At 31.8% G+C, this 144,179-nt stretch overlaps 5 protein-coding genes and 2 long non-coding RNA genes across 8 annotated transcripts; 2 read left to right on the forward strand and 5 right to left on the reverse strand.

Annotated features, from left to right (window-relative positions):
• Positions 1 to 59,649: 59,649 nt before the first annotated feature.
• LOC134719571 (uncharacterized) lies at positions 59,650 to 60,805 on the reverse strand. Its single transcript, XR_010107619.1, has 3 exons — positions 60,731 to 60,805; positions 60,538 to 60,660; positions 59,650 to 59,783 (listed from the first exon to the last, which is right to left on the reverse strand). It is a non-coding gene; the product is annotated as an uncharacterized LOC134719571 (long non-coding RNA).
• Positions 60,806 to 70,699: 9,894 nt separating this feature from the next.
• On the reverse strand, positions 70,700 to 72,786 carry LOC134719572 (uncharacterized). Its single transcript, XR_010107620.1, has 3 exons — positions 72,164 to 72,786; positions 71,281 to 71,488; positions 70,700 to 70,773 (listed from the first exon to the last, which is right to left on the reverse strand). It is a non-coding gene; the product is annotated as an uncharacterized LOC134719572 (long non-coding RNA).
• A 7,077-nt stretch (positions 72,787 to 79,863) lies between these two features.
• Positions 79,864 to 83,071, forward strand: LOC134718751 (uncharacterized). Of its 2 annotated transcripts, none has more exons than XM_063581437.1 (4): positions 79,864 to 80,826; positions 81,009 to 81,098; positions 81,294 to 81,366; positions 81,886 to 83,071. In XM_063581437.1, exons 1-4 carry the CDS (start codon positions 80,503 to 80,505, stop codon positions 82,050 to 82,052), a joined length of 654 nt encoding a protein of 217 aa, XP_063437507.1. In that variant the 5' UTR covers positions 79,864 to 80,502; the 3' UTR covers positions 82,053 to 83,071. The 2 variants fall into 2 exon arrangements, with proteins under 2 accessions (XP_063437507.1, XP_063437506.1); XM_063581436.1 differs by having other exon boundaries at positions 79,867 to 80,826; positions 81,672 to 83,071.
• Positions 83,072 to 84,324: 1,253 nt separating this feature from the next.
• LOC134718753 (histone H3.v1-like) lies at positions 84,325 to 87,657 on the forward strand. Its single transcript, XM_063581438.1, has 4 exons — positions 84,325 to 84,630; positions 85,273 to 85,425; positions 85,630 to 85,811; positions 86,501 to 87,657. Exons 1-3 carry the CDS (start codon positions 84,400 to 84,402, stop codon positions 85,798 to 85,800), a joined length of 555 nt encoding a protein of 184 aa, XP_063437508.1. The 5' UTR covers positions 84,325 to 84,399; the 3' UTR covers positions 85,801 to 85,811; positions 86,501 to 87,657.
• Positions 87,521 to 91,529, reverse strand: LOC134717851 (uncharacterized). The gene is made up of 2 exons (XM_063580346.1): positions 88,472 to 91,529; positions 87,521 to 87,585 (listed from the first exon to the last, which is right to left on the reverse strand). Exons 1-2 carry the CDS (start codon positions 91,527 to 91,529, stop codon positions 87,521 to 87,523), a joined length of 3,123 nt encoding a protein of 1,040 aa, XP_063436416.1.
• A 2,101-nt stretch (positions 91,530 to 93,630) lies between these two features.
• Positions 93,631 to 94,953, reverse strand: LOC134717852 (uncharacterized protein F54H12.2-like). The gene has a single exon (XM_063580348.1). The coding sequence runs from the start codon at positions 94,951 to 94,953 to the stop codon at positions 93,631 to 93,633; it is 1,323 nt and encodes a 440-aa protein (XP_063436418.1).
• Positions 94,954 to 95,837: 884 nt separating this feature from the next.
• Positions 95,838 to 96,992, reverse strand: LOC134717853 (uncharacterized). The gene has a single exon (XM_063580349.1). The coding sequence runs from the start codon at positions 96,990 to 96,992 to the stop codon at positions 95,838 to 95,840; it is 1,155 nt and encodes a 384-aa protein (XP_063436419.1).
• Between the last annotated feature and the right edge of the window lie 47,187 nt (positions 96,993 to 144,179).

Below are 144,179 nucleotides of genomic sequence, written 5' to 3' on the forward strand. Positions count from 1 at the left end.
AATGAACCAATTATTCAAACAATAAGTAAACGAATTATGCTTGATAATACTAGTAAATACTTCGTGTTTTGGCTTTTTCATAATTTCAAAATGTAGACTGAGTTCTCAAATAACCATGTGTTAAATTACATGAATAATACATAATAACGCTTTGATAACCAGCCACCTAGACGCAAACCCGCAAACGAGTTGTTGCAATTATATTACATCTATAGATAGGATTTTGATGTTTTCATGATAAGAACGGGCTTAATGTGAGTTGCAAATACAAAAATAGCCTTTCAATTCTTATTTCAAAATTTAAACAGAAATTTCTAAATAACCATGTGTTGAATTACATGAATAAACATAATACGCTTTAATAACGTTGAGAAAAATGTTAACGATACCTGCCTTGTTTTCGCTACTACCGAGCAAACCATGAACACTATTTTGCCAAAATGTATTGAAATAACTAATTATATGATCTGATGTGTGAATACAATAAAATTGATATTTTACCTGTAGCTGCAAAAGCGTTTTGATTTGTTGTTGAGCTTGTTTCCAATATTGGAGATACAATTCTACTACCTATAAAGGAAACCGATATTTGTTCAAGTGTAATATGTCTTAAAGGAAATGTGGAAGATACATGTATACGACCCTAGGACAGAGAAACGACATGTGTATATTTAAATACTCTATAGGTCAAAAGTGTCAGGAATAACAGTAACACAGTGTTAACAGCTGTACAGTTATTTCCTAAAACGAGGTTGATAGATATGAAGAGGTTTCTCATTGGCAGTTATGCCACATCTATATATGACGTCCGTATCAATATTTGTAAAGCCTTATGCCTTATAAAAATCAGATTTTGATGTTTTTAAAAAACAAAGATATTCTTTGCCTTGTAAGCAATGTATTCCTTTATATAACGTAAACATCGATAAAGAATTCAGACAAAAACAAACTATAATGAAAATAGAACAAAGCAAAAACAAAAAGACACATAGTTGCATATAGCTATGAGAGCTCCTACCAAGCCCTATTTATTATTTGACCTTCTCTTCTTTTAAACTGATTCTTGTTTGGTTGGTTTATTCAAGTAACTGGTTTCTATCAGAATATCCATACGAATGACAATATTTTACATATTTTTTATTTATGTTTAATTACTATCTTCCTGTGTCGTTTAATATATACCGTTTATTGTAAATTAGTGTATTGGTTGTTATACGGTTTGACTACTATTCGAAATCCATAAATATGATGGAAATATGAAGGTAATTGTACAGCTTATTTAATCGATTATTGAAACGGAATTCTTTTTGATCCATTGTTATATGATTCATTTTATAATCACCACATTGGGAAACAATCTTTCTATGTAGCAGGCACCAATAAAGATTACTGGTGTTCATCATTTAACTTTGAAGACCGAATGACATATATTTTTATTCTTTACTTCAAATATTTTATAAGACATTTGTAATTTTCTTAGAATAAATCCGCATGATGTCATGCCCCACCTCTTATGTAACAATATCTTAAGATTGTTCATATCTGTAACCATGAATAAATATAATTTTAAGTCATTAATGAAGATAAAATATGTTTAAATATAAAGTTATGTTTATATAGTTTAATTGAAAAAAGATTTATAATATTTAAACATACACTTACAATGACCACGTGATTTATAAGAAAAATTGGTGAATATAACACAAAGCCAAACAAATCCCCTGTTTGAGATTGTCGGTGAAATTCGTACAAAACCATACAACGAAATTTCCTTTCAATATTCGTGCTATACTTTTTTTTTTTTATTATTATGGAAATGTTAATGTAGGTGAGGGCTATACCGCCATCTGGAATTGCACAATCACAGTAAATAATCGGTCTAGCTTTTTTTGCCGAAATCTGCCAATTTTGATACATATTTGCAATTTATTGGTTTCATTGTTTATGTATATCAAGAATACACAGTTATTCGTTGCATGAAAATAAAATCTTTTTACAAATACAAATATTTGTGCTTTTAGACTTAATGTTTCAAATAAGCCATTTCAAGAGAGGTAACTCTGTTAGTAAAACATTTATACAGAACATATAGGGAATTTTTCATTTTTACTTGTACATGTAGCAAGAAAACAAAATCGGTGACACAATTTTTTTCTTTTTATTTTCTTGAATATATTATAAAACCTATCTTTTCATATTTAATTTCAAAATTCTGTCTCAAAAATTTCCTTTGATGCCCAAAAATGTGGTTTTTTTGTGAACAAACTAAGCAAACTATGGCAAATTTGAACTATTTGTACCTTAAAAAATAACGCAGTGATCCATACTTTTTATCATTTTTTTGAAAAAAAGCATTGAAATCTTCAATTTGGCAAAGTATAAGAATATTTTGTCATTTGTTTTCTATACCCTGAACTACTAATTATAATGGGAATTGTATGTTGTGTTTATAATAAAACCAGTTATAACTGAACTTGAGTTGGTTCGACATTACGACAAGAAGAAAGTTTACAAATTAAAAAGTAATACATCTCGTTATTTAGAACAGAAAAAAAAGAAAATGATGGCAGTTCGATCTTCGAAGACACTAAATATCTGCGAAGCTGTAAACGGTCAATCAAATGCGTCCCAGGACTGAATTACACTTGTGTGTAGGTTTAATTTCACATTGTATTCATATATTATTATAGTGTTCGACTTTTCAAGATGAAATTGTATTTTATAGTTGTCGAAGACAGTTAAATACTAGTAGTTCTGAATGAGAGATTTAAAAAATATACAATGTATGTTACAACACTGATATTATTTGTTCTGTTCGTTGTATTACACCCCAACTAACTTAAGTAAAACGATCGATAGATGGTAGGGTATAAAATATAAATATATATAATTAACGTTTTAGAAATATCATTATAATTACAATGATCTGATCCTTTACTTATCATATGTATCAATTGATACAAAAGTAAAACGTCTTGGTTTTAAAAATATAGATAATGGGGAGGTTTTTTTTTCTGATTTAAACATACAGTAACCACTGCTTGAATGAAAGTTTAAATTCTAAAAAAAAAATTGATGACTTACAAATGCATTTAACCTGTAGACTACATGTTCTAATACTATAGTTGTTCTAATAACTAAGAACAATGTTAACATCATCACTCGACTCATTTTAGCGTAATCGTTGTTTAACCCTTTAACACAAAATGTCCTGAAATAACTGTACAACAGGATATGCTATGTATTATATATAAGTAAGGAGCCACCTTTAAACTCTCTATAACTAGGCCTAAACTTGTTTGAAGTCTGACAATTTTGTTGAGTATTTATTTTCTGATGTTGGTCCTTTCGTGATATAAAAAAAACTGTTTCATGACAAAAGTTATAAAAGAATGTTCTACTAGTATTTCACTGATGTATGTGTGTTTTCATTAACTTTGAATAAGTTTTTTAAATGAACCCGTGAATATTCTTAATCAAATATTACCACAAATTCACTTACTCTTTACTGTGGTACTTTAAGTAGTAAAGTAAAATGAACAGACCAATATATAAGAGGGCTTTATTAAAAAATAGTTGATCCGGCACAAAATGTTATGATAACATTGAGATAAGACGTGTCACGGTACTTGTCTATCCAAAATTCATGTATTTGGTTTTGATGTTATATTTGTTATTCTCGTGGGATTTTGTCTGATGCTTGGTCCGTGTCTGTGTGTGTTACATTTCAGTGTTGTGTCGTTGTTCTCCTCTCATATTTATTGCGTTTCCCTCCGTTTTAGTTTGTTACTCCGATTTTGTTTTTTGTCAATGGATTAATGAGTTTTGAACAGCGGTATACTACTGTTGCCTTTATTTATGAAGATTATTTTTTTTTTTTCACAAATATTTGTTTCAAAATGTTAAAAAACACGTATTTACAAAAGCATATTTAGTGTGCCTTCACATTCGTACGATTCGTTTTAATACCACAACAACAAATTCAAAGTAGGATTATATTTTATAAAGAATTAATGATATTCATACATGAGATTCATGCACACAACTTTTTGACACGTTTCTATGTTGATCAATAAAACCACACATTATAATTATGGCTTCCCGAACTGTTTTTTTCCCTTATGTCTTTACTTCTTTTTGATGCAATACGACCATAATTCTGGTCAAATGACTTGAGCATCCATAGAACAATTGTATATCTTGACTAAACGTCAATCTACAAAGGTATCTCAGTCACAGATGTAATCATATATAAAGTGCCGTTTATTAAGGTTTTTATATCATAAATGCGAGAGATTGTATATCTTAATAAAACGTTCTACAACTGTACGTTTACCTTTTACTGCTTCTTGTTCACTTCTTGTGGTTATCTTGCCAATTTCTTCAGGTGGAAATCTAATGTCTTCCCCTGTTTAGAAAAGTATTTTGTTATTCATAACATAAGCGTGAATAAGTAAGGTACATGTGTTCAAATGACCAAAAAGACATAAAAATATGGCCACTTGGTCTTTTCCTGACTGGCAGTAAAACGCTTGCCGAAGTTGGGCGTCCGTTTCGCAGTTCGGGATGTATTTAGTTCGAAGTCACCAACGGCCAGAATAGGGACGTCAACACTGATGTCTCGTGTAAAGAGAGTGTGACGCTCTTTGCACGTTAAGAACCATTGCAACATCTCCGTGAGGGTCTGTAGGTAGCCTGTTGAACGGCAGAATTTCTGTCCCTGTTCAATATACCCTCATTTTCTATTGGCAGTCCAAATTTCCCCGACCATCATCCCAAATGGCCTCTGTCTTGACAAGACCTACATATTGTATTAATTGTAAACTTGTTCGCGTCCTGCATATGCATAGTATATGTCCCAATGGAGGTTAAGCATCCAACAGTCAATCAATCATATATGTACTGACACCTAGTGATCAGAATCTCCAAAACATAAATTTAAAGGCTCGGAAAATAGCGTAAATATAAACGTATGTTAAATACCCGAATTTCTTGAAATAAGAAGATAAAACTTTGTATAGTCATTTTGAATTGTAGCATTTGGAGGTTCGTCTAAGTATTGATCTATCTTTTTAATGGCGTTATTAGAGAATCTTTCAATGTACTTCGGTAACAGTTTCAACCATAGAGAGCCTTATGTCAAAGTATTTTTCAAATTAAATAAGTGATTTTATATCCAAATATTGTTGCATGTGCAATTTTACTTGAAATTAGTCGTTTCAGAAATCTTCCTAGTGATCAAATTAAACTAGAACTCTAAAGAGCCTGTGTCGCTCACCTTGGTATATGTGTATTAAACAAAGGAAGCAGACAGTTCATGACACAATTGTGTTTAGGTGATTGTGATGTGTTTGAACATCTTACTTTACTGAACATTCTTGCTGCTTACAATTATCTCTATCTATAATGAACTTGTTCGTGTAGTTTCAGTGGAAAATGTTAGTAAAAATTTACAAATTTTATGAAAATTGTTAAAAATTGATTATAAAGGACAATAATTTCTCAGGGGGTCAACTGACCATTTTGGTCGTTTTGACTTAATTTTGAGTCTTAAATTGCTGTACATTATTGCTGTGTACAGTTTATCTCTATCTTTAATAATATTCAAGATAATAACCCAAACAGCAAAATTTCCTTAAAATTACCAATTTAGGGGCAGCAACCTAACAACGAGTTGTCCGATTCATCTAAAAATTTCAGAGCAGATAGATCTTGACCAGATAAACAATTTTATACCTTGTCAGATTTGCTCTTAATGCTTTGGTTTTTGAGTTATAATCCAAAAACTGCATTTTACCCCTATGTTCTATTTAAGCCGTAGCGGCCATCTTGGTTGATTTGCCCGGTCTCAAAATACAATTTCTAATCTAAATAGACTAATGATGATTTTGCCTATGTTTGGTAAAATTGGAGCCAGTAGTTTCAGAGGAGAAGATTTTTGTAAAAGTTAACTAAGACTTACGAAAAATGGTTAAAATTGACTATAAAGGGCAATAAATCCTAAAGGGGTCAACTGACCCTTTTGGTCCTTTTAACTTATTTTAAAATCTTACTTTGCTGAACATTTTCGCTGTTTACAGTTTATCTCTATCCATAATAATATTTAAGATAATATCTAAAAACAGCAAAATGTCCTTAAAATTACAAATTCAGGGGCAGCAACCCATCAACAGGTTGTCCCATTCATCTGAAAATTTCAAGGCAGATCGATCTTGACCAGATAAACAATTTTATCCCTTGTCAGATTTTCTCTAAATGCTTTGGTTTTTTGAGTAATAACCAAAAACTGCATTTAACCTCCAAGTTCTATTTTTAGCTTTGGTGGCCATCTTGGTTGGTTAGCCTGGTCAAATAACACAAATTTTAAACAAGATACATCAATGATGATTGTGGCTAAGTTTGGAATAATTTGGCACGGTAGTTTCAGAGGAGAAGATTTTTGTAAAAGATCATGGAGAGTTACGAAAAATGGTTAAAAATTGACTATAAAGGGCAATAACTCCTAAAGGGGTCAACTGACCATTTTGGTCATGTTGACTTATTTGTAAATCTTACTTTGCTGAACATTATTGCTATATACAGTTTATCTCTATCTATAAAAATATTCAAGATAATAATCAAAAACAGTAAAATTTTCTTAAAATTACCAATTTAGGGGCAGCATCCCAACAATGGGTTGTCTGATTCATCTGAAAATTTCAGGGCAGTTAGATCTTCACCTGATGAACAATTTGACCACGTCAGATTTGCTCTAAATGCTTTGGTTTATGAGTTAAAGGCAAAAAACTGCATTTTACCCCTATGTTCTATTTTTAGCCATGGCGTCCATCTTGATTGGTTGGCCGGGTAAAAAAATCACAAATTTTAAACTAGATACATCAATGATGACTGTGGCCAAGTTTGGTTAAGTTTGACTCAGTAGTTTCACAGGAGAAGATTTTTGTAAAATTTAACGACGACGGACGACAGACGACGGACGCCGGACACCAAGTGATGAGAAAAGCTCACTTGGCCTTTTAGGCCAGGTGAGCTAAAAATGGGTGTCTTTCGCCTCAAATTTTCGTTAAATCTAATCACGAAGTTTGTGCGATAACAAATTTGATAAACATGACAATAATTGTCAGACCATTGTATGGTAGGGACATGCAAATACGGACTGTCATACAGAAAACAGCCTACATTACATACATATAATAACCCTGATGTTCATATACACCCAATACAAAGGCTATTTTGATACTGAGCTATCCAAAAACGAATTTTATTGCATACTAGCTCTCATATTTGAAAAATCCAAAAGGGCCAAAATGCGAAACTATATCTCTAACTGTGGAGTGCTACCTTAAGGTGAAACTTTTCCCCTCCTGCCGCAACTTTTATGATACAAAATGGTACCTTAGTTTTTAAAATTAGTTCAGTTATAAAGATTTTATGAAGGTTAGCAGTTGATGTTGAAACGCGACAAAAAATGATTTAAAAATAAATGCTGGATCATAGTGAAAATTTCCAGTCTGTCTCATTTTTTGGGTAAATATCTAAAACTGTTCCCTTCATCTTATATTAAATCTTAAAATTACCTAATAAGAGGACAAATTGTACTATCTTTAGGTATTTGAAAGCACTTATAGGTCAATTTTGCTGTAAATAGCATACCTAACCTTGATTTAGAACCTCTCAAGCAGGGTGTAAATTTATAACAGTATTTTTATCATTAAATTTCATTAATGCCAAATTATAATATAAAGTCCTGCTTAAAATGTTTATTTGACTTATTCGCATTCAAAAATATGGAGCGATACATTCTTAGGATTTCATTTAAAGCGCAATCTTTGGTTACAAGGGCGAAGCTAATGGAGTACAATTTTTAGACCGCAGCATGTCCAAGTGTCAAAATGTGTATATTTGGTTGCTAAGGACAGTAAACAATAAAATAAACATAAATTGCATTCCTAGCAGATTTTTTACCTTCAGCAATAAAACAAGAACATAAAAGACAAGAGATAAGTGGTAAATTTTATCTTTAAAAGTACATTTCTGTGCTTTCTGATATGCCATAAGTTAGCACTCCACAGTTAGAAAAAAGAATTAAAAAATTAGACACAAAATGTTTTATCATCTCTTATCTGGATTACATTAACCTTACTGTTTGTGTTGTACATGTGCAGATGAATGTAATCATTATCTTCCATAGATTTAATTTTCAAGAGTTAAAAGGGTAAAAATTAATCCCTTTTACATGTATACATGGCAACATGCTGCATTTATTTACCGTAAAATACTGCAAAAAGGGTGGAGAACATGTCAAATATATTGGGATCAAATCTACAATTTCAATGCCCATGAGTGATACCTTTAAAGAAACCATTTTCATAAATCTTCCTAATGATCAAATATAAAATGGATGTCTTTCTCCTTATTTTTTCGTAAAATCCAATCACAAAGTTCGTTTGATTAAAATTTGGAAAAAAATTGCCAGAAATTGTTTGGTGGGGACATGCAAATACGGATTGTCATACAGAAAACAGCCTATATTACATACATAACATAACCTTCATGTTCATATAAACACAATACAAAGGCTATTTTAATACTCAGCTATCCAAAAACGAAATTAATTGCATACTAGCTCTCATATTTGAAAAATCCAAAGATGTCAAAATTTGAAACTACACACCTAACTGTGGAGTGCTACCTTATCATCTGGTCTTCATAGGACCAGTCCCGATTTCATTTGTTAAACGTCAGATCAAAATCGTGTAAATCGTGGAATGTCACACTATTGCTTTGGTAAAAGCTGTCAGAATTCACAAAATTCCAAAGATCTTTTAGAGTACATACACTCTAACTCTCTTTCATCTTGTAACAGTATTAAAACATTTGACTTTTCTACTCTTTACACAAGTATTCCACATTCCAAACTAAAAGACAAATTAAAAGAGTTTGTATTACTTTGCTTCATAAAAAAGAATGGCCAACGTAGATACAAGTATCTTGTCTTAGGGAGGGATAAATCATACTTTGTAAAGAATCATTCTGATTCAAACAAAAAATTCTCTGAAACCGATATTATCAAGATGCTTGATTTCTTGATTGACAACATATTTGTTACGTTCGGAGGACGTGTTTTTCAACAGACTGTCGGCATCCCAATGGGAACAAACTGTGCCCTACTTGCTGACTTGTTTCTTTATTATTATGAGGCTGACTTCATGCAGGAACTTCTTAGGAAGAAAGATAAGAAGTTAGCAATATCCTTTAACTCTACTTTCCGCTATATAGATGACGTTCTTTCACTAAACAATTCCAAATTTGGTGACTATGTGGATTGCATCTATCCCATCCAATTGGAGATAAAGGATACTACAGATACAGTTAAGTCGGCTTCATATCTTGACTTACATCTAGAAATTGACAAAGAGGGTCGGTTGAGGACAAAACTTTACGACAAAAGAGATGATTTCAGCTTTCCAATTGTGAACTTTCCATTTCTAAGTAGCACCATTCCAGCAGCACCTGCATACGGGGTATATATCTCCCAATTGATACGATATTCCCGTGCTTGCATTTCCTATCATGATTTTCTTGATAGAGGGTTACTGCTCACAAGGAAGCTATTAAACCAAGAATTCCAAATGGTGAAGTTGAAATCATCCCTTCGTAAATTTTACGGACGCCATCACGAGTTGGTTGACCGTTATGGAATAACCGTTTCACAAATGATATCGGATATGTTCCTTACGTCGTAACTACAATCCCCTTCCCTTTCATGAATTTGACCTACCGAATTAGACTATTTACCGGATTTGTAATCACATAAGCAACACGACGGGTGCCGCATGTGGAGCAGGATCTGCTTACCCTTCCGGAGCACCTGAGATCACCCCTTGTTTTTGGTGGGGTTCGTGTTGTTTATTCTTTAGTTTTCTATGTTGTGTCATGTGTACTATTGTTTTTTCTGTTTGTCTCTTTCATTTTTAGCCAAGGCGTTGTCAGTTTGTTTTAGATTTACGAGTTTGACTGTCCCTTTGGTATCTTTCGTCCCTCTTTCCAAACCTTCTTAAAACTGTAGTTTACCTCTTGAGTCTGTCTGTGCGCGCTCATTTGTTGAAATACCAATTTCTTCAAGTTGAAGATCAGTTTTCTCTGGAAAAAATATATTTAGTAATGCATGGTGATAATATGAATACGCAAGTAATAAATGTATTTCGAATGTCCTTTTTTTTTTTTTTGAATTTTGATAATGAGTCTACATTTCGAAGTGAAATGTTCAAATTTTTCAAAGGTTTTTTTTAGGCGATATTCATTATTATTATGCATTTATCTTACTATTACTGTGTGTTCCTTTATTATCGTGGATGCCAATTTTCTTGGATTGTGGAAACATCGCCTTTTTGTGGATAAGGAGGAATGTGTGATACCGGTTCCTGAAGCTGAGTAGCCCAAAATAATGTATTAAAACATGTAAGGAATAAAGGAATGTTTGTTTATGTACAAAACCTCTTTGTTATTTTAAACAGTCTTAAACGGAAGTCTTGTCTATGACTTAAAAATATGCCAGATGACAAAAAATAACCGGATGCCCTTTTCCCAAAGCAATCCAAACTGAATAATAATAAAAAGAACATATAAAATGTCACTATAGATACGTATAGGACACAGAAGCATGATGAATAATTTTGTGGACGGGAGGGAAGCGACGGGATCTTTTCATTTAATAGTAAAGATGTTAAAAATCCCATTCAAATGAAACCACTGCCTGATATGAAGTAGTACAAATAAACGCAAAAACAACGAGCACAAAAAAAAAACACGAATATAGTACTGAGATTTCCGGTGATGATGCGCTTTGATAAAGTGTTCATTTTATATACCCCATTAGTCTACAACAGGACACCAGGCAGCTATAAACGAAATATAACCTGCGCATCACATGCATTACACAACTCTTTGTTTACCTCTTTCAGCTTCTTTTGTGCTATTATCAGCTTTTATGTCTTTTTCTTCCATAACAATTCCAATTTGGATGTCTGAAAAAGAAACTATGCAAATACGGATCAAAACATTTGTCAAAAAAGTCATAAGCCTTGAACATTACATGAACATAATACATATAAACATATATGTTTATAAAAACAAAGGAACGATACAATTACGCCAAACATTTGAATAGCGTAAAAGTGAGGTACAATAAAGTATGACAAATGAAAAAAATAAAAAGACTATTAAATGCATATATTGTGGATTCATTAATATTCGTTTGATACCAATTTTCGTGGATTTCGTAGGTACATGATAACCACGAATTTAAATGTTCAACGAAAAGTAAATTTTCTATATGCTTTGTATGCAGATATTGGCATAACAACGAAATCAAATATCCACGAAAATGCAATTTTTCGTCAATCCACGAAAATAAATGAATCCACAGTAAGTTTAACATAACTTCAAATTTAAAACTGTTGATATACATTTTGTACATGTACCGATTATGAAGAGATACTTACTTCACATGTTGTGCAGTATCTGCTTACCGGTTTGGAGCATCTGAGATAAAATCCAGATTTTGGTGGAGTTCTTGTTCAATGGTATTTTGCTTCCTATGTCGTTTTGTGTACTTTTGTTTGTCTGTTTGTCGTTTTCTGGTTTATGCCACGGCGTTGTCAGCATGTTTACGTCTTTAAACATCCCTCTAGTATATTTCGTCTTTCGTTTACTTTAGTTTTGCTTTCAATATTAAATATGATCAGACCATACAGATTCGTTTTCAACAAATAATTACGAAGTTGTAACATTACCTGCTTCAATTGCTGCTGTGCCTGCGTTAGTTTGTAAACTTGTGTCTTCAACTTTAATTCCTATCTCTTTCTCTGTAAAGGAACAAAGATTTCATCGTATTCAATATACACAAAAAAAGAAGGCTTTGAATATATCGTGTAGAATTTTCTTTCTTACGGTACAAATCGATATCATGCTGACATGTCTGACAAGGTACTTAACAGGACTGAATATACTGCAACATATATAAGTTTTAAACTTGGCAATTATTAAAAACATGTTAACATATTAATAGTCTTACATTTTTGTAGTATTGTGGTCTTTGACAGTATTCAAGTAACTGTGTTTGATAGAAATTGAATTATGATAAATTATTGTCATGAATCAAGGGGGAAGTGTTTTGAAGCATGCTTGTTAGGTGGGAAGTTTGCATATCTTAAGTTATACGAACGAGCTTTGTACAGTCGTACACGGTTATGAACTCTTCTTTATATCAACATAGTGTCGTCAGCGGAAGAGGTTTATTTAATTGAGTATTCTGGAAATGTCACAGTTGTAGCTGATCCCGATCTGACGGGATGATAGACTGTTAAAGCATATAACATGTCAAACACACAGTCGATTGACAATATAACGAAATGATGGGGGAGTTATAAAATAAAACACAATGAAAGATGATGTGAAAGTGACAACATTCAGACTTTTGTGTTATTTTCACAAAGGAAGACCAATTTTGTCGATCGGATTATGGTTTGTACTCGTCAACATCTTTCCAAATCACATATTTTCATTTTGGTAGCTGAAATACTGTTTTATTTTTAACATGACTTTAAACGAAAACTATCATGTCATCGACTCGTTTGACTACCATCCTCTTGAAAACAGAACAGAAATAATATAAATGTATTTTTACCTAACATGACACGGTGGTTATGATAGTAGCTTAACGAGCAAGTTTGTTTAAAACGGTGTTAAATTTACAAAAAAAATACTTCTGGATTAAAGAATACAATTATTGTCAATAAACCTTAAATGCTCATTGATCATAGTTATGCAACACAATTTACTATTCATCGTTTACAACGCTTATACATAAGTGATAAATAAGGACGGAAACAAAGGAAAAGGGTGCTTATCTGTTAAAAAAGGACTCGTTTTTCACAACACTTTTATAAATTGATAGGATATATCAATGAAAGAACTTTAAAGTCAGAAAACATAGCAATATGACTTTAAAGGAAAACGGATAACTGTTCAGATTTATGAATCCATAAATTTACTACCAAAAGTTCTCAAACATTTTAAGAACTGCCACAAACATCCGATTCCATAAAAGACAGCTCGTCAAAATATATTCTTTTACACTCAGATGATTTCAACTGATTTTTTGTATGTCATTGTTGTTCAGTTGTTGATGTCTCACGATGTCTATCCCACATTTTGTACTAATATGATTCTTTAATTAGTGCAGGCACTTGAATATTGATCAGTATCATAAAAAGGAAGAAAAAGAGAAAACTCCTTACAAATCATTGAAATCATTCATGTAAATTTAAAAAATAACCAACAAAAACCCTAAATAATACACTTCATCATACATGTCGATAACAGCATTCAGAGCTGGATGGATATATAAAGTTAAAAAATTCTTTAAAATTGAGAAAAGAAAGTGGGAATGTGTCAAAGAGACAACAACCCGACCATGCATGGAATTGAAAACAGCAAAAGGTCAACAACAGGTCTTCAATGCAGCGAGACACTCCCGCACCTCGAGGCGTCCTTCAGCTGGACCCTAAACAAATATATATACTAGTTCAGTGATAATGAACGCCATACTAAACTCCAAATTGTACACAAGAAACCTAAATTAAAAATAATATTAGGCTTACAAAGGCCAGAGGCTCCTGACTTGGGACAGGAGCAAAAATGCGGCGGGGTTAAACATGTTTATGAGATCTCAACCCTCCCCCTATACCTCTAGCCTATGTAGAAAAGTAAACGCATAACAATACGCACATTAAAATTCAGATCAAGTGAAGTCCGAGTCTGATGTCAAAAGATGTAACTAAAGAAAATAAACACAAATTATGACAATAATACATAAATAACAACAGACTACTAGCAGTTAACTGACATGCCAGCTCCAGACTTCAATTAACTGATTGAAAGATTATGTCTTCATCATATGAATATCAGGCACAATCCTTCCCGATAGGGGTTTAGTATCATACCATCATAACACATATGAGAAGAACATAACCCGTGTCAACTGGTTTTTTAATAAATGTTTTTAGTTCCGATGCAAAGACCATATAAATGAATCAATATTAACGCCACAATTTGCAATCTTTAATGACCTGACAACAGCATCGTAACTATGTCCTTTATCAAAAACTATTTAAATGTTTTGTTAGCTTCTGGTGTGATTACTGACATTTTTGTGCTTTATAAAGAATATTTCCATACAAAAATGGATGTGAAATACCTTAACATATAAGGAGTCTACTCTTGTTTACTCTTCATGCAGAGTAAATAGCAATACTAAGCATATTATCCAGTTGTAAGACAATAACAATCAAAACCAAGGAGTAAACAAAGACTCATAAAACCATAAACCTCAGCCATGTTCAGGACGAAACTGCATTGGCGATTCAGCTTTTGGATGTGAAGATTCCTTTTGTATTGATTGATGTTGGTCTTACATACAGTGGTAATTACCAATCATGTTTGTTGCGCCATTAGACTAATTTCAAACGTTTGCTTCTTAAGTCAATTTTGTTCGGCTAATGGGTCGTCGATAAATATTACGGGTTTAACATTTAACTCACACTAAGCAATACGAAAAACAGCTTCATATTAGTATGTTTTGCAAAAACAACAGACTGTTATTGCTTTATTTGTCATTGTTTTGTGCGTCATATTTATCTTTACAGTATACACATATGAACTTGTTCTATTTTTTAGTTTTCTTATTTCGTTATTTAATAATCAATACGGTACATACATAATGAAGACATAATTGTAATCGATATATCTTCTTTTTCAGATTAAAAAAATAAAAAACATAGTATTTACTTAAAAAAAATAATCTTATTAAAGAAAAACAGCGATCGTGAAAATGTTGAAATTAAACAGTTCAGACAAATCTGTTACACATGAACATAAATTGACTTAAGAAGCAAACGTTTGAAATGAGTCTAATGGCGAAACACACATGCTATTCTTTCATTGTGTAATCATACGTTTTTTGATTGAGTTAAGTCTGCCAATTGATATTTTATCGTATGTTTTTATATGTTGTGATGTTATGCTATTGTTTCAGAAAAAGGGAGAAGGTTTGGGCCCATTAAAACGTTTAATCCCGCTGCAAATGTTTGCACCTGTCATAAGTCAGGAATCTGATGTACAGTAGTTGTCGTTTGTTTATGTAATATATACGTGTTTCTCGTTTCTCGTTTTGTTTATATAGATTAGACCGTTGGTTTTCCCGTTTGAATGGTTTTACACTAGTTATTTTGGGGCCCTTTATAGCTTGTTGTTCGGTGTGAGCCAAGGCTCCGTGTTGAAGGCCGTACTTAAACCTATAATGGTTTAATTTTTGAATTGTTGTTTGGATGGAGAGTTGTCTCATTGGCACTCACACCACATCTTCCTATATCTATTGGTAATTACCACTGTATGTAAGACCAACATCAATCAACACAAAAGGAATCTTCACATCCAAAAGCTGAATCGCCAATGCAGTTTCGTCCTGAACATGGCTGAGGTATTTGGAGTCTTTGGTTTTAATTGTTATTGTTACTTTAAAAACGTCATAATAAAACATTTTTTTTTTTTTTTTTTTTTTTTTTTTTATTTGACTGGTTGTTATGGTGAGGGCTAGTTTTAACTTTAATACTCCTATGCATGGATCAGCTATCAGTTTAAAAAATTATACAATTAAAAATTTACCTGGGCTTCCTATTCCACATTGCTTTTCTGTCTGAAAAAAATAAAATTCAGAACAATTAAAAATAAAAAACAACAATAATATATCGGTGTATATCACACCATATCATACTTTGAGCATTTTCAGTAAATCGGGTCGAAATAAAAAAAAAAGTGATGTGTAGTTATGAACGTTAACCCTATAAAATCAATTAACAGATGGAATTATAGACATGAATATCGTAAGTAGGCTTATAAACAATTGCTGCTGATATAGTAAAAGAACATAACGAGTCCTGAGTGGTTGTTTTACTTAATGCTTATTTCTCTTTAATGGTCACTTACATAAATGAATCAACCCTATGATATTTAATTTTGTTTAACTAACCATTTGTTACCGTGTACCTATTCTTAACATTATACATAGCTAAGGGTGATGGCTTGTAAGTTGACAAAAATCAATGTTTTGCAAGGTTTACATAACGGCCACTTTCCAAACTATAACTGATTAAAATTCGATTGCGAACAATTTACTATTCGGTTTCTATATCAAAATTTGCTGATTAACATTGGAAGCTCAGAGCAAGATAGTTATCAAAAACAAAAACACAATACTCAAGAAGATATATTAGTTTACAGTTTATAATATCTAAACATGTCAGATTGGGTAAATAAACTCATCATAGATACCAGGACTACATTTTGTATGTACGCCAGACGCGCGTTTTGTCTACAAAAGACTCATTAGTAACGCTCGAATCCAAAAAAGTTAAAAAGGCCAAATAAAGTACGAAGTTGAAGAGCATTGAGGACCAAAATTCCTAAAAGTGTTTACCAAATCCAGCTAAGGTAATCTATGCATGAGGTAGAAATGCCTTAGTATATAAAAAATTCTAAATTTTGTAAACAGTTAATTTATAAACATAACCATACCAATGATAATTCATGTCAGCACAAAGAAGTGCTGACTACTGGGCTGGTGATACCCTCGGGGAAATAAATCTCCACCAGCAGTTGCATCGACCCAGTGGTTGTATATAAACTCATCATAGACACTTGATATGTGTCAATTTAAAGAAAATTTGTTTGCGAACAAACTACATGTATGTTGACAATAAAGCCATGCCAATACGATTTTGTCGTAGTAAATGATAAATTAGAAATGACATTATATGTTCTAGAATTGTTAATATAGTTTTTATGTCAATGGCAATGTAACTGTGAGATTGTAGGTTTTTTATTTTGTACATACTTATAGGGTTTTGTAAGATATCTACCTTGACATGAAACTCTCGAATTATCATTACATTTACCATTCCCATAAAACCTATTAACATATATTAATGCTAACATTTGAATATTAACTGGAAGAAAGTTATCTTTGCCTTTCATAATTATATCATAAACATAGTGATTGCTACATATTGATCATATTTTTTTTCTTTTCAATTAATGAAAAGCATTGTAACATGCAAGAGAAAGACAGCACTAAATAAATCATCCGATAATAAATCAAATTCGTTTAAAAAACATGCAGACATCTTATACGTTCAGGTATTTCACATCCAAAATTTTATGGAAATATTCTTTATAAAGCACAAAAATGTCAGTATTCTCCTCAGAAACTAACAAAACCTTTAAATAGACTTAAAAGGGGATATAGTTACGATACTGTTGTCAGGTCATTAAAGATTGAATATTTTGGCTTTAACATTGATTCACTGATAGGGTCTTTGCATCGGAACTAAACACATTTATTTAAAAAAAAAAACAGTTGTTGGCATGACACGGGTTATGTTCTTCTCATATATTTCATGACAGTATGATACTAAACCCCTAACGGGAGGGATTGTATCTGATATTCATATGATGAAGACATAATCTTTCAATCAGTTTAATTGAGGTCTGGAGCTGGCATGTCAGTTAACTGCTAGAAGTCTGTTGTTATTTATGTATTATTGTCATTTTATTTATTTTCTTTTGTTACATCTTTTGACATCGGACTCGGACTTCTCTTGAACTGAATTTCAATGTGCGTATAGTAATTCTTTTACTTTTCTACATTGGCTAGAGGTATAGGGGGAGGGTTGAGATCTCATAAACATGTTTAACCCCGCCGCAATTTTGCGGCTGTCCCAAGTCAGGAGCCTCTGACCTTTGTTAGTCTTGTATGATTTTAAATTTTAGTTTCTTGTGTATAATTCGAAGTTTAGTATGACGTCCATTATCACTGTACTATTATGCATATTTTAGGGTCCAGCTGAAGGACACCTACGGGTGCGGGAATTCTCGCTACATTGAAGACCCATTGGTTGCCTTCGGCTGTTGTTTGCTCTACGGTCGGGTGGTTGTCGCTTTGACATATTCACCATTTCCTTTCTCAATTTTATCGTGTATTAACTGTCTGCTGATTGGTTAAAAATATTACTTTATTTTTAAGGTTGTCAATTTTTATGGCGACACGCCCATAGTTTTCAAAATTAAATAATTTACGGGTCGTTGATAAATTGTATGTATGTTTATTATATGTAAAAAAAATTATAAACAGTGGACTTGCGTGTTCTTATGCGTGAGTCAACCTGACATACAATGGTTTGTTACAACACATGTTTGGTTTAGGTTTATAATATAAATATTAAAACACAAAATTGTTCATCATATTTCATACGATTACCTGTAAACGGTAAAACTATCAGAATCTGTTCTACATGTTCTAAGATATAACTGTCTTAAACAGTTCTAGTTTAGAACTTTCAAACATTGTGCCAGAGTAGTATTAGCCTACATTGTATTGGGTAAGAACTGTCTCAATCTGTTCTATGTTACCTGTTCAATACTCACTGGGGTAAACTGGGGCAGACGATGTTTTGGTCAATATTTTTGCTATACATATTTATTTGTTTTGGTATATCACGTATAAGGTAATCAAATACTTAAACTTGACTTTAAAGGTTTATTTCATAGTTTAACCGCCAAATGGAGAAATCAGCTATCCAAGAACGCAATGATGTGGGTAACTGTATATACTGAAAGCCGTTACTGCATTACACGTTCGACAAAATGTATCTATAACTGTTGAGCACCGTTTTATTGAAAGACGACAAATGGAGCCCATATTTATATTGCTCAGTCATCTTCAGGGTTTTTGAAATTTAGAGTCTACTGAAATAAATGTTTGTCTTTGTATATTATTAACCTTAATTCAACGTTTTTGCTAAATTATTTTTTGGCGTGACTCACTATTTATAAATCATGCCATTGTGTTATCGTTCTATAAGTATGGTCAGTTTGCCTTTCGCTCATTACCTTTATCTATAAAATGACTATATAACATGTTTTTATGACGGAATTCTATATAACTGTTCTTCCAGTGACAGGCTCAGCTAGCTATCAGGCTTAATCTATCATTTTTCTACAATAGGAAATGCTCATAACAAGTCAGGAATGTTAAAGTTGTTATCAACTCGTTTGATTTGTTGGAAATTTTGATTTTGTCATTCGGTATATCACTGTTTGGGTGTTTTTTTTCGTTATAAGCGACATGTTTGTCTTGATTGCCACCCATATTTCATCTTGAATGAGCTACAATAATTCCTTCATCTAGCTTAATATGCATGCACTTTCCTAAATAGAAATACAGAATTGATAGCCTGATCAAGACATATTTACATAATATCGCAAAGATTTTCAAGACCAATATTGATTCCGATTCATTCTAATTCCGATAACCGATTTTTGTTTATTTCATTTCAAACATGAATGGCAGTTGTTTAGAAAAAAATCAAATACGAATATAAATATTACGTATATCATCGACAATTTATTTACGTCAGTTACCAATATTATTACAATATTTTGGACGGTCGTTTTCTACATCTAGCGCTTGAATTATGAAAAAAACTAGGGTTTTTTAGTTTCAAATTTAGTAATACGTTGAAAATGACACCATTCCGAAAAAAAAAACATATTGTTTAACAAATAAAAAAAAGAAATATTTAACAAAAACATTGTTTAAGTTCCGGATATCACATTTACACAACTGAATACTGTTCGTAATTGAAATGTTCATCAAATATACTACAGTTTAAATTCTTTCTGTCATGAACTGTCCATAAGGTGTTTTGCAAAAGTAAGATACTGACTGTGCTAGAATGGGTTTCTTGACCGTTCTTTGAAGATTTTAGAAGATATAAGAACTTTATAATATATTTCATACCAGTTAATAAAAACTAAAAATTTTGTGAACAAATAAATAAAAGTGAACAAATAAATGCTTTCTTTGGCTCTGATGTTGTATTACATACACTAAAACATATTTGGAACATGTTTTATTGATTGTTTAGTTTGTATATTACGATGCAGCTTAATCATTTATAAATGCAAACCAAAGTTTGGAAAAATAACGTTAGAACCTGCCAAATAATAAGAATATCATTGGTATATTAATCGCACTATTACTAACGTGTTTACGTTTTTTTTGTCTTATTAATGTCGTGGTATTTTGTCTGATGATTGGTCCGTTTCTGTGTGTGTTGCGTTTCGGTGTTGTGTCGTTGTTCTCCTCTTATATTTAATGAGTTTCCCTCGGTTTTAGTTTGTTACCCCGATTTTGTTTTTTGTTTATGGATTTATGAGTTTTGAACAGCGGTATACTACTGTTGCCTTTATTTACATATTAATGAAACAACAAGACTTTTGGTTTCGCAAAATATTCAAGAAAATCAATCAAAAGGGATTCGTTAGGGTTAGCAAATCATATTCAGAAACAAACTTGTTTCTCAGAAAATACTCGATAATAAGTTTTCTGATTTTTTTATGAGATAGACCTGCAAAGTGTATTATGCAAGTACATTGAGACATGCCATAGGATTAAAACCTGAAACTTTATAACACGAACGGGGATTTCACTGGGATTTTATAGGGTAGTGGTCCATTAAATTGGACTTTCAAACAGGTCTTATTTTACAGTGTTTCCCTGATTCTTGCTCACCTGTCAGGTCTTCTTAAAAATAGTTTGCCGGATTCTAGGTAACCAACCAGGACTTGTTTGACAGGGTTTCCCTGATCCTGGGTAACCCACCAGGTCTTGTTTTATTTGTTTTCCTTGATCCTAGGAAGCCCACCACGACTTGTTTGACAGAGCTGTTTCCGTCACCCTAGCTAACCGGCTACGTCTTGTTTGACAGAGTTTCTGTCACCCTAGCTAACCCGCTAGGTCTTGTTTGACATAGTTTCTGTCACCCTAGCTAACCCGCTAGGTCTTTTTTGTTAGAGTTTCCCTGATCATAGCTTACCCGTCAAGTCTGGTTTGACAGACTTTCCTTTATCTAGCTAACCCGCCAAGTCTTTGCTTGACAAAGTTTCACTTACTTTAGCTCACCCGCTAGGTCTTGTTTGACATAGTTTCTGTCACCCTAGCTAACCCGCTAGGTCTTTTTTGTTAGAGTTTCCCTGATCATAGCTTACCCGTCAAGTCTGGTTTGACAGACTTTCCTTTATCTAGCTAACCCGCCACGTCTTTGCTTGACAAAGTTTCACTTACTTTAGCTCACCCGCCAGGTCTTGTTTGGTAGAGTTTCCGTCATCCTCGCTTACCTGTCAGGTCTTGTTTGACATAGTCTATCGTCACCCTAGCTAACCCACAAGGTCTAGTTTGACAGAGTTTCACTGATCCATTAAATTACTAAAATTAATTTTTGAAATAATTTTAGATTTAAGATATGCAGTTTATACTCACGGCATGTGATAACCAGGAGTGTTTTATGTCTTCCGTGCTGTGTGTATTCTTATGTTCTTTACACATGTATCTTTCTCTTTCACTCGGAATATCTAAGGTTATTCGTCCTTCGCTTTTAGAGTAATCTCCAGTACAACATTTTGCTTTAATTGTATAAGATATAGACTGCCTTAATTTTCCTTGTATAATTTCAACGTTACCACAAAGTTCATTCAAAACAGTCGTATAAACATTATCCTGTATATCACCCCAATCCCAAATCTGCACGGATATCGCATTATGTGAGAAGCAGATAATAAGTACCCTGAAGTCGTCTAAAGAGAAAACTGCCTTTCCTCTATAAATAGCTTTTTGTTCTACCGTCTTCGTGTTAATTTCACAAACTTCATATTTTCTAATGTAATGGAACAAGATGTGATTGAAATATGCAAGAGGGAGAAATTTGAATTCAAGAACCAACCAAGGTGAAATTGTAACATCAGAAGTATTCTTGATAAATGCTTTCATTACAGATTTGTATGGAGATGTTTTTTCAATCATGCAAGGCAAATAGTAAGAGTCAGACTTCTGACATTTGTTGGTGCCAGTATCTTTAAATTTTGGTTTTATTATAATGTCAAATTTTTCCATGACATTAAGCAAATACGTTTTATGGTCTAAAAACTTCAATTCAGGTTCTTTTTGAAATAATTGATTCATTAATAATTCTGGTAATTCCCCTGAAGTTTTCAGTTCGTTCCAGGCAGTTGGACAAATCAAGTTATGATTTCTCTTCTCAATATTGCAATCACATACAAGACATCTGAAACACTTAACTAACCAATCTGGACGTAAAATGATATATTCTCTGATGTCGTTGAAAAATATTATGTTTCCAATTTTATGTTGGTAATTAAGGAAATCAAGTAGGTCTTCCTCTTCTATCAGATTTTTATGAGATATTTTCAGCAGATTATCCCAAGAGTAAACATGTATGCCTAAATCTTTTAATACTTCAAGTGCATTTTCCAGTTGAATCCACTTTGTCGGAAGTGTTTCAGCAAAGTAATGCATCTCCAATGCAATGTCGGAAATATGTTTTCTCAATCTTTTGATCTCTTTTCCATCTTCTGCTCTAAAGTTCGTATTAGAAATAAAGTAGATACCTCTTCTGTGATCGAACTTTTTTTGTTTGCCAAAATCTTGAAGAATGTTTTCTTCATATTCTTTTTTCTTATCTTTAACCTGTTAAAACAACATTTTACAGTCAGACAATATAAATATAATTAATAAATAAAATGACAATATAATGAAGTATAACAACTGTTAAGTTTAAATAAATCATATGGTTACGTAGACTTGGAGCTAAAATTAAACTACATTAGACTTCCAATCGTTTAAATTTTCCCTCGCCCTGCTTGTCCGTATTTATAGTATATAATCTCCGAATTCAATAGACTATACACAAGACAAACACATTTATAAGATTAATTGCTCGCAGTAACATTTTATTTCCTCTTGCGTTACAATATTTTATTTTACTGTATTGTACAGATTTCTTTAATTTAAACAACATATAAATACATGGCATTTATAGAATTATAATCCTGGAACTTTTGATAACTATTTACACCAATGGGTCGATGCCACTGCTGTTGTACGTTTCGTCCCCGAGGGTATCACCAGCCCAGAAGTCAGCACTTCGGTGTTGACATGAATATCAATTATATGGACATTTTTATAAATTTTCTGTTTACAAAACTTTGATTTTTTTGAAAAACTAAGGATTTTCTTACTCCAGGAGTAGATTACCTTAGCCGTATTTGGCACAACTTTTTTGGAATTTTGGGTCCTCAATGCTCTTCAACTTTGTACTTATTTGGCTTTGTTAACTATTTTGATCTGAGCGTCACTGATGAGTCTTATGTAGACGAATCGCGCGTCTGGTGTATAAAATTATAATCCTGGTACTTTTGATAACTATTTACACACTAGGTCGATGACACTGCTAATGGACGTTTCGTCCCCGAGGGTATCACCAGCCCAGAAGTCAGCACTTCGGTGTTGACATGAATATCAATTATATTGTCATTTTTATAAATTTTCTGTTTACAAAATTTTGAATTTTTCGAAAAACTAAGGTTTTTCTTACCCCAGGAGTAGATTACCTTAGCCGTATTTGGCACAACTTTTTGGAATTTCGGGTCGACAATGCTCTTCAACTTTGTATTTATTTGGCTTTCTTAACTATTTTGATCTGAGCGTCACTGATGAGTCTTATGTAGACGAAACGCGCGTCAGGCGTATAAAATTATAATCCTGGTACTTTTGATAACTATTTACACCACTGGGTCGATGCCACTGCTGGTGGACGTTTCGTGCCCGAGGGTATCACCAACCCAGTAGTCAGCACTTCGGTGTTGACATGAATATCAATTTTATGGTCATTTTCATAAATTTTCTGTTTACAACACTTTGAATTTTTCGAAAAACTAAGGATTTTCTTACCCCAGGAGTAGATTACCTTCGCCGTATTTGGCACAACTTTTTGGAATTTCGGGTCCTCAATGCTCTTCAACTTTGTATTTATTTGGCTTTTTTTTTTAACTATTTTGATCTGAGCGTCACTGATGAGTCTTGTGTAGACGAAACGCGCATCTGGCTTATAAAATTATAATCCTGGTACTTTTGATAACTATAACATTGTTCATTGTTCCTCTTTTTCATTGTATCTTTTTCCTCAGCTTATACCTCCAACGCCTTTACGTACAATAAACATAGCATCAACTATATATTTACCAATGTGACCAACTTCAATTCGAAGTAACCGCTAGCACCTTCGATTCTTGTACATTTAAATGCCAAACTTTATATAGTACCATTAAACCCCACCCGTAGAAACCGTCAAAACCTTCCTTATGCCTTGTGCACCTAACACAAAACTTTATGAACGGTACATATCGTTGCAGAATCAGTATTAAAACTAGTTATACTAGTTCCCATCTATAACAAATTACTACAAATAGCAAACGAGAAAAATCCAATTTCAAACGACTCAAATATATTTACACAAACCTAACATTCGAAAATGTACATTAAAGACTATTTTGATTTGGATTTGAAAATGTGTTTCTTCTGATACTTTTTAAAGATAATAAAAATAATTTGTTGCATTCTGTGTACAGATATCTTATAGAAAATATACATTCTCCCATTTCTCTGATACATATATATTCTTATTTGTTATTTCCAATTATATTTAAGTAATAGTAATGTCTGTTCCTAGCTAATATTAATCATCGCTTTACAAATCTATTTGAACCGGTTGAATACAACCAATGGTTTAACCAGTTATACCAACACAATTGCACAACATTAAGATGTTGATCATTTGATTTTTGAGTTATCAGTATGAAGTTTGATTTTTTTTTTAAATGAGGATCATATCCATTCTTTGATTATGTAATTGTCTTTGAACTAAATTAGTTCATAAACTGGATTTTACTTTTTTTTATCTTCCATTTATTTTTCGGTTGTCGGAATTTTAAAGTATAAACGATACGAAATCGGGAACAGATTATGTAGACGAAACGCGCGTCTGACGTATTAAATTATAATCCTGGTACCTTTAATAACTATTTATACCACTGGGTCGATGCAACTGCTGGTAGAAGTTTTGTCCCCGATGATATCACCAGCCCAGTAGTCAGCACTTTGGTGTTGACATGCATATAAATTATGTGGCCATTTTTATAAATTTCCGGTTACAAAACTTTGAATTTTTCGAAAAACCAATGCATTTTTTTATAGCCGTTATACACTACTAATAATATCAATATTGTTTGACGTAAATTTTACATTGAGGTTCTGAAAAAAGAAATCACCAATTCACCAAAATTCCAACTGACTCCATTTTCAGAAAACGACATCTGTAACAAACATTAACTTTTTGCCACCTCTTTACCAGAAAAAACAAATACAATGAAAGTCCCAACTATGTTTTGCTTCCGAAGCTATATAAAAGAAGAAGAATTAATTACTTTTGGAGTGTCAAAAACTCGTTGGAAGTACTTGATAAATTGCATGTTTATATTAGTGATTTTGAATCTGTTCAACGTTTTGATTTTTCTACCCTAGACACCACATTACCTCACATTCTCATTGATAATAAATTCACACACCTAATTTAAAAGGCATTTAAAAAGTCAGAATGCGAATGCATATGTTCAAACTCTTTTAGGTCATTTTAAGTAGCAATAAACAAAAGAACTATGTCAATTGGATATGCTTTGATACTATATCTGCCCTTGAATTTTTACTAGATAAAATATTTGTTCGCTTTGTTCGCTTTTGGAGATTCCGTATATCCTCAAGTTATCGGAATTCCAATTGGGGACTTAATGTGCACCACTTATTGCGGACATGTTTGTGTATTGCTATGAGTTACAATTTATTACTAAAATGAGCAAAGACCCATCGAAACAACTAACAATATAATCGCTCTCAATAATGACGACTTCAGTATGTATAGTAAAGAAATTTATCCTGTTGAACTTTAAATAAAAGCTTAATACAAAAAATTATGATAAAAGAGACGATTTTTCATTTCCTATCGTTAATTATCCATATTAGACGGTGACGATCTTTGTCACCATCTTACGGTGTTTATATATCTCAACTTGTACGATTCGCCCGTGTATGTAACAACGGTTTAGATTTTTACGAGAGATATTTATGTATTACTGTAAAATTATTACACCAGGGTTTCGATATCACAAACTAGTCAAAACATTTACTTAATTTTATCACCGCACAAGGACATCATTAGTAAATATAGATCAACATGCAGACAACTTATACGTTCAGGTATTTCACATCCAATCTTTTATAATAATATTTTTTATAAAGCACAAAAATATCAGTATACACCTCAGAAGCTAACAAAATCTATAAATAGACTTATTAAGAAGGGATATAGCTACAATACTGTTGTAAGGTCATTAAAGACTGCATTCATAGAGTCTTATCATCGGAACTTAATACATTTATTTAAAAAAAAGTTATTGGAATGACACGGGAGGTGTTTTCTCGTATGTTTTATGATGGTATGATACTAAACCCCTAACGGGAGGAATGTGTTTACTCTTTCAATCAGTTTTATTGAGGTATGGAGCTGGCATGGCTGTTAACTGCTAGTTTTGTTATTTATGTATTATTGTCATTTTGTTTTTTTTCTTTTGTTACATCTTCTGACATCGGACTTGAACTTCTCTTGTACTGAATTGTAATGTGCGTATTGTTATGCGTATACTTTTCTACATTGGCAGGAGCCGCTGGCCTTTGTTAGTCTTGTATTATTTTATTAATTTTAGTTTCTTTTTTTATGATTTAGAGTGTAGTATGACGTCCATGACCACTAAACTAGTATAAATATTTGTTAAGGGGCCAGCTGAAGGACGCCTCGCTGCATTGAAGACCTATCGGTTACCTTCTGCTGTTGTCTGTTATATGGTCGGGTTGTGATTTCTTTGACACATTCCCCATTTCCATTCTCAATTGTATTTACCTAAGCCGTATTTGGCACAACTTTTTGGAATTATGGGTGATTAATTCTCTTCAACTTTGTACTTGTTTGGCTTTATAACTATTTTGATCTGAGCGTCACTGATGAGTCTTATGAAGACGAACCGAGCGTCTTGCGTATACAATTTTAATCCTGGTACGTTTGATAACTAATGTAGGAACAAGAATTTTACATATTAAGTAGTTGCTCTATTATTTGTTTGCAATTTAAAATTCGGTAGATTGGTACGATTTTGTTCTGGTTTTTAATCCTATTGTAATTTCATCTGCGTATGTAGTTTTTGGCAATAATCCTTTAAAATGATAATACCTTTAATAAATTAACTTCCCTGTCATAATATATCTCTAAAAATCCCTCTTTCACGAATGCTTAATTTGATTATGACATAATTTAATTTCCTGTTAAGATGACAACTGGAAATTGTACGTAACAATCATAAAATACCTGTTCTTTTGTTCCATATCTGCATCACAGAAAACTTAAATTTATTCTATAAAACAAGTGTAGGTTTAGGTTCAAATATATGTACACGCAATACTTCATATTGGAAACTATTTAAATATGTATCGCTGAAAAGACGTTATAGCGATACATATTTCAAGAATTTCCCATATAACAAATGTATAAAGTATTACATGTAAAAATAAATTAGTAAAGCAATCTGTCGTGGTGTACTATTGCTGCTTTAAAAGAATTGCATATCTAAGATAACATTGGAACTTTCTTCACAACAGAAATGATTGTACTCTGTAATGTTTGCCTATAATAGATCGTACTTAAACCAATCTAGAGATTGTTAGTTCAGTCGATAAAACATTGCAGTAAACCGATGTTGATCTGAGATTATCAGTTTCAAATATAAAAAAGACTTTACATTAAATTATTTTCAGACTTAACTACTGCTGTGAAATCAGTACTGGTCGTACTTTGGTAGAGTCAATGACATTTCATTTTATCACAAAACCTCCAGTAAATTTCATATATTCTATTGCATCGATATCATGTTTAACGAAAAAAAAGTATGTTCCTTAAATTTCTATCGTATTCAGCTTAAATAAATAAAGGCAACAGTAGGATACCGTTGTTCGAAACTCATAAATCGATAGAGAAAAACAAATCCGGGAAACAAACTAAAACTGAGGGTAACGCGTCAAATTAAGAGGTGAACAACGACACAACAGAAACACAACATTAAAATGTATCACACACAGAAACGAACTATAATATTACAATGGCTATTTGCCTGACTTGGTACAGGAGATTTTAAGAAAACAGTTTTGGGTTGAACCTGGTTTTGTGGCATGCCGAACCTCCTGCTTTTATGGCAATGTTAAATATAAAATTAAAATGACAACATTACACGACAGGACTATAATACATATAGGACAGATACACACACGAATAATAGCTAACAAAAGGTGCCGGTTTAAAATTTAATACACCAGATGTGCGTTTCGTCCACACAAGACTAACCGTTTACGCTCAGATGAAAAAAGTTAAAAAAATGTGCCAAATACGGCTAGGGTACACTTGACTAAACTTGACAACGGTAGAAAATAAAATAAATTTCCGCTCGACAAAACACAAATACAGCCGTACACTATATACCTACCGTGTTTATTGTACACACTTTTTTACAATTTCTTTTTCTGAATTCAATCTTATCACTAAGTCTGTAGTTATGAAATAAATCAAAACCTGGATTTAAAAAATATACCTATTTATGTAGTCATTGAGTCATAATATAAGATGTTTGACATCTGATATATACAAAATAAAAGAAATCATAACAATACACATAAAAAAAAAATTCATACAGATAGTTGAAACATTTACCACCGCTACCGGATTAACCTACTAATCGTTAAAATGCTGTAATAAAAGTAACTTTAAAGACAAAAAGTATAGAAAACTTCTTCAAATAACACCTCTCAATACCATTCATTACACGAGCGATTGTTTACAAAAATATACAATGATGTCGTATTATAATATGCGTACCTTTTCAAACTTGTCCGTACCAGTACAAACCATTATAACAGGTGGACATAGTTTCATTGCTGAACGATCTTTACAAAAGCAGTGAACACTGTCAAACCAAAAGTCAACATAATCTGAAAAGAAAATAATAAAAGATCTTTCAGTAGTTTTTTTATGATCATACTTGTATTTTTGTAGATATAAGTCCAGCAGTTTAAATCAGATGTCAATCAGAATAATTCAAACATTTACGATATTAGTGTCCATACTGTTAAGTTTTGAGTACAAAGAAACCACATCACTGTAATATGATACATCACTGAATATATGTGTTTATAGAACCATCTTTAAAACTCCATACATTTCCATAGGTAATTTTTTTTATTTAGTTTGCAATTTTAAAACTTTAAACGATATATTTTGGGCACTATAATGTTTTCTGGGGAATCATATTTGTTTTTAAATTAGTTTCATTTCTTTAATACTTATAGAATAACTAATCGAAGTATTCATACAGAGAAATATATTCAACAAGTGACCGAACAACACATAATTAAAAAATGCGCGAAACACACGATTAATTGTCATGTTCAATATTATTTGATATTTGAATTCTTTGATTAGTTAAATTTTTTATAATGGCGTTTTTCTAATGAATTTTAAGTAAAAAATGTTAGAAACTATATCTTTTTTTTATGCATTCACAATTTGTTTTGATCGACATCTTGACAACGCCTACTAATGTATCACGTGTCTGAGAAGTGAAATAACCACGTTTATTTCACATCTAAAATTATCGTTTTTTTCTGGGAAATCTATGTACTGCTAATTCAGAAATTACTGCGTGCATTTTTTATTGCTATTCCGTTATTTTAGACTAAAATGCGATTTTAATTTTTGTGATATTGAGAAAAATTCGGTTTTTTTCATATTAAAATATAAAAATGCGACTATAAATTAATAAGATTATTACCCTGTCGCATTTTTCGCAATAAGGTCCGAGACCACCATTGTCGTCCCTTGATTTTCGTTGTTCACAAATATAGTCCCTAGTGTTGACAGTGGGTTACTTGCCATTAATTTTTATACCCCTTCCAAATTTATTTCTCCATGTTCAATGCCTCAAATTGAAAGACGGGGGATGAAATTACACATTAAAAAAATTTGGGTCCAGAATTTTAAAGGAAAGTAGTGATTTGGTCCAGCTGAAAAAGGTTGAAAATGAGCACTTCGGAAGCTGTCAAAAGATTTCAAGACGCCCTAAACATAAAATTGTCCATATTTTGAGTTAGAGGCGATGAAGTTTTCTATAAATTTGATATAATATGTCCCAAAAGTAGTACAACACACTGTAAAAGTTTCTTTGAGAAAGCGCAGGTGGGATTTTTTTTATTTTCATTTATGTTCTAAAAGAAATGCACTACGAATTAATTGTGTTCTCGGACCATAATAAAAACATCGCAATAATTTCTGAATTTACAGTAATACATATAAATCAATGAAACTATTTTATCTTACCTCCAATGCATTTACAATCATCTTCATTATGTGGGATAAGATTTATATCGTCATCAATATCTGCAACAAGAAGATAAATTGCATCTGGAGTAAAGAATGTCTGGTGGGTGGCATAGTAGTCTTTTTGGCCAGCGAAATCCCATATACCGCATTCTATTAAACCCTCAGATTTCATTTTTTCTGTTTCTGTCTGAGCATCAGCAAGAATTTCATCCATTTTTATAACCATCATTTCAGTTATTTGTTCAGCAAGCAGGACATTTGAGTTAGGTACTGGTTCAGGATTTTTTAAATCAATATTTTGTTGTGTTTCCCTTTTGTTTGGTGTACTTGATTTTTTTCCATCTGAGCTAGAATCAGCTAAATTGTAACTTGCATGTGGTGGATCATCATAAATTTTGGATACAACATCTATCACGTCTGTTTCAATGGTATTCCCATGAGAGACAAGTGTTTCCTGACAATTTTGTTTCTGTTCTATTTGAGAAGAATTTTGTTTTTGTTCATTTTTCTTCTTTTCTGTATCGTGTCGATTTTCTTCAGTTGGTAGTTGTGACGGCATTGGGTAAGTTTCCTTTTGTTTCGTATTTAAAGCCAGACGTATTCTTCTTTTCGTTGCTTTCTTCCTTGTATCAACTACAATACAGTATTATAAAATTCAGACAACATAACGATAATGCACAACGGACACACATACACAAAGCAATGTATATTGCAGTAAAAACTATTTTCATTCTAATTTATAAAAAAACAAAATGTTTATCCCAAACAATTTGTGTTTACCTTTAGGCATGTAATGCATACAAACTCTTTTTTCAAAGAATAACTATTCATCTAACAGCTTGTCATAAACGTATGATTCCAATAGTTATATCTTATGCGTAATTGTTAGACGCTTGAAAAATGTTTTGATGTGAGGAAATGTGTATCTCCAAAAGTTTGCACAACAGCAGAGGAACTGTACAGCATTTATCAATGTTTATATAATAGTAAATAAATAGATTTGGAGGGCGATTGCCGAGTCTTTGTTGAATGTGATATGTACTTCACAATTGTTTTTTTTAATTTTCATACAGATTCTACTTGTAAAAATACAGCTGAAAAATTGAATAAAAAAACGGTAAGCGTTTACGATTTTTTCCTACACAAGCTGTATAAATTACAGCACGATACGCTAAAAAAAAAGACATGAGGGATATAACTGTTATAGATATATTTATATCAAATGTAAATATAATTAGAGCATTTAAACTCAGTTCTTATGCAACATAGACGAGGACGTCTCTTGGTATCGAAGTACAGATTATAGGTACTGACATTGTTAATGATTTTTGAATAACGTCTTACTTTTTTGGTTTTTTATTTGTAAATTATTCCTTTTTCTGTTTAGACTATTTTGTGGCAGTATTCGTTTGACGTCGCTTGGTATGTGTAGATCCAATCATTGAGTTATTGTGCTATGAAACATTTGTTTGTGTATTCTTGTCTTTCATTTATACTAATTTGCTTTGTCTATATGCGTTTTTGTTTGCATTTGTAAATACATTTGCTTGGTTTGTGTTGTGATTAAGTCAAGTCTGACTGCTGTTCATACATTTTTACGTATTACGTCTTTTTGATTTGTTTACACATCGTCCAGGTTAAAACCACCATTTTCTTGATACAAAAATGGCAACTTAGTCAAGAAGATGACAGTTGTTAACCATTCGTTTGATGTATTTGAGCGTTAAGTTTTGCTGTCTGCTTAAAAACTTTTAGTTTATAATTTTGTGTTAGTTCGGTATTTTTTTATTTATACTGACTGAAACTTTTAAAAAAAATATTTGTGTTACATCACCTTATAATTACAAATCACTGTAGTTTTCGACCATGTTTCTTGAAACAAACAAAAAGTAACACAAGAAAAACAATTCTTCTTACAAACAGTTAATCAATGTACGTGTATGGTGTGCATGCATATGTCATTTAACTCAGATCGAAATAAAGTTAATTTTATAGCATTATTTGATAAAAAAACAACGTTGATTCACGAACAATGAAAATAAGGTCAAGGTCAAGTAGTCCTGTCAGATTGACCTGTCTACATAAAAATGAGTTATCAGGATTCTAACAAGTGCATTCATTATATCTGTGAAAATTTTATGTTACAAATTATATCAAAATAAATTTCTAAGCCATGGGAATGGAGTTAAAAATAACACAGATATGCTTTGCGGAACTAAAGTCAACAGCTCATCTAAATGTTCAATACAGTTAAATAGCAACTCGTCTTTATTCTAAAATATACATGTTGTGATTGATAGAAAAAAAGTATGTCATCGTCTCTGGCCAACCAATCCAGATTTGTTGATATTTATATTCAACGTTTGTAGTAGGGGAAAGAATAGTTACATTTAAACAATATAACATGTATTACATACTGATGAAAAATCAACTGACTTCATAGTTTCAGTTTTGAGGAGGTTGTCTAATTGACGGTCATACAACATCTTCTTGCTGTTATTTACCACCAGTACTGCCATATTGGGATACATCATCTAGAAATTGAAACCCTATGATTTCTTTATATTTCTTTATTGTGTATAACTTTTCGTTGATCTGCAAACTGTTGCCAACAGTGTATAATAGAAAGAAAATATTTAATCTGATTTAACCACGAAAAAAACATTACTTACCATCACCGACAAACCATGTTCCATCATTCCTTCGTATTTGGCATTTTCTCTCAACTTCAATACCATCAGTGCTTTTACCATCATATGAACCGTCTTCTAGGAATAGTAATCTACGTACAAGACTTGTCTTTCCAACACGATCTCTGCCAATGACATGAATTCTTACGTATTGTCTGACTTCTTTCCCAGTATTGATCGTGTCCATATATGTGTTCTTTTCGTCCATGTTGAACGCAATTGGATGTTCTAACGAAAACCAGTCATAAAATGAGAGGATACTTATTAGAGCAAGCATTTTATAACTTTTTCACGTAACATGACGTTGAACGCTTGTTTGTATGGTATTTGTGTATGTAGAAAAATCACATAACGATTTAGATTTTTTACAGATGACAGGGTATTTTTTACGCTAAAAATATTTTTTTTGATTTTATAGCGATATACGATGATGAAACATATTCTTCAAATAACCTTGTATGGTTTATTAATCTATAAGTAATATCCATATTACTTTTAATTTATATTTAACAAGCCACCTGCTTGATTTTAAGTTGTAGATCTTGTTGATATTGTATTGTTGATAGTTTATCATCAGTTTCAGTGTATCAGTGTTTAAGATTTCAAGACATTAGACAAATCGTAACAATAAACTGCCACCGCTGTCGATAAATTGCTTTAACCGTATGTTCAGAAGTCATCTTATTATTTTGGAAGACATTGCTCATATAAAGATCGTGACAGACTGTGTGTTTTACTCATACAGATTTTAGTAATTTATTATCATGATTAAGGTTTTCAAAATGTTAGACAACGACTTGCATTTTTCTGTTATGTTTTCCTTTTAGACATGATGAATATAACTCATGATTACCACTTTAAACTGTACAAAAAGGAATACAACACTTTAAATTGCATTCGTTGGAAGCGTTTTGTTATCAAATTAGCTTTTTCAGGAACAAAACAAGGTACGAAAATGTAGGTATTTGAAACCCAGGGACTTATCATGTATATACATATGAATCTTTAGAATCAAAGGAAAGTTTGAACAGTTACCGTCAATGGACAATGACACCGATGACACCTTCTATACATTAATATGTATTCATATTTCGGTTTAGATCAGATAAGAGGCGGATCCATAATTGTAAATCATAGAGCTTACATGTATTACAAATATCAGCAAGCTATAATTCAAAGTTGCTGGCAAAATAAAATGGAAATATCTTTCCAACAAAAAATGCAAACCATTAAGCCTTAACCTCTTTGAAAACATATACGGATATACATACTGCTTCAATTTTATAATTGATCATTTGAAGGCTGATTGCTTAGCGATCAAAAAGAAATAATGCGAACATCTTTTGGACGATAATATAGTATCAAGTAATGCAAAAAGTAGGTTCTCCAAAGTGAATAGACCGTCAAGACATTCAACTAACGCTAGATACCATAAAGTTTGGAAAGCGTAGACATGTGCCGTAAAGCATTCAACTATCTATAAAGATTTAGTATGATTGCCAATCAGACAATTCATTACAATAGATCAAATGAAACAAAAACGCAGTATAATGTTATTAGATTTGAATTTAAAGACGGCTCTCCCTCAAAGGTAAAAGCTGTAAAAATATTAGGGAATAAACTACATTCTACTGCATCCAAATTGCACAAGAAACAAACCTTGCAGTAAACAAAATAGATTATATATGATTGCCAATGATAAAACTCTCCACAATATACCAAATTATACAGACATAGAGTAAAATAAATAGAACATTATTGTAACTGAATATGTACACATCTCTTTTAAAAGAAAAACAAACATAAGGGCATACATGTTACAGTGGTTTATAATGTGCAGTAACGTCCCAATTCAGACAGGAAATGTGTGCGAATTTAAGAAATGCAGGGCAAGCTTATGTTGGTTGGTCTCATACATAGGTTTTAATGGCGTATTTGTCCAATTTCCGTATTGTACCTTCGACATTTTGTCACCTAGATACAGGAAATAAACTAAAACTCGACAATCAATATATTTTCTGAAAAATCAAAATGAGTTTGTCCTGCACTTAGATTAATATAACAGTATTCGCAGGCCTCTACATGTTTTTGAAAATTATAAGTGTTCTCCACAAAAACCGATTTTTATAACAATTTCAAGTTTATTTACAATTTAAGTTTGTTTTTACTAAATATATGTTTCCATAGTTAAGGATGTTATTCATTACTAGAACACGCACGCGAAATCGCGGGAATTTAGAGCTAAGTTGAAAGTATAAACTTTTGGATGGAGAACATTTGTAAAGATTTTGTGTCTCGAGAATTTCAGTAAAAGGTATCAAATTTCATAGGTACTTGGATATAGTTTCAGTCCTCTCCTTTGTTTCCAAAGTCCGTTATTTTTTTCTCTGTCAAGTTCCATTATTTTCGCGTTTCTGTATACTATGAACATACGTTTACAATAAATAAAGTGTGTTTGCTTTCAACTATCTTTTTCAAGTTTCTTCTTTTATTTGATCACTGCTATATTATAATTAGAGTCTTCATCAACGCGATAACTAAGTTATTGTCCTATCCCAGAGTACTCTTAAACAATTCATGTGCAAGTTTAATATCGGAAGTCCTGTTTGACTTAAAAGCGAAATCGCGATAATTTAAGCTTTCTTGAAAGTATGGTTACTATTTTAACTATGAATTTTTGTAAAAGACTCTATGTCTGGAGAATTTAAGAGGTAAATTGAGACAGAACAATAGTTTTAAGCCCTATCTCTTTTTTCAAAGTCCGTTTTTAGTTTGTTTTCTGTTATATTAATTAATTATCGCGTTTCTGTATACTATGAACATATGTATCTATATTATAGATATTACAGTGTATTTAATTTTCTATTAACTATTAATTCTAAGTAACTTCTCCATGACGACCACTGCTACATTACATACAGAGTTTCTATATAGTTTAGTCGTATATTAAGTTTCATATACATGCAGATAAACGCGAAAATAATTGTCCTGTCCCCGTCCGAGTAAGTATGAAAAGTATTTGTAAGTTAAAACCGAGGTATAATAGAAGTGGTTCTTACGATCTAAAAACCATGATATTGACAACACTCTGATAGGCTTATCTATTTTTCATTTTTGTTATCTATCATCCGATTGGTTTTCAATGTTAAAGCCGGTAGTCATGTCTGACTTAAAAGTCGGTCTGATGACGGAAGCAAACCGGACGCCTTATTTCCGTCCGAGTAAGTATGAAAAGTATTTGTAAGTTAAAACCGAGGTATAATAGTAGTGGTTCTTACGATCTAAAAACCATGATATTGACAGCACTCTGATAGGCTTATCTATTTTTCATTTTTGTTATCTATCATCCGATTGGTTTTTAATGTTAAAACCGGTAGTCATGTCTGACTTAAAAGTCGGTCTGATGACGGAAGCAAACCGGACGCCTTTTTTGTTTGTTTTTTTCTCCCAAAATAATCCAAACTGAATAGTCATAAGAATGGATGACAAATGCGACTATGCATGAAACATATAGGAAACACTGGCATGATGATTAATTATTTGGGGGTGGAAGAGAAGCGACACACAAAATGAGGTCTTCTCGTTTAATAGTATAGATGGATTGGAAAATACAGGCAAAGTTTAGATGTTTAAGAAGTGTCCTATATTTTCACCTCAGTATAATCTTAATGTGCAACTAAGATTCAGGAGATAACATTTTATCTCGAGTAAAAGAGGTTTGGCTAATTACGTCGAATATACAGAATCTACCCGACTGTGATATGCTACAATATTTATTCTAGCGAATATGGTTAAGGGCATATCCAACAGTTTATTTCTGACGGTGAGAATTTTTTCCCTTTAAGATATTTTATTCTTCAAATGACAGAGAATCGAATTTTGCCCAAAAAAATATATGTTGTCGATTTCGTTTTTGCAAAAAATGCTGGTGAAAATTGAACATTTTTGGAATTTTGGAGTAAAAAACGTTTTTTATTTAAAAAATTTAAATATGATTTTTTAATCAAAATATACTTATATAATTGGGCTCAAATTGAAGCAAAATAATTCAAGATGGTTAGAAAAATCTAACTTGACCATTTAAAGAATTAATTCTTTCTCAAATAAAGCCAAAAACGTCATGGTTACCCCCAAAATCGGTAAGAAATGAACATTTGAAATGCACATTTTAGATTTTTTTTAATGTTTCTAACGGTGTCGATTTGACCAAAGTAAGATATGTTATTCTTTGAAAAAAATGGAACGTCATAACGTTTTGAAAAATATTTGTCACCGTACTCGTTTTTGAGAAAAATCGAGTAATATCATACTGTTTACTCAATCCCTTCCGTAAGCCTCACAAATTGCGCCAAAAATAAGACGTTTCGGAACGTAACGTTATAGTTCCCGCTATTTTTTCATAGGCAGTGCGACGGTGTTGCAGACAAATGTATTTTTACACTGTGACTTTGTTGGATAGTTGTCTCGACAGCAGTCATGTCGCCTCTTCTTCTTTATAATGGACCAGTATATGAACGAGATAATAATTCAGTTAGCTCTACTATAGTGTTCGTCAAAATTGTGAAACCCGGGTGTGAAACATGCAAACCATTAACCAGAATAATTCAGTCGTTATATTCGTCTGATCTACGATTACTACCTAGCAAGTAGGAGAGATCGATTACGGGGAGGTACTGAATTATTCGGTTTAGCAAACCATGGAATAACAAACTATTAAAATAGTCCCCGGCTATCGTATACGGTATTTCATCCCTCTTTTACAACAAACGAATTACACGTTAGAAGTCCGTTTCTGTGTGTCGGTCTATAGTACAAAGCAGGGTTAATTTTCATATTATATTTACATTTGATGTTTTTCATTTAATATGCCACTTGACGTCCGTCGTCATTATTTATTTTACCGTTACGTTACAAAGAAGTGTTTGTCTTACACTGATTTACATTACACTGTCTACATAATTTCACATATCGAAATCAATAAAGAGCACGTGAAATTTTGCAACCAAACACTTGTCTAAAATCTCACCCACTCCGTATTATATATTCCTGTTGCAGTTTTGGCTTTTTCTCTTTACAGGCTTCTAGCTATAACAAAAATCTGTATGTTTACTCTTAGTGTTTTGATTTATATGTGTCGTTGGTTTGCTGACGTATTAATGTATACCTTTAAAATCTTTATCATTAAAATGGATTGATTGGGTATAGAAATATTCCGTCTCTGGACTGCCCCTGTCCGACAGTTACGTGTATATATTTGCTAAAATTGGGTGCGGCCGTTTAGCTGCTCGGATGTATAAATTTGCAGCCTCATTTAGTCGAAATAAAAATGTCGTAATATCAGATGCATAGAGTAAGGAGAGTTTCGCGCTATCTATACGCTAAAATACCATCTAAATAAATGATTGAAGGGATAAAGGAACTTCGAATAAAATCTATAAACAACAACAAAGGTCACATGAAAATTGAAGTTGCGCCTTTTGCAGTTGTAGATGAAAACATACTTTGATGAACAAAACAGATCAGTTTGACATTAACTTGAGCATAAACAAAACGACCGAAAAATGTTGAATGTTAAAATAAATTGTGGACATTTTTTCGTGTGTTTTTGCTTTTATGACATATTTAATATAATTTATATAAGTATATGAAATTGAAACCACAGTGTACAAGCGGACAGTGACACAAAACGGAAGTTGCTGATCTGTCCGACGGCGATCGGCTCGTTGTTTTTCAAAAAAATATAGAATATCAACACAAAGTGTCCCATAATGGATTGTTCAGCAGCTCAAGGTAAGTGAATAACTACAATGATGTATTTTTGACCATTTAAAGCTTATTTTATGCTTTTAGCATCAACCGTCTTTTTAAAATAACTCCTGATCATGAAGAGGGGTCAAAATTTTGCGATTTTTCGAGTCATAAATCTTAACAAAACTCCGAAAATTCAAACATTTTCAAGATTTTTAATCGATACATAGTTGAATAATCATATTCCGCATACACACACAAAAGTTTGGTTCATTTTTTTTTATTATATTGTCACAATTGAATCTTTTCTATTCAAAGTGTACTGTCCGCCTCGTTGCCACCGTATGTTTTCATACTGTCCGATTCGTTGGTCATATTCATGATCGATATCTTAAGCAAAAGTAAGATTGAAACATGCAATTTATCCACATTTAAACTTTATTCAACACAGATACTGTCTATGATTATATATGGAAAATATTTATAGATTATATATTCAGCTTGGATCTCGTGTCAATTAAAGGGGGACATTGGTCACTCTTCCAGAACCTTTACTCATGTCTGCTGCTCGTATTCATCGTTTGCGGACCTTGTTGTTAGATTCTCTACCGATATAATATTCTAATAAATGCATGGTGAATTCAGTACACATGTTCCCTATGACATGATCTTTCTAATTTAATGCAAAATTATAGTTTTGATCCAATTTTACGGCTTAATGAACATAGAAAACGATAGTGCGAGTGGGGCATCCGTGTACTATGGTCACATTCTTGTTTAAAAGTTATTTTAAAACAACAGTAGATGATAGTGAGTGATGCAGCGCACTTAAGAACATCAATTAAATAATGTTTTGCTTATATTTTCAAGTACACCGTAACTTTTCAATTGATTCTTTTTGACTTGAATTCCAAGCCATGAGATTTGTTTGATTATTGGTGAAATAAGACGCAAACTGGGTGTAAAAAACTATTGTTTTGATTTTCTGTGTCAAACGTTTATAAATATAAAAAAGAAGATTTGGTGTAATTGCCAATGAGACAACTCTAAACAAGAGAACAAATTAAATGACACAGAAATGAACAACTATAGGTCACCATACGGCCTTCAACAATGAGCAAACCCCATACCGCATAGTCAGCTATTAAAGGCCTAGAAATAACTTTTATTGCATGGTTGTATTTTTCATGAAAAGTTATTACCCCTATTTATGTTTTTAAGTGATAAAAATAACAATGTTCCACATGAATGTATGAATAAATATACCATAAAAATCACCTACGTGCCCCATTTTCCTAAAACAAACTAGAGAAACGTATATTAAATTTTCATGTGCATGCATTAACAATGCTTTTTATATGTAATAATCAGTAACATTTTATAAATGTTGATATTTCCTGGGAAATCGGTCATGAATGTGGATAAATTGCATGTTTCAATCTTACTTTTGCTTAAGATATCGATCATGAATATGACCAACGAATCGGACAGTATGAAAACATACGGTGGCAACGAGGCGGACAGTACACTTTGAATAGAAAAGATTCAATTGTGACAATATAATACAAAAAAATGAACCAAACTTTTGTGTGTGTATGCGGAATATGATTATTCAACTATGTATCGATTAAAAATCTTGAAAATGTTTGAATTTTCGGAGTTTTGTTAAGATTTATGACTCGAAAAATCGCAAAATTTTGACCCCTCTTCATGATCAGGAGTTATTTTAAAAAGACGGTTGATGCTAAAAGCATAAAATAAGCTTTAAATGGTCAAAAATACATCATTGTAGTTATTCACTTACCTTGAGCTGCTGAACAATCCATTATGAGACACTTTTTTTTGATATTCTATATTTTTTTGAAAAACAACGAGCCGATCGCCGTCGGACAGATCAGCAACTTCCGTTTTGTGTCACTGTCCGCTTGTACACTGTGGAAACTGTGACAGTATTTTTTTCACCTAAACGAGCCTGACTGCCGTGGTTTTACGCTTCAATATATGAGTTATTGCATATATACACAATGGAAATTGTTTTCTGTTCTACTGCCCTCTACATAGTTTGGCTGTATACAATGTAACCACTAATGTAGACTACTAGAGTGGGGCGCTCATATTCGCCGTGGACACAATTACGCCGTTTTATAATTTTAAGGTGTAAAAACTTCAAAGGATGGTTGAAATGGAAGAAATATGCCGATAAATTATATTTTTAAAACAAATATGGTTATTTTTGAAAATGAGACATAATTTCGGAACTAACCGCAAAAGACAGAAAAGCGGACATGAAAAAAAAAATTCAAAGAAATATTTCTTAGTTATTTTCTTGACTGATTGCCCAAAATTTCATTTTTTTACACCTTTCAAATGTCTGCTATTCATATTTAATGAAATTTATTTGATAAATATTGTTTAAAGCTGCAGTTATTTGGTTTAAAATAGATATGCAAAAACGGCGAATATGTGTCCCCCGTTGACAAAAAATCAGGAAATTTCAAACATGGAAAGATATGGCGAAATTGAGCACCCAACTCTATATTATTATTGATTATTCAAAAAAGTGAATTCAAAGAGAAAGATGCGGAAAGAAATTCTAAAATTTTCGTTTTTAAAATAAGATATAAAATAAAAATAAAAAACCAAAACTGGAACACTGTTTGATACAATTATCAGTTAAGAAATAATGATTATGCACCACTATATGAAACTGATGAATTTATTGCTGCCGTGCTCCAGTGGCAAATATATCATTCATATCTACGACGAGGCGAGAGTGGATCGATTGATACATTATCAAGATATAAAGAGTGTACTAGCGGTAAAACGTTTGCAGTACTAGATAAAGTTGAATGATGATCAAAATCGTGAGTAAAGCTATTAGCCCCCCCCCCCCCCCCCCCTTCCCCATTTTGAATTATGGTATTTTGTCAAAGGCTGTTTTTTCCCATCATGTTATGGACCTACTGACTGAAAAGGGCGTGTCTAATTAGTAAAGACACCTACACTGGTTTTTTGTGTGTTTTATTTTTTAATTATATTTGTTTCCTCATACATAAGTAAACACCAACATCGTCGGATATTTTCTACTTGTATGTCAGTGTATATATTACAATGTTTTCCTATTTCAATATTTTTTTATTACTGTGTCATCTTTTGTTTTACATAGTTTACCGGTTAAAGTTCATATTCATGTTAAAGAGCTACTGTATATCTATTAGCACTTCAACGCAAAGCTAGCTGCATGATAAATGCTATTTTACGCCGTATTTAAACCAAACTTTTAGTTTTCTATCCTGAATGACAAAATCTCGGAAAAAGTTGATAAAGAACTAATTACAATTTGTGTTACTTTCTAATGCAATAATAAATCATTATATGCATTTGCTCTCGTTGTTTTCTACTGTATTGAAGATAATTTAATAAAACGGAAACTTAAAAGTGAGTATGGTCTAGTCATGATTAAGATAATTGCGGTTCTTTTATAATAGACCAAATGGACAAAGATATCTTTTAGTTTTGAGTTCTAGTTCTGCTAATATTCTGTATGATTTTTTTGCCGATTCCCGCCGTGCCATTTCCAATGAGGAAAGAAACCGCTCTTTCCAAACGGCCATTATGACGTCGTTGAAACACCGTGAAATTACGGGAAACAATAGACGACGTTTACGTTTGTTATTACCTCCCCTGAAACTGTTGGATATGCCCTTAAACTGAATCCATTCAAGCCAACATCGTGACAAATATCTCATGATTTGATAGTAATTTTGTTAAAATATATCAATTTTACTCAAGCTAATATTTTTTTGCTTTGAACTGATAGCGCAAACTAGATGTTTGAGTCGTATTATTTAGGGTGATACAAACTACTCCAATTAAAGCTTAGAAGGCAATTAAGTTTTCCAAAAAAGAATTATGATACTAAACAGAACTGGATAGGCTGGTGTTTGTTAGTTCTGTTTTCTGTGAATATTTTTATAATAATTTAATTGCTACTTAATGTTTGTGGCTTTTGTTTTATTTTGTAGGTTTTTAGGACAACATTAAACATTGAGAAAAATAAAGGTATTATAATGCTTCATCATACATGCACTGCCTGACAAACAAACTATGTATCACTCATCATTTGTAAAACACCTCCTCCCTAATAATGTTCTTGAAAATCATAAAACATTCTACATTGTAGGAGTGGTAATTCCTATTACTTAACTTGACATTGAATGTGCAGTTATAGATATTATCTTGCTGTTTAAGTTAAACGTCTATCTATCAATAATAAATTCAGGAATAGCATATAAACATTTAACAAACGGGATGAACACTTAGATTTACAGAAACATGTAGTAATTCATAGATGATATCAGTTATAAGCAATGAATTGATGAACGTTATTCTGATATGTTTGTTAAGTTTAAACATGCTATACACTAGTTTTTTAAAGGAGAGTTAGTAAATGCATGGTAACATTTAAAGATCGTGGAAATTGTATGTAAAACATGTTGACTGTCATAACTATTAAGTTTTAACATTTATGTGATTATGTAAGTCAATATTCGAAACTATCAATGATTGTGCCTGTGAAATACATAATATTAATGGTATATTAGAATGATGTGATAGTAAATAGATAGATTGGTAAGATATCAGTACAGCTATCTAGGGGGGAACCAGGAATTTATTAGGGGGTGGTCACCTTTTGAAATCTTAAATTTAAATTCAATTTTTGCTTGAAAATTCCAGGAATTGAAACCTCTGTCCGAAATATTTTTTGCATCATCCCTATGGCCCTTATATAAAGGAAGATTCTGTTTGCCACAAAGGAAAACACACTTGCATATAGAATTCAAAACAGTTCTGTTTGCTTTTATACGTTCATTCATTACTTTATCAATAAATGTTTGAATATCAGTAGTCCTTTGCTCAATGTTGTCAAGAAAGGTTGAGCTTTTGCTCTAGCTTCAGTATGACTTTCTTTACATGATTTCTCATCACAGCCGAAATGATCGTTAAGTCTTGTACTTGCATGTGCCATATCTGTAAGTGGTTTGCATGATAATGATCCCAAACTATCAACCCCAAACAGAGCACAGTATATACAGTAAGCTCCTTATTGTGAAGGTGAGTACACTAGCCCATCATAGCGATATAGCCAATTCAGCTGAAACAGTCTGTTCTTTCCTGCATATTTTTTTTATAGGAAAGTTATAGTTTATTCCAGGTTGGAAATGATTTTTTATCAAATTAAATTTCTCTTTGTTTGTTAATTTACGTGTTGATTGTTTTACTAAACCAATGTCGTTTGTACTTATATGTAAGTCGGGGGTTGATTCTTTAATCTGATCACTTTTATTCGTATCAGTGCTAGGTCCATTTCAAGTCGTTGGTACTTCAGAGGGGGCTGATGTGTGGCGTTACTTGAAGGAAAGAGGTATAAGTTACTAAAAAATTAGAATGAACGAAACTTTTAGACAAACAGATGATGGAACGGGGGTATTCATTCAATATAGAATGTTTATGTGACTTTAAAAATTTAAAATTATTTTTGAATTTTGGCATCACAGTAAAAAAATATAATTGGTCGAGAAGAGTTATCATACAAACTCTAAAAATTAGCCTATTGAGGAATCGAGTTAAAACTAAAATCTTGATTTTAAAATAAATTAGAAACCTGTTATGGTCAGTTTTGGAAAACTTTCCAACTTGCACATAATAGTCTCCACTGTCACTTTCTGTTGTGTTTTTTAGTGTAAGTGTGTGTTGTGTATCTTCTGTTGACAGTATACACTTTTCATTCTGTATTATATCTTGGCCATTTTTTAACCGTATGACTTAAGGTACGTCCGGTCCAAGTTTGCATTTTAAAATTGCATCTTCACCCTCTTTGAATTGGGTTCTTCAAGAAAAAGATATGTATAGGAAATGCTTATTAATCATATAAATAGGGTATACATATTATATGACTTAACTTTCCTATGAAAATTTACCTGTTTATGTTTGTATACAAAAAGAAGAAGAGGATTTTCATATTCTAGACTAGTTGATTAAAGACGTAGATCTAAACTGCCAAAAAAAAAAAAAACCAAATAGACAAAAAGTCAAACAAGTTCTAAAACGACTTCATTGAAAAATAATGACTTAGCTAATTAAATGGTGTGATTTAATCGTTCATACAGTTTGGTAATAGTTAGATAACTTTTAAATGTTTAGTTCCAAGCTCAAGTATTTTAGCAGAAAGAACACATATAGCTACTTTTAATTTTTAGATTACGTTATTACAGATGGGTGCGGTCCTAACCTTAACAAAAGTTAACTTGGAGCAGACTTACAATCACATAGAGCCATCATAAAGGAAATGAGAGGGTTTTTTTTTATTAGAAGGCGGATGGAAAGTTCATCCAACGCATCGGAACAATATTATTAAATCATGGGATATCAACATCAGTATCGACGTTGCTTCTTTCCCCGTTTGTTTACCTGTCTCTTTCTAAATTTTACATGCATGGATATTTCATTGTTATTCAACTTGTTTGCATTGGATTTACTATTTTTTTCCGCAGAATATTCTAACGAAAATTGTACTGTGTCCGGATACATACGGTGTTGTAAAACTATCAACAACCTGGTCAAATTCGTTAAATTTGTCGAGAGATTTGTCTTTGCCGATTAATTGATATATGGGACGTCCAAAAATTACACTCAATGTGCACCTAAATAAAATAGTTGCCACCTGACGTTTTACTACAAACAAAATCAATCAACCGACTAAATATATTAACAGTAAACTATTCCCAGAAGAGAACCTCATATACTTTTTTTATTATTAAAAAGTACAAATGAATTCAGACATGTCAGTGTTGATACTTGGATGATGCGGCCTAATAGTTTTATTTTACACACCATCCTGAACTACTATCTCTAGTGACTTTTTAATATTATGAATACAGATGAAATGCTGACACTCTCAATTAATTCAGAAATATTTTTTGCATTATTTATTTCCATTATTATTGCTTACAGTTTCGGTCCTACTTAAGGTAGATACATTGTATACCCGCGTAAACCGCCATCTTGGATTGTATAATCACAGTAAAAAATCGGTCTAGTTATTTGACTAAATCTGCAAATTTGGAGACAGATTTGCAATTTAAAGGTTAGACTGTTGGATAATATAAAGAAAAGTTGGTAATTTATTTTATAATTTAAAATATTTGAACAAATATATTTGTTTTTGCATTTAGAATCATTTTTTTCAAATGAGTCATTTAAGGGAAGATAACTCTTTTAGTACAAAATTTACACTAGACTGATAGGGAAATTTTTTCTTTTTACTTGTAACAAGAAAACAAATTCGGTGACACCATTTTTTCTTTTAATTTTCTTAAACTATAGTACAAAACCTATCTTTTCACAATTTATTTAAAAATTCTATCTCATAGACTTTTTTTATGCACACAAATGTGTTTTTCCATTAACAATCTAACTAAATGTAGGCAATTTTCAACGACATATAGCTTGAAAAATAGCACGGTGACCCATACATTTTATTACATTTCTGAAAAGAGCATACTAAAATCTTCATTTTGGCTAAGTATAAGAAAATTCTGTCTCAAAAAATATTTACTTATGATCTACCTTAAATGTGCACACCCGACATAAAAGATTAAGAGAAGACATACAGGCGCCAGGTACAATCCATCACATCATTTATAAAAAAACTTCTGATTTATAATTCAGCCATATAGATTTATATGATAAAGTGCAAATATGGTCAGTTTAGATTCATGTGGTTAAATTATTTTGTTGTAAAAATCAACATGAGGTATCAAAACTACTGAAAGTTTATTACGTATCAATATTTTGAATATTTTGAATAAAACATGTAAAAGAAGGACATTAGTTGTCCTGAAATATGAAAATTTGACTCAGTCGATCAATGGATGTTGTGACGTGGACAATGCCCATATTTCTTAAAAGCGGGCATTAGAAAACTACATTAAGAACATTTTTTTAATTGATCACTGTTAAAATTAATAAGTATCATCGGCAGTCCTCTGTGCATATTATAAACAAACTGAGTGTGTTCAAAGTAGTTTTAAGACCAAACAGCCTATTGTTTAGGTGTATCAACTAACGCAACTTGGTAGTGACATAAAAGCTCTATGACGTTGTTTCTAGCAATGAAAAAACGTCAAATTATAACGTCCTTTTCGCGTTTTACACGAATTCCAACATGGTGCACGCTTGAAAAAAACTCTCCAAAGAAAAGAAGAATTAAGCGTTGCGCTGATATCTTGTGGAAATTTAACACAAATGGACCCAAAAGATACTACACTATATTTAACCTCCGTTCAAATGAAAATGATGAAATATGAATTTTGATCACGACTTTTTGCTCCGATCTGCATCTCATTTTTTTATTCTTTCACATGCGTATAGATTTTGTCTTATATTTGCGTCGATCTGCATTTCATTTGTTTTTATTCTTTCACTTGTGTAGATTTTGTCTTTCATTTGCGCCGATTGTGTACAGGTTAGCGGGGTTATTAGAATGGTGAGAGTTATTGTTATGTCCAATTTATGTTTTCTGGTCTGTGCGTCCCGCTTCAGGTTAAAGTTTTTGGTCAAGGTAGTTTTTGATGAAGTTACACACATGTTCCCTATGATTTGATTCTTCGTATTTTAATGTCTTTTTTTTAAACTTTCAAAAATTGAGTATTCAGAAGGTCAGGCCGATAAAAAAATATTCCTAGAAGATTTAACATACTTGCAACGTATGCATGTAACTGATATCTGGATGGTTCTCGAAAAATAATGTCCGATCTTGCAATAAAGTTAAAATTTGTTAAACCGCTTGTTTGACAAAATCTCATAAAAAAAAAAAAAATTAGGACAAAGTTTCATTGTCGTTTGTCATTTGTTTAATTTCAAATTGTCTTATGAAGAAATGATAAACATGTCGGCTGATCTGACTAAAACAGCAAATTTCCTAATGTATGTAGATCAACACTTTGCCCAGCAGGCACCAGATGTTGTACAGACGTCGATATGTGGTTGAAAATAGGTCTCAACGTCGACGACCAAAATTATAGAATGACGTCTATATAACCTTGGTTATAGGTCGCTACCTTATACAACGTCAACACAACGTCGGATTCCGAATGTCGGTTAGACGTGTTAATCAATCTAAAATATCGAAATCATACGTACACCGACGAACATTTTCTGCAGGCGCACAACTTTTTATTTATATTGATTTACTGATTTTTTTTTTAAATTAACTCAATTATAACTTTTATATATAAATCTTCTCATTGACACGATTTAAATTAATAAACATTTTTGTAATAGTAAAATATTTCAATTAAACATACAGATTCGATTTCAATTTGCGCATGCGTACGAGTCCGACATTTCGAAAATTTGATTGCAAAAACAACGTCCACGTCGTTTGATGAAATAGCTATAAAACGTGCAAAGTAAGTGCAATTTTCATTTATTGTTTGCTTTAATAATATTAATTTAGTGTAAACAGTATTGAAGCTGTAATTATTCGCTGTCCCCGCCAGTTTGAGTTTTTGTGTGATTTGTGTATATCAGATCTCGGATCAAATATCGTTTATACACGCAGTCTGTCGTATTCCTGAAGAAAGGTTGATCCACGGGAGTACTATGTTGACCTTAAGATATATTTTTCTTATTAATGAAATACATGTAATAGGTAAAAGATCTAATTAACTTATTACAAAATATAAACATTGATTTGATAATAATTAATTACATAGGCGCTTGCCAATAGTTTATAATTCTATCATCAGTAAAAACATTATAGGGGTCTAACTGGCAATAAAGGATACATTTTGATTCCCAATTTAACGGCAATATGTTTTCTGGTATGTGCGTCCGTCCGTTCGTTCGTCTATCTGTCTCGCTATGGGTTAAAATGTTTGGTCAAGTTAGTTGTTGATGAAGTCGAAGTTCAATCAATTTGAAACTTAGTACACATGTTCCCTATGATGTGGTCTTTCTTAATTCAATGCCAAATAATGTTTTGAACCCAATTTCACGGTCCGAAAATGATAGTTGGATTGGGGAATTCGTGTACTATGGACATGTTTTTGTTTATAAGTGTTTTTACAAAATGAATGTTTGTCAAGATGTCGGTGCTGGTGGTGCATTTTATAGTGATTGTTAAGAGCTTGGTATTTGCGGTGCATAAATAAATGTTTCCAAAGATGAGTGAATGCAAAGATCTCGGTGCTTGTGGTGCATTATGTTTCCCAAGATGAGTGACATCCAAGATCTCGGTGCTTCTGATGCATTTTTGTTTCCCAAGATGAGTGACTTGCAAGATATCGATGATTTTGTTTTCGGGGAGGGGACATTATTGTTTCTAAAGATGAGTGGCTGTCAAAATCTAGTGCGTGCAGTGAATCACTGTTTCCCCAAAATGTTTGATTGTTAATATCTCGGTGCTTGCGGTGTATTAATTATTATTTCTCTAGTTCAGCGAATGCCTGTCAAGATCTCGGGGACATTTCAAGATAAATTGAATAAAAAATACTTCTTATTTTCGATCACTGATCTGTATTTGCAATGTACATGTATGATCCCTGCTTTTTTAAAACAAATAGTAAGAATATTTAAGATATACGTAGAACAATTCCTTAGGCTTTGAATTTAGGGGTTTAACACTTTGCCTCTAAACTGTTTTGTTTTCACATATAAAATAACATATTTTTTTTAATTTTAGAAACGGAACATGACGACAGCTTACCTGAAGTATCTACCGGACAGATAAGGAGAATTAGTCGGAAGAAAAAAGCTGCGTTATCAACCGATGGAGCAACAGATATCATCAGAAATGGAGCAGAAAATTGACATTGATGTTTTAAAAAAAATACAATAAAATATGTTGATTCATTCAATTATTTATTGTTTTGTTTCAACACAATTTCAAGTGATCAAAGCTCATAGTTCTCCTTTTTAGATACTAGCTAATTGCTTTTTGTTTGGTTCTCCTACTGGACAAAATCTTATATGTACATATATTTCTATTTCAGACTCAGCACATCAAGTCAAAAGCAGATGTTTTCAGGATGTTGAAGCACTTATTCAGGAAGTTACCTTTATTCGATGTTTCATTACCTAAAGTTGTCCAATTTAAGAACGTTAATGAGGATTTGCTTTTCGTATTTAATCAGCTCTAAAAACATCTACAGATATTTTGAGAGGTTTAATGTTGGTTGTTAAGAACTTGATTAGACGTTGTTCAGACTTGTGAGGATATTTAACATGTTTAAAGAGGGTTAATGTTGGTTGTTAGGACGTTGTTTAGACGTTGTACAGGCATTAGGGGATGTTTAAAGAGGTTTAATGTGGTTGTTAGGACGTTGTACAGACATCTGAGGATATTTAACAAGGTTTAATGTGGTTGTTATGACGTTAACGTAGTCGCGTCGTTAGGGTCTGACGTTAAACTGATGTTAATACAACGTTAAAAACCTCCACACAAAATTGTAAGGAAAATTCACTGGTAGAAATGAATAGGCTTTTTGGTCTTTAAACGAAAGGAAAAACCCGGTATCAAACTGTTTACCAAAATATTGATTGATTGATTGTTGGTTGCTTAACGTCCAGTGGCAAATATTTCATGCATATTCAGGACGAGAACAAGTTCACAATAGATACAAAAGGTAGGTTGATACAATAGAGGCCATCTAGGATGATGGTCGGGGAAATTTGGACTGCCACTGAACAATGAGGGTATATTGGATAGGGACAGAAATTTTGCCTTGCAACAGGCCACCTACGGACCCCTCAATGAGTTGTTGCAAGGGTTCTTAACGTGCAAAGAGCGTGGCACTCTCTGTACACGAGGCATCGGATTTAACGCCCCCTTTCTGAACGGACGTGACTGCGAACTTGATACATCCCACACAGCCAAACGGACGCCCAACTTCGACAAGCGTTTTACTGCTGGTCGGGAGAAGACCAAGTGACCATATTTCTATACCCCAGTCACCCTTGGGGTATTTACCAAAATAAAGTTTAGCCTTTTAAAACATGCTTTAGCCTTTAATTAATGGGAAAATAAATCCCCTTCTTCCAACATTTGTCCAATAAGTCATACTAAAATCGAGTTAGGACAAGTCTGAAGGGAAAATGTACTGTAAAAATTATGCCGCAAATAATTATACCGGCTTTGATTGTATCATTTGCCGAGTTCAACTTTGACGAACTTAAAAAAATGTTTCTAATAGGAAATTTAGACAACAACCATTATATCATATTTGATAAGTCTATTAACTGCTATAGACAAATGATAGACTTTTGATTTCCAGCAAGTAAACAGATAGTAAACTTTTGGAATTGATAGTAAATAGCACATTCATTTTATTATGTAAATGTATGATCGTTGTAAAACTATGCTGAACACATAAAAATAATTGTCCTGTCCCTAATTACTTTTGAAATTCAACCCGACTAATCCAGTCGTTATAGTCCGAGTCACTATCGATCGACTCTGAATAAAATGGTTAATAAAAATTAGGTGTAATCTTTAAACAGCTCTAAACGTTAGTCTTTTGTATGACTCAAAAGTCAGACTGATGACAGAAACAACATGCGGACGCCAATATTTTTGTTTTCTTCCCAAAATAACCCAAACTTAATAAACATAGGCAAAGATGATAAATGCCATAATGCATTGTACCTACAGGACACAGAGGCAAGATGATTAATTTGTTGGGAGTGAAAAAAAGCGACACATTAATTATGTCTTCTCATTTAATAGTAAATATGAGATCACTTACTTATTAAAGGTACATCTTCATTGGAACCTAAACATTTAGACGGAAACAGCTGAATTCAATGTTAAAACTGACTAACAGTAAGACTTGACGTCATTTCCCAGACATTTCTGTCAATATGCGTTCATAAAATTGGCAACAGTCAATATGCGTTCATAAAATTCATCTTACATGGCTTGAGTGATTTGTTTATTTAGTTAGACACATACAACTAAACTCATTATAGATACCAGGACTACATTTTGTACATACGCCAGACTTGCTTTTCGTCTACAAAAGTCTCATCAGTGACGCTCGAATCCAAAAAAGTTAAAAAGGCCAAATAAAGTACGAAGTTGAAATATAATAATTTAAATGAAAACAAAACAAAACAAAGGCGAAAACTGCTTACAATAAAACTGACCAATGGTTTCAATATCATTTCAATTTAGTAGAATTAGGTACCCTGCTAATTACTTTATATTGTTGTTCCAAAACATTAGCAAATACATTTCTTTTCTTGATATACCTGTTGTTCTATCAAATTTCTTCTGACTTGTATGATTTTAACGATAATCAAGGCAAATATTATTTCTTTCAGTAATTAAATTCTTTTGGATTATAGATTTTTTTTGTGTGACACTAATATATTAAAAAAGATATGATTGTTTTAAAAATATCTGACAAATCGTTTCACGAAAGAATTGCATTATAATTCATAGATTTTTTTAAAAATAAAAATAGAAACTTTAAGTCCATTACAATCTTTTGAAACTCATATTGTATTAAATATCAAATACCTGCACTGCTGATACCGATGTATTTGTGTCTTTTTTTCTTACGTTTCCAAAAACAAACAATGAAAAGACAAACTGACATTGATGCGGAAATTCCAAGTATAATACCAGCACTGAAATCAGTAAAACATACAATATTCAATGCATAATGAGTCGACAATGCTTCTAAAGTGTATAAGTTTATCGATATTACTGGTAAAGTTGACTGACAAGCCCTGCTAGATCGATAAATTGATGCATGGTTCTTGACTTACTTATTTTCATTCATTTGCAATGCAACAATCTAAAGACATATTTGCTCTTATGTTCACAGACACACAGCAATACTTGTTTCTTAAAATAAATAACCATGAGCAAATGAATAGCACCTTAACTATTTGAACGACGTATTTGAAATAAAAAATAACAAAGAATACTTTGAACAATTTCGCAAAAAAAGATCTCTTGCTGTTATAATATTTTTGATTACTTGTGATGGGTGAATTAACAAAACGTGTTTGTTTAGCGGAATTCCTTTGAAACACAATCACGTGTTTGTCAATTAAACACAGCAGAATGATTAATATTTCTTTTTTTCGTTACCACATGTTAGTTTTATGGCTTGTTTGTAAATTTTGTCATTACAGACATACATTCTTTATTTATATATTTTTTACAAAATATATTTTACCGTCCAAGCTACACTGTAGTATAACTTTATAATACGTCCTGATCGTTCATGAGAACAATTATTTGTCGATTTATGTTTATTTGATTTATCCAATCTGATTATTGTTGGAGGGATTCTTAAACTGAAACTGCTTTAAAGAGTTCTTGACAATGACGTCAAGGGATTTCTATCTCTTTTCTAGCTGACATGGCCTTATGCTATACTAAGAGGGGCGGGGAGGTCGGGGAGAAGGTGAAGAAGAAAACAGTGGCTATATAATTAATATCGATATAGGACACACATAAAAATAATGGTAAGATTGCAATATATTGATTCCATCTATATGATCTTTTAAAAAAAAAATGAAATAAAATAAATGTTACATTTAAAACTTACATTTTTTCAGCAGAATAAGTATGGTTATCCATGTGGCCATTCTTGTGTGTAGTACTCATATCTACAGTAGAAAAGGTTATGTCATCAATTGGTTGATTGATTGTTGGTTGCTTAACGCCGAATTAGCACAAAAGGCTATATCGCGGCGAGAGCTAATTCGAATATTTTTACAATTTAAACCATATTTTTAAAATAAGACAAAAAGTCCTTCAATATACTAAAATTCTTGACTAAAGCAAATTGAGTATTAAACAAATAAAAATCAACAGTAAAATAACGTGATAAAAATTAAAATCGATTTAAATATAATAACATTTTTATATTCTATAATAAGTTCCAATTTCTTTTAAAAAAGCAACTATATTTGTAAATGGAACATTATTAAATAAATCATACATATAATGGACATTGAAATGCTTCTTACGAATATCAGCAAAGTCAATACAATTAATGAAAACATGTTTAATAGTATACTTGCAGTTGCAAGGAACACATTGTGGTTCATCTTCATTTTTTAAAAGATACTCGTGTGTTATTCTAGTATGACCAATACGACATCTAGTAATAACACACTGATCTTTTCTGCACATAATATTATTAAAAGGTTTGTCTAAATTAGGTTTAATTTCATGCAATTTATTATCATCTTTTTTACCCCATTTATTTTTCAATATATTAAAAACATATTCTCTAATATTAGATTTAAAATCAGTATATGGTATATCACAGCTAGATAGAGGATCACCCAGGGCATTCTTTGCCTCAAGGTCTACAGCTGTGTTTCCAAGGATTCCAACATGACTCGGAACCCATAGAAATATTATTGCTTTCAGAAGAATTTTTAAATTCCTCATTACATATAAAATTTTCAGGATTGTTGGGTTTTTAATATTAGTATTTCGTATAGCTTGTAAGCATGAAAGTGAATCGAAACATATAATAAATTTGGATTTATCTGAAGAAGCAATCAATTTCAAAGCCAACATTATTGTTTCTGCTTCAGCAGTAAAGATGGATGCATCAGATGGCAAACGGAGGGTTGCAGCTCTTTCCCTGAAGACAGCAGCAGATGCAACTCTATCACCATCTTTTGATCCATCAGTATAGACAGTTGAAAAATCTAGATAATCGGCTTTAATTTCAGCATAGTGTTGCTGAATTAAAAGAGGATTTGTTTTATTTTTATTGTGTTTACGGAGATCAAATATCATTTTTGGTTTGTGAAGTTCCCATGGAGGACATTTGCAAGTTTTAACTTGAGCAACAGATTTTAAATCAAAAGAAGCTAAATGTGGTTTTAAACGTATACCTAACGGAGGAATTTTATTTTCATGTTTTGCAAAAATATCTTCATAAATCGGATTAAAAACACAGCCGTAGGCAGGATTATCTGAATGGGCTTTTAGTTGACAGCATATTGAAGTCCAAGCTTTAAACGTCTGTCAGAGAGTGAGTGCTCATCAGCCTCTACATACAGACTCTAAACTGGTGAGGTTTTAAATGCGCCAAGACAGAGACGCAAACCTTGGTGATGCACAGCATCGAGAATCTGTACGTAGGACTTCCTTGCAGAGCCATACACTATAGAGCCATAATCTTGTTTAGATCTAACATTTTCCGAGGCCCATTTTTCAATTCTTCCAAGACATAGTTGTAATTGTCTTTCAATGTTATTCATATTTTTGCCTCTGTAACATATTAAAAAATCACCAACGTACAATGAACCTTCAATATTACTTTTTAAAACTTCAACAAGGCTGTTGATTTTAAGACTACATAATGTAACAGATAAAATACTGCCCTGAGGGACACCCATCTCTTGATCATACAGATCAGACATGGTCGAATTAACTCTAACATTAAATTGTCTGTTAGAGAGAAAATTAGAAATAAAATTAGGCATATTGCCTTTCAACCCCATATCATAAATCTTTTAAAATACCATATTTCCATGCAGTATCATAGGCCTTATCAAGGTCGAAAAAGAACGACACTACATGTTCATTTTTCGCAAAACCATTACGGACAAATGATTCGAATCGAGCAAGATGATCAAGAGTACTGCGGCCCTGTCGGAATCCACACTGGATATTGGCTAATAGCCCATTGGATTCCAGGAACCAAACAAGGCGATCATTGACCATCCGTTCGAGTGATTTACAGACACAACTGGTAAGAGCAATTGGTCGATAATTAATAGGATCCGTATGATCTTTACTTGGTTTTGGAAAAGGCACGACGGTTGCAAGCTTCCAGATTGATGGTAAATCACCAGATTCCCAGATGTTATTCATGAGCTGCAAGAGAGCTTCTAGCGAGGAATCTGGCAAGTGTTTTAAGAGTTGGTAGTGAATATTATCAGGCCCACAAGCTGTAGCATGGGCTTTTGACAGAGATGTTTTGAGTTCTTCAAGAGAAAATTGTTTATTATAATTTTCACCATTTTTTTATTTAAAGTTTAATTTAATTTTTTCTTTTTGTTTTTTAACTTTTTTAAAGTCTTCCCTGTAGTTGTTACAAGAAGAAGACTTCGCAAAAGTTTCACCAAGTTTGTTGGCAATATTCTTTTCAGATGTTAATAAATCATTGCCGTCTTTCAAATGTTTTACAGTGGCTTTCGCATTTTTACCTTTTATTTTATTTACCATATTCCAAACTTTTGTCATCGGAGTGCGAGATGTAATCCCCGAGACAAATTTTTTCCAGGATGTTCGTCGGGCTTGCCTACAAGTCCGCCGTGCCTTAGCGCGAAAAATACAGAAATTACTCAAGTTTTCCGTCGTTGGTTGTTGATTGAACCGTCTTTCAGAAATTTTACGGTCACCTATGGCTTGATCACAAGCGTCATCAAACCATGGTTTACTGGGATGTTTTGGATTTGCCGAGGTCTTAGGAATAGTTCTGTCAGCAATTGACGTTAGAACTGTATTAAAAGTTAAAATTGAATCTTGCACAGTCTCAAACATCTTTGACTGAAGATCCGCTCGACAGAGATTCTCAAACAAGGACCAGTCCGCCTTGTCATGTTTCCAACGTGGTACTCTCTGTTTGGCAGAAGTAAAAAGATGTTCAAGTACTATTGGAAAATGAACACTTCCACATAGATCATCATGAACACGCCATGAATAATCCAGATGCAGATAAAGGAAGACTTTTGGAGGTGGAAGAATCATCTATGTCACTGGGAAGATCCCAGACAGATTCACCGCTCCAACTGTGTATTTCTACTGTTTCTTTTTTATTTCATTTTTTTTCTCATTGTTTTTTTGTGATGATAGTGAGCTCTGTAGGGAAGATTGAGTTGACTGAGTACTGGTTTTGGAAGATGGATACATCTGTTGTAGGGTTGTCACTGACTCAGACGTACTTATGAATATAATTATTTTCTGTGACTGTATCTTACATTAATTTGTAGGATCCTTTACTATAGATAATTTAGCTGATCTGTAACAATTACATTTTCATGTCTTATATATCATGTACTGTAGTACGCCGCTAGATTAAAACTGACGTGGAAAAGTAACACATGCCCACCGAAAGCCCTTTTTTTTAGAGAGCCCAGGTGGTCGTGTGGTCTACACAGGCAAATTTTGTTCACGTGAATATCACATGAAATTCACGTGAATTTCACGTGAATTTTTTCACGTGAGATTCACCTCAAACGAGCTTATACATGAATCTCACGTGAAATTCACGTGAATTGAGCCTTTACGTGAAATTCACGTGAACTTTTCACGTGAAATTAACATGAATCGAGCTTTTTTTTTCAATGAAATTAAAGTGAATTCAGCCTCTGAAATCCCACATATTTCACAGGATTTGAGCTTATTTAACATTCTTCTTAGTCATGTGTTCATACTTCCATTCTATATCTACTTTCTTTGCATCCAAATGTTTTTGGTCTCTTAAACGAAGAACAAGAAAATCATCACAGGTTTAAAATAATATCCAGGGCACCTTAATTAACTCCAAGTACAATTATGGTTGTATTCAAGTCTCAATTCTTTTTTGTAAATGATTTATGTACTGATGAATATTTCATTTTAGTTGATTTTTAATATGTATGTATGTATGTTTAAGTCGTATTGTATGGCCATCAGTTTTGACACAAACCAATCACAGTATGGAAAAGTACCTGCACAAGATGCCAATTCTTTTTGAGAAGGTTTTAAAACAATACAATCCAGAAAGTAAACAGCCTAATTTATGTCCAACTTTTCTAACTAAAAATTACATATGTAACACAGCAAACAATAAACTAACGATTACGTACAGGCACATACAAAATGTGGTGGGATTAAACTGGTTTTAATGCACAAATCCTCCGTCTAACCTTGATAGAGGTGTACCTGTACAACATACCAACAAACTTTCCCTTTCTGTCTTATACTTTTTCAATTAAGATGCTTAATTCTTTCTTCCAAATTGCCAACCACTAAATTGATAAGAAAAAAATAACGACAATTAATTACAAAAATATACTTATATTACATATAAAGAAAGAAATATATAAACAAAAAAATCAAAACATTAAGTGTGTTCTTTATATATTGTGTTTCCCCTGACCACTCCATCAACATGTCTATCCATATTTATCTGTCAAAAAAAAAAAAAATCTCATATTTATACAGGACACATTTAAATATAGCTATTCTATCAATGAAGAATACAAAGAGTTATATTTAATTATAATGCAATCATTTTGTTTCAATGGTTCTCACAGATTTGATGACAGTTAGTGTAAAATTCTATATCTCCCTGTCTGTAACTAAGGAAGCCAATATTTAGAATTGCTGAATGTATTGACATGTAATTTCTACAAAAAAATCACATGCATGTTGCACCTATAAATCTTATCTATATAAAATTTTATACATGCTGAAGCGGCACAGAAGCCAGAAAACACCTGGTGTTTATGTTTGAGGACAGAAGCATGTATATGTTGTCACCTAGGCCAAGTTTGGATGGAACTCGAGTACTGACTCTAGTTCCATATGAACGGTAAATAATTTTGAAGGGTAAGGACTCTAGATTGTTAGAAATACAAGGCCCCTACTCTGAATATGTTTACATTCAAATTTGATTGGATCGACGTCATAACATCCGGGATATCGAGTCGATCTCTAGTAACCCTGCCACAACCCAGGGCTTATTGAGTTCTAATGGCGGGAAAGCTATATCCAATCATAACAGGTGTCATATATGACCATGTCAATCTTATCTACTCTAGATACCCATCCGAACTTGGCCCTAGTGAAGGGACCAAAATAAGAAGATAACATCTTTTTCCCAGAATTTTCTTTAATGAAGATTTTACACTAAAATTGATTTAAAGCTTTGAGTATGTCTACCCATTCCTAGGTAAACTAAATTTGACAGTAAAAACTACTGATTGTAAGTCCTTAGAGCTTCAAACACAATACAGTTATCTTTTAAGTAGACTAAAATAGAATAAACCCTCAATTTTGCTTAATTTAGACTTTAGTTCCTTTCACAATAAAAATAAGATGTATAATGAAATACTAAGCTCAAGCATTATATGTATACACATACTCTTCTTTCCGTGCATTATTTTAACCAGTAAAGTATGATGTAGAGTCTGATCCTAATATTATAGAAATGTTAATATATGGTAATACATATAATGATCGTTTCATATAAATTATTCCAAAATTTGCCTGCCTAAGACTTATTTTTCTGAAAACATAAGTTTAAAAGTTTCCGATTGTGTACTTAAACCTTGACATATATATCATACAAGATGTCTTAGGGACGTGACTTAAATTGTTAGTTCAATAAAAACTTTATATCCAAATAAAGTTATTTCCAAATGATTGTGCCTTTGAATTATAGGAACCGAATACATATACATGTATAACCTTTCCTTATATTTTCTTATGGAATACATCTTATTTAATATTTTTAAGAGAGTATGTATTGCTTGGTCATGATGATGACAAAGTAGAATATTGAAATAATATGACATCTTTGTATACATAATATGTCACAAGCTAGCAAAAGTGTAAATTATATTTATATTACATACTTAATATATCTTTCAATTCTTTTGATTTCTCTGTCTTTCAACTGGGCCCATTTGTCCTTGTCCTGATTGTCTAGGATAACGCTCAGGAAACCCTTGAAGGCTGTCCAGAAATCCTTCAAGGGCTCCCCAGACTGCTTTTTAAGTTGTTTTTTTCATAGCTGAATGCTCTCTGAAAAATAATTAAAGATCAATAATACAGTGTGTTTATACAAATCTGGTGTTTAATGCACACATTTTCAGTGCCCCATTGGTTTAACAGTTTCTTCACAGTAACAAATATTGACATAGGACAGACATGAAAATTGCTAACACAATAACAACTCATCCTAATCATGTTCATCATGCCAAATATCAAATGGAAATTTAAAGAATCAAATAAGAGTTTATACAATTATTTTATATCCTAAGGTCTGTACTTTCCCAGGTCAGAAAGGCTTTGATTTGATTTTCTACAAAGTAGATACCAATATGCATATATAGTTGTTAAATTTAATAACTTAATATTTTAAAGGTGTGCACATTATGATTAAAAATCAAATTGTTCTTAGTGTTTCACCAAGGTAATGTATCTATATATATTAAGGTTGCATCATTGTATTTATATAAGCAAACAGCCAGCTCAATAGATGAATTAGGTATGCAGTAAACTATCTTGTATTTCAGTTTTTTTTTTCTGTTTTTTTAGTATATCTAACCTACTTATAACTAATGTTTTACTAACACAAATTGGGTTTATATGCAAAATGATGTAAACTGTTGCTTAACTCTTAAGTGATTGATTTTGAGAATTCTTACAGTTATAAATGATAATCATAATAAGTATTTTATACGATTACCATTAATCCATGTGATGGTGTGGGGACTATATTTTCAATATATGATAATAAATATCTTTTTTTTTTAATACTGATTTATGTACTTACTAAAGCAACTGTCATATTCTCAACAGCTTCTTCATCTTGGCATTGAAACCTGGAAAAGAGAGCTTTTCCCAAGTCCTTCAGACTTTTACAGCCTAAGTCTGCTGATTCATTTCTTGATAGCATCTAAAAAATAATTCAAACATCATGATAGGTTTACATCATACATGTAAGCAACTTATGTTTCTTAAGTTACCTTGTTTTTGGTTTGAGACCTAAAGTCAACCATTTTCCGGGTGATGAACCTCACTCCTGCTCTAAGAACTTCTTGGTAGTCTGCCTCCGGAGCAAGTCTCCTCTTTAAAGACATTAATTTGGCCTGAAATAAAAACAAGCATGCAATATATAAGTTATATTTTCATCTTTATTCAAAATAAACCATTTAATATGATATTAATTCAATCAGAAAAAAAGTAAAAATCACAAAATACGGATCTAAGAGGAAAGTCAATTCAAAAAGTCCATAATCACATGTCAAAATCAAATAATTAAACTATCAAAAACAAATAGTCAATGACTTTTCATATTTCTTGTATTTTTGTCCAGTTTAATAATAATGCCATTGAATTTATATGTTGTTTTTTTTAATTTTATATTACTAGTACGATTCAGTCCTTCAAGCAAGAGAAGTGTGTAATCAGCCTCTCTATTTTTCAAGTTGATCAGAATCATAAATAGATAAAGGAAGAATGTGGTGTGAGTGCCAATGAGGCATGTTTATACATGACATGCTGTATTAATTTACCAAACATCAGGAATTATAAACTATGAGTTTGAAGTATTCAGCTGACACAGACATCTGTTGTTGATTGCCATTCTTTTAAAAAATTGATTGATTTGCAATTGTCATGCATACATAGAACTTCGTGCCAAAATGCCAAACATAAAATATAGAATGAAGCAGTGATTTTTTAGACACTTATTCATGAAAATCAATAAAGGGAAAGTCATCAGTAATGCTGAACATGTACATTTTCATATAAATGGAGAGACTGAACATTCCCTCTTAAACTAAAGGGCAGATGACTATTAATTCTTGATTTAAACATGCATATGTATTTATTCATTTCTATTAAATCTTACTTTTAACTCTGTGTCTGGGTCTGCCAAAAATGGGTTCTTTGGGAACCGGCTTTTCAGATAATCTATCAATGGTCTCTACAAAAAGGAAAAGCATCAGTAGTCTCAGTCTTCTAAGTTTCTGTCTCCCTTTATATTTATTATAAGATCATAATTTTATTTGAATCATCATGTTTAGTCAAATTATAGCTTATTCTATGTCGATTTACATTTATCTTTTATTTTTACATGATCATTCTTTTGAACTTTTTAATGATATACACATGTCACTGCTGATTTTGCTGATAACCAGCAAAAGATATCATTATAAGGTGCATTCAAGTGCAATGATAGAGGTCTGTCATTTATAAATGAAAGTGAAAAAATGGAGAATATGTCTAATTTGGCCTTATGTTAATTTAGCAGGATTCCGCTTACTGTTTTGTCAGATTTAAGTATACCGTTTACACAATGTACGTAAACAATTCTCATTTTTTTGTCATTTCCCGGGTCTAGCAAGAGAATAAATTTCATTGCATTTGGTGGCAGCAAAGTACAGTTGGAGAACAGAAACAGATTGAGAGATTTTAACATATATAAAGGGGCATAACTTATATTTGGTAAAAGTTTTACCACTCAATTTAAAACTTGATATATGATAATATTTTGTGGTAATGTGCATTGTATTTACGGTAAGTTTTAAAACATTTGGTTGAGGCAAACTAAAGCTATATATAGAATGGAAAAAAAATTCAGAAATTGTCTAGGCTAATAAAGGGGCTTATGAAGGAATAAACTGATGACACCCAATTTTAACCATGATCTCTTTTGTGGTAGTATGCATTTTATTTCAGTTTTACAATATTTGGTTGAGGCAAACTAAAATGAGAGAACAGACACCATTTTTTTAATGGAGAGGACGGACAGACTGGACAAACCGACATGGGTATTACTTAATGATCTCTGTTACAACTTGGGCATAATAATGACAAAAAACAGGATCAAAGAGTTCTGTCTCATATTGTAGATAAGAACTTATAATTACTTTACCATAAATTTAAGAAATGCATACTATAGTTTCAATACTGGGAATATTGGTGCTCGCAAGAGTCAACTGTAAATATGTTGAGCAAAGAAACAATTCAATGATTTGCTGATCATGAGACATAAAAGATCTTTGATATTGATTGCATTGACCGACTGCAGCTATGATTCTTACACATTGTATCATATTTTCAAAATTTTCTCAATAGTTACCTCCATATCTGTCTTTTCAATGCAGGTAAAAGACCTTCCAGGTTTTGCTGCTGCTGTTGTGTTTACACATTTTTTCAAATCTTTTAACTTTTTACTGTAATAATTATAAGTTAAACAAAAATAAATAGAAAGCTATAAATATGTATTTTAAGGTCTTGATGTCACATTCACAAAATGATTCAGGTACTTTAAAAAAAATGATAATAAAAAATTAAATGTAAAGTATAAAATTAAAATACATATATATGCATTTTACTAAAGAAATTATCTATATTTCATCATTGCATGCCTTTTTAAATAGACAAGCAAGCAAAGAAGGATATTCAGCATTTAACATATATGGAAAAATAATTGGTAAAATAATTTATTCTTTAGTATCTTTACTACAGGAAATTCAAAGTAAAAGAAAATGTCTACTTACACAATATATTTATATTATATTAATCTAATAAGTGCAGGCTTAGTTAGTAAGTATCATACAGTGCCCATCTATTTTTTAATTCATTTACATGGCTTAATACTTTATAGTTTTTTGTAGTTTCATGAGTTATCTCCCCTGTTTTGACAATTTGCAACAATTACCAACATATTTTTCACTAGAAGTAGGTTCCAATACATAGCATAATCAATTTGATTAATTAAAAAAATCAGGCAGGTTGTACCAATGGGTCTATAAAACAGTGCAAGTTTGGATGGAAACACTTCTAAGAGAAATCCAAGATATTAAATTTTAAAACTTGTAGTTACACATTTCAACATAATTAGAGATATATATAGATTCAAAAACATAACATACCTATTTCTTTTAACAACAAAGAGTTGCATTTGCACCCGTCACAACAAAAGTGACCATTTGGTAGGTTAGGGAGTGGTGCTGCTACCAAGTCATCAAAAAGGTCCTGCTGTGAACCTAATTCACCAATACCATTAGCATTGCTATATTGGCTGTCCTGTTAAAAATTAATTCTTTTTAAAGTTAAAAAAAAAAATTGTTGTTGCTTTTAATGATTTGTTCTCATAGTTTTGATTCTCTCAATTTTGATTGAAAGGCTATGTACACATTGTGTTGTTAAATTTAAGCTTTTTAACTAATTACCAGCATTGCCTTACTGAAACTCTGCTTTTTAATTATATAATTCTGTTTTCAAAAATTACACTGACATATTTAAATGTCTATTTGGGAGGTATAATAAAAAACTTTATTCAAATACTTTTTTTAGGGACTTATCATTATTTACCTGGGAGGAGGGGCTGGTCATTTTGAAATCAAACATATAACCCCCAAATAATATTTCACTATTTTTATTTGATCCCCCAAGGTAAAAACATTTTTAAAAAAATTACCCCACCCCCTCTATTTACATACAACATGTAAATCTACAAAAATATTGCAAATGAAAACATATTGGCAAATTTTGTCTTTTCAATAACACTGGATTTTCATGGGAATTATATATATAGTGTGGAAAAAATATGTTTCATGAGGGGACTTCATCAATAACATTCATTATAAACCCCTTTATAATGATATATTTCGTTATTTAAGTTTAAACACTGTATTCGGTGTAAAAAGACTATCATATGGAGGCATGTATTCATGTTGAATTGATGTTTTTTATTGACTCGAGGTGCATTTTATGCAAATTAGTTGTTTCTAAAAATAGAACGAACACTAATGAAAAAAAAATTGTTTTTTTATATCCTCTTGATATGTAGATTATTTGAACATATCAAACATGGAATTGCTTTGATACTGCTTCTGGACCATATTTCATATTTTGCATGGTTTAGACTGAGACAGGCACTTAACAGGAATCTATCATATAAATGATGCTTAAACTTAAGTTTTTTGTAAGGCCTTATTGAAACTTCAATTGAGTCCCTAAACTTTTATATAGATAGTTCATGTTTTCAGCTTGACAATTCAATAACTCATTTATTGTCACAATTCACTCACGAATGTGTGATAGTAACCTTTTTCTTATTCTTTATTAGCCCAAAAAGCTTGAGGGAGTTAGAGGTACATTGTAAAAATTTACCCAAAGGGATCTTGTTATGAAAACAAAAGCATGCATTGTGGTCAGAATCATTATCAATGTGTATCAATATTCAAATGCAGAGTAGATAAATATTTAATCATTTATTGCTGTACACTATGTTATTTTCATAATGTTGCCTGATTTGTATGTTTTGATTGATACTTAATTTCTCTCAAACAAATAAACTAATTTAAATAAAGTTTGGTTGTAAGGCTTTTTAATTTAATATAGTGATCAAAGTGAGTGAAATACATGTATAATGACTGAATTATTTGGATGATAAAGCTGCAGCTTCCTACATCACCTCTTGTGATGTCTTACTTGTATATAAATGTTTAAAATATATTTTCATTTGACTATTGTAATTTTTTACACATTTTGTCTCTTGAAGTATGTAAAATACTTATTTTCATGTGTATAAAAATTTGATCCTCCCACTTTGAATTTATAAACAGATTTGAACCCCCCTTTTCCACATACAGAAAAAATGACACCCCCTGTATTTTGACCAGGTCCCCCCCCCTTTACCAAGACAAAAATAAGTTAAGTCCCTTACTGCAACACATGCATGTTTGTCAGACAGTGCAACACATGTTTCTAAAAATTTTCGCCTGTAATACTTGTTGTCTTTTCCACCACTATAACCTCACTTACAACTGTGTCCACTTGTTAATAAATTTTTACCAAATTAAAAATCGTAGCAAAAGTAGAATATTTAAATGTATTTAAAATTTCTAGTTCATTGTATGGCATTGATTTTTTTCTGGTTATATGACGCTGTGTGTTTTTTTATACCTGAAACATGACTTTGAAGTCTAATCTTTGTCGTTCTTTAATCTTCTTGTCTTTCCTTTGATGTTTGACGTCTTTGACAGAACTGTAATAATTTTGACAGAACTGTCGTCTGTATTATGACGTCATGTATAAACCGGATTACGTATACGTTTCAAAGAGATGCGATTTCGTTGATTACACTAAAGCGTTTCATCGATGTTGATGGTTGTCAATGAAGCCGCTGACATGTCTCGCAATCGGACGTCAAAATTTGAGGCACCGGGTAGTTTTAAGTGTGATTGTTGTGGATATGAAACAGGGAAAAGTGCAAATTATCACCGGCCTTTGGCATCAGATCGACATCTGCGGGTACTGAATTTTTCAAACCAGATAAACTGTGAAATCAACGAGAATGACTTGTGCACGGATAGCGCAAGTACTGAGCCCATTGACATGATCGTAGATGGTGCGACAGTAGACTGTCAAACCAGTTACGGAACAGATAATTACGATCAAGATTTTGAAGAAGAAGAAGAAGAAGAAGAAGAAGAAGAAGAAGATGAAGCTGTAGAGGATAATGATGAACAAGAATATTACGAGGAACGAAGCCACGACGCCAGGATAGATACAGATTGGTTCCCCTTCGACTCCAAAATCCACTTTCTCCTAACTTCATTATACAGTTCTAAAACCCACAGAGTTGTTAGTTAACGTTCTGATTGCATATATCTAGTTGGTTTAGTATATGTTTCTAATATAATGTCCAATCTAATGAACTTGTATTGTAATGAAAGCATAAATACCATAATAGCAATTTACACAAGTATTACTTTATGTATATCATACTTTTATCTAACAATTTTAGTTATAATTTTTATAAATCTTATTAAACGAAGATGTGGTATGATTGCCAATGCAACAACTCTTCACAATAGACAAAAAGACACAGAAATTAGCAACTATAGCTCCATGTACTGCCCTCAACAATGAGCAAAGCCCATAATCCATACACAGCTACTTTTGCATAGGTACTATTTCTGTACTGAAAATATGTAGTACTGGAAATTTACTTTTAATATTTAGTACTATTTCTTTACTTTGAAATTATTGTCATATTCAGGTACTTGTATTTTACAGTACTTGATTTGTACTAAATATTTTGGTACAGAAATAATACTATATTCCATGTTTGAAAATCATGATTTTAAGAGATTTGAAATAGAAAAACTTTCAAAATGCTGGAAATGTAACGGTAGTAACCAAAAATATGTTCCTAACTTTCAAGTACAAATTAAGTACTATAAAATACAGGTACCTAAATATTACAATAATTTTAAAGTAACAAAATAGTACTGAATATTAAAAGTAAATTTCCAGAACTACAGATATTTGGTACAAAAAAAGTACCTATGCAAAATTCTAATGCAATTTGGATGTAACAATTTTTTTCATTGGCTAAAAGTTGCCGTCAAATCCACAGTTGACCAGGCGTAACTAAGGAGGGACCCGCCATTTTAAATTGATGAATCAACAAATATTCGATTACTACTATATAATCGAAAATAAAACAACACCTACCTCGAATTCGTCGTTTTAATTTAATTTTATCCGAATTAGAAGCGTACATTTAACGTAATAACCTCCAGTTTGTAAGTTTTTATTTGTATGACGTCACGTTTAGCCATGACGTCTTTGTGCCAAAATCATTCATGAAGTTTCGCGGATTTTTTTTTATTTGAAAAATCTAGACATTTTTTCAAGTTTTATCGTATTTTTTTCTTTTTGTAATGCATTAGAATCGGAATAACAGTACCGTAGTTGAAGAGTTGCCACCGTCAATTGTAGATTTGACGGTCGCAAATGCAGTTTTACTGGCGACGCGTTTTGCCATAACACGTTGAGAGTCATTAGCTTAATTTTTAACATGTTTTTTTGGAAAATCAAAACATTTTGTTAGAGACAGTAACTTTTATTGTATACATGCAGTATATACTATACTTAATGATAGATTATATTGGAAATATTGGAAATAAAATGTTTATTGTTATATTGATTCAATTATCTGTAAAAAGGTAAGAATTCATAGATGACATAAGGTGGCTGTCCTCCTCCATCTTGTATTTTGAAGTAGCAGATAACTATTGATCTAGATTTTTAATGAAATGAGCAAAGTTTTAAGGTGGCACCCTACAGATATAGCAATTTTTTCCCCCCCATTGATTTTTTTTTTAAATTTGCATACATATACTATGCAATGGCCTCTATAAAAATTTGAGTTAAAAATAGTATGTCACCAGACTCGTTTCCATGGTAACGGTCGCCAAAGTTGGTATATCACGTGTATGCATAAAAACATACCTGATGTAGAAACTCTGGATTTTTTTTAAGCCTTTGAAAGTATTTTGAAAGGTTTGTTTTACATTTATTACAAAATTATTATTTAAAATGAAAATAAAACACAAATAATGGCAGTTTTATTCATTTAAATTATTTTCAGCTCCAATTTCATCAACATTGCACCACCAAAAAAAACACAGATTTTGTTAAAAATTTCTATTTTTCTTAAATTTCCAAAAAAATGGTCCAATGAATATTTTTTTAAATTTGACATAAGATGGTCATTACAATGAGCTTTGAAAAGAAATCAAAAAAAATATGGGTCACCAGACTATTTTTTGCCCCAAAAACGTTTTTGTGACCCCTAACGAAACAGTGATCAACAGCAGTTTTTTTGTATATCATTCATCATCGGTGACCAAACTTCACCAAAGTGTGACATATGTTGTCATATCCTTTGTTAAACTTTCACAGAATAATAGTTTCACAAGGCAATGAAATGAGAACATTTATTTTGTTTCTATGAACAACGGTTACCATGGCAACAGGACACGAAGTTGGAAAATTCAAGTTTGTGCATTGTTCTGATGTGCAAGAGTTACAACCAAACAGACAATAGAAGATCAAATCCCATGATTTTAGAGCAACAACACATGGCTTCTATGTAAATGTGAACAGATACTATGATACATTATAATGCAGCTTACATTAGCATTACTGTGGTATTAAATGAGCAAAATAAATTAGTCAGAAGTTAGCAAAAATCACCAAATATTTTTTTTTTTAATCTATTGAGATAACAGTCATGCAAGTAAATGGATAAAAAGACTTTGTCACCTTTTCCATAATAAATGATTTAAGTTGATGAAGCATAATGATAATACATTATATATTTCAGTTGTCATAGTAACATAACCAAAAAATTATGAAATTATAACTTTTTCAAAGGTTTTTCAACTTTCTTTATTTTGAATGCCTCAATAATCAAGCAAACATATAATTGTTATATTTACAAATATGTAAATAGTTTACTCCTCTGATTCAGTCAAGTATTGATTGATAGTCATAGCATTATTAAAGTTCACTTTGTTCTCAGTCAAAATTGTCAATCCTTCTATATTGAATAGTACATGTTGCTCCCAGTCAGATATATCATATTACTATTAGTTGCAATTCTTTTCTTTTAAAATCTTTGTTTCTGGTTATCTGTAAGTGTTTCCCTCTCTAATTTCTTATTCATACTTTCCCAAACTCTCTGAGTAAACTTTCCTGGGGAATATTCTGATTCTGCATTTACCTGAAAGGTTAATTTATTTATTTGTAATGAAAAGGTGTAATATATACAAATAAACTACTTAATCTATATATTATTTCAGTGAGTGCAAAATTAATCCAATCATGCATTACATAATCAATTTAAAAAGATTATATTATACCTGACTAACAAAGGTACTCCTTAAGTGTTTTATACATTTTGTAATATGATATATGGCCAGGTTTTTGAAGTGATTTCAATAATTAGGTCAGCTGATGGGTATGCATTTTATATTGCTTCTGCATATGATGGACATCCTTTTGAGTGGTTGTTGTTATGTGTACAATGACACTTTGGACACTTGACAATATATATGCTATAGGCAGCATTATAGTTTCCAATGCAAATTCAAGGTCTACATGTATATTTAATAGGTGTGACCTTTACTGTCTACCTTAAATCAATACAGTTGAACTGTTCTTTTTGGTATAAATTTACATATACAACATGTGACCAAGTTTGTGATAAACATAAGTAATCTACATCACATAGTTATCTTCATTTTCATAATTTTGGCAAATAAGAACCATTGGCAGTCTTGATAATATACTTTGTATTTGAATTATAAAATACAGTACAAATCAATAGTGTCAAATGTGATCACTGTGACCTTCTTTTGCCTGGAAGCTGAGTTACTAACTGAGACTCTGAGAGTGTATATATAAGTTTGCATGATCTGACACCTTTTAGTTGCTGAGATATACCTTTGTTGTATATGAAATTGGATGTTTAATGTTACCAAAGTCAATGAAGTGGAAAATGTAGGTCAGTGACATATGTGTACAAGTTTACATGATCCTTCATTTTATAGTTGAGTCTACTAAATATATTGTCCAAAAAGAAATGTTATAAATGCCTGCAAAACACCATTATTAGATTAAAAAGTATCAAATGAAACCTCAAGTTTTTTCTCAAAGGGAACTACATGTAATCATCCTAAAATGTATGTATTTACCATTGACAGCCATCCTTCATTTTTCTGCATAACTGCTGTTAAAAACCTGCTGTTAAATGATTACCATGGGACCTACAATTGATAACAAATATAAAAAAACTTAAATAAGTAAATTTATATTATATAGATTTATAATAAGTGAGAGTTTTAAATTACTTGTTATCAATGTTGGTTGTTCAATATCAAAATAATGAAAATAATGATAAAAAAAGACATTTCTTTTAATGAAAAAACTATAAATCCACTCACATTGAAACTTAGAAAAAAAATCATATTCCATATAATAACAAGATCATTACTAAGTATGGCATCCTCTCACCATAGAAGACTGTTGCTTTCACATGGTTGTTTAGAATCTACAATGTCCACTTTCACCTTGACATTTGGGAATATCTTTTCTATTAATAAAGTTTAAGCCTAAATTTTTTAAATTTACCTGTATTACTTTCATAGTTTCAACCAGTACCAAACATTTGCCATTCTGCAACAAAACTAGCTTCAACCTAATGAAAAAAAGTAGTAACAAAATTTACAAATATATATAAATGAAAGTGCATGCAGTGTTCAAATACTATAGCTGAAACATATTACATTTAAAATTAACTGGAAACTCAGACGGTTAACAATGAAATTTGTAATAATAATATGTATAAAGGCTTTCAAAACCAAATAGGTTTCATTAAATTTGTTGAAATTATACATTAATATAGATTTCATTTAATTAATACAAATGTTACTAATTCTAGTTCAATATTTTTTGTTGAAACAAATTCTGACATGTTTTAATACATAAAAGTCTTTAAGTATATATATATAACAATGCTTTACCACAAAATTGATTTAAAAAATTTACCCTAAACTTGAAATTATTTCCAAGATCTTTTAAATCATTTTTATGACTGCTTAAGTGCAAATATGAATATAATTATGGTCCTCATTATACTTTATATCCACTTAGGAAAATTATAAAAAAAACAACTTTGAAATTATATGACTAAAGATTTAATTACCTTCCAATTATTCATTAAATTAACCATGTTTAAAACTGTTTCTTCTTTTGAATTTATTTACAGCATTCTTTTGCAACTGCAAATATTTTCTTTCCAGTTTCATTCTCCTTTTTCTTTTTAAGTATGGCTGATGAATTCACATAAAGTACATTCAATCCCTTAAGGAAATTGTTGAAATGTGTGGCACAAATTCCTGCATGTATCATTCCTGAAAAATATGATATGAAATGTCATTCTGCACATCATGGCACATGTATTGGTTAATTAGATAAACTATAAACTATTTAGACTTAGTTCATAATTTTATTACAATTGATGTTTTCAATTTATATTTATATAATATGATTGTGAATTCATGTTTATCTATTTTCTTATAGATCACAGACTCATATTTATTTCTAATAATGTGGAATGAGGGTGGGTGCCCCCCCTCCTCCTTGATTTTCTTTTTTGCCTTCATGCATTATTCTGTATTCTACACATTATTCTAGGTGTTTTAAATGACTAAATATGTAAGGTATCAGACCACTTGGTCTCTGATCACATGCAAAAGAAGACTTATTAAATATGAAAATTCTGATGATAAAATAAAGAAAACTAATATTTTAAGTTTGTAAAACATTATTTTTGTGAATGAATCGTTGTGACTGCATTTGTTTACTTTTTCAATTCTAATTTTATTTATGGTTATATAATTGCTACCAAAAAAGTATTTACAAAAGAATCCTCCCCTTTTGGATGCAAAACTAAAAAGTCCCTTATGTATAGATGTCTTTGTGTTCATTGCAAAAATGATAAATAACTTCCAGGGGCAAAATTCCAGAAAAAATACTAAGTCCAGCTTCATAAATTAAAATGTTTAAAGAGAAAATTGAACTCTTACCATGTACAGCTTTTGAATTGATAACAATTCACCAGTTCCATTTCTTTCCTCGTTTCAACACTGTTACACATGTATGATAAGCAGGTTACATTCACTGCAGCTACAACGATATGGTATGGACAAAATGCTCCACGGCCTCCGCCTCGGCTCCTGGTCCAAGCCTTGACGGTCGTATTTCCGTTCACAGACAGTATCCGCAGGGGACAGTTTTATATCTTAACGAACTTATTCTGCACTAGGTGATCAACTAGAGCTATCCTTCGACCTTCTTTCCAGGTTTCGTCAAACGGAGAGTCACTGTCTGTGATCGGACGCCGAATTTCTCCAACTTCCAAAAACTTATATCATATGATCTTATAAGTTGAGAATCATTTAAGACTGTGTGAACTTTCAAGATGAAGCTATTCATATTCTTTATTTTAAAAGAACGCATGCATTTATCCTTTCTGATAAACCTTCCTTTCTTCTGAGCGATGGGCTGTAACTTAGAAGTTGTTTACACACGTTGTCAACAGACGACATTGGAACTGTTACCGTGACCTAGATATATAGGCGATATATCCTATTTTTTTTAACGGGAACCAGTTTTACATCAGTAAAACGTTGTTATCTCCCTTAGTGTCGGGAGCTACCTTAAAGAAGTATGTAATTCATGTGTAAGACTTTTCAATGTTAATTAAGAAAATTGTGTGTTTTACCATATTTTGGGTGTATTATCTATAGATATAGAAAAAAAAACATTTTTTTTTATTCATACTTTTTCAATATTGTCACACAAGGGGAGATAACTCTGATAAAGTGATTCATTATAATAGAAAGTGTTGTGCATTTATGAATGTTAATATGTAGCAAGAAAACAAGTCTGGTGACCCATTTTTTCTTTTTATTATCAGAAAGCAGGTTATTAGACCTATCCTCTCGCACTTAAACCTAAACTTCTGTAGTGTTGATTTCTTTTCAAAAGCAAATCGATTTTACATGCATAATCTGTACAAAATCTGACAATTTTTCAAAACTTGTCGTGTGTGTATATAATGGACAAGAACAAATAAACACGATTTTGACAAATTGTAAAAAATTTCTAAAATTTTTATTTAGATCACCCTTTCCAATCCAGCTTTAAAACACATACAAATAAGAATTTACTACATGACTTGTACTGAATTCATTCCAGAAAAATATGCACAAAATGCATTGAAAATAGTTCTGTATTTTATTAATAAGGCTTAGTCAGATAAAGTTGTATTCATTTTTTTATATTTTTGGACAAGGATAATTTTTGGTTTAATTTGTAGATAGAGATTTTGAAATAATAAAAGTCATTGTTAAAACCATTTGTAATATGTACAATACTAGAAATGCCTTGTTTTCATAATTAATCATTTTGTTGTAAATGTACCTCAGGGTGAAACCACTCAAAAATTTAACAAAATATTAATGTTGAAAGTATCTTTTAGCATCATGTAAATGTAACGGAATTTGATGAGACTGTTATTAAAGTGAGAGGGTTAGCGCTATAGAACCAGGTTTAATCCACCAATTTCTACATTTGAAAATGCCTGTACCAAGTCAGGAATATGACAGTTCTTGTCCATTCGTTTTTGGTGCGTTTTGTTTTTTGATTTTGCCATGTGATTATGGACTTTCCACACTGAGTTCAGTATTTTTGTGATTTTACTTTTTTTTTTTTTTTACCATTAGATTTTAAAGGGTATATGTAGTCATACATACAAGTGCTAGTAATAATATTATCCTATGAATGTGCTTAAAATATTCATTGTGAAATTTGTTTAACATTTGTGAATTTTTGTATTTCAAACCAGTAACATATTTATATTCGTATTCTAATTCTTCTTCAATAATTGTTTTACTTTTTGGTTGATTTAATATGTCAAAATAGCAATAACTAGTGCATACACTGTATAATTTTGACCTCTATAAATATAAAAAGAAGATGTCGTATGATTGCCAATGTGAGAAATCTACCCAAGAGACCAAAATAACAAAGACAGTACCAACTATAGGCCATCTTAAGGCCTTCAACAATGAGCAAAAGCCATACTTCTTAGTCAGCTATAAAAGGCCCCAAAATGACAATGTAAAACAATTCAAACGAAACAACTAACGGCCTTATTTATATTTAAATATGAACAAAACACAAATAAGTAACACATAAACAAGCAAAAACCACTGAATTACAGGCTCCTGACTTGGGACAGGCACAAACATTATATCTGTAAGCACATAATATATGATATAAGCATCAGTCAGATCATTGGAATTTCATGTGAATTGCATGCAAGTAAGATCATGTGAAATTCACGTGAGTCAGATCATGTGAACTTTACGTGAGTGAAATCATGTGAATTTCAAGTGAGTTAAATCACGTGAATTTCACGTGAAAAATAATTAATGTGAAATTCACATGAAATTCACGTTAGCACGTTCACGTTAATTTCACGTAAGTCAGATCATGTGAGTTTCACATGAATTTCACGTGAATTTCACGTGGACAGTTTTCATGTGAATTTCACGTGAAAAATTCACGTGAAATTCACATCAACAAAACTTCACGTGAAATTCATGTTAAACTCACGTGAATTTCACGTGACTTTCACGTGAAATGAGATTCACGTGAGCAAAATTTGCCTGTGTAGCGGGACGGCTGCAGTGCAGGCGATTTGGTGTCACGATATCACAGTAGCATGGGTTCGAATCCCGGCGAGGGAAGAACCAAAAATTTGCGAAAGCAAATTTACAGATCTAACATTGTTGGGTTGATGTTTAGACGAGTTGTATATATATATATATACATACATATATTTGATATAATGTGTCTGTTTGAAAAATGAAATGTAGTGTCAAATATAAAAAAAAGACATTTGTTGTTTCCTGGACAAAAACAAATACCTACCATTGTTCAATTCCTGTGCAACCCCCACGACGAGCTTATATGGTGTAATGATTTATATCATATTGAATTTAACAAGCAATATATGAACACAGTAGTAGCTTGTACTTACAATCAAAAACTTCCTCTTCTAGTAGATATTGTTGTTCTCCCAATGAAGAGCCATACACACAGGAATATGAAACACTAAGATCTTGTTTAGTCAGGTTTTGTATAACTAAGGTGTATCCATTCGTTAAAACCTTTCCATCGTATTTTCTAGTCGGTTTCCCTGTTTTGACATCTATGAATATTGTATGTTGTGCTGGAGTGTACTTATCCCAGCCTGCAAGTTTGGGACAGCAGTTTGATACATTACAAAATAATGTCACATTTTGTCCATAATCTGTTACCTTTTCAAGAACCTTCCATTCTAAGTCACCTGAAATATATGTTGTTTATTTCCTGGTTAAGTAAAAGGCCTATTGTGATTAATACAAATAATAATGACTATAACAAAATATGTATCTTTAACAATTTACATAATCGTGATAATGTCCACAAAGCCAACTAACTATTTGCCTTTCAAAGCTAGAATCATGTTAATTATTGTCACCCTAAAATTCAGATTCCAAATTTGTTCTTCAAATTGTTCCAAGTCGTTTATTCTCTATATATAAAGATTGTCTGATTTGTATATAGGATGTCATCATTTTCCTTCCTTAAAAAAAGATATAAGTGTTCAGATTTGTCATGGTCAATTTCTTTAGGAAAGAAAAGCTGAACTAGTTATTTGATTTGTCTTCGAGTGGGATATTATAATTGAAGATGTTGAGTAATTCAATCTATTTTATACTATTCCAAGAGAAAGTGTGCTTAGACATGATTAAATATGATGAACAGTTTAATTAATTAATGTCATACATAAAGAAAATAGGACGAAATTGTTGTTACGAAACCAGAATAAATTAATGACTATTTTGAACAATCATGTGTCATAACATTCAACAAACTCGTTTGTACAAACATCTTCGACAGTATGAATCAATATCTAAGTAATTGCTTGAAACACTAGGTTGAAATAATTATGCATTTGAAAGTAAAAAACATGGCGGTGGATCCTTTATAATCAGGCGCTTTTGAATTATGTAAATAATGAAGGCAATACTTCAAAATGTGTAAGCTGCAACAATCCCAAGTGTTGTAAATGTTGGTGTTATCTTCTATACTGATTAAATATATATTAGTACGCAGGGGACATGTTAAACCAATCTATGGGTGCGAAATGTTGAAGCAACATTAAATACATATAAGTAACCTTGAGCTACTGTCTGCTTCGTTGTCTAATATACATCTCTTTGACACATTCCTCGCTTTTGTTCTATATCCTACTTACAATATCCTAATATTTGTTTCATATGCTCACCTTGTATTATCAGACATCTAATCAAAAAAGTCAATTGTACAAGATACTTCATATCTGTTATACTGCATCGATCTAAAAAATATATACTATAGATTACCTGCAAAATGTACGAATTCCAAGTGCTTTTCCAATGCCTAAACTAAATTAACAATTAACTAACCAAAATGACAAGTTATTGTGCAAGATTTTCCTAACGTTCACAACAAGTGGTTTATTGGTCAAACTAAAATTTTCAAAACTCAAACCGAATAGTAAATTTAAAAACACGGCCAAGAATTGTGAATTAAAAGCAAATCAAAATTAAGAAAACAACACTGGGGTTTATTCTTAATCAATAAAAAAATATTGCTTACAATACAAATCGACAGTAGCTATAATATATGTTGCCACAATTCAACATGTGCGTATATGAGTAACGTATATTAGAAAAGAATCAGCTAGTTTAAAGTTAAAACATTTGAAACATTTTCATTTGATATCAATATGATCAAGACAAGAACGATTTATTTTTTTTCATTTTTATTTTCAAAGCAACTTAAATATCAATTAGCCTTTAACACAGCCTTGCTTAATATTCTCTTTGTATTATTCAACGTTGTCTCACTTCTATGGTAATTGTTTCTATTCTAGTCTTTGTTGTGTCTATGTGCTTTGCCTATATAGATATAGGAAGATGTGGTGTGAGTGCCAATGAGACAACTCTCCATCCAAATAAAAAAAAACTAAAAAAAACCATAATAGATATATATATGCGTGTTTGTTTCCTTGTTGAAATATTTGTATGTTTAAAAGTTATTAAGATTAAGATATATTGACTAGTTTCCCCATACCATTGAAATATTAACCTTTTATGTCTGTTTGTTTTGTTCACACATTGTTGTCAATAAAATAAAATAGTATGCGACTGACATACAAGCGAGGGATTTAGAAGTTTATAAATTCCTAGTTTAATCCACCATTTTCTACATAATGAAATGCCTCTTCCAAGTCAGAATATAACAGAAGTTTTCTATTCGTAAGATGTATGTGAGCTTTTTATTTTGACAACGTTCAAAGGACTTTCTATTTTGAATTTCTCTGGACGTTCGGTGTTTTTATCATTTTATTTTTCACTCTGTAAATAGCTTTTTATCTTTAAGAATCTTCATTGAACGTAATAAACGCACAAAACAAGATTGATAATTACATTTTGAAAAAGCCATTATGTTCATATGAACATATGAAGAAAGCACACTTACAGTTATCAAATGATAAAATGCGTTGAAATCATACGCAAGAAGCTAATCTAGAGACTGTTGTAATACAATTTAAGTAGCGTTATTTTAACATAATGTTTGATATAATGTAAATTGAAAGAGCAATCTCAACCGTTCTCCCTTTGTTATGTCACAATTCTTCTCAAATAAAACCTAAAGATTCATATTATTATTATTATTCTTATTCTGCAAGTAAAAAGTTCATAATTAATTGTTACACAATATTGGTTGCAGACATGCATATAAAGCCAACCCATCTAGATGAGAAACAAAACAAAAACGATTCAATCGATTTTTAAAACTTGGTGAGTTAAAGAGCTCTTTTAAGGATTTATGCGTCCATAGTTCTCATTTCCGGCTACATGCGTAAGGTGTAATTCAGTCCCATTACTTATAATGATTTATAGTCAATATAAGGATGTATCATGTATATCAGGTAATTAATATTCTTTCTTGTACAATGTAAAATGCAAAATCAAGGTCAAGATAATGATTACTACAAAACAAAATTAACCTCTAAACATATAAATAACACTATTTTAACCAATTTTCTTATCAAATATATCAAATAAAATTGATTTTAAACTTGATGGTTTAATTCTCGGATGCATAATTTGTTTATCATTAATAGATTGACTTCATGTTACAGATTTTTAGCACACTCTCTGGTATTTAAATTTACCGCTTTCAAAACAAAATAAAGCATTTAAGAATGATTCATTTTAACAATTATCTTTAAAATTCCTTGTTATTCTGTTTTGGCGACAACTTCTTGTTTTCTAGGCAATACCACGTGCGTGTGCATAACTAAAATATTACAAACAGACTCTCGCAGTCATTTTGGCAGATTTCGAACGTCAATAAACAGGTAATATGTGTATCTATTCTGACCTAAATAATTCATCAAGTACTTTTGTAAATATTGCCCATATTTGTAAAATTATAATTGAATTTTTGGTTTGGTCTTTTAGGTATTTTTACTTGACAAGGTATTTGATATAATAAGTTGCTGTAAAAAATGTCATGATATGTATTCAATTGAAATAGAGAATTCAATTTTTGAAGTTTCAATTTGACGTTCACCGTCGTTGACAATCGTTTTATACAATAATCTTTAAATATGTCCTTGCACGAAGCTTTGACAAATACAGGTTGTTTTGGGTTGCACATTGCATCTAAATTTTGATTTGTATTTTCATTTTATGACGTATAACATTTATAAAAATGGAAACACCCGTCTTACCTCACTTAGCTATACTGGACTTTCAACTGATAAGTCTGCACTACATATCTAACGACTATTAAATGAATCGTAATTATCAAAAAGGTTATCATAAACGAGATACCCTATTTTTCTATCTGTAAAATCCCACTGTAGCCTGAAGCGTCTTATTGACAAACAATGTCGTAATAACAGATATATTTTATTAGCTTTCTAATATAAAAAAATACCTTGTCTATTATTCAATTAAAAAAACGACATTAAATACACCAGGGTTACAAATGTGCATTCCCGACGTGAGTCTTAAATGAACTTTTTAAAGAGTTAAGAACTTCTTTGATACACTATTTTAGTAAACGGACATATTTGAAATAAGCAACAGGTGTCATCACAGACATAGATCTATAACACAGAAATACTCAACAAAATTATTTGACACATGCAAAACAATTAACTGTAGTTTTACGGGCATATTGCAGTTCTGCTAATTTTTCAAAGTCCCAATACTCCGTTTCCGCAATTTGTATTTATTACTTTTACGGAAATGTACCTGTATTCTACTTTTTGAAAATAAGAAAAAGTTCTGATTTCATATCTATACAATATACTAGATAAAATTAGTTCACTCTTGTCCACAAATGGTGCCGAGTCTTTTCATGTCCACCTGGGGCCGGTTGTTCAACTTGTCGTTAAGTCTAACGTTCACTACTGGACGAAAAAACAACTGTCCATACCAGTAACAGTCGTTGTACGACTGTTTTAGTCTGTTAAAGACCAGTAATGACTGTCAAATCTGTCATATTTCGTTGTAACAGTTTATTTATGTCTGTCCCAACCTTTCTACGGGTTGTGAAAGTCAAAATATGCTACCATCAGTCATTTCAGAACTGTTGCAGTGGTTTACGGTAGTAGTATATATTGTGTGGCAGCAGCAAATATTTTTGCCACGTTGACAAAAATTTGTTCCCGCTAGCAAAATTGTATAATATATTTGTTGAATAATATCAAAATATTGGATTTTAAAATTTGTAGAAATATAAAAGACTGTTTTGATTTTTTCACACGTTGAATTTTGCAGACGTCAAGAAAATTACATAATATAACTGTTGTATAATATTAAATGAAAATTTTGTTTTTTCACTTATAAAAGAATGTTTTGATTTATTTTCCATCGCATTTAACATATAGACAATTTAAATTGTTAATATTTTGGATAAAGAAGTTAAAAGTAAAACTGAAAAAATAGAAGATTAAATGACTTCGCGTTGAGAGAAGAAATTTTATAAAACTTTTAAGTTTCATTTGTAACAAAAAATGAATAAGAATTGAAAATATATTAATTAACCCTAACCCTAGCGTATATTGTAAAAACTATTATTATTATTTATTAAAACAATCCATACTCAAACATTAATTAAACCTTATCCATCTACCACTCTTATCCCAACCATATATCACGGAATTAATTACCCCTAATTCATTCCCTAATTAGACTATTGTTTTTATTTCTCATCCGGGTATTTAATTCCTCAAAATATTTGCAAAATGTCACCCATCAACACCATGTTTATATTCATCATCATTTGTTTCACAATGTCAGCTGTTTCATGCTCGCATGAATTGAGAGATGTATGCACAGTGGAGGGGGATACTCTCCATTGCAGATGGACTGGAGCAGGGCTCTACAACACCAGAATCCGACTAGATGTAAAGAAAGTCGTATTCGAAAGATTTTTTGTTGCCGGACAATTGGACCTTGCAAATAATAGAGACCTGCATTCAATTGAGATCAAACAAGGAAATTCTAAATGCAGCAATGTTTTAGCAGCACCAGAAACAATAACAATTGTTAATGGTATACATTGTGATGTAAGTATATAGGAAATTAGAAAAGAATAACAGAATAATAAGAGCTTTAAAGTAATCACGTAGTATTGTCTCTATATGTAAAGTGACTAGAAACAACCTAAACTATGAGCAGATCTTATATATTATTTATTAATTTTATTGTGTAAAACATTTCTTACATTATGTATATTTTTTTTTTACAGAATGGAGTCATAGCTTCTACAACAACAACAGCAGCAACAAGAGTAACACCAGGATCCACATTGTCAATCGGCACCACTGATAAACAACTGGTAAGCATTTATCTGATATTTTTTTAATTAAAACGTCCGTTTTGTTTTCTATTTTTATTAGGAAATACATGTACATGAACGAGTCAATTTGTATTCTCTATAGTATAGTGCTTAAAAACAAATTAAAATGTGAAGGATAAGATTTTTTAATATCAACATTTTCATGAAATACATGATTTTATTTCTTTATTTCAGAAGTCAACACCACATGCACAGGAGGAAGACAAGGGTCTAGATAATATTAAGATCATTCTTATAATGATTTTTGGTAAGTATCTAAATTTAATTTATTTATTTGATTGACAAACAATATAAAAATAAAATAAATAAATAAAATAAAAATATATACATGTTCTAATAAAAACACTTATTTATAAATAAGAAAAAGATGCGGTATGAGTGCCAATGTATTATAGATCAAAGTATGACCTTCAACACAGAGCAAAAGCTCACACCAAACAGTAAGCTATAAAGACAATTCAAACAGAAAAACCAATGGTCTAATCTATTTATATATATCAATATATTTTATAATTTTTAAAGTAAGTGACATATTCAAATTTATCTTTACAGCATCTCTAGCATGTGTTATGCTCTTGTCGCTGATGTTATTTTGCATCTGCAAAAAGAAGAGAACTGCAAAAACCAATTTCCGCCAACACCAATTCTCCTTCAATGTCGATGCAGATTCACTATCCGAAATAGAAATTGCAGATTTTGTTAATACACCAAAAAAAACTGTTTAAGTTAATATCTATCTCTGTATTTACTACTTTTTAATTTGTAGAATATATCCTCATCGCAATTTATGAAAGGCTTCAAGAAATTATAAATTATTTTTTTCCACCACGTGAAAATAACAGACGAGTAGCCCCAGCACAACAACAACCACCAAGAATATTGAGAAGATCAAACAGGATATCTATTCGGCCACAGAGACTAACCTATGATTAATTTTCTAAACTTTTAAATTTTATGAAATTTTTTAAATTTTTTTTCTAAATTTTATATTTTTTTTATTTTTTTTTTTCTAAATTTTATAATCTTTTTTCTAAATTTTATAAACTTATTTATACACTGTTATCTAAATTTTAATAATCACTGATGAGGATGTATTCTACAAATCTACTTATATTATGAAAAATTATATCACCAAAACTTTTCAATTTTCTTTCATTTGATTTATTTGGATTAGTTACACTTTATTTTAATTAAAGAAAAGATTTTGATTATACTCGCATTTCTCTACTCTCATTTTATTATATTGTAAATAGTAGTATACATGTAGTTTGTTTTTATAAATTCACCTTAGTTTATATGTTTCATGCTCATTCAAACCATAAATTTCATTATAAATCTATTCTTTTCATTAAATAATCTACTTTCTCTGGTATTAAAGTTCATTATTAATCTATTCCTTTCATTAAATTATTCTTTTTAGTTTTCCATTTACATATGTTTAGTTTTGTAATAGAAATAAATTAAATTAAAAAACAAATATGATTGGTATTATTGTATATATGTAAATAATATATATATGTATATAATGTTTGGAGAACTTTTTGTTTTTATGTTTACTTTATCATCATTTTCATCTTTGGAATTTTTTCATATGAGAATTTACAGCATCCAAATTTAATTACAACATATTATCGCATATTTTATCATATTGTGTTTGCTTAAACTTTTTTTCTTTTGTTTTTATTACTTTTTATAGTGCTATATGATTAAGTTAAACCTAGAGATAAATATATAAAAATTCTTGATTTGTAACCGCTGTCATGGTGCTTTCTATAACATGTTTTATGTGAAAAAAATGGTGCATTACAAATGATGTAAGTTTTTTATAACCAAATTTCATTTGATAGTTCTCTTGTTTATATTATTTACAATTGTTATATAAATAGTGCAGAAAACTTGATTTGTTTTGAAACTTACTATGTTGTTTCATGGAATAAAGTATTTGTATTTGATATGTGTTAATAAATTAGACTTTTCTTAAACTTTTCCCACTGCATTGCTACCCCAATCAATGTGGATGATTACCAGTTGACACCATTTGTATATCATCTAGAAATTTGCAAACAAAAACTTTGCTTAATTAATTTTTATCTACTTTAAATTTATTAATTATAAAAGAAATATGGTTTAATTGCTGATGAGACAACTCTTCAAAGAGGTCAAACCACAAGCTTCAATCTCAAATCTTGTCAAGAAAATGAAATATTTACACAGGAAAAAAGAAGCTAGCTGAAAAAAAAGTCATGAACAAAACAAGATTCACCATTTACAATGATCCAAAGAAAAGAAAAGAGCATATCTAGAAATTTGCAAAACAAAAACTTTGCTTAAAACATTTTTATCAACTATTAATTATAAAAGATGGTAATCCACAAGCTTCAATCTCAAATCTTATCAAATGAAATATTTACACATGGGAAAAATTAGCTAGCTGCAAAAAAGTCATGAGCAAAACAATTAACTACGATCCAAAGAAAAGAAAAGAAAAAAGTAGCATGTAGGGGGAAAAATAGAGAGAGAGAGAAAAAGGAGATATGATCCGCCATTGAAAATATGATCCAAAGAAAAGATGATCCAAAGAAAAGAAAAAAGTCGCTTATGTTCTAACGAAGGAAAAAATAGAAAGAGAGAAAAAGGAGATAGGATTCACCATTGAAACTATGATCCAAAGAAAAGAAAAAAGGTGTTTTAACGATGAAAAAAATTAGAGCGAGAGAGAGAGAGAAAAAAAAGGAGATAGTAATGAGATGTAAAAATAATCGTCAAAATCCAACTCGATTTACCATTGAAAATATGATCCAAAGAAAAGAAAAGAAAATAGGTTTTGTTTTAATGAAGGAAAAATTATATATAGAGAGAAAAAATAGTAATGAGATGTAAAAAATAACCATCAAAATCCGGTTCGAACAAATCTATAATATACAATTGATCTTAAATAAAAACAATCAAAATTTATTGAGTAATGATCACTTTTCAAATTTGAAAGGTGATAAACACTTTATATTTAAACTGACGAACTAAGATTTTAATGTAAACAGAAGGTGTATTATCCAAATACTGCCGCAATATTGGAGATCAATCTGACATGAAAAATCGCGATCGGGACAGATCTACACTGAAATTACATATGAATTAATAAAATGGTGTAACATGGATAATGGAAGGTTGGCGAGCCTTTAGGAGTAAATAAGTGTTGGAAACTACTATTCAAATTTAATGAAACGGAAGCTTTATTCCTTTATTAACGCGGTACACTCAATTCTATCATAAAGCGATAAAAATGATGAACCAGGTTGAGTACATGAGGGGATTTGGTGGAGAAGTAGAGCGGGCTGAGTTGAATTTTGGAAGAAAGAAGAACATTGCGGTTACACCGTACAAGGGATATGTTTATATCCACATAGGCAGTTTAACAAGTAGCAGAAGCATAACTCTTGGGACTGATGAGTTTAAAGAGCTATGCAATCTGAAGCCAGTTCTTTTAAAAGCTGAGGCAGAAATAAAAAAACAGGTTAGTGATTTCTAATATTTAGCAGTAAATATTTACATGAACATATAGCTAAATTATTATCGTTCAGCAGCAAATAGTTGAGCGTGATATATATTTTATTCTCTAAGAAATAGGAGCGATCTACAAAATTATTTTAAAGTAAGATATTGCGAGTGTTTAATAAAAGCACCAGCTGCAGATGTTTCACCTTATATGTTTTTTCGTAAATTTCACTACTGCTAGTAAGTACACATAATTTTCAAAGTTATTGAAAGCGAGTAAAAACTATATGATAAACGTTCTAATTATCCTTCAACAGCAAATAATTGAACATAAATATATACTTTATAGGTTTAATATACAACAAACGTTTTAGTTAAAAGTAAGTTATTGATAGAGAGTATTTACAAGCGGCTTGCGTTCAGCTGCAGATATTTCACTTGTTTCTGGGTTGATTTCACCACTGTTAGTATTAATTTTCAAAGTTATTGATAGCAAGTAAAAAATGTTTTGATAAACGTTCAGTTGCAGATATTTCAACATTTTTGTTTCTAGGTAAATTTCTCAACCGCTAATAAATACGAATTTCTTTCCCACAGCAAACGTTGATTTATATGATTTCTTACACGTTCAATTGTTTTTATTATATATTAATTTTTTTAGCTGCAAAAACCTAGCAGGAAAAAGAAGGTTATAGTTGTTGAAGAGGAAGAAGAAGAAGAAGAAGAAGAAGAAGAAGAAGAAGAAGAAGAAGAAGAAGAAGAAGAAGAAGAAGTAGAAGAAGAAGAAGTAAAAAAAGTTACTTTGAAAAGAAAGGTAAAACAACTTTTGTTTTTTGTTTTTTTCTATGTAAATCAAAATAAGTAGTTATAATTTTCAAGTTTATGAATTTAAAGTAATTATCCAATTAAATGTACCATAAAAAGAAAAAAAAAAAAAAAAAAAAAAAAAAAATTGAAAACATTGAAATAACTTTAAAATTTTAAGATGATTTTCTATATTATGATATTCTTATTTTAGAGAAAGGTGATTGCTATCAGCGATAGCGATGAGGAGGCGGGAGTGTCAGAGTCGGACGTCAGAAAGGTGATTGTTGCAGCAGAATCTGGCCCGTTCAAGGGGCTAAAGAAGAAAAAGAAAACAGCTGGAGCTGGATTCATACTTTCTGAAGCAGTTGAAGATGGCGAGTGAAGATAACACCAGTAAGTGATCAAATTTTTATTCTGTTTCTAATATGTTCTTATATACAATAGTTAGGATAGAAATCATTCATAACTTAGCAACATTTTTCCAATCAAAGATTGATTTATCAATATGTGAAATACTCGCTTTAAGATAAAACCATTGCCTTTGATTTAAAGCGATCTCATTTCTAAGAGGATCATTTCTCAATAATACAAACAGTTCACTATTCAATATACATGTATTTACAAAAATATCTTCAGATAAAGCAAAAGTGTCCATTTTATTACAAAATAAATCGTTTCCGCTACTGTTTCGTTTAACATCATCAGATATGAATGGAGGATCATTTTCACTGTTTAATGGCCCATTTATTAATATAACTGCTAGAGTTATCGAACAGAATAACAATCCGACAATTTTCATCTTTGCACCAAGCCTGTGCAGTTGTGGAAACTGGTCACTGATTTCAGCTGTATCCATATTGATAAAATTGTAATCATGCTCATCTGTCATTTTAAGTGAATATTCTTCCACATTTGCACTACTCAATTCATCCTTTTCATTTATTTTAGAAATCTCCATTATGAAATCCAATTTCTTAATACAGGTGTCGCACTTTGTTCATTTGTTTTCATGCATATATCTGTAGATTTATGATGTGAAAACTATTTTACTAGAGTTTATGTATCTTATTTATTTCTTTTAGCCAATCAGAACAGAAAAAGGACAATGGGAGAAGAAGTAGAAAAAAAGACACTGAGTGAAAAACGAAAGCGGTCAGCTCCACCTTCATTAAGAACTTTATCTGTTGCATGTATTTATAATAAATTAACAACAAAATGTGATATTCAAATGAGAGATTTTTTTTTGTAAAATTCCCTCACCAATTTTAATTATTTTTATGGATTATGCAGACTTTCAATTTGTTTTAAATCCTGGATTTGCCGAATTAGATGTGTTTAATGCTGCCGAGGAAATTTTTGATCAAAGATATCAATTAAATAAAATGATAAGGGAATGCAGCCATTTCACATCTGAAGAGATATTCATTCATTTAAAGAACGTCCCAGGGTCTGTTTTAAATTCACTCGGACTTTCGTTCAATAGGGAGAACTTTTCCGATATTTTAAGGAAAATATTAAACATGCGATTTTCACGTGTTTAATTTACCAAAGAATATGTCTCATATATTTTAATCTAAAATTTAAGAAATTTATTTGTAATATTTTCATCGTGTTTGAAGGTCTTTTTCCCCATTGCACAATGTATTTCACTGGTGCGTTTGAAGGTGTAATTCCCCATTTTCATAATTGTGTTTAATTTACCAAAGAATATGTCTCTTATATTTTAATCTAAAATTTATTTGTAATATTTTCATCGTGTTTGAAGGTGTTATTCCCCATTGTCCAATGTATTTCACTGGTGTGTTTGAAGGTGTTATTCCCCATTTGAAGGTGTTATTCCCCATTGACATAATGTTTGAAGGTGTTATTCCCCATTGTTCTAATGTTTGAAGGTACTATTCCCCATTGTTCTAATGTTCGAAGGTGTTATTTCACATTGTCCTATGTTTGAAGGTGTTATTCCCCATTGTCCTATTGCCTTAATGTTTGAAGGTGTTATTCCCCATTGTCCTATTGTCATTATGTTTGAAGTTTGTTTGAAGGTCCATTTGGGTTTTAAAGTTATGTATTTTCATTGGGGTTTTTAAGTTAAAGTCGCCATTTTACCATGCTACTCCCCATTGCCCTATGTATTTCACTTCCCCAGGTTGATAGCAAACGGATAAAACTTAAATATGTTGATATATTTTATTATAAAATCATATATTTATTTACATGAAATAAAATATTATATAATTATTGTACAGTGTGTTTTCTTTTTCTTGAATTTATTACGGATATGGATTTTTTTTTCAATTTACAATTGTATTAATGTTTTTCTTTTAATTTTCTATGAAAATATGCTAGCGAATGCACATTATCATCCAGCAAGTGTCTCTTGTCATCATATGGTGATAGTCCACTTTTCACAACCTTCACCATGTGAATCTGATGGTTGAAACTTCTCAAAGTGTACATATGCGAGAGTAGTGGAGAACAATTGAACAAGGTGTTTTTATATTGTTCGAATCTAACATTTCGGGTTTTAATACCCTTTGCTACTACAGTTTCCTTGTCGTCTGCGGTGATAAAACTATACATTTTTGCTCTTAGTCCGATATATTCCACCATTTGAATGGACTTGCATTCATCTTTGAATAAACCAATAATCGATTTCCTGTCTTTGGTGTAAAGAGGGTGATCAGCTGGATAATTTGAAAAGTCATATAGCTCACTGTTTAACGACATGTCTCTATATATGTCATCAGTTCTCACATGCATAATGAAACTGTCAGTATCTGTGTAACATAATGTTACATTCTCCTTGTATAGTTTTTTCATGTGGTTGTAGTAGTAATCAACCATGTGCGCCTTTGACAGATCGAGAATCATTTGTCCTAGGTAAATTGGTTTGTTGAAGAAAATTTTTGTTTTGGTTTGTAGCACGCCGCACAAGTGGTCGTTGAATATCTTAAAGCTTTTAAATGATGATTTTGCAGTAAGTTTTTGAAACTTATCCCACCTATGACAGAGAGAGAAGTTGATATGTTTCCGCAACGATTCCATTGATTTACCGAAAATAGCATTGTTGCCATTTTTAAAAAGTTTTTGCTCGAAATTGCTAGTAGCCTTTTTCCTCATTTCGGTATTGAAGTCAATATACTGTTTCAACCATGGACGCTGTTCAAATGAAACTATATTGTGAATCTTCTTCAAAACCAAACCTAGTTTGAGGTATAACTTTAGATTCACATAGTGCAAGATGTAATGCTTTTTATCTTTCAAAGTAGCTAGCAATTTGGTGCTCGGTTGGTATTCTTTCCCATCATCATTTGCTTGCTCATACAGATGACGTGAATGAGGTGAAAGCATTTCATTTGTTATCACTCCTTTTTCAACTGCAAGAGGAAAATCATTGTGAAGATCGTGTAAGTTATCTGGGTAATCCAAATCGCATTCAATGACATATCCGATGTCAGCGTTATTGGATACATTTAAGACATTGAAATCGTTTATTTCCTCTTCTGACAACCACTGGAATTTCCCCACAGCTAATGGCATGCTCATGCTTAAACCGTATAAATTGTTCGCATCTACATACATCAAGTATGAAGTTGGTAAAGCTGGATCATAATTGCTCAAGTAGGGATTGTTTGCTTTTGCATGTCTGCAGCTCACCATTGTTAAACCTCCTCGTATACTCTGCTCAAAGAAGAGCCACATTGTAGGATCTGTCAATAGCTCAAGTCTCACACCAGTCATTTTCAATGCAGATTGCCAGGAAAGCCCTGGAAGAGTGTAATAATTTGCAGGGTCGAGGGAATAGTTCGTTATCCACTTCTTCCTGAAAGTTTCAAATACATCAGCTAATAATAGAACGTCAGTTTTTAGATAAAGATCGTGATATTCGCCTATATTCTTGATATTCATTTGATTCCATACCCGTTGCGCATGTTCATACTCGGTTTGACTAATTGTTTTCTCTGATAAATTGCTGTAGAATTTGTCTATAGAGGGTAATTCAGTTTCATTGAACCTTGCTGCATTGTCAATGTATTCGTAAGGATATGTTCCTTTTTTCAACAAAAGAGCAATCCGCTTATCATCATCAAATTCTTTTGTAAAATGTTTAAATGTTTCTTTCGGATTCTCCTTAGACATTGACGATACCAATTCCTCTAGTGAACAATTCAAAAACTGGTATGAATCGATAAAGCGCAGATTGGATAGGTTGAAACTGATGTACTTTTCTGCATTCGTGGCTATGCAGCCAATTTCTTCACTCTTGAAAATACCTATCGAGGAACAGATTAAATGTTCATCAAACTGTTTCAGGTTATGAAATATAACTGGCACGAATGTGTGTTCTTTAAAATTAAGATTGCAATCTCTGCATGAAGCGCCACGAAATTTACCTGAAACATGTGCATGGTCTCGAACGCGGATAGTGGAATCTGTAAATTCTTCCATGCAAATGTGGCAATGTGTACTTGATTGAAAATCTTCCTCATCTTCAAAAGTCATGCACAAGGGTTCAGGATTGTTCAAAATAGCCTTTATACGTTTATTTTCGTCAAGAAGACTATGAAGGAAGTGTTCACTAACATTTTCACCTCTATATATTTTAGGTGGTTGAGTGTATCTGTCATCGATGCAAACAACTTGATAACCGTACCCGCATGGTATCAACTTTGTTAATTTCGTTGTGCTGGTTCGATTATCTTCTGGCTCTTCAGTAACCATAGGTTCGCAAAATGTTTCCATGTCAGCATAAATAACAAATGATGTTTGTAACTGTTTGGCGTGATCTTGAAATGTTAGTATATCGTCTACCCCCTTGGTGGGATATGTCACATGTTGAGCTTCAAATTTTGAGCAGTATTTTATATGTTTCTCTAAAGTATGTTCACTGGTGAAACCTGATAAACAGAATCTGCAATACTTATGACTGCGTCCCAAGCATTTTGTTCGATATAAAAGTCTATTGAGATCTGTAATCAAACACCAGTGACTTTTATTCCCACTTTTCAAATACAATAAGTCAACTTCATGATGAGCTTCTCTTAGACCTGTTACATGGAGGGGGAAAAATTCACCCTCTTCAAATCCTAACACCATTACTGAAATGTTATTCTGCCTTTCAAATTTACTCACAAATGATGGTGCAACGGGCAATTGTATACCTTCCATGTTCAATTCATGTTCATATGGGATGTAGTGATGCACTTTAGAAGGGTCACCTGAACACGTAGGATGTATGGATGCTATAATAGCATATACAAAACATTTTTCATCTAAGTTTCTTATGTTGAGTAACGCTCTGGTTGCAGCAAGAGTTCTTGGTAGGGGTATATACGATCCACCGCCTAAAGGTTTATATTTAGCTGTATTAATCTCAATGTGTTTAATATGATCTAATGACCAACCGCTCCCATTTCGTATATACTCATCAAAACTTTTGAATATTTTTTGATATGTCACATTAATATCATGTTCATCATCTATATTTGCTCTATCAACTAGATTCGATGTCTTCGAGATAAAATGTGCATTATTCTTTAAATCATTACCACCTTCACCTCCATTCGGCTTGATCATTTGCACAAGACAATTCATATACCACTTAATATGACCGAGTTCAACACACATCTCTTGTAAATGAGTTTTTACCTCATGCTTAATTCCAGATAAAAATGCTAGAAGATCATACTTTTCCCCATTATCCTCATTCGGATAAATGAAACGAGCTCGTGCTATTCCCAAGAGAGCAGACTTATCCACACTTTTATGTTTGATTGTAGTATGTGAATTTGAATCAGTGTTTCCTGAACCAGTCTGATAAGTTGTATGATCGATGTTGCTATGTTTAAACAAATTTTCCGCTGAATCAAAATGTCTATCACATTGTCGACATGGAAATGTACAACTGTTTCTCTGGTGTCTCTTCAGTTTGGAAGGGTGATCAAACAGAAGTTTACAATAATAACATGAATAGACCTTAACCGTAAGATTTGATCTGTTGTCATTATCAACACTCAATCGATCATTTAACTCTCGCAACTGCTGTTGATATTGAGGGTTACTGTCAGGATAAAGACGCAATAAATCCTCGCAGAAATGATCATCAGCCATGACAATTGTGATATCAATAGCACTTTCAACGTTTTATATATACTACGCGATCGTGGACTAGAACTAATAGGCGAACATATGTTATCTAAATATTTATTTTATTAATTAAATTTAAAGGTACACAGTGTAAATATACAAATAGACAATATATTATATACATATATAAATATAGACAAATTTAAAGAAAAATACAAGTGATTGATTGAAGTCTCCAATAGTTTTAAATAATCCACTTCTTCATTACAAATGAAATGATAACCATTTACTCTTTAATCTTTTGCGATTTTGCGATTTTTCCACATTTCTTAAGAATTTTTCAGGAGACATCTTGATAGCTTTACCCTCTGCTGCACCATCATATTCATCAACATCCATCCTATTTTCCTCTTGATTGTCTGATTTTGATCGATCTACAGTTTCTTTTAAATTTTTCAATTCTGTTTTTTGCAAAACCTGACCACTACCATGTTGTTTGGTTACATCTTCTTCTAGGTTTATTTCTGTTTTTATACTGTCACTATCTTTACCATCATATTCCTTTTCTTTTTCTTTCACATTAACAATTTCACATTGGTTGGACATATTCATCAATCTTTCATATTTCTCCTTGGGTAATAGTATTAACTCCCGAGTCATAGTATTTGAAAAAAGATGATATCAATGTTGGAATAATAACAATTATCTTCAGTAAACGTTTTCTCCTCAACTGAGGTGTTATATTATTAACTACCACAGCACGAATGAACTTTGCAAAAGTTGAAAGATTCCTTTTAACCCTCTCAGACAATGGTATGACGCTTTTTAGACAGTTGAATACTATTTCTACTAATAGTTGTAATTGTCTGTGGTCCGTGCTTTTTATGATTTGAGCAGATTGTTCAGGTGTAGTGTTCGCCAATAATTTAAGGAAGCTTCTACTTGATTCTTTTAAAATCATTTTGGTTGATAAACAATCGTGTCCTCCCCCGGAAAAGGATTTGCGCGCAACTGATATTCAGGGTTTGAACCTGGTGCTATATCCACTATCAAGCAATTGTATGGTCTGCTAATTGCACGTTGGTAAACGTCCATGAAAAAGCGAACTTGACCTGGAAACATTTGTCGAGCTAAAGATTGTATTTGCAGTGAATCTCTACCATTTTTGAAAAGAAAAAAGACGTGAGAATTCAAACTGATTGATCGCATAACCTTCCCCTTCTGATATAAATTTTGTAGTATAAAAATAATTGATGTTAAGGTGTGATGACTTAAAACGCAATAAATCTTCTGCATCAGTTTACAGTCCACTACTTCATCCATTTTATCATCAATGATCCATAATGTGTGTATATCCTTATCAACAAGAAAATCACTTTCATCAGGCAGTTCCAGTTGAAATGAAATGTTGGAGACAGTTTTTTTCAATTCATCGAAGACATCTTGCCATATGCTGTAACAGTAGTATATCTTCTGAGGTGGTATTGTAAACATTTCCTGAGCGTTCTCTAATAATCTTTTAATGTATGTAGTTTTTCCTGAACCCGTTGGACCTACACATATTGAAGTCATGGGTGTTTGAAATTTCACCAAACTCATGATGATCACCTCTTGCTCGAATGATGATTGTTACCATGTGTCTCATCATTTTAAACACTTTTTCATATGCAGTGTGAATAGGTTTTACCAATCACATTGAAAACAAAGATGTCGTTTGCTTGATGATTATCACTGAAAAAATCGTGAATGTTAGTTAGATCATACTCTCTACATAAGAGTGATAAGATGAAAATGCAATATTGACCGCATACTGATGAATTCTCACTCTGTAATCGTTTTTGATTTATTTCCAGAGATATCGCATTGTGTTCAAAGAATTTTAAGAAGTGACGTGAATAATAATCGGGAGAGTGTGCGAAGCTGTCGAAAAATATCCCTCTTCGTTCCTCATTTATGAAAAAGGCGATCCAGTGTGCACCATTCTCAAAATGATTTTCAGTGTTACAAATAAATCCCATGGGTCGATTTCTCACTATCTTAGGTATCTGATCTGCTGCAAATATACCAACAATTTTATCCTTCATTAGTTCATCACAATTAATCATACACTCCAATTGCATAGTGTTCATTCTTGAATTATGATGTCTCGAGTTTGAGTTATTTCAAAATATCCACTAAATTCACTATAAATGATTATAGTTGTTGGTTCAGTGAGGGGAGAATCAAATGTGCATTCCAAATTGACACGTTCATTCCTTTTCAATGTTAAATAATCTAAACCTTCAAAAATTGGTTCCAGTTGAAAGGCATACAAGGCATATCCTTCAGAAAAACTGTCTCTGTTTAATCCATTACCACAGTCTTGCAGAGTTTTCCCAGCAACCTCAAATAGATTGCGAAATGCAACAATGGATGATTCTCCACTTGACGAGTCAAATTTTACTCTGACAGGATTCCCGGAAACTGGCACTCCCTCAACTTTAAGATTTATTTCACTTAGGTGGCAATGTTTGAATGTCCACGGACATAGTGAGTAGTCACCTGCTATGTTTTGACTCCCCGTAAAGGCTATCAATACCTTATTGGGTCTATTATTCTGGAATATGTTGTTGAAGTTAAAACTTATTTGACCAGCTGGAAGTGAAATTGTGCGAACATCATTTTGCACAATGGGATATTTAGCGTTTACTGTCCTGAGTATAGAATCGTGGCCATATACAATGCCGGGGTGAACGTGGATCTTTGCTATTGATAGATACATATCTTCAATCTCAAGGTAATAATCAGCATCTTCATCAACCGACATTAGATAAAATTCTGGTCTCGATCTGTAGAATTTCACAGTAACTCCTACTTGATTTAATATGTAACGATTCATTGAAAACAGGGGATGGAAAATGTTTCCTTCAAGATCAACAGTTTTACCATTTTTTATGTATGCTGTTCTTCTGTAGAGCCCAAGATTTGATCCTGTGTTACAATCTGCATCATCCAATGTTCCTTGATGATCGTCTATCCATAATTGACTTGAGAGCTGCGATTCTTTAGCTTCTTTCCCATATTTCAATAAAGTTTGCATATAAGCTTTGTAAGGGTAAAATCCTGTTGAAGATGTGACAATTTTATTTTGAATTAAAACATCTATTTGATTAAATAATGCATGCAAAACATAGTTCACAGGCCCGCAATTAACGTCACTGCTATCTGCTATGGTTCCATCTCCTCTTTTAAGTCTTAGACGTACATGCATTGTTGATTTACTTAAGTCTAGATACTCTGTTCCACCAGATATGTGAAACTCTATTGGCGATGTCTTTGTAAAAGTTGCAGCTGGTCGAATATGTTCATATGTGATTCTTGTGACTGCAGTTTGATGACCTGGTAGATTGAATAAAGACAACTGACTTGGTTGCAGCTCATGAAATGTTTCAGGATTTATTTTAGCCATTTTGAATTTTACTGGAAAATATCCTTTTCAATTAGCTGATTCTTTAATCTTTTTTTCACACTCTGTACACTTCCTTTCTTACTGTTTGTTTTATTTTTCCTTCCTCCTTTCTTTGTCTTTTTCGTTTTCTTCTGCTCCCCTCTATGGCTTTTTCTATTACTGTTTTGTAACTTCCCACGTTTGCGTTTTATCTTTTTCACAGCTCGACTAATTTCCGACTTAGCATTTTCCACCTGCTGCTGTGCATGTGTTACAAGTTTAATGGGTGATTGCGCAAGTGGTTTACTTTGTGGTAATGTGATTGGTTCCATGAAGCTAGCTGCTGAATTAGTGAGGGAACCACCACTCTGGATAGTTCTTCTGTATGAATTATTAAGATATGAATTGTGATGTTTGTCATTCGCTAGATTTTCATAGTACATTATCCATGTCCTAGGGTCTAGCACATATTGAGAATTGTTCAATTCCATGATTATCATGCAAAGTATGGATACGACCTGAAGTGCAGTGTAATCGACACTGGATTTTTTAAAAATGATGCATGACTCCCTTGCATGTCAGTAATAAAGAATTCAATGTCTCTTATTTCACTTTTCACCACTGGAATGTATGCAAGTTGATCAAAGTGGTAGTATTCAGTTTGAGAGCAGCAACATATTCGCTTCAATAAGGGTTGTTTGTTACCATCGACTATTACATCACCGCATATGTTTGCATATATATATAGATCATTATTTGATGATAATTTAATATCAACTAATGCGACTTTCCATTTTGATTTCATCACTATTGGCGTCTGAAGATATGTACGGAATTTGTGTGGTCTGTTATGTGGGTAAATGTCTAAATTTTTGTTACTGTTAATGACCATGTAAAAGCTCATTTTATATGTCAACAATATCTCTCTCAGGAATCCACTGACAAAAACGTTTATCCCAATCCTGGAATTTTACATAACCCTCACGTTGACCATTCCGCCTTCGCCATTTAAGCACTTTCTCAACAAACCACAATGCGTCAGCCTCCTTTTTCACACGCTGCAACTCTGTATAATTGAAATTGCCTACAACTTCCTTGTCCAAAAAATCTTGTACTTTATAAAAGATTTTCCCATGTATTAGAAATCGTCTATATATTTTAAATATTTCGGAGGTCCACTGTTGCTGATAAGCTCTTTGAAACGGTTTCTTCAAATGGCTCAGTCTTACCATGTCATTGATTTTAAAATGAAACTGTTTCCCTCTTTTACGTTGTACTTTTAATGTTTCTTTCTTTTCTCTGATTCGTTTTTCTTTGGGTGGAGTTTTAATATACATATATGCCCACAAATCATATTTGTTTTTCTCATTCACATCTTTTGGAGCTGTATTATTTAAACTTCTATGTGGCGTTGCATTATAACTTGCTACCAAATTTTGTAGAACATTGAGATAGCTATAAGTTCTATGCTTTGTAAAATATCGGAACATCATCCTCCGAAATGTCAAATTGACCCTCTCTGCTATTGACGCTTTACTACTGTCGGAATTTAAATAGACATGATGGTAAATGTCATATTTTTTAAACACACGTTTCAAATCTTTGTTTTTGAATTCAGTTCCCGCATCTGTGGAAACCTTCAAAGGGATTTTACCATGTTTGAAGATTTTTTCAAATGCATCAGCTACTGTCTTCCCAAACTTGTTTTTTAATGGATAAATCCATAAAAACCGTGTGAAAATATCGATAACAACCAACAGGAAACGTGTCTTATTGTTATATTTCTGTATGTTGGATACATCCATAAGGTCAGCATCGTATTGCTCATACGGTTCCGATACAATTATTTTCACTCTTTTAATTCTACGTTTTACAGGTTTTTGTAAATTGTAGTCGTCTATTTTTTCCATCCATTTCCTGATCTTGTATACGCTTGGTACATTTCCATCTCTTGATGTCTTCAACGTTTGATAAATTTTTTCAGCACTTAGGTATGCTCCCCCATTTGCTGTATTGTAATATACATTCCTAAGTTTTTCATCTAAATCATCATTTTCCATTGTTAAAAATAGGTTCCAAATCTATCATTTTTTCAACTTTATCTATTATGCGAGATGCTCTGTGCGGTGTTTTCAATATAGTATTTTTCCAATCTGTTGATTGTAAAAATGTAAGTTGATAGTAGACTCTCACATTATCTGGAATATTTGATTGTCTGACTAAATTAACAAAATCGGTGTACACTTTATCTGTTTCTACTTGATAAAAAAAATCCCATGCATTTCCTCCACTTATGTGTTCCACTTGATTTTCCTTCTTCAGAATGTCAAAAACTGACTTTGCATATATTATATCGAATATGTTATCAAGTCTGGCTATATTTTCACATGATTCTATCTCATCCATGTTTTATTAATAATAATAATAATTTATAATGTATGATATTTTTGTTTGGGTTAGGGTTAGGGTTAGGGTTAGGGTTAGGGTTAGGGTTAGGGTTAGGGTTAATTATTATATTTACCAATTAAACTTTTATCAAATTAAAGCTCTCAAATTGTTTTAAATGTTCCTTTTACTACTTCCATATCCAGCATATCAACAATTTAAATGATTGGTAATGCGTTAAATTGTTTAATGAAATGAAATTTTTTTTTAAATGTTCAATTTACTTTTACTACTTCCATATCCAGCATATCAACAATGTTAAATTGATTGGTAATGCATTAAAATTGTTTAATGCAGTGAAAAAAAAAATAAAAACATTCTTTTATATTTTACAAATTAAAAATCAATATTTTGATATTATCCAACAAATATATTATGCAATTTTTGCTGACGGGGGCAAAATTTTTGTCAACGTGGCAAAAATATTTGCTGCTGCCACACAATATATACTACTTACGGTGTTGGCACAGTCAAAATCTATTTACTACAGTCTTTCTAATAGTTGCGGCAGTTGCATAATGTCCGTCCCAACCTATTAATAGATTGGACAGTTAAAATTTGTTTGTGTCAACTTTTCAGACGTTGATGCAGTCAAAAAATGTTTGTCACAACGTTTTTAGAGTTGGGACAGTCGTTAAATATTTGTTACAACTTTCTTAAGGTTGGCACAGTCATTAAATGTTTATTACAACTTATAAAAGGTTGAAACAGTCGTTAAATGTTTAAAACAAACACTTCTTAGGTTGATACAGTCGGTAAATGTTTTAATACAAATATTTTAGCGTAACGGTAGTCGGCCATCAGTGTAAAACAAATCACGTCTCACCCGGCTCTCAAGATTTGATTTTGTTGTGAAATAGTCCATTACTTATAATATTATCGTCTATTGTGCGATTGTAAACTTGTTTTGCTGTTTATTCATTTATTTTGCGATCGTTGTTTGTCGTTTTCCATTTGTTGCCGTAGCATTGTCCGTTAATGTGCGTTTGACTTTAAATAATCCTTCTAATATCTTTACTTTTTATTTTATAATATCTTTTTTATAACATTTTCGTTCATAACTGGTTTTAAAAACCAGAAGCTTTCGTTTAAAATAGAATTTTAATATTATTGCAGAAGAATGAGAAGATGACAATGAATTCATTCACATTTATACTTGACAAAGTTTTGATAAATTCTGCGCAATAGAAAAATGTACAAGGGTGTACCTGAAATAAATTAAAGATTATGACTAAGTTACCTATATTGTACAGCATAATAAAACAGTTTTAATTCGAATTACAACAAGAAGGACATTTCCGATGATTTAAAAAAAACAATTAGTTAATCTGTCAAGTTTCATTAAAAACGGAAAACAATTCTTCACCGTAAACGATTTGCCCTCTTTAATTTTTTGTCGGCAAAAAACACCGGACCTGAGGTCGGCAAACTATTTTTACACAGGTAACTACAGAGGTTAGACCACATGTTCAATAATCTGAGCTGGAATATTACAATCGGTGAGTAGAAATTATCAATATTTTAAAGCATGTCTATCGATTAATCATGGATTCATAATTTTGAAGGGAAAATGTGCACATTTGTCGGCTTACAGATCTTACAATTTGTTCTCATTGTCAGATGCAAAGGGGGAGGGGGGGGGGGGGGGGTCGAACCCTTCATTTTTATGGCCGCTCAATGCATTTGAATGGGGACATATAGTTGGACCCCCTTTTTAAAATGACTGGTTCCGCCACTGATCCTACGGAATCTATATTTAATTTAGATAATCCGATAGGCTATATATAGATATTACCTTACTTTAGTTTACTTTAGTCTGAACTGTTCCGCCTATATCAGACGACCCACTTTTCAGTGTTAATATCATATATATATAGATTCTTACATTGATACCAGTGGATTATCGGATTTATCCAATCGAGATAGTTAAATTATCAATTTTAAAGTTCGAGCCGCCTCGGCGAGTACTTTAAAATTTACAATTTAACTATCGAGATTGGATAAATCCGATAATCCACGAGTAACTATGTAAGAATCTGTTTCTCTAATGATTAAAAAGACATTTTCTTTTTTTGTTTACCGAAAATCCCCTTCGAGTGCCTTTCACATTGCACGAAGTTGTCAATTTCATTAACACCTGTTATCATATTTTGGTTCATCCAGTCAGCCAGAAAGGTCATGACCCTTAAAATCATCCAATGATCTTCTGAGATCACCAGCAACCACACGTTGCTTAAATTTGTTTATACAATGGGTTCGAAAAGGGATAAATTTCCATAGAATTAGAGAAATATATTTATCATATGTTTAGTAGTAAATACAGTAGTTTTGCATATGTGATAAATAGCCTGCTGTTTAATCCATATCGCGCAACTTTGATGTGCACCCTTTATCGCATACCCTTTATCACACCCCTACCCTTTATCGCACCCCTACCCTTTATCACACCCCTACTTTTTTTTTTTTTTTTTTTTTACATAAAGTCAGTTTTATATTTTTTGCTCAAGAAATTTTTTTCTCAAAATAGGTCAATTTTTTGAATGACGTCATTGTTTGGTATGTGACGTCACGAACGTCAAGTTTTCTATATTATATGTGACGTCACGAACGTCAAGTTTTCATATTTTTGGCACACTAAATGCAACTATAAAAAGTACAAAACACACAAATAAATACAATATTTAAATAAACAAAATATTTTTAAAAACAACAGCACGAAAATAGTAAGGTGCTTCGGATAAGAAATTGAGCAGTTCTTTTAAGGCCTTTGAAACAAGACAAAAGTAGAACTGCATGAAGATAACCCAGTGCGATGGATCAGAAAACAGTTCATATAATATAATACTCTTCTGTTGAAATATATGATAAAGCGTATAATACATGGCAAAATCCGTATCACATGCCGTATCAATCTCGACCAATATCATCCCTCGGGCCTAAAGGCCCTTGGGCTGATATTGATGTCTCGGGATGATACGACATATGATACGGATTTTGCCATGTATTATTCTCTATATATATATATATATATTGTCAGTTAATACAATGCACTAATATTGATTGTTTATACACATTAATTTAACCACCACCTCTATTTACACACGAGAATAAATACATCCAATGAATACCACACTCCTGCAAAGTTGCATATTCCACGGAAAATATAGGCTTTGAGCTTCAATGTTAAAGTTGTGCATCATAATAAATCATTGAAAATCGGACAGAAAGGACATCGTTCCCCTCACCCTATTATCATCTGTATGTCATTTATTCCCAGTAAGTTAATTATTTTGCATGCATCACCCTGAGTGGAATACAGAAAAGGTTACTCTATATCTTCCCCTTTTTGTGGGAAAAATTTTGTCGATTATATAGGGAATCACTCAAGCGTGACTGGATCTATGCCCCTAAGGGCAGTCAGCGACCCTGTCTCTTATGAAAAGTTCTGGATGTGCCACTGACCTATACATCATGTAGTGTACATATTGTATGTTAATGTATTGCTAACTCAGGTCCTTAATTTGCATGAAATATTTGTCACTGGACGTTTTATAACCAACAACCAAGAGATCTTTACATGTACTTATCCATATAAATGTGTTTCTTATCATGCTTATGCTGGATTACTAGTATTTCCCTGGTTTTGATTTATCAGCTGATAGTTTTTGTTCGATAAATAATGCATTGTGATGTCACAATTTCCATAAAAAAAAACCATGCATAGTACAAAAACATATGATTTGATCATAAAATGTTATGAAAATTGTTAACTTTAAGATTAAACAATGACTTATTTAGCAAGTGCCAACTTTCATTTAGATTTTAATTAATTCTCAAATCATGGACAACAAAACATTAATATATATTTTTGATAATAGCAGGGCAGCCTCAGGCATTGAAAGTGAATAGATATTTTAGAAATGGTTTAAAATAGCATTAATCATCAAAATAAAACAATATTATTAAATTAATGTTCCTGGAACAAGGCACAGTCATAAACAGTTGCCATTTAAACACCTTTGATTAAACAAATTGTGCTAATTCAATTAGTAATTGTTTTATCATGTACGACATTGTTTAAAAAACAAATATTAAAAGAGCAAAGCTAGCATCATAATTTTATTCTTTTTAGATTTAACATAGAATTTATATAAAATCACTATAATTTGTTAATACTTTGAACTAAACTATATATTTTCATGTGAAATTTCTATATAAATTGTGCCCTGTTAGCATTGTTTTTCAAAATTTATTTGTGCCATACATGATATCTAACTTACAAGTAGTAACATTCAATGGTCTTTTTATTTATTCCGCAATTATTAAGGACCTTCTAATCATCAGTCATATTTTTTGACACGCATTCAATTATGTTTTGGTTACTTTATTGTTGCCTACATGTAACTGTTGGGTTGATGCATCATTGATATATCCCACATCTCCTTTGATCATGTGCTTTCACGTACGATTGCTAATTTTTTGCATTTTCTACATAATCATGATAATTACTTTATGTTAAAATTCAATATGTCAGGAAAACATAACAAAAAAATCTGTCATGTCTGTATGCATTTTTTTTTTATGGTAACATGGTGTAAACTTTTTTAAAGTATTTTATGAAGCTCAAAATATTAAAAAAAAAAAAAAAAACAATTAAAATATTTGTATTTACTGAATATGACCATGCAAATGTGACATCAAAATAGGTAATAATCAGGATGTTGACACTGGATATCTGATAGGTATTAATAAGAAATTCTTATATACATGATGTAGCTAATATACAAATTAAGACACAATAGTTTATTGCCCTGGGGGATGATATTTAATCTGTCATTGGTATAATAATGTTCACAAATTATCATGATTAAAATTGTCCTCTTCAAAATTTTGATAACTTTTTCAAACCAAATTATAATTTAAGAGAAATATGAAACAGCAGGATATACTATTATTTTGGATATAAAAATTCAAATTTTAAAAGTAATTTGAATATTTATTTATTAAAATAAAATTGGGTGAATGACTAAATTGAATAAACAAAAAGTGTTGTATGAATGAATGAATGAATATTTTATTTGTATGAGCTGCAAAGCATTATTTAATGCAAGCTGTAATAAGAAATTAATAAGTAAAAAGTATTCAGGGTAACACAAAAGATGTAAAAATTATTAAACTCAAGGATTTAAAACATTAACTGGGATGGTTAAGTCTTGGAACAATATATTTACATCACAAAGGTTTATTCAATATATGCACTGGACAAAGGTAAAGTCAATATCATCAAGTACATGTATATAGTAACAGTACATTTCTTTCTTTATTTTATTTTTTCATTCCTTAAACTTTTTTTGTCATGTTTGTAATATCAATATAATTCATATTAAATTGTAAACATAATTAAAATTGAACAAAAGAAATAACCTGTTGTGTTGTTTTAGAGAGTAAACAATATGTCCATGATGCCTGACTTTAAAGAATTGATGAATTAAAGTATGGTGTGAGCCTAAATAAGACAATAACCTTTTAATGAAAGTACACAATCACACTTAAAAAATAATTAATGCAGGAAAAAAGGCAACACTAGGTCCGAGAACACAATTAATTCGTAGTGCATTTCTTTTAGAACATAAATGAAAATAAAAAAAATCCCACCTGCGCTTTCTCAAAGAAACTTTTACAGTGTGTTGTACTACTTTTGGGACAAATTATATCAAAATTATAGAAAACTTCATCGCCTCTAACTCAAAATATGGACAATTTTATGTTTAGGGCGTCTTGAAATCTTTTGACAGCTTCCGAAGTGCTCATTTTCAACCTTTTTCAGCTGGACCAAATCACTACTTTCCTTTAAAATTCTGGACCCAAATTTTTTTACAGTGTAATTTTATCCCCCTACTTGCAATTTGAGGCATTAAACATGGAGAAATAAATTTGGAAGAGGTATAAAAATTAATGGCAAGTAACCCACTGTCAACACTAGGGACTATATTTGTGAACAACGAAAATCAAGGGACAACAATGGTGGTCTCGGACCTAATAGGGTTTAAAGAGTTGACAAATCTTAAAAAGACTTGGTATGACCAAAGCTTAATGAATTATAACACTGCTGACAAAGTTTCATGACAATAGGATGTATATTATAGACATTAAGTAAAATTCTATACTCCTCTTTGCGTGTAAAATTTTGACGTTAAAATTGAAAAATTTTAACTATCAACATTTGGGGCTTTAAAAATTCAAATATTGCAAAAAAATACTTTTTAAATGACTTAATATATAACTTATCATGTATTTAAAGCAATAGAGTACTCATTTGATTTATAAGACTTGGCATAATTATTCAAAAGTCAAATTTATATGAGCCTGTGCCTAAAAATTGATGTTTTTCAATGAAGGGGGGGGCTTACATGAAGATGTAATATTTTCCACCAATTTTAAATTTGTGAAGCTTTTTGGTTATAAATAATCCTTACATATGTATTAAAGTACTTTAAATGGAAAGAAAAGTTACAAATAACATATCATATTAGTTTAAAAGGGTCATGGGCCAACTAAGAGTGGAAAAAATTTAGGGTCAATTTAGGCCGTGCCACATATTAACATTAAAAAGTGCATATTGAGACTATAAGAATTAAAAATTTGTGTCTTTTTTATCATTTCTATACTCATGTGACATGATACAACAAATCTGAGCACAAAAAGACTCTTGCAATTAACTTTTCTTACAAGCAGTATGGGCTGATACAAAGATTTTTGCCTTTTTAGGGAAAAAATTGCATGCAATTTATTCTCAACAGGCTTATATTTAAACCACTTGCTATCCTACAGAAGAAAAGAAAGATATTATGTGAAATGGAACAGGTACAATAGACATTGTTAAGTGCATTTGATACAAATTTAGTGAGGTCTTCAATATGGACATCAAATTTTATGTACCAAGCTCCCCACTATTGACTTCATCCAAACAAGGCGTTAGACAAGGGTCATTTATATAGCACATTTTGCACATTTTGTCTGAGATAAACTTCTTTTCTGTAGATTCAGAGTTCATAAATAAGTAAAAGAAGTAGATAAAGGCATAGAAACACAAATATTTACACATGAAAACCTGCCAGATAGAAAGTCAGGATGCCATTTATGCATCAATATTGAAAAAGTTATAAAATGCCTATTTTGACCATAAAATGCCAAAATTGGTTATTTTTGCAGAAATTCTATAAAATAAAAGTTTAAATCCTTTAGTTTCATGCTATTTGACAAGTTGACACCATCAAATAATTTAGGGAAGTGGCCAGAGTACAAATTCTATATTTACAGATTTCACCTAATAGGGTTTAAAGAGTTGACAAATCTTAAAAAGACTTGGTATGACCAAAGCTTAATGAATTATAACACTGCTGACAAAGTTTCATGACAATAGGATGTATATTATAGACATTAAGTAAAATTCTATACTCCTCTTTGCGTGTAAAATTTTGACGTTAAAATTGAAAAATTTTAACTATCAACATTTGGGGCTTTAAAAATTCAAATATTGCAAAAAAATACTTTTTAAATGACTTAATATATAACTTATCATGTATTTAAAGCAATAGAGTACTCATTTGATTTATAAGACTTGGCATAATTATTCAAAAGTCAAATTTATATGAGCCTGTGCCTAAAAATTGATGTTTTTCAATGAAGGGGGGGCTTACATGAAGATGTAATATTTTCCACCAATTTTAAATTTGTGAAGCTTTTTGGTTATAAATAATCCTTACATATGTATTGAAAGTACTTTAAATGGAAAGAAAAGTTACAAATAACATATCATATTAGTTTAAAAGGGTCATGGGCCAACTAAGAGTGGAAAAAAATTTAGGGTCAATTTAGGCCGTGCCACATATTAACATTAAAAAGTGCATATTGAGACTATAAGAATTAAAAATTTGTGTCTTTTTTATCATTTCTATACTCATGTGACATGATACAACAAATCTGAGCACAAAAAGACTCTTGCAATTAACTTTTCTTACAAGCAGTATGGGCTGATACAAAGATTTTTGCCTTTTTAGGGAAAAAATTGCATGCAATTTATTCTCAACAGGCTTATATTTAAACCACTTGCTATCCTACAGAAGAAAAGAAAGATATTATGTGAAATGGAACAGGTACAATAGACATTGTTAAGTGCATTTGATACAAATTTAGTGAGGTCTTCAATATGGACATCAAATTTTATGTACCAAGCTCCCCACTATTGACTTCATCCAAACAAGGCGTTAGACAAGGGTCATTTATATAACACATTTTGCACATTTTGTCTGAGATAAACTTCTTTTCTGTAGATTCAGAGTTCATAAATAAGTAAAAGAAGTAGATAAAGGCATAGAAACACAAATATTGACACATGAAAACCTGCCAGATAGAAAGTCAGGATGCCATTTATGCATCAATATTGAAAAAGTTATAAAATGCCTATTTTGACCATAAAATGCCAAAATTGGTTATTTTTGCAGAAATTCTATAAAATAAAAGTTTAAATCCTTTAGTTTCATGCTATTTGACAAGTTGACACCATCAAATAATTTAGGGAAGTGGCCAGAGTACAAATTCTATATTTACAGATTTCACCTCTTAGGTCCGAGAACACAATTAATTCGTAGTGCATTTCTTTTAGAACATAAATGAAAATAAAAAAAATCCCACCTGCGCTTTCTCAAAGAAACTTTTACAGTCTGTTGTACTACTTTTGGGACAAATTATATCAAAATTATAGAAAATTTCATCGCCTCTAACTCAAAATATGGACAATTTTATGTTTAGGGCGTCTTGAAATCTTTTGACAGCTTCCGAAGTGCTCATTTTCAACCTTTTTCAGCTGGACCAAATCACTACTTTCCTTTAAAATTCTGGACCCAAATTTTTTTACAGTGTAATTTTATCCCCCTACTTGCAATTTGAGGCATTAAACATGGAGAAATAAATTTGGAAGAGGTATAAAAATTAATGGCAAGTAACCCACTGTCAACACTAGGGACTATATTTGTGAACAACGAAAATCAAGGGACAACAATGGTGGTCTCGGACCACTATATAGAATTTAGACCCCCTTAACCATGTTAACAGATTTATTTTTCTTGTTAATGCCCCTGCGAGATGAAATTCATGAACTGATGAACCACCATGAACTGTTCATGAATGTTCATGAACAATGCATGACTGTTCATAATGAGTTCATTAAGTTTCGTTCATGAATTTAGTTCATGAATAGTTCATAAAATGCAGTTCATGAATATTTTCTGAACTTTAATGAACTGTAAGTCAGTTCATAATGTTCATAAATTGTTCATAACACATGTTCATGAACATTTTATGAACTTTAATGAATAAATGAATACATAAAGTTTATAAAAAAATTCATAAATTTGACTGTCATACAAGTTCTCATAAAATTTGACATCCATTACATTGTATCATGACATCACAATTAAAGTGCTTTTAGCATGACCTCTAGTTTATTCATTTACAGATCTTGAGATCATTTTGAGACAAAATTCAGTTGAATAGCAAAAGTGTAAATACATGTATGAGGGGGAGGACAGGGGTAAGGGAGACAGGGAGGAAGGGTGTAGGAGAAAGGAGAAAGGGTGTAGGAGAAAAGAGAAAGGGGGTAGGAGAAAGGAGAGGAAGGCTGGGAGAAAGAGAAAAAGTTGGAGAAAAAAAATAAAATATGAAAAAATAAAATATCTCTCTTTTTTGTGGTAAATTAAAGAAAATAAAATAATCATTAAAAAAAAAATCATTTAACAACAGATATTAGCTCAGCACCTTTTTCTTTTTTTCATACTATGCCAGAAGAGTGTTACATTTTTAGAGTCATACAAAATTTGGGACTAACTTTGAAGTTTTGTAACTTACTTTGAGCTGGAGATGTTTCTCATGTTTCGTTTTTACAATCATGACAAATTTGGTAAACTTAATTTCTTTCTTCTAAAGATGTAATTTCTGATTGTCTCTCAAAGTTCAAACATGTGCCTTTCTTAACCATCATACGGCACATAGAGGAACTTGGAAAATAAGGACAGATTAATGACAATTCATTCTTTCCCAAACATTGCAGACTGGTGTCAATAATTATCATTATTAATGAATTACGTTTACCTATTGTAAAACGCTTCAATGACTTTGACAAAAGATTACAATGTAGACAAATGATTACAAGTGACTGGGAATAGAAAAACGTCATAATGACGTCAGCAAAATGATGTTTTTGACGCTTACAATACAAATGAAGATGTTTGATGAGGAGTGAAGTAATATAGCTGTCAAAACAAAGCAGATTTGTTATCAGATAAGTAAATTATATATATTTTGATTATATTTTTTTGCTGAATAACTATTTGTTGAAGCATTTTATAATAATTATTGATTAATTAAAATAAATATAAAACACCAGAAAGTAGCCTTTACATTTTACAGTGTTAGTTTAATGATTTCCATTCAGGAATAACTGATAGATTTGTACAATATATTGTATTTCAAGGTAAAAATAATTCATGCTTCAGCCACTCTTATGATTGTGTGTGGGTAAATTAAAAGGGGAAAAAGGGGGGTAGGTACATTATTTGAAATGTCATGAAAAGGCTGAAGTGATATTCATGTTATTAATCTTACTCTATTGATATTTTAATAAAAACAACATTTATTAAATTAAATTATTACATTGTATTATACCTGTTAGAAACTGTTTAATCTTGAGTGCTTATTTATAAAAACAAATATCAAGGACTTTTGATTCTTTGTGGAGTGATTTTTGATTTTGCAGGGGGAAACTCAGATGCATTTATTGATTAAAAGATCTGTTCAACTGTGAAGAATTTCAAGCAGAACAACTGCACCAAGATGTTATTTAGCATTTCTAGTTGGAAGTCCTGATACAGCAATTTTAATTACAGACAGGAAGAGAAGTTTACTTATGATAATAACACAAAAAATGAAAATTCAAAAAAATCCTTTTAAATTATTTCATGAACTTTAGATGAACAGTTCATGAACTACAAGTGGACAGACAATGTTCATGAATTAAATTACTAATGAACAGTTCATAAACACAGTAGTTCATGTGTTCATGAATGATTCATGGACTGGTATGGTTCATGAACAAATTCATGAACAAATTCATGAATCATTCATAAAAAAATTCATGAACTATACATGAACAGGACATGAACTACAAATGGACAAGCGTGTTCATGAACTATAAAATCATGAACAATTCATGAATAATAAAAGTTCAAGAACTATTTTTGTTCATGAACTTTAATGAACCAAAGAGTTCATGAACACTTTCTGTTCATGAATAGTTCATTATTCACTGGTTCATGAACGTGCTTGTCCATTTGTAGTTCATGTCTAGTTCATTAACTGTTCATGAATCTTTTATGAACAATTCATGAATTATGTTCATGAATCATTCATGAATCATCCATGAACATTCATGAACTATTCATAATCATTTCGCAGGGGTAGTGACTTGAAAATAGAATTGTATTAGTGCTTAAAAATTTCAGTCAATGAAATGAGAAGTGCTAGTTTCATCTAGGTAAATACAGTTATTGTAATTTACTTTCTTATTATTGCACAATGTGTATACATGTACATGTAGTATTATATATATTTATAATAGTTCAACATTTACTGTACTTGAGTCTAAATGTATATTTTATTTTGTAGAATCATACTGAATATGTATTGGTTTGACCATGATTCCCACTTAGAATATGACGCCTGCTAGTACATGTGCACTTTGATGCATAGGCAATATAGATGTCACTGAGTCACTCGTATAGCTGCAAATTGTGAAACAATGGATTAATTCATTATTTAATGCTAGTTATCTATTAGTTTTGGAAATTATGAATATGGCGTGCAGCATTATTCCATGATGATGATGTCAAAACGAATGTGATGTTCTGATTAAATTGGACAAGAAGAAAATTGTGCCTTGTACAAATAGGAAACTTACAAATTTTATTAAAGGAGGACCACATTACTGGAGGACTAATTACCTTGGATTATCATGATCAATTGTAAATTTGGAATAACAAAATTTCGTAGTTGCAGTGAATATTAATATAATACATGTAGTGCAATCATACATGTACATTATTTCTGAATTTCATGAATACCCAGGATAAATTAATTATTCATTTGAAATAGCAATTTGGAATAATAAAAATGCATAGTTGCAGTGAATACTAATAATAATAGTGCATCATATCTGAATTCATGAATACTTTTAATTAGTGGATAATCAGTCATTTTTAATAGTATAGTTTCAGTGAAATTTACAAAACAGTACATGTATATCACATCTGAAGTTTATGTTGGCATTTCAATTGTTAACTACTGCCAGCATGTCCAGGATGTGTAAAAAGATCTTAACCATTTATGAGGGTCTGGTGCAGTCCGTGTCAATTGTTTTGTGTCAAATGACTGTTTGCTGTACTTGAATTATTAAAGTCTGAATTAGAATTAAATAAAAATCTTATTCAGCATGATTAGTGGCCATGCAAGTATTTGAAACAAATAAACCATGCATATACTTTAAAGTATAATTTTATTATCCCTCCTGCAACAAAAGTACATGCATGCAAGAAATATGTATTTCTCATGTTTATACAATCTGGCAGTGGCTACAGTGGACCGTTTTGTATTTAAGCTTCACAAGATATATTTTAGAAGCTTAAAGGTTGGATACGTCCTTATGAGAAAAAGTTTCTGTTAGTGATTTGTCCATTGCACTTTACCTAGTTTTCATGGTACACTTCATGTACATGTACATGTAAATGTTTGAAAACAAAATATTACTGTTTGAACAGTCACAGTGAAATACACTTTAAGTCTTAAATGTATATTAATTGAGTTTTTTTATGGTATCTTGAAATGTGTACATGTCTCATTGTCTGTCAGGCAGGGTTGGCCTGATCCTGACTTCATTTCATGGATCAGTGATTAAGGTTACTTCAGTTGCATGTAATTTTCAAGTTTGTTTCTCACACATGGAAAAGTAGGTCAACTATATTTGGTGTATGAAATGAGTGTAAGGTGAATATATGTCTAATTGCAAGACACATCAGACTTTGACCTCAATGAAAATATCATGACCAATGCTTAGTTTTTATACGCCCGTCAAAATTTTGACAGGACGTATTATGGTATACAAATGTCCGGTGTCCGTCCGTCTGTCTGTCTGTCTGGCGTAAACATGTTGCACCGTAACTTGAGAACGACTTACTAGTATCCAAATTTCATCAAACTTAACATAGTTGTTTCTTATGATGGTCAAATGATCTGTGTACTTTTTGGTGAAAATAAGATTAAAACTTTTTGAGTAACGGCACTTTGTAACTAAAACAGGGGTGGTTTTTTTTCACATGTCGCACTGTATCTCAAAAACGATTCTTGATTATGGCTTAAAACTTTAAGCACTTCTTAGTTATATTAATCTTAATATCTGTATATTTTTTGGTGATGATTCAAAATTTGATTTTTGAGTTATTGAGTATTTTGTAAAAAAGGGGGAGGGTTTTTTTACATGTCGCACCATATCTCAAAAACAATTTATGATTATTGCTTAAAACTTTACACATGTCTTTGTTATATTGATTTAAAGATCTGTATACTTTTTGGTGATGATTCAAAATTTCATTTTTCAGTTATTGAGTATAAAAAAGGGGGAGGTTTTTTTACATGTTGTGCCGTTACTCAAAAACAATTTGTGATTATTGCTTAAAACTTTACACTTCTTTGTTATATTAATCTAAAGATCTGTATACTTTTTGGTTTTGATTTAAAATTTTATTTTAGTGATATTTAGTTTTTTGTAAAAAAAAAACAGGGTTGGGGGTTTCACATGTCCCGCTGTGTCTCAAAAACAATATATGGTTATTGCTTAAAGCTTTCTCAGAAACTATTTATGATTATTGCATAAAACTTTCACACAAGATGTCGGGCGTATCATGCGCTCATGGCGCAGCTGTTTATTGTGGTTTGATCTACATGTATTTCCAAATGTTTCTTAGATGCTACATTATAAACTAGTCTACATGTACATGCATGATATATATAGGATCACTATTTTTGGCATATCATTGGATATTCATAAGTTAGTTTTCATGGTTTGGATGTGAAGAATGTTAAGTCTATTTCACAGACAGTATAAATCACTAAATTTTGGTTATGGAAAGTGTACGTTATACTCTGAGAGACAAATCTCGTCCCATGAGGCTTTAAGATGTAAAATCAAACCAATTGCAAGGATATAGAAGATCAAAATATACATTAACCCCACTTCATTCAGCATAGTGTTCAAACATTTTTAAAATCAAACGTAGAAATAAGCTTTATTAAAACCAACTTTAGGCATTGAATATTTACACCTCTACCGGTGTCTGTTGGTTTTTTTTTATTCAGATTAAATTTAATTGTAAAAAATGTTGAACATTTTTTTTTACTTTAACATTCTTTGTTTTGCCATTGAAACCATATTATTTTTTATTTCTTAAAGATCTTGTCAGCATATATGTAAACGATGACAATCCCTGGTCATAATATTGGTTCGAGATTTGTGCTATACACTTAGGTTTGGAATTGACTTGCATAGATTGCAAGAAGCCGATCTATGTTAAAAAGAAAAATATATAATTTACAATAAAAAGAACTGCAAAGTTCATGCAGAAACAAGAAGGCTACTTGATATCATAAGCAAATACGTATTTAAAACGTGAATAGGTAATGTTTTTAAATCTTTGTCCGGTGTCTCGTGGAACCCAATACATAAATATGATCTTCAAGATTTCATCTTATCAGAAGTGATAATCTACCCGTGGTATATATCCTGTTTATAGTGTTCCTAATAAAGTACACGTTGGTAATCTGAGGGACAACACATGAAAAGCATATTTCGTCCTAGGAGGGTTTGAACTTCACAAATGTAAAATGAATCGATTTGACCTCAATATATTTCATTGTGTATTTATCTTGCTAATTCGTGAAGCTTGATATTAATGGAAAAATCACGTACAAATTAATGTATAAACTACTTGCTAAGTCGTTGTCGCCAGCGTCACACAGTATAAACAACAGATGATATTGTAATACTCATTGATAGACAATGAGAAAACACTAGAAAGTATATAATGGCGAGGATAATGAAGTTCAAATATACATGCATCCTACTTCATACCGCATAGTGTCCAACATTTTAAAGTTCTACTGTCCCCAAGGGTGGCTGGGGTATAGAAATATGGTCACTTGGTCTTCTCCCGACCAGCAGTAAAACGCTTGCCGAAGTAGGGCGTCCGTTTGGCTGTGCGGGATGTATCAAGTTCGCAGTCACGTCCGGTCAGAAGGGGGACGTTAAATCCGATGCCTCGTGTAAAGGGAGTGCCACACTCTTTGCACGTTAAGAACCCTTGCAACAACTCTTTGAGGGGTCCGTAGGTGTCCTGCTGGAAGGCAAAATTTCTGTCCCTATCCAATATACCCTCATTTTCCAGTGGCAGTCTAAATTTACCCGACCATCATCCCAGATGGCCTCTATTGTATCAACCTACCTATTGTATTTATTGTGAACTTGTTCTCGTCCTGAATATGCATGAAATATTTGCCACTGGACGTTAAGCAACCAACAATCAATCAATAAAGTTCTACTGTAGAAATAAGCTCAAACGAAACCAACAACTTTAGGCATGGAATATGTACACATAAGGAGTCCAAAGCAGAATAGGTGTAAACGGTGGCAATCCCTGGTTACTTAAGGTTTATGACTCCTTCTGTAGTCATTTGTGTACGAACTTTTTAGACTTCAATTGTATAAAAACTACAGATATAATGAATAATAGGGATATGCCATTTTGTACATATACCAAGGAGAAACATGATGCAAAGCAGTATTTACTGTTTCATTTCGTTTAATAGAACGAGAGTACTTTGTGGCAAATAAACCAATATTTTTTTAGAAAATCCACAGCCTTTAAAACAGATGTGTGTTACAAAATTTGAAACAGAGATTACTCACTTGCTTTTCTATGATGTGCTAGTGTTTACTTTTTACATAATGTTTTTATCAACCTGTAAATTCCAAAATACCTCGTGCTGAGTCACTTAAGTCGATTTCGTCCATACTTTTATTTGTTTTATCTTTTAACTACATGAAAAAACTTGTTTAAAGGAAATCAATGCTAGCACTGCATGCAGTAACCCTATACCTATCAGTCATCAAATTGCCAAATATGAGAGTACAAGGATAAAGGCTGTGGATTTTCTATAAAATTTCCATATGTTTAGCATTGAACCAATACAAAGGGTATATAATCCTTAAATAGATTTGTGCTAAAAACCTGGTTTGGAATTGACCTGTACGAAGCAGTTTTATGTTAAAAAAATATAAATATGGAGAAAAAAGGACCAAGATAAATAAAGAAACAAGGTTACTTGATATCATAAGCAAATACATATTTTATACGAGAATGAAAAAATAGTTTAATTAGTTATCAAAAGTACCAGGATTATAATTTTATACGCCAGACGCGCATTTCGTCTACATAAGACTCATCAGTGACGCTCAGATCGAAATAGTTAAAAAGCCAAATAAATACAAAGTTGAAGAGCATTGTCCGATATCTTTCTGAATCCAATACAAAAATATGATATTCAAGATTTCAGCTTGACACAAAAAGTGATAATCCACCTGTGGTCTTATCTTTATTTATATACAATCCCTTTTGATATATTAAGGTGGTACCTAACACTACAGGGAGACAACTCTGTAAAATCAGCAAAACGTTTTAATGACGTTGTGTTCATAAGGGAATATTAAACTTTTCAATTATCAAAATAAGTGTTTGTCAAACTGCTATATAACCAGTGTATTTTTTCTGAATAAACGGTTGGTTTAAATTTTTTGAAATTTATATATTTTTATGAAAGGGTCAAAGTAAATACTTAGTCAAAGTTTCAAGAAAATTAAACGAGCCAAATTAATTTTAGTTAAAGTGTTAGGTACCACCTTAAGTGATTATGTTCAATTGCACGTTGAACCTCTGCGAATCAACGCATGACACAAATAATTAATGTTACAGTACAAAATATTAATCGAGTTGCAGTTGAAATTATTTACATGGACGATTCGTTATACATCTTCAAATGTTAAAAAAAAATAACACCAACGTCGACTGAAACTGAAGTTTACGCTTTTGTGTTCTAATGCGGCACACAGAAATCACTAATCAATCACCCAATCATTATTTAACATATACCGGTGTAACGGTATATGATTCAATGATTGTTTAACGCTGAATCAGCAACCCTTCATTTTTCTTCATTCAAGTCGGTTTACATGCAACCAAAATTTCTTTTGTTGTTACTATACATGTAAAACCATCAGATAACCACAATAAATACATAATGATAGATAAACACATGTTTCAATGTTTATATTGAATGGTTAGTCTGCATATATGCGCTCATTCCTGTATGAAATGTCGTTTTATTAACTGACATACACTACCCGCATCTATCAATACTGTACATTCCTAAGGGTGACAGGGCAAACAGGAGTATGGTCACTTTGTCTTCTTCCGATCGACAGTAAAACACTTGCCAAAGTAGGGCTTCCGTTTGGCTATTCGGGATGTATCAAGTTTGCATCCACATTCGGTCAGAATGTGGACTTTGAATCCGATGTCTCGTGTAAAGAGAGCGCCACGCTGTCTGAAAGTTAAAAACCCTTGCAAAAGCTCTTACACGAGTCTTTAGGTGGCCTGTTGCAAGGCAAAATTTCTGTCATCCAAAATATCCTGATTTTGCAGTGAGAGTCATATTTCCCAGACCATTATCCCGGAAGGCCTGTTTTAGCTCACCTGGCCCGAAGGGCCAAGTGAGCTTTTCTCATCACTTGGCGTCCGTCGTCGTCCTGCGTCCGTCGTCGTTAACTTTTACAAAAATCTTCTCCTCTGAAACTGCTGGGCCAAATTAATCCAAACTTGGACATAATCATCATTGGGGTATCTTGTTTAAAATTTGTGTGGCGTGACCCCGCCAACCAACCAAGATGGCCGCCACGGCTAAAAATAGAACATAGGGGTAAAATGCAGTTTTTGGCTTATAACTCAAAAACCAAAGCATTTAGAGCAAATCTGACATGGGGTAAAAATGTTCATCAGGTCAAGATCTATCTGCCCTGAAATTTTCAGATGAATCAGACAACCTGTTGTTGGGTTGCTGCCCCTGAATTGGTAATTTTAGGGAAATTTTGCTGTTTTTGGTTATTATCTTGAATATTATTATAGATAGAGATAAACTGTTAACAACAATAATGTTCAGCAAAGTAAGATCTACAAATAAGTCAACATAATCAAAGTGGTCAGTTGACCCCTTTAGGAGTTATTGCCCTTTATAGTCAATTTTTAACCATTTTTCGTAAATCTTAGTAATCTTTTACAAAAATCTTCTTCTCTGAAACTACCAGGCCAAATTTAAACAAACTTGGCCGCAATCATCATTGGGGTATCTAGTTTAAAAAATGTGTGGCGTGACCCGGCCAACCAACCAAGATGGCCGCCATGAAATTTTCAGATGGATCGGACAAACCACTGTTTGGTTGATGCCCCTGAATTAGTCATTTTAAGGAAATTTCGCCGTTTTTTGTTATTATCTTGAATATTATTATAGATAGAGATAAACTGTAGAGAGCAACAATGTACAGCAAAGTAAGACTTAAAAATAAGTCAACATGACCTAAATGGTCAATTGACCCCATAAGGAGTTATTGCCCTTTAAAGTCAATTTTTAACAATTTTCATAAAATTTGTAAATTTTAATTAACATTTACGACTGAAACTCTTAGGCCAAGTTCAATATAGATGTACAAACACATCACCATCACCAAAACACAATTTTGTCATGAATTCAAATGCGTCCTTTGTTTAATATTCACATAGACCAAGGTGAGCGACACAGGCTCTTTGGAGTCATATTTCCCCGACCAACATCCCGGAAGGCCTCTTTTACAAGACCTACCTAATGTATTTATTGTTAAATTGTTCGTCCTGAACAAGAATCGAATAATTGCCACTTAACGTTAAGCAACCAACAATCAATCAATCATATGGTTGGTGGTCGAATAATAACATTACCTCTGCATGTAGCAACACTTCATGAAGTTCATTACTACTTGTACCTCCCTCTCCGCTTTGTCTTTCTCAAATTGAAAGTGCATCAAGAACCTTTTCATGTTGTTTTTTTAAAGAATTTGTTGCTCTGAGACGGTGAGCGCATACTACCAGAAAAAAATACCTTAATATCCTAGGTTTTTATAAGAACACTCATATATGGACCTAAAAATAAAAAGTCTTGCCTGCGTAAACTATGCGGTCAGGGACTGTTGATGACCTCCCAGACTGAATAAATCAGTCAACGCATCCAGTCCCAAGTTTAGCTTCATAGTTCAATAATATTGGCGGCTAGATCCAAATAATACTGTCCTACCGGACTTTTTGAAACTTTTCCCCTACCAAATCGTATTATGTATTCGGTCCGGCCAGTTGTGGTTAGTTTTATTAAATAGTACATTATCTGATGCCATGATAAACATTTTGTAAATAATAGATTGCTTGTATTATTTTAAAGTACTTAAAAACGAAAAATACGCATAATTATTTAACCCTTGACACCAATTGTGAGTATGGTCTTAAGGAAACGATGACTGCAATAATGAAGATGAAATGTTTAATTAAAAAAACCCAGAGATAATTGAAATACTTTCGTTTAAAAACGATAAGCGCATACAAACAGAAAAATAACATTTTTAGAAGGTATCATCTTAAATTTTCTAGGTGGATATTTTTACCATGTAGACCTCGTGTTAAAAGAAACAGTCTTACCTGTGCAAAGTATGTTGTCAGCTGACCCATCAGGTTAAATAGGTCGTCCATCTCAACCAGTCCGAAATTCAATTCTATTGTTCAATTTGATGCGGCTTAATCCAAATAATAGAGTGCTCTAGCGGAATTTTTATAGTTAGCACTTTCCCCCTCCCGAATTATGTTCTGTATCAGTCCAAACCGTTGAAGTTGCAATTTTGATAAATTGAACATTTTCAGATGCCATTATAACACTTAATGAATTTCGTAAATAATCGATTTCTAGTAAAAAGTTAGAAGTACTTGAAAACGAAAAATACGCACTTTTATACTAATTTCATTTTTCTAGCAAACATTATCTAAACCAATGATATTTCACTTTTAAGTATGGGGTGGGACTAATGGAGGAATAACCACCTCATTTTTGGTTTCCCATAACAACTCTATGCCGAATTGTTTATGTGGTGCGCAAACAAAATTGCGTTTAACAACAAAACAAAGTGTTGACGAATCTCTAGAAACTTTACTGTGAAAATATGTCATCTGCTTTGTTTGGGGTTTCTTAACTGAAAATCTTTATTTAAAGCAGCTACATATTAAAAAAAACCAAAACATTCGATTTTTTTCTGAACTTTTTGTCTGAGTGTCATTGTCTCGTACCTCATATTTTCTTATTATATGTGCTTCCGTTCCCCCTTTTCAAGTTATACTATCATGACTTGTTGAAGATCATTTAGCAACATTTCAATTCTTTCAATATTTATTCTTTTTCGTATTTTCACTTTATTACTTTCTGTATAACGTATTGTGTATTTCACTCATGTTTTATATAATAATTGCATTATGATGTTTTTTGTATTTTTTCCCCACTAGGGCCCATAATTAGAATAATAAAATAATGTCTAATGTCTATTGTACTTTTTTTTTATTGAAACGGTCACAATCTCCCGCCTTTTTAAGTGCACAAGCGCAGACGATTCACAGAAGAAAAACGGACAATTCATACCACCTGCAGCACACCAAGAAGTTATCACACCCTTGCAAGCACCACCACGTATTTTAAGAAGAAGCACCAGACAGTCCATACCACCTAACAGACTTAATTTAAAATTTATTTGTGATTACTTTTTGTAATTTTTGTTTTCAAACCAAACTTGTTCATTATCTATATAACTGTTTGTATAATTAAAATGTTAAAGTGGCACCTAAAACTATATACAAGTAACTTTATATACAAAAATGTTTAAAAGTATTTCTTACCTGTTCTTTAAGTTATCTAATCCTATCTGTAGCACTATTTGTTGTATTGTATTGTTGCATTAGCTCTCCCAAAAATGTCCCACTCATCCCTGAGAGAATTCCTACTCTGGTTTCCCTGCTTTCATGCAACAAAGCATGATACAGTGCTGAGACATTTAATTGCGTGCTACTGAATGTGTGTATGGGTTGGTGACAATACCATTTTTTTATTTCTTCAAACAACTCCGGTTGTATTGAACACTTATAACATGCATTCCCACTACTGGTATATGTTGAGGTACAAAATATGTCAATTGAAAAAGAAAGTTATTGATTGAAGTACGATGATCCATCATAAAGTTTTCTAAATAGAATGAAAGTATAACATTTTCCCTAAATATTAAAGGACTTATTCTTCTCTCTTGGTTATGATAAGATTCATTAAATAAAGCTGGGTTGATATATTTAATTCAATAAGACTTAACTGAGATGCCATTTTATCGGTCTCCTAAGGTGTTGGGTACTACCTAAATTATAAAACATAATAATAGTACTGTAAGACTAGCTTTATGAATCATATTGCTTCATTAAGTAACTTTATATTCAAAAATATTTAAATTATTTTTTACCTGTCCTTTAAGATATTCAATCTTATCTGCAGCATGTCTCGGCTTTGCACACTATTGGATGCATTGCACTGTTGCATCAGTTCTCCTGAAAATGTCTCGCTCAATCCCTTGAGACATCCTATCCTAGTTTCCTTGCTTTCATGCAGCAAACCATTATATAGTGCAGAAATATTAAACTGTGTATTACTAAATGTATTGATCGGTTGGTAGCAATACCAATTCTTCATTTCTTCAGAGAGATCATACAGTTGGGTTTTCACAGGGAAAATCTGTTCATATTTCACATTCTTCCCAGACCACTGTGGGTGCAATTCTTCACGTATCTGTCTCTTTGTGGCCACTTATAACATGGGAAAAAATGCATTCCCACTACTGGTATATGTTGAGGTACAAAATTAGTCAATTGAAAAAGAAAGTTACTGATTGAAGCACGATGATCCATCATAAAGTTTTCTAAATAGACTGAAAATATAACATTTTTCCTAAATATTAAAAGACTTATTCTTCTCTCTTGGTTATGATCAGATTCATTAAATAAAGCTGGGTTGATAAATTTAATTCAATTAGACTTAACTGAGATGCCGTTGTATCGGTCTCTTAAGGTGTTGGGTACCACCTAAATTATAAAACTGAATAATACCACTGTAAGACCAGCTTTATGAATCATATTGCTTCATTAAGCAACTTTATATACAAAAATGTTTAAAGTATTTCCTACCTGTTCTTTAAGATATCTAATCCTATCTGTAGAATATATCTGCTGAAAACACTATTTGTTATATTGCATTGCTGCATTAGCTCTCCCAAAAATGTCTAACTCATCCCTGAGAGAATTCCTACTCTGGTTTCCCTGCTTTCATGCAACAAAGCATGATACAGTGCTGAAACATTTAATTGCGTGCTACTGAGTGTGTGTATGGGTTGATGACAATACCAATTCTTTATTTCTTCAAACAACTCTGGTTGTATTGAACACTTATAACATTGGAAAAAATGTATTCCCACTACTGGTATATGTTGAGGTACGAAATTCGTCAATTGAAAAAGAAAGTTACTGATTGAAGCACGATGATCCATAATAGAGTTTTCTAAATAAAATGAAAGTATAACATCTTTCCAAAATAATAAAGGACTTATTCTTCTCTCTTGGTTATGATAAGATTCATTAAATAAAGCTGGGTTGAAAAATTTAATTCAATTAGACTTAACTGAGATGCCATTTTAACGGTCTCTTGAGGTGTTGGGTACCACCTAAATTATACCACTGTAAGACTAGCTTTATGAATCATATTGCTTCATTAAGTAACTTTATATACACAAAAAAATAAAGTATTTCTTACCTGTTCTTTAAGATATCTAATCCTATCTGTAGCTTGTCTCTGCTAAAAACACTATTTGTTGTATTGCATTGCTGCATCAACTCTCCCAGAAATGTCTCCCCCATCCCTGAGGAATTCCTACTCTGGTTTCCCTGCTTTCATGCAACAAAGCATGATACAGTGCTGAAATATTTAATTGCGTGCTACTGAATGTGTGTATGGTTTGGAGACAATACCAATTTGTTTTATTTCTTCAACCAACTCCGGTTGTATTGAACACTTATAACATGGAAAAAAATGAATTCCCACTACTGGTATATGTTGATGTACAAAATTAGTCAATTATAAAAGAAAAGAACTGATTGAAGCACGATGATCCATCATAAAGTTTTCGAAATAGAATGAAAGTGTAACATTTTTCCTAAATATTAAAGGACTTATTTTTCTCTCTTGGTAATGATAAGATTCATTAAATAAAGCTGGATATTTTTTTTCTATCCGTTTTATTTATACTCTAACCGTTAGTTTTTATCTCTTCTTTTGCTTGATTTACAATTTGTTCACTAGGTGATACTTAACGCACCACAAATGTTGTTTTTTTTCTTTTTCTGTACGAATAGGATGAGATTTATTCGAAATTAGAATCATTAGTGATCCCGATTGCGATCCTTTGTTATATCTAGATTTCATATGACCTACGTAAGCATTTGATTGTCCATTAATTACATCCTGATAATATCTAGACCATAGATCAACATTGGGAATGTACATTTTGTCAATGTTCGACAAATCTGCGTTAAAATAAGTTACCTATAATGGTTTAATTTTTAAATTGTTATTTGGATGGAGAGTTGTGTCATTGGCACTCACACCACATCTTCCTATATCTATTGGTATAAATTGTAGTGTAAACGACAAATTATTCTTAAAAAATGAAGCGTTTTCTCTGTGTTCGTCTTTTACAAGAAATTCTTAGACTTGAATTTCGTTTTTCTTTACTGATAAATAAATTGGAAAAGAAAAAAATATAATTCCATGTACTCATATCCGTGGGAAATATTCTTCTCAAAAGTGAATACTGTATATTAGGGGAAACATTTACTCCACTACATACATCACAAAACAAGTATAATTGATGATTGGGTTTTTTTCTAACTTTTTGATCAATGTAAAAATCTAATATCCCCAGTTTTCATTCACCTTGTAATTGTAAAACTTCATTTAAACACACTTTAAACTTGAATGGTGAATTATTAGGGTAATATGCATCTGATTGATCACTTTGATTGAAAATTATATGTTCCATTATGATAAAGATTGAATTTGTTCTTCTGGTATGTATTCGTCGTATGAAGGATGCCACCCTTGAAAACGAACCAAGTACGCAGTTTTTCCTTGTCTTTTTCTCTTCCTCTTATTTTTTCAATTATCCAAAGACTATTTTCATCTTTCTCTACTCTTTGGAGCTTACTAACATAAAAGGTCCCCTTATAAATTCATCTCCTTTTATATTTGAAACCCTGTAAAGATCGATATTTTGTTGTTTAAATCTTAGCACCACTTTGAATATCTCTTCAGTCCATCTTTGGCTATAAAATCGATAAAAAATATGAGCTATATTTGATATTCGAACTAAATAAACTATTTTATACTTTTATTGCTTTTTCCTCTTTTTCTTTTTTGTTTGTTTGTACTTTTATTTCTTTTGTTTTTTCTCTGTATTATTTAAATACATTTCCCCCAGATATCACTTTCGTTGTCTGAATTAACGTCTTTAGGTGCAATGTTTAAGAATGTGACACCGTTACTTTTAAATAACAACTGTGTCTTTTTGGCTAGAAATTCTTGTCCCTTATCAGTTCGAATTTTTTGAGGTTTTGCCTCACTAAATATCTTTTTAAATGCTGAGGTGACTTCGTCTCCTGTTTTATTTTTCAGTGGTTGTAACCAAAGGTATCGTGAAAAACAATCAACAACAACTACACGTATTTGTAATTTTCATTTTCTATGGAAAATTGTTTTAGATCCATTAAATCAGCATCCATCAAATTATTCAACCCTGTGGTATACACTCTTATTCTTTTAAATGAGCGACGAAGTGTTTTTTGTAAACTGTAATTATCTTGTGAATTCAACCACCGTCTTATTTTATATCGACTAACTTTTTTACCATCTGCATTCACGATATGATACAGTTTGTCAGCAGAGGCATATGCAGCTGGTCCACCCACATCATAATAATATTTACTCAGGAGAGTATCTAGTTCCTCATTTATACTTAACACAATTTGAATTGAATGCATACTACATTTTTTCTTTTTTTTAAGTAAAGTTTCACTTATCCTTGATTTCAGAGATAATGTAAAGAAAAAAAACTCCATTTTTCTTTTATTAAGGAGTGTAAATATTTACATCTTTTTAATTTTTCTTAGTTCTTATGTGAAACTTTACTTAAAAAAAAAAACAACAAACAAACGCAAAACCACACACTCCCACTATATCATTAAATAAGAAAAACAAAAGAATAATTTATATGTGTTTTTATAATTTATTAGTAGAAAAGATTTTATCTAACTCTTATAAAACACATCTATACAGTCAAATTAAGTTCATATGTATATAGCACACAAGTTCCCATATATACACATCACACAAGTTCCTGGTTTTCTTCTGAGACATTCATATTCTATTGATTTTCTTTGATGTTTTCTTTGATGTTTTCTTTTTTCTAATACTAGTGTTATAATCCACTTCCATATTCTGAAAAGGAAAAGAGAAAATAATTATTTAATAATTAAAATCATCACTTTACCAAAATCAACACTATACTAAATTATTTAATCACGCGATATTGTACGTTATCGAGAAAAAAAGGAAGAAAAAATGGCTGCTACTTTGATTTTGTGTTTGTTGTTTTGAGTAGGGAGTGTAATGATTGTGGAAGGTGATATACATATATCATCTTGTTACAGAGTGGAAGATTTGTTAGATTGTTCGAGGGAAACAGAAGAGAGATTTCGGGGAGAGGTGACAGGTGATATAGAAAACATTCGTTTCAACAACATAAAGACTAAAGCACAGCTAGAAGATGATGTATTTACTAACCATGTAACCATCATGTTAGAAAAATCAATGAATTTGTGTGGTGAATTAAATCATGATCTGATGATGATAGATGGGGAAATGTGTACAGTAAGTTTACGTTCATTTGATTAAAATGTCAACAGTTAACCAAATAAAAAAAATTACATACATGAATATTCATTCCATATCTCAGTCACGTGACAAGATTATTTTAACATTTCTAGAAATGATATGAATCTTCGTAGATGTTGATGAATAACATATTAATTACATCATGATTAAACTTCAGGCGTTATCAATAACAATGACGTTCTTCATAACAAAGTTTATATACCTTTTTTTTTCTTCATCTAATTAGAAGTTTTTCATCCTTCCTGATAATTCCCTTTCTCTTAAAAGATTAAACATGCAAGGATTATTTCTAACACTTACATCATCTTTCTTATTATCTTCGTCTGAGCTGATTCTTTTTTTACACTGTAGAATAAAAAGTAAAACTATTACCTATATTGTATGGAACATTTATATTGTAAAGAAAATGTAAAAGAAAACTACACTTAGATATAAGATACTTTTAAAAATGTGTTTACTTTTAACTCTTTCTTAGTAATATTGTAAACACTTTATAACTTAAAGTAAAGTTTACATACATGAATATTCATTCTATATCTTGGTCACGTGACAAGATTATTTTAACATTTCTAGAAATGATATGAATCTTCGTAGATGTTGATGAATGACATATTAATTACATCATGATTAATTTTCAGGCGTTATCAATAACAATGACTTTCTTCATAACAAAGTTTATATACCAGGCCAACCAACCTAGATGGCCGCCATGGCTAAAAATGGAACATAGGGGTAAAATGCAGTTTTTTGCTTATAACTCAAACACCAATTCATTAGGGGCAAATCTAACAGGGAGTAAAATTGTTTATCAGGTCAAGATCTATCTGCCATGAAATTTTCAGAGTGCTGTTAGATTGCTGCCCCTGAATTAGTCATTTTAAGGAAATTTTGCCTTCTTTTGTTATTATCTTGAATAATATTATAGATAGAGATAAACTGTAAAGAGTAACAATGTACAGCAAAGTAAGACCTTAAAATAAGTCAACATGACCTAAATGGTCAATTGAACCCATAAGGAGTTATTGCCCTTTATAGTCAATTTTTAACAATTTTCATAAAATTGTAAATTTTAACTAACATTTTCGACTGAAACTCTTAGGCCAAGTTCAATATAGATAGAATGATTGTAAGCAGCAAGAATGTTCAGTAAAGTAAGATGTTCAAACACATCACCCTCACCAAAACACAATCTTGTCATGAATTCAAATGCGACCTTTGTTTAATATTCACATAGACCAAGGTGAGCGACACAGGCTCTTTGGAGCCTCTAGTTTCTTCATCTAATTAGAAGTTTTTTCATCCTTCCTGATAATTCCCTTTCTCTTAAAAGATTAAACATGCAAGGATTATTTCTAACACTTACATCATCTTTCTTATTATCTTCGTCTGAGCTGATTTCTATCAGCTTTCTTCTTTTACAATGTAGAATAAAAAGTAAAACTATTACCTATATTGTATAAAACATTTATATTGTAAAGAAAATGTAAAAAAGAAAACTACACTTAGAAATAAGATACTTTTAAAAATATGTTTACTTTAAACTCTTTCTTAGTAATATTGTTAACACTATATATATAACTTAAAGTAAAGTTTCACTTATCCTTGATTTCACAGATAAAGTAAAGAAAAAAAAACAACATTTTTTTTTATTAAGGAGTGTAAATATTTACATCTTTTTAATTTTTCTTAGTTCTTATGTGAAACTTTACTTAAAAAAAATAAAAACAAACGCAAAACCACACACTTCCACTATATCATTAAATAAGAAAAAAACAAAAGAATAATTTATATGTGTTTTTATAATTTATTTATAGAAAAGATTTCATCTAAGTCTCATAAAATACATCTATACAGTCAAATTAAGTCCATATGTAAATAGCACACACGTTCCGGGTTTTCTTCTACAACATTTATATTCTATTGATTTTTTTTGAAGTTTTCTTTTTCTATTAGTATTATTGTTATAATCCACTTCCATATTCTGAAAAAGAAAAGAGAAAATAATTATTTAATACTTAAAATCATCACTTTACCAAAAGCAACACTATACTAAAATATTTAATCACGTGATATTATACGTTATCGAGGAAAAAAGGAAGAAAAAATGGCTGCTACTTTGATTTTGTGTTTGTTGTTTTGCGTAGGGAGTGTAATGATTGTTGAAGGTGATATACATATATCATCTTGTTACAGAGTGGAAGATTTGTTAGATTGTTCGAGGGAAACAGAAGAGAGATTTCGGGGAGAGGGGACAGATGATATAGAAAACATTCGTTTCAACAACATAAAGACTAAAGCACAGCTAGAAGATGATGTATTTACTAACAATGTAACCATCATGTTAGAAAAATCAATGAATTTGTGTGGTGAATTAAATCATGATCTGATGATGATAGATGGGAAAATGTGTACAGTAAGTTTACGTTCATTTGATTAAAATGTCAACAGTTAACCCAATAAAAACATTTGCATACATGAATATTCATTCCATATCTCAGTCACGTGACAAGATTATTTTAACATTTCTAGAATAAACTCATCATGTAATGAGTCTTCGTAGATGTTGATGAATGACATTAATTACATCATGATTAAATTTCAGGCGTTATCAATAACAATGACGTTCTTCATAACAAAGTTTATATACCTTTTTTGTTCTTCATCTTATTAGAAGTTTTTCATCCTTCCTGATAATTCCCTTTCTCTTAAAAGATTAAACATGCAAGGATTATTTCTAACACTTACATCATCTTTCTTATTTTCGTCTGAGCTGATTTCTATCAGCTTTCTTTTTTTACACTGTAGAATAAAAAGTAAAACTATTACCTATATTGTATTGAACATTTATATTGTAAAGAAAATGTAAAAGAAAACTACACCTAGAAATAAGATACTTTTAAAAATATGTTTACTTTTAACTCTTTCTTAGTAATATTGTTAACACTTTATAACTTAAAGTAAAGTTTCACTTATCCTTGATTTCACAGATAAAGTAAAGAAAAAAAAACCCATTTTTTTTTTATTAAGGAGTGTAAATATTTACATTTTTTAATTTTTCTTAGTACTTATGTGAAACTTTACTTAAAAAAAACAAAAACAAACGCAAAACCACAAACTCCCACTATATCATTAAATAAGAAAAAACCAAAGAATAATTTATCTGTGTTTTTATAATTTATTAATAGAAAAGATTTTATCTAAGTCTCATAAAATACATCTATACAGTCAAATTAAGTCCATATGTACATAGCACACAGGTTCCGGGTTTTCATCTACGACATTTATATTCCATTGATTTTTTTTGAAGTTTTCTTTTTTCTATTAGTAGTGTTATAATCCACTTCCATATTCTGAAAAAGAAAAGAGTAAACAATTATTTAATAATTAAAATCATCACTTTACCAAAATCAACACTATACTAAAATATTTAATCGCGTGATATTATACGTTATCGAGAAAAAAAGGAGGAAAAAATGGCTGCTACTTTGATTTTGTGTTTGTTGTTTTGCGTAGGGAGTGTAATGATTGTGGAAGGTGATATACATATATCATCTTGTTACAGAGGGGAAGATTTGTTAGATTGTTCGAGGGAAACAGAAGAGAGATTTCGGGGAGAGGTGACAGATGATAAAGAAAGCATTCGTTTCAGCAACATAAAGATTAAAGCACAGCTAGAAGATGTTGTATTTACTAACCATGTAACCATCATGTTAGAGAAATCAATGAATTTATGTGGTGAATTAAATCATGATCTGATGATGATGAGGTTTAAAAATAAAACAACCATTATTGAAATGGCTGAGGTAGCTTGGGACCGATATAACGCTTTAGATGCAAGCATTGCTGTCATGGAGGTAGATTCATTGTTTGTCGCCCTAGAAAAAAAGTGAAAGTTTGCAAGTGTTGGGTTTTGCTAGAAATTCTAGGTTCTTACAAGTACTCACGAGGGAACGGTGACGCAGAGACAACTGACAATAATTGCCAAGTGTCATGCTATTCGCGTGTTATATACGCTGTTTCAACAGTTTACACTCAAGGATTTTGTGGCATGACGTGCTCACGCTTTTCAAAGTGAGAGTGTTAGCGCTATAAAACCAGGTATAATCCACCATTCTACATTTGAAAATGCCTGTACCAGGTCAGGAATATCACAGTTCTTGATGTGTTTTGTAATTTGATGATTTTTAATATGTTACAGAGGCAAAAATATGGATAACATTGAAAGACAATTACAATTATGTCTTGGAAGAATTGAAAAATGGGCCTCGGAAAATGGTTTTAAATTTTCCACTTCAAAAACGGTCGGGATGCATTTTTGTAACAAAAGAAAATTGCATCTTGATCCAGAACTAACTTTGTACGGCAACCCAATTAAAATGGTTGATGAATCCAAATTTCTTGGTTTACTTTTCGATAAAAAGTTAACCTTTCTACCCCATATCAAAATGTTAAAAGCGAGATGTTTAAAACCTTTAGATATTTTAAAAGTTGTCGGCAGCACTGACTGGGGTGCTGATTGCAACATTTTACTCAATTTATATAGATCTCTTGTTAGATCTAAACTAGATTATGGCTCTATAGTGTATGGCTCTGCAAGGAAGTCCTACATACAGATTCTCGATGCTGTGCATCACCAAGGTTTGCGTCTCTGTCTTGGCGCATTTAAAACCTCACCAGTTGAGAGTCTGTATGTAGAGGCTGATGAGCACTCACTCACTGACAGACGTTTGAAGCTTGGACTTCAATATGCTGTCAAACTAAAAGCCCATTCAGATAATCCTGCCTACAGCTGTGTTTTTAATCCGATTTATGAAGATATTTTTGCAAAACATGAAAATAAAATTCCTCCGTTAGGTTTACGTTTAAAACCACATTTAGCTTCTTTTGATTTAAAATCTGTTGCTCAAGTTCAAACTTGCAAATGTCCTCCATGGGAACTTCCCAAACCAAAAATGATATTTGATCTCCGTGAACACAATAAAAATAAAACAAATCCTCTTTTAATTCAGCAACACTATGCTGAAATTAAAGCCGATTATCTAGATTTTTCAACTGTCTTTACTGATGGATCAAAAGATGGTGTTAGAGTTGCATCTGCTGCTGTCTTCAGGGACAGAGCTGCAACCCTCCGTTTGCCATCTGATGCATCCATCTTTACTGCTGAAGCAGAAGCAATAATTTTGGCTTTGAAATTTATTGCTTCTTCAGATAAATCCAAATTTATAATATGTTCGGATTCACTTTCATGTTTACAAGCTATACGAAATACTAAAATTAAAAACCCAACAATCCTGAAAATTTTATATGTAATGAGGAATTTAAAAATTTTTCTGAAAGAAATAATATTTCTATGGGTTCCGAGTCATGTTGGAATCCTTGGAAATACAGCTGTAGACCTTGAGGCAAAGAATGCCCTGGGTGACCCTCTATCGAACTGTGATATACCATATACTGATTTTAAATCTAATATTAGGGAATTTGTTTTTAATATATTGAAAAATAAATGGAGTAAAAAAGATGATAATAAATTGCATAAAATTAAACCTAATTTAGGCAAACCTTTTAATAATATTATGTGCAGAAAAGATCAGTGTGTCATTACTAGATGCCGTATTGGTCATACTAGAATAACACACGAGTATCTTTTAAAAAATGAAGATGAACCACAATGTGTTCCTTGCAACTGCAAGTATACTATTAAACATGTTTTAATTAATTGTATTGACTTTGCTGATATTCGTAAGAAGCATTTCAATGTCAATAATATGTATGATTTATTTAATAATGTTCCATTTACAAATATTGTTGCTTTTTTAAAAGAAATTGGAATTTATTATAGAATATAAAATTGTTATTATATTTAAATCGATTTTAATTTTTATCACGTTATTTTACTGTTGATTTTTATTTGTATATACTCAATTTGCTTTAGTCAAGAATTTTAGTATATTGAAGGACCTTTTGTCTTATTTTAAAAATATGCTTTAAATTGTAAAAATATTCGAATTAGCTCTCGCCGCGATATAGCCTTTTTGTGCTAATGCGGCGTAAAGCAACCAACAATCAATCAATTGTAATTTGATTTTGCCATTTGATTATGGACTTTCCGAATTAATTTTTCTCTAGTATTTTTGTGATTTTTTTCTTTTCACCACTTTACACGCAAAGCAGGCTTTTGTCGTTGTTTTCCTTTGTTTCGCGATTCTCGTTTTTTTCCTTATTCGGCGATAAATACCGAAAAAATTCGAACCATTCAATTTGCTGCCATATTGTTTATTTTTTTTTCTACTGTCAACAGCAAAAGGTCGTTTTCATGGCCTGAACCGTCGTCCTATGTGCTGATTGTCAGGCGAAGCGATGTGAACGTATCAAATTAAATCTTATATTTTGGAGGTCGAGTTTTAAATGATCGAATAACGAGTAAAGCTTTGTTGAACTTCATCCTATGTAGCAATGATATAAACAATACATGTGAGAGGAAAACTACAAAAATGCAAATCAAATTTAAATACATTTTTCTTTCTCAGTTCCAAATCTAACCAACAGCCCACAGGGAATGGAAGTATCACGGAACAGAAGGAACAGTTTTCATAGAAATAACTATCTTCTGATGAACTACACAGCTTTCCCCAGGCAATAGCAATATGGGAGCAAACAGAGATAAAAGATGACATTTTACATTGCAAAAAAATACTGCACGACATTCTTTTAAAGCCTCCTCAAGCAATTAAGTACAGTCAAATATCAATTCTGACTGTGGATTGATTGGTTGTTGGATGCTTAGCGTCCAGTGGCAAATATTTCATGCATATTCAGGACGAGAACAATTTCACAATAACTCCAATAGGTAGGTTGTTACAAGAGACGCCATCTGGGATGATGGTCGGGAAAATTTTGACTGCCACTGGAAAATGAGGGTAAATTGGATAGGGACAAAAATTTTGCCTTGCAACAGGCCACCTACGGACCCCTTAAAGAGTTGTCGCAAGGGTTCATAAATTGCAAAGAGCGTGGCTCTCTCTTTACACGAGGCATCGGATTTAACGTCCCCCTTTTGACCGGACGTGACTGCGTACTTGATACATCCCGCACAGCCAAACGGACGCCCCACTTCGGCAAGATCTTTAAAAAATTTTAATTTGGATTGACATGGACAATAATAGAATTGTGACAATGAATATTAATTTTAATTCAAATGATACTAATTCCGAACTGAAAGGACCAGCAGTATATCTTGAAAAAAAAAAGCAAAATGTTAAGAAATCCTTTTCAGAAAAACGAACAGAGAACAGAAAACTACAAACAATCGATAATGAAATTAAAGTTTCATTACAGAAAAGAAATGCGATATTGCTGAAGATTTGAGGTATAAATTGTATGGGTTACTGATTTCAACGAAATCAAAATTTAATAGGTTTCGAAGCCTACTTGGGACTTACATCTGTTCTCGACTTTTTGGACATAAACGGGTACATTTTATTTTATGATGCATATGCCATTTACTGCTCATTCTTTGAAACTTGTCCCGATAGGGCTGTGTTTAGAGATACCATCTTGGGACAAGACATAGGACTACCAATATGTTATTTTACGCATTCAACAAAGTACAAAAAGTATATTTGTATCCGAAGCTCAAATATTCCAACTGAAAAAAACATTTAAGATGTTACTTTGGGATTTTAAACTTTCACAGGAAGAGATAGCTGACTTAGATCTACCAAGCGAAACAGTTAAATCTATTATTGGATCAATGGAAACTGAATTCGACAAGACTTGCTTATCAGTGATACTAGGGTCAACATATAGTAATCAGAAACTGTATTCTTGTGGAATCAACCCCGTTCTTGCTAGAAAACAACTGAATAAAGTTACTGAAGCTGCACATGAAACCAAAAATGTAGAAATTGCAGCAACAGACATTGTTAAACTGAAACTAGAAAATGACACTGAGACATTGGGAAAAAGACTTGAACACCTAAATAAATTTTAAACAGCGGACAATAAACAACCGGCGACTAGAATAGCTGATTTTGATGAGGAAATATTAGAAATGGATAAAAGACTCAAAGATAAGAAAGAAATATTAAGTTCAGAGCAGCCAAAATATAGACAAAGATATCAACAGACTGTTAAGAGGACAGCTAAATCTTTGATGGATGAAAATAGAATAAAAAAGAGAAAACTAGGAGCAGGTGCGCCTGAAAAAAATTACTCAGAAGATGAAGTATTCCTGCTTAACTGCATAGAGGAAAGGGCAACAGCCCATGGAAGGAGACGCTGTCTTGTATCTCAACAAAACTGTCCGAAAACGAGACTTCAAAAGAATTATAAATTTTAAAAGACATCAACAAAGCAAGAAACCTATCAGATCAGACACAACTGCATATAATAGAGTCCGGCCCTACAATGTTCGACGTATCCAAGCAAAACTTCATAAAGGACGTGGTTTATTTTGTTGCAAAAAAACTACAAAGTCATTGTAAGGTTCATTAGAATGATTGGGGGTCGCCATCAAAACTTTTTTGTGTGAAAAATCTGAGCCAACCCCCTCAGCTGATAAATAATGACTGTTCCCTTAAACAATATATGCAATTAGAAAAATCCCACCTACGCTTTCTCATTTAAATGTTTACAGTGTGTTGTTCTACTTTTATGACGAATATCAAAATTATACAAAAGAGGGACGAAAGATACCAAAGGGACAGTCAAACTCGTAAATCTAAAACAAACTGACAACGCCATGGCTAAAAATGAAAAAGACAAAACAGAGAAAACTAAAGAATAAACAACACGAACCCCACCAAAAACTAGGGGTGATCTCAGGTGCTCCGGAAGGGTAAGCAGATCCAGCTCCACATGCGGCTTATGTGATTACAAATCCGGTAGGTCAAATTCATGAAAGGGAAGGGGATTGTAGTTACGACGTAAGGAACATATGCGATATCATTTTCGAAACGGTTATTCCATAACGGTCAACCAACTCGTGATGGCGTCCGTAAAATTTACGAAGGGATGATTTCAACTTCACCATTTGGAACTCTTGGTTTAATAGCTTCCTTGTTAGCAGTAACCCTCTATCAAGAAAATCATGATAGGAAATGCAAGCACGGGAATATCGTATCAATAGGGAGATATATACCCCGCATGCAGGTGCTGCTGAAATGTTGCTACTTAGAAATGGAAAGTTCACAATTGGAAAGCTGAAATCATCTCGTTTGTCGTAAAGTTTTGTCTTCAACCGACCCTCATTGTCAATTTCTAGATGTAAGTCAAGATATGAAGCCGACTTAACTGTATCTGTAGTATCCTTTATCTCCAATTCGATGGGATAGATGCGATCCAAATAGTCACCAAATTTTGAATTGTTTAGTGAAAGAACGTCATATATATAGCGGAAAGTAGGGTTAAAGGATATTGCTAACTTCTTATCTTTCTTCCTAAGAAGTTCCTGCATAAAGTCAGCCTCATAATAATAAAGAAACAAGTCAGCAAGTAGAGGGGCACAGTTTGTTCCCATTGGGATGAAGTATCCACATCTGATTCACGCCACCTCTAGAATAGGCAGTTTCACAATAACTTTGAAGCCCGTCTTTGATTGCTGATAAAATGGATGTTAATAATTTAGAAAGGGGTTTCGTGGAGCACTTGGAAGACCCAGCAATATACCGTTGTTTGTAAGGACACTTGTGTAGTTTAGGTATCCAATACAGTGATGGAAGATCCAGTTCTTCATCTTTGGTTGGAATACCAAAGGAACAAAGAACAGACCTATGATTATCCAGGATTTCCTCTTTGGTAAGTGTCGTGAGGGTATATGTTGGGTTTCCAAGTGAATTGTCTATACCTAATTCTTTTATCAAGCAATTAATGTAATGACATTTACAGATAAAAACGATGTTATTTGGGGCTTTGTCTGCGGGGACAACAACGTACAAAACTTCATCGCTTCTAACTCAAATTTGGACAATTTTATGTTAAGGGTGTCTTGATAGCTTTCGAAGTGCTTTTTTATAAACCTTTTTCAACTAGACCATAAATGTAATAACCATAGATAAAGTTCGTCAAAAGTTCCCCACTGTTGTTAGATAAAAAGAAACATGACCAAGTTAACTGCCTTTGGTGTTTTAAGTGTGTTGTACTCAATCAAGTAACTCTAGCCACATCTCTTATCTGTTGATCTCATTGACCAGTACTTCATAATAGATTTTCTTAAATGTCTTCTCGAGTTATGTTCCTTCTGTTGTTAAATTCTGTCCATTTTTAGCGCACTGGACAGACAAACAAAATGGTCATTTCATTTCGAGAATAATTTGAAGTATTGTTTTATCTAAACGATTATTATTTTATATATTCAAGTCAATATAAAATATATATATTGATTTTGTTTCTTTCTGATTTTTAACATGTTTAATGGTTAAGTGGGTTTTAATTGTCAGTTTTCTATTGCCCTGATTGTCAATCTGCATCTCAATGACCAACTGCTTCATGTCATAATCAGATATTTGTGAAAGCATTACAACGCACATAGAACCTTTAAAGTCAGTGTTGAGCTTCATATATGGATATTACATCTATGAGAGGACCAAATCACTACTTTACTTTAAAATTCATTTATATAATATGAAGAAATACATTTTCAAGGAGTATATAAAAAATTACAAGTAACACACTGTCCTCACTGATACCACATCAGAGACGACTATTGTAATCTCGGACCACATTATGTAGCTCTTGTTGCACACAATGTACTAACAACGACAAAATCATTTGTATTTTCCTGTTCTTTTCAATAATACAGAGAAATCATAATACTATTTTAAATGAAGGCAACAGTATACCGCTGTTCAAAACTCATAAATACATGGAATAAAAACAAAATCGGGGCAACAAATTAAAACCGAGGGAATCGCATGAAACGACACGACACTAAAAACGCACACAGAAACGGACCAAGCATCAGACAAAATCCCACGGTAATAACAATATAACATCAAAACCAAATAGATGAATTTGGTATAGACAAGTACCGTGACACGTCTTATCGCAATGTGAATTTACTCTAAAACATAAGAGAAAACACACGACGCAACGTTAAAATAAAACGCAGAAACGAACAATAATATAACAATAGCCATATTCCTGACTTAAAATGGATACAATATTCTGTAAAGGGTATATTATCTAAATACGTAGTTTACAATTGTTAGTAAATACAATAGATATACAATGACAAAATTATTTTTTGTCACCTGTGTGACGTAAACAAGTTTCTCACTCTGTGTACAAAGAAATGTTCATGTTGCAGATGTTTTGCTCACTAGAACGAAACACTAGTAATTACTGTTGTAGTGAAAATCAGCTGACTATTAATAGTAATTCTTTCATTGTCATTATACTTTAAAAAAAAAATATTTGAATAATTTTTATCGTGCAAAAGAAAGATTTCTTAGCATCATGAAGCCATTCCAGTGCCAAGCCACTTTGACATTTTGTTTTGAACAATTTCTTTGATATTTTTGTAATAAATTAAATTTTCAAAGGTGGTTTATGTAAAATAGTTCATGAAAAATAGAAAAATATTTTTGAACTTTAAAGAAATGATCAGGAAAATGAATTTTGACTTCTGTCCTGCGACTTTCTTACAAACATCGACAAAAACATTTTTTTTTAAATACTTGTGAAATAATACCACAAAGGTACTAAGCTCAAGAAACTGCACATCTATCTATTTAACAGCAGGCAATCATGTTTATAGATATAGGAAGATGTGGTGTGAGTGCCAATGAGACAACTCTCCATCCAAATAACAATTTAAAAATTAAACCATTATAAGTTAAAGTACGGCCTTCAACACGGAGCCTTGGCTCACACCGAACAACAAGCTATAAAGGGCCCCAAAATTACTAGTGTAAAACCATTCAAACGGGAAAACCAACGGTCTTTTAATCTGCGTTTTAATATTTGAACTAGAGTTTAACGTCTGGTATGTTAACCCTTTCGGCGCCAAACCGACATTTTTGTCGTTTACCGCTAGCACGCCAAAACGACATTTTTGTCGTTTTTCAGTAGAACATGCAAAGCATTAAAAACGTATATAAAAACCTCATTTGACTGCCGAAACCATATTAGGTTTAAAGAAAAATAATTGACGTTGTTCTGTTATTCAAGAATAAACATACAAGTCTCAAATTAGGTATTGAATTTTGGGGTTGAAAACTATTTTTTTCTGAGATAACGTGCAATGTTTTACACAATCTAAACTCCAATTATAAACTTTGTATGCCTTTATTTATTAAACTAACTGAATGAAATTAGCTCACATGGTTGTCTGTGAAAAAAAAAGTTGTTATTTTATTTTTAAATTGTAACGTTTATCTGAATGACGTCATCAAAATTGATGCTGTGTGTGACGTTTATGCGTATAAAAGTGGCAGGTACTTGATATGACTGGAAAACGTTTTGCAGTAAAAAAAAATATGAGTTTTTACCGAGTTTTACCATGTGACGTGTTACAGATCGAAAACCATTCGACAATTTGTTTAATAGTTAGTTGTTTGTAAATTCATTCAATAAAACTGTTTGTTTAAATTTAGAAAGTTAGCTCTGCAAATATAGTCGGTAGAATTCGGGAATATCTCATTTTAAATGCACTATTTTACCCATCAAATTTACCCATTTAGGGTTGGCTTAAACGTGGTTTGACTTCACTAGTTTTAAAAACAACAAATATTAAAGTTATAACTTATAACTTATAACTTATAATTTTTACAACGCCGGTCTTCTCATTGTAAAATAATTTTCTGCTAAAACCAAATAAACTGGACCCGGATTTTTGTATTTATCATTCTAATATCTAATATGGCATACAATCTGCATATTCCGCCTTATGTGTCCATGTGTCTCACTTTGTTGTCAGTTCAATATTAGAATACATAAATCAATTTTGAGTTAAGATCGTGTTTTGATTTACCCATCACTTACTGAGTATTTTCGGATTTAGTTTTGTCCTTTGTTACTGTGTTGGTTTTTTTTGTGCTTGGTCCAATTTTGACAAGCAAAGCTCTTTTTAAAATTATTTTTTTTATCTGTTCTAATATTAAACTGGTACCCGACAGTTCTAGATTAGAGGAGGGAATTAATGCCTACAAAAATGCTGAGTTGTTCCAAAGCCAAGAAGAAGCCTTTGGCAAAGTGGCTGTCGTATCACATACCTTTTGTTTTCGTGTTGGTTTTTTTTTTCGATCCTGCAATGCTTAAAGCTTATACATGTTTCACATTGAATTATACAGTGACCAATCATGCATACAAAAGGAGAGATAAAAGATACTAAAGAGATAGGCAAACTCACAAGTCAATGCCATGGCAAAAAAAAAAATACTGACCATAAGACAAGTTAAATTTACACAGACAGAAAATAATACTAAAGACTGAGCAACATCAACCCAACCAAACACTGGAAGAGATCATATGTACATAACTATTGTATAAGGTAGTACGTAGCCTTGTCCCGATGACTTTGGTGGCTATAAGTATAAGGGACTCATTTGTAACCATATACGTACAGCTATCATGACTTATTATAACGAACTCTTTCAAAAATAATAATGGTGCCAAAAGAAAATTCTGAATTGGTTTTTTTAACAACCACTAGTGTTAAAAAAACCAATATATAAACACGGTTGACAGTGCATGATTCTATATATATATAAATTACATACAAGCTAATACTAGTACTGACAATTCAAACCCAACTCACGCAATTGATATACGAACTTAATTTGTTTATATACAGAAGTTAGCATGTAGATCAGTCCATCTGATCCATTATAATTATTACACTATTGTCGTCATTTTGAATCGGGTTTTTTTGGTACTGAGGAAGATTAAACAAGACTGCAATATAGGTACTTCGTATGACTATATATGAAAAGGATTAAGAAATAATCGAATAGAGCTATGGAAAAGAGATAAACATATAAAAACATATAATGAGGCATCTCTTGTAATTCCAGTGTTTTTAAATGTTTCCGTTTGGTTTAAACAAAAAATAAAATAAAGGGTCGTCTAAATTTTCATTTTATTCACACAGGTGCAATCTTCAATCTTACTATGTATGGGATATCAATGACTTCATTTTAACCTGGGACCATTTATTTGTGTCAGCCAACAGCGTTGTTTTCCACTCATGTCTAAGAGTTAGTTGTTTTATTGTCCCAGTCCATTCGTTGTTTTCGATAGTATTTGAGTGGTTTTTTTTATTGACTAACAGTTGTGTTCATTAATATCAGACTGCTAAATTTTAATTTAGGAGTGAATGGTATAACAAATATGTGTAGCCTCTAATAATATATTCGCAGCCAATTAATACTTTTGCTTTTAGAGTTTGAAATATCGTGTAATGCATATGTCCGACTATCTCCTTCTCAGACTGTAAATTGACCTCTATATATCTTTGTAAATTGTTTGTGTGCTGGATTTAAAGTCTCATTTTCATTAAAATTGAGAGAAGGGCTTTTAGTGTAAGTCGACCAGTTTGTGATTATATTTGTGCATTTATTAAAATCAAATTGAAGAATTAATCACAGTAAAAAGGAAAGTACGTCGTCCGTAATTATGATTGGAGTAAACTATTGGTATCAACATTTACCTCTTTTATTTCATTAAACTTCAAACTAACTGTGTACATGTACTAGTAACTAGACACTATACATCATAATGTAGGAATCAATGAAGGAAAATAGTTCAAGTATTTAGGGCTATATCTATTGTAACGAAATCCCTAAATAAACTCTTGCCAAAAGAATTTGTCTATACGATGAGATAGTTTCTCCTCATTTTCTGCCGATATCACACCAGAGAAAAAGGGGTTCATATCAGATTTTCGATGTCAACGATCGCAACAAGAAACATAAAATTATTTTAGCGACAGGCCCCATTAAATGACATAACTGAAGTTTAGTCAGACATGTATTTAGCACCGAAAGGTATTTCTTAAACCTGTACCTTTAATTGAACACTTTTTAAAACAGTATCTGGAAAAAATCGGCTTTCTCTATATAATAAGGTCAAGACAGTTTGAACTACGGATATTAATACATTAAATTTAGACACCAAGTGCTGCATAAATAAATATTTAGTGAATTGATGAAAATTCGCATGCCGTTGACATGTAAAACATTAATTGACTTGAATTATAGAATACCAAAAAATTAAATAATTTGAGGCTATATAAATTAAGAAGCAAAATGAATGCTAAATATTCACAACTACATGTACTGGTCTAGTCAGAAAAGTGACATTCTTCAAAACCAAACCGGCAAATTAAAATGAAATATAAGTCACACAATTGTGAATCAGAATCAGAAAAAAGATAAGTTATTGTTGTGTATTCATAAATTATTTGCCGCAAAGCAATCTTTTACTCAATAATTTGAGACTTATAGGATGGTTGAATAATTACAATGCTATATACTGGTATCCCTAATTTGGTGGTGATATGCAAAGATCTGCAAAGTGTTCAGTCGAACTCTTCATCGATGGTGCTTAAGAAAAAGCAGACCTGCGCCAAGTATGAATAAACTGAGAACACTGGTCGTTTTTTCAATCATTTGATTATATCAAATTTTACATTTGGTGATGCTTTATAGAGGGGAGTAAAGAGAGGCGAAAGAAGGCGAAATAAAATTGCCTTTTAACGATGAACGAACAATTAAAACTTTCCTGCACGTTGATCTAATTACCGATTTCAGAAATTACGATGAATAACGACAACCTTTTTTACGGCTACCAGTGGAATAAAAATGTCAAAACATGTTGCACGAAAATAACCGTTTATCACCCTTTTTATATCAAAATACAGAAATTGAGCTATATTTTCATCAATATATCTTCATTGTTAATGATATCCATCTAGTTATAAGAATCTTCATGTATTTCCATATTATGGGGTGTTTTAAATAGTATTCTAGAAAAGAATAAATATTAAAAAAAAATAAACTTCGAATTCTAGCCTGAAAATTAAACAAAATCACTGGAAATACGCATTCGCTACGTGAACTCAAGTTAATTCAAAGATGGCCGGAGATATGGGACATTTCTCCGCATATATGAGATGCCCAATTAATCGATTAAGGAGGATAGCGTGCATGTGCTTGTAGGTAATGTATTGACGTTACGTTACGTATAATTTTAGTAACGTCATTGAAATATGTATGGCAACGTAACCAAGTGAAAAAACAACGTCTCGGCGCTGAAAGGGTTAATGTCGACTGATTCTTTCAACGACGATGCCTCAGTAATGCCCACTTATTTGAAATAAGACAATATATCAATAGAGTAGTAAAGATTCGAAATTCAAACCAAGTTATTAAAGTGAAAGATATCCATTCGTTTGATGTGTTTGGACTTTTGATTTTGATTTTTGATTTTCGTTTTTAAATTTTCCTCGGAGTTCGGTATTTTTGTGTTTTTACTTTATACTAAGAACTATTCTCCATCAGATCCACAAAGGCCAAAAAGGCTGAGGTAACATCATTGCCATATTTGATATGTTTGTCAGCATTACGTTTCAATACACCTTCTATAACATCAGGTATACCTTTACCATGACCCGACTCAAAAAAAATCCATTCAATATTATTGAACCCAAATTTGAATGGTAATGTGCTTAAAAGATAAAAGTTCCCTTTTTGTCTATACTGCGTGGTTGGACCATCACTAACACAACTTAAGAAATAAATATTCGGATTATTTAATTTATTTATTTCTGTCAAGATGGGATGAACATGCGCCCATTTAGCAGCTGGCTAGTGGTTCAAACTTTCAGAAACAGTACAAAATGTTTTTGGCTTTGGATTTTTTCCTGCATAGTATACCCCTGTGTGTAGGGTTATTTGTCTTTTTGATGCATCGAAATGCATACTCTGTATTTCTGTGCCAAGTTTGCAGACACAGTTCTCTTGAGAAATCAACATGGACTATGCACTGATTGTCTTATGTATCTCTCCTTTCTTTAAAATATCCATACTGTGCTCGTATTAAAAAGAGATGTTTCTAGTATCTTTTAATTTGCTGCCCAACTAGTTCCAGTAAATCTGAATCCAATCCTGACTTGTATTTCTTGTGAACTTGTTCTCGTCCTGAATATGCATGAAATATTTGCCACTGGACGTTAAGCAATCAACCAATCAATCGATGCTTTTTTCAAGGGTATTGTCACATTTTTTCCCCTTCCTTCTTACCTGTCCTTGTCAATTTTTTTCTGTAACTGTTGACCATTCGTTCCATGTGATCTCATCATTGAGAAGGACTTTGTTAAAACTTATTCTTTTGTCTTTACATTTGTTGCAGTCTGCAAACATACAGTTTTTTTCTGAAGAAGAATAAACAATACCATCGATAAGGTGTTCTAAGTTTTCCTCTGTAACTGACTTTGACCTTCTTAAAGATGACCACATAAACTCTGTGTTTTCACACAATTTGCATTGTTTGGCTTAATAAATATTTTGATATGGGCGTCACTGATGAGTCTTATGAAGACGAAACGCGCGTCTGGCGTACTTAACTATAATCCTGGTACCTTATATAACTATTATATGTATTCAGACCACAACTTGCGAATAATGTTCACAGATTTTACGAACTTATATCAACCACTCCGACATCAACCCCATCAATATTAACCAAAGAAGAAGAAGAAGACAACATCAACCAAGAGTTCGAAATCTGCCACTTAGAGCTAGAAACCAGCCAGACCGACTTATGTATTATTAAAATTATTGTAAAGAAAGAATTTCACTATACCTTAGGATAATTTATTACACATGTTCCTGATCTCCTCCCTTCTTAATCTTCTCGTTCATCTTCACTCTCGAACATTTCATTAAATCCCTCATCATCATTTTCTTCCTCTATCAGGGTCCGTAGGTGGTCTGTTGCAAGGCTAAATTTCTGTCCCTATCCAATATACCCTCCTTTTCCGGTGGCAGTCCAAATTTCTCCGACCATCATCCCAGGTGGCCTCTATTGTATCAACCTACCTATTGTATTTATTGTGAACTTGTTCTCGTCCGGAATATGCATGAAATATTTGCCACTGGACGTTAAGCAACCAACAATCAATCTTCCTCTATCATATTCATCATCAACTGCAATACTACAACCAAATCCTCATCATCGAAGTGACATATTTGATAAAGCATTTCCTGATATGCATCCTCATCATCAGACCAGTAAACTTCGTTAAGCATATCTTGATATTCAGGGTCTATAATTAAGTATTCATTAATTTCAAAGTGATTTTCCATGTTTACTTTATTATGTTTCATCAGAAAATGATATTTTTGCTATATATACATTTTAAAAACTAAAAATGATTTTATCATTTATTACTTAGAAGAGGCATATGAGACAGGCAGCTTTTATTAGTGATTTTTATTTTAGCCTTTTAGTTTTAGTTGAAAGCAATACTAATTATTTCGAGTCATACCTTTCAGTGTATTCACTGTTTCCCTTTTTAATGGCTGTCTGATGTCACCCTCCTTCCATTTACCTATCCCCTAGAATTTGCCAGCTCTGATATAGAAAACATGCCGGATAAAAGCTTATAGCACAGCGTGTATCCCACCTTTTGCGATTTGTTGGCAGCAGATATGGCATTTCCGAGTAGATCTTTATCAACCAGTATGTCATGGGATTCAAGTAATTTTACCTGTCCAACTAAGAGGTACTATATTTATGTTGTGTCAATTTGTAAACATTATGACTATAGTAACAATAAGGAACATATTAATACATGGCCTGTTCCAAAATGACACATTCTGATTTTATAACGCACCCCATATATCAACCAAACTTTTAAGCCACATAGGGTTGATATTAATTTTTCAGACTGTGTGTGAATATATGACTACTTTACTTCCAATCGTTACACCGAGTAAATCTCATATCTATGCTAAGTATATGATAAAAAGTTATATGCTGGCCATACAATAGAAACATCTGAAATATCATATTCTCATTATAAAAGTAACTTAAAAGGAACAAAAGCCTGATGTATGTATTTTCTAGACACTTTTATAGCAAACAAATATACAAATTAACTTGCGATCGCGAAATCTTCATTTCTGCATAATTTTGAAATTATCAATAAGAGATAGCTCCACAAAAGTGTTTTCCCAATTGTAATACCTTTCACTTGCAGAAAGTGAAAAAAGGAACTTGAGTAAATTTATACATACCATTTTCCCCATCTTTGATTACATTCTCAGATCTCTGTGACACTGTTTTTGATGCAAATGACTGGTCACTGTCAGAAATATCCACCTGGAAACACAGAAAATTAAAACTGTTATTTCTATTGTATATTGTGAGGCCTTAGAGAGCATATACTCTGTTAGTGAAACATAAAATATAAATTATACATAATTAATAATGACCATACACATGATAATGTTTGTTTGAGATATATATACAAGCAGCAAATTTCAATACGTTTGAATAAAAACATGTTTTATAGTATTAAATTTAACAAGTATTTACATTTTGTCTCTCTCCTTCTGTTGGTCTGTTTGGCTTTCCTGGATAACGGAGTAATATCGGATTCATTTAGGGCACTGGTATAATAAAAGCTATCATCAAAAATGTTAGTAGCTGATGGCAAGTTTTCCTCATTCATTATTTCTAGATTGTTTTGTCTGTCAATAACAGCACATGTACCACTCTAGTTAATGTATTCCTATAAAATATTAAAACAACATAATGATTGTCATCATTTGCCGAAACCGGTATTATTTCAGGCGGACATATTTTTTCCTCCGATAATTCTTGGTAGATTTTCGCTCACAGAAATATTTTCATCATCGACATCAGCTGTAAATTTGGCTTAATCCGGGAATTGGTCAGCATTTGTATATCATGTCACGGTTATTTTTACCACAAGAATAAATGGTCCACAGCTATGGCTATCTTTTTGTTGACTGGATTTTAAATTTCCTTTTTTCTAATTACTGTCAACATTTGTTCACTTCTTACTTTCATGTAATTGCTGCAAAATGTTTTTATACGACCGCAAATTTTGAAAAAAATTTCGTCGTATATTGCTATCACGTTGGCGTCGTCGTCGTCGTCGTCGTCCGAATACTTTTAGTTTTCGCACTCTAACTTTAGTAAAAGTGAATAGAAATCTATAAAATTTTAACACAAGGTTTATGACCATAAAAGGAAGGCTGGTATTGATTTTGGGAGTTTTGGTCCCAATATTGAAGGAATTAGGGGTCAAAAAGGGCCCAAATAAGCATTTTCTTGGTTTTCGCACTATAACTTTAGTTTAAGTTAATAGAAATCTATGAAATTTTGACACAAGGTTTATGACCACAAAAGAAAGGTTGGGATTGATTTTGGGAGTTTTGGTTTCAACAGTTTAGGAATTAGGGGCCAAAAAAGGGCCAAAATAAGCATTATTCTTGGTTTTCGCACAATAACTTTAG

This window comes from Mytilus trossulus, chromosome 5 (genome assembly GCF_036588685.1).
Source record: "Mytilus trossulus isolate FHL-02 chromosome 5, PNRI_Mtr1.1.1.hap1, whole genome shotgun sequence".
In the NCBI taxonomy this organism is placed as follows: Eukaryota; Metazoa; Mollusca; class Bivalvia; order Mytilida; family Mytilidae; genus Mytilus; species Mytilus trossulus.

Coding starts and splice junctions, on each gene's coding strand:
- LOC134717853 (XM_063580349.1), bottom strand. CDS start 96,992: ATGGAAAATGATGATTTAGATGAAAAACTTAGGAATGTATATTACAAT.
- LOC134717852 (XM_063580348.1), bottom strand. CDS start 94,953: ATGGCTAAAATAAATCCTGAAACATTTCATGAGCTGCAACCAAGTCAG.
- LOC134717851 (XM_063580346.1), bottom strand. CDS start 91,529: ATGGCTGATGATCATTTCTGCGAGGATTTATTGCGTCTTTATCCTGAC. Junction 87,586..88,471: donor TGGCAACAATGCTATTTTCG/GTAAATCAATGG, acceptor AACATATTTAAG/TTTTATCCGTTTGCTATCAA.
- LOC134718751 (XM_063581436.1), top strand. CDS start 80,503: ATGTCACCCATCAACACCATGTTTATATTCATCATCATTTGTTTCACA. Junction 81,099..81,293: donor GCACCACTGATAAACAACTG/GTAAGCATTTAT, acceptor TCTTTATTTCAG/AAGTCAACACCACATGCACA. Junction 81,367..81,671: donor CATTCTTATAATGATTTTTG/GTAAGTATCTAA, acceptor TTATCTTTACAG/CATCTCTAGCATGTGTTATG.
- LOC134718753 (XM_063581438.1), top strand. CDS start 84,400: ATGATGAACCAGGTTGAGTACATGAGGGGATTTGGTGGAGAAGTAGAG. Junction 84,631..85,272: donor AGGCAGAAATAAAAAAACAG/GTTAGTGATTTC, acceptor TAATTTTTTTAG/CTGCAAAAACCTAGCAGGAA. Junction 85,426..85,629: donor AAGTTACTTTGAAAAGAAAG/GTAAAACAACTT, acceptor TTCTTATTTTAG/AGAAAGGTGATTGCTATCAG.